Below are 121,896 nucleotides of genomic sequence, written 5' to 3'. Positions count from 1 at the left end.
TGGAGAAGCTAGCAATCAACACATCGAACTAACAACAATTGCTTTACAACATATTTACAGTCGAATTCATGAACACTTTTATGCATTAAACGTTATCATGAGATGTAGCGGTCACTAGTAGGCCTAGGCTTCTATCGATGCACTCAGTGATATAATCCATCAGATAGAGTAACACCTCAGATAATTAATAACACTAAGCCACAAGTAAATATCAAAGAGCTAATATAAATCTTAGCAAGTACTTGTTCTGATAGTAACCAGGAAATTCTTAGCAGTTCCGTGTTGAAATATCGGCTACTAAACTTAGTCCAAAACTTCTACAGCGTAAAGCTTAGCAGTTACGTGTTGAAATAGCATCTACTATATGCTCTTAGCAGTTACTATATGCTATATGATCTTAGCAGTTGCGTTTTGAAGTTCCAATTACTAAGACTAGTATAGCAGTTACGTGTTGAAATAACATCTACTATATGCTCTTAGCAGTTACTATATGCTATATGCTCTTAGCAGTAACGTTATGATTAAAACTTACCACTACCAAATAGCGTCGTAATTATTTTCTCAGATACTAACCTTCGTTTCCTCATCTAGCGCTTGCCGTGTGTTGGGTTTACACAGTATCTAACGACCGCAGTGAAAAAAAGGCAGTGGGTGGGGTTGATTCAGAAACATCTTGCTCTTCTTCTTTCTCTGCTTGTGAATCACTGCAAGCAGACTCTGGCTCGGTGTTCGATTCAATGACTATGACGGGTTCCCAGTTATTCAGGAACATCTTGCTCTTCTTCTTTCTCTGCTTCTATGTCGCCTTTACACCCCAGTTGTTGCTTCTCTTTAGTAGAGAAAACTAAGATGAATAAATTGAATATCGGGAGTTTGATCAAAAAAATTGAGTTTCGGAGTTTACGGAGAAGAATGCATGAAAGGTTGTGACTTTGAACTGCCAATAAATGTAAATATAATGTCTGCTTATTCGTTTACCACTGTGTCATTATGAGTCCAGCACATGGCGTGTAGATAGGGTCTTAGGTTGTAGGCTCTGACAGAAAATTGACAAGTACAAGATATGGGAGTTGAGATCGTATAGGGGTGTTTCTGTATTTAAAAAATTCTAACAGTGTCGGGGGTATTCTGCAAATTTCTCCAATTCTCATGTATATGGCGCCTAAATTCTCTTTTTTTATCATCCGAAAATTATCATTAACAACCAAAAAATTATACACATGAGTTCAAAAACCAACTCATACTCATACACACTAAAGCCAGAGCCCGGAAACTCTGGGGAAAGAAAACCTTTACTAAAAGAAATAAGGCATAAAACTAAAATTAAATTTCACCTAAGACCAAATCCGCCATTGAAGTAAGATCATGAGATTTGCTCTTAGAGAATCGAGATGAAAGTTAGATGTAATTAGGAGACTTTATATGATGCCCACTGAAATATGAGAGTTTAAATTGTGTTAAAAAAACTTGACATGTGTTAAAGTCTATAGTCTACTCTCTAGTAATTATGATATTTGTTTTTTTTTTAAAGAAATATTTTTTTTGAGAAAGGGTTAAAATAATAGGTTTGACAATAATATATATTCCAAGAGAAATACAATGATGAGATATAAATATATATATTTCTCACATCAACAATGATGAGATAATTATAATGTTCCAACTTGATTACAATAGCTACAACAACAAGAAGGCTTGGGCTTCACTTAAATAGTATGTATATTAGAGGTAGGTAGATGCATTGAAGGCCAATAAAAGTCTGAACAAGACTTAGGTTCACCCCCTATGGTGAACCTTTAAATTCACCACTCCCCTTAAATCCAATCAAAATACCATGTAGATAATTACATAAAAATATTAAATTATAAAAAAATAGTTTAAAAAGGAAATAACGTTAATTTTAATAATGTTAACTAAATACTAAACTCTAAATTTAAATTCTAAAGCAAAACCTATACCCTAAACCCAAATCTTATACCCTAAACCCAAACCATATATCCAAAACTCAAATTCTAAACCCTAAATCCAAACGCTATACCCTAAACCCATTCTATATCCTATACTCTAAACCCAAATCCTATACCCTAAACCCAAACTATATACCCTAAACCCAAACCATATACCCTAAACCCAAATCTTATTCCCTAAACCCAAATCGTAAATCTTAAAGCCAAATTCTTAAGTTTAGGGTTTGGATTTAAAGTGTAGAATTTAGGTTTAAAATATATGTTTTGAGTTTAGGGTATAGAATTTGGGTTTAGGGTATAGGATATATGATCGATTTAGAGTATAGGGTTTGTATTTAAGGTTTATGGTTTGGGTTTAAAGTTTAGAATTTGAGTTTAGGGTATATGATTTGGGTTTAGGGTATAAATTTTGGGTTTAGGGTATATATTTGGGTTTAGAATTTGTGATTTAGGGTTTAGAGTTTAGTTTGCATCATTAAAATTGACTTTATTTTTTTTTTAACTATTTTTTTTAATAATTTAATATTTTTTATTTAATTATCTACATGGCATTTTGATTGGATTTAAGGGGAGTGGTGAATTTAAAGGTTCACCGTAGGGGGTGAACCTAAGTCTTGTCCTAAAAGTCTGTATTGTATGTGTGGACTATCTTCACGTCCTCTTATTCTTGCTTCCAAACAACAACGAGAAGAAAAACAATATCCTAAAGAAGAGACCCCAAGCTAACGTAATCCACAAGCAATCCCATTTGCTCAGCTGAGAAATACCTTGCTGCAAAAGTAAATCAGGCCCTGTTCTCAAGCATGTGGACTCCGTTATATTTGTTCCCAAAGAGTCACTCATTGTATCTAGGAGCTTAACCTTCATCGCTTCAGGCACTTTCGCCAAAAGCGTACCATCGAATACTTGAACTCCTCTAACAAAACAACGAGATGAGTCATCAAACTCGTTGATCAAGACAGCTTCATAAGGATACTTCAACAATGAAATGTAATGAAACCATATCCAGTAGATAGGTAACCGATCCCGGTTGATGTAGAATCCACCCATCAGTAGACAATATGAAAGATAGGCTATAGTGATCATGAAACTTATCATGACATTCGGAACCAAACCAGATACGAATGTGACAAAAGATGAACCAGCCCAAAAGCCTGCGTAGATTATGAGGCAGTAAAAGAAGAAGCTCTCTAACCCGCCGCTTAAACCAACTGTCCAGAATGTGGTTGCAGCGAATGCGATGGAGAGAGCGAGTAGCTGAGGCAGTGACACAAGAGAGTGAGAGATGACGTAAGAAGATGTTCTATATGCGTTGCGAGTTGTCTCTCTCAAGAAAATGAACCGTTCTTGGATGAAAGCAGGGACACTGTCTGCACAGACGTAGAACATTGTGGACATGCCGTATGCAACGAAAGAAACTCTCTCTTGTGCACCTCTTGGAGTGTTGTCAAGCCTCCAATACACAGTAGCTAAGAGAAGACCAGTCACCATGACGGTAGCGATCCGTGTTCCTATGAGCTCAGGTGTCCGCATCCAGTTTTTCATGTACCGTTTGGCTAAGATGAACGTCTCGACCAGTGGAGAGTTTGCGTATGAAGATACTGACTCCATGGAGATGAGGTTGGAACTGGTCGAGCCGGAGACTAGTTTGCCTCTTGAAACACTTGCGGTAATGGATTCTTTTAAAGACAAGGCTTGGTACGGTGTGGTCATTGGCGTGGCTCGAGCTGATTGGTTATGTTGCCACTTCTCGTTGAACTCTACTAACTCTCTAGCTCCTTCGGTAGATCCTTCGAGTTTTCGTACTAGGTCAAGTGTGAACTCGGTTATGTTCTCTTTCTCCGGAACTGGATGCCCGAAATCCGACAAGAATGTGGGAAGAGTTGTCGGAGATCCATTGAACACACTCTTGCCACGAGACAATATGATAAGACGATCAAGCAAGTCGATGACTCGAGCGCTAGGTTGATGTATCGACATAATTACAATACTGCCACTCCGAGCGATAGAACCTGCACCCAGGACAGGGAGGGAACATAAAGTATTTTTAGGTTAAATTTTAATTAAAAAAATTCGATAAATTTGGAGGATAAGGCCAATGTTTTACCTGGACCACCATAAACGCATTGGTGGAGTCCAACCCTGAAGTAGGTTCGTCGAGGAACAAGACGATAGGATCATGGATAATATCGATCCCGATAGAAACACGCCGCCGCTCTCCACCGGAGACTCCACGGTGTCCTTCATCTCCTATTATCGTATCCGCAGCGTTTCTGAGCCCTAACTGGTCGATTAGGGTTTCAACTCGCTCTGTTTTCTTGGACTTGGACAAGCTTCTTGGGAGACGAAACTCGGAAGCGAACATTAGGGTTTCTTTGACGGTGAGCATTGGGAACAAGAGGTCGTCTTGCATCACGTACGCTGATATCACTTTTAGCAAACGAGTTTGTAGAATCTTCTCTCCGTTTAGAGTTACCGTGCCTCTCAAGTTACTCACTCTTCCGGCCAAAGCATCAATCAAGGTGGACTTCCCAGCTCCGCTTGCTCCGAGAACGGCGAGGATATCGCCGTTGCAAGCTTCGCCGGTAACACCGTCAAGAAGGGTTTTCATCGGAGCCGACGAGGAGAAACTAAACCGCCGGCGAGCTTTGACGTCGTAGCTGAGATTGTTGAAGGACAAGAGAAATGGCACGGGTCGTGTTTCAGGGGGAGGGAGGTCAAGTATGTGATGAAACGAAGCGTCTTCGCCGGAATATTTTTTCCGGTCACCGTCATCGAAATGTTTCATCAGTTCGCCGAGCGTTGGTGACTCGTTGCCGCCGTGGGGGGAGATTTCTTGGGATGTCGCTGAAACACGAGGCATCTTAACGGCAAATTTAACGGAGTGTGCTTCTTTTTTTTCTTTTTGTTTTGACGTCAGCTAACGGTGTATTCTTGGAGATGAAGCTAACAGTGATTCAGTGAAGTATCACTGTACATGTGGAAACCCTGAGAAAACATAAATGTATATTCTTATAAAGAAATGCTTATGGAATCTGGATTCAGTATTCTGTAGAAAAATACAAAACTTGTTGATTAAATTTATGTATTGCAAATAAGATATGCAAGATGCACAAGAAAATCATATATACACGATTTGTTTTTATATCGGTGAATCAATATTGATATATTAGTTTATTAAAGTATTCTAAAGATCATGAATCATTATAAAGAAGTAGAAATGTAGAACGCTCAACTCATGAAATTGTGAACTTACTTGTTAAAATCTCAGTAACCTTATCTCCGGGAGCCAAAACAAAACCTGTAGTTCAGATTTTTTGGGGTGTGAACATAGCACACTATCTCTTCCCATTTAAAGGAAAAGAGAGAACTCATGTATTAATTTTATATAAAATTTTAAAATACAAAATAAATAAAATAAAGAAGAAATAAGAAACACGTCTCTCTAGATAGTACTAAGAAACTATACGAGACGATAACTAGATTTTTCAAAACATTTTACTTTGTTATTAATTTTTATTATTTATTAATATACTTTTCGAGTTAGGTATAATAAAATAATAATATGAAATAATTAAATAGAGAACCTCCTTTAAAATATGTTTTTAATACGTCTAATACATTTTTAAAATTTTTTTATTAAAAATATACTTTAACATATATCATTTTAGTATTTTACGAGATTTATAAGTAAAATACAGTTTTGTTTAAATAATATAACCCTATTGTTTTAGTAAATTTTATATATATAGTAGTATCTATCATATTCTTTTAGTACATTTTATTGAAATAAGATATTTTGGATGTTATGATATTAATTTTTATTTTTTAAATTAAGACTTCGAAATATTAGATTGCTTTAATTTTTACAACACATATTTTTAGTTTTTCATGAAAATTCTAAAATAAAATTTGAGTATACAAAATACTCTGAATAATAATTTAAGACCAAATGGCAACACCATAATTTTTTTTTATAAATTTCTGTATATATAAAATATGCAGAAACAAGTTTCTATGTGAACCACATCATGGTTTTTACTAAACGAGAAGTTGCACTGTTGATCTAGGTTAGGGATGTATTCCTTTTTAGTGCGAAATTATTAACTTCATATGTGGCTACGCAGATATAGACCCATTGTCTACGGTCTATTTGAATAATCGAAGAAGAGTCCATCTGTGAGTTGCACCAATTTTTGATGTATTCCCTCGTTTTATATTAACAATTTTATTTATAAACTAGTTTTAAACCTTTGTATAATTTTGTTTTATATCTAAAACTTAATATTTATACTTTAAAATTATTATTACTTTTATAATATAATTATAAGTTTTTATAAACCATTGTGTCTTTTTAGAAACTAAACTTATGTACATAATGAAGATTTAACTAAATAAAATCATCTTTGCGGTAAAATTCGTAAGTTTAAAAAAATAAATAATAATTATTTTAGAATTAATAATAAGTAGTAATTTATTTAAAATTATTCTTTTTGTGCGAAAAAATGAGGGGAACAATTGAAACAAAATGTAAACTCATTTTAAATTTATTCCATTTAGAGGAAAAACTTGAGAGTAACCATTGGAGATGCCTTTATGTCATCATTTTGATGTAAAATGTAAAAGTATATATATATATACACATATATATACATATGATATTTTCTATGGTTTATATATATATATATATATGATATTTTCTATGTTTTGTCGGTTAAACACTATTTTAATAAGTTTTTCTAATTTGAGCCTACGTTATTACTACATTTTCCAGACCATTTCTGAAGTCATGACTTAAATTTATAAACTAATTAATTGCAATTATATTTTATTTTATTTTATTTTAATAACTTAAATTTCCTTCCAAAAGCCTTTTATATATGTTATTTTTATTTTTAGTAAACTAAGCCTTGTAATAGAAAAAATTTGATCTTAAATCACTATTAACATTTTTAGGATTAATTTCTCTTCATGTATTATTTTCATCCGGGGCAAAATTATAAAACACTACTAAACATTTTTATAACTATTGGATTTTTTTAAGGGGATTAATAAAAATCTTGACAAAATTACACTAATTTAAAAATTTATGGTGGGCAACTGCCCCATTCAAAGTCTATGTACGTTCGCCACTGGGTGTATACGTGTATTTTGAAAATGTTCTACAGCGAACGTACTAAATCAAGAAAGGTTAGTTATCAGCAGTGTTTTTAAAACCGGACCGGCAAGCGAACCGGAAATATTTTGGGTCACGGGTCATTGTGGTTCGACCTGGTTCGACCGGGTTCGATCAGGTTCAATTAGATTAATTTGAATTTATTATTTTGTAAAATACTATATATATTTTTTCAAAGATAGATCTTATTAAATAAAATGTTTCAATAACAATAATGTCTATAAAAATTTCAAAAATAACAAACTGAAATGTGATAAAAGTAATAAAACAATTTCATATTCAAATTAAAATCAACAGGAAAAAAAATTAAAGTTTATTCTTCATGTCTTTTCACTCTAAATCTTCACCACCTTCAAAAAAAATTTATGTTCACATTAGTTTAAAAAAACTATATTTTGAAATAAAATTAAAAGTCATACCATGAATGAGTTCTTCACCATCTTTAGGATATTCTTCAAGAAGTTTTTCTTCTAATTCAGAAAAATCAAGTTCTCCTTCTCCTTCTTCTTCCACAATCCAAAACTCAGTCTTATCAATTGACTCATAATCAACGGGATCATATGATCTTTTTGTCCCATACCTACGTAAAGAAACAATAGAATATTACCAAATGAATAATAACACACAGATATTTGTTATAAACTTGACAAGTAACTAACCTGTTTTGTAAACGCAAGTTGTAGTGAACATATACAAGATCATTGAGTCTTTGATGCTCTAGCTTGTTTCTTTTCTTGGTATGAATGCGTTCAAAGACACTCCAATTTCGCTCACATCCAGATGAAGAAGCTGTTTGACTAAGGATTCGGATTGCAAGCTTTTGCAAATCAGGAATATCACAACCAAAGAGTTTCCACCATTCATCTGTAAGTACAATAAAATAATATATTAGTAACTGACCAGATTAAAATGGAAATCATGTTATATTGGCATAAATAATAACGACATTACGTACCAGGTCGAGTAGTTTTGCTACAAGTAAGTGCCATTTCTCTAGAGAAACTAAGTTCTCGATCTCTATAGCAACGAAGGGTTGATACCAGCTTTGTTTCACTTAGACTACCCTTCTGCTTGTCAATCAGATTTAGCATTCCTCTTGTAATCTCAGCTTTATCGCAAAAATTCTGTTTGTCATACAAGAAGGCTGGATTCAAAAAATAAGCTGCAGCATAGATATCACTACGCAACATCCTATCCCACCTATTATCAATGATCCTCGTATAAGACCTATAAAGATTTTTTTCTTTCTTGAATATGTTTTTGATGCCTAGCCGTGCCCTATACATCCCTTCATATACATAAGGCAAAGATGGCTTCTCATCAGCATCACAAATACGCAACAAACGGATCAACGGAGTCATAATCTGAACAATCATAAAGCACTCCTTCCAAAAGTCTTCATCAAAGATAAGCTGTTTCACACGTTTTGCTTTCTCAGATCTTGAGATCTTTCTGAACTCCTCATCAACAACCATACTCTGCAAATCATCCTTATGGGCATGTAAACTTTGTAAAGCTATGAAACTTGTAGCAAACCGAGTTTCCCCAGGGCGGATTATCTCTCTCCAACCAGGCCTGTTTCTCAACCAGTTCAAAATATGCTTATGGTTATACACAAACACAGTGATCTTTGATGCATTGCTGGTTAATTTATCCACATGAGACAGCTTTCCCACGTCTTCTAATATCAAGTTAATGCAGTGAGCAGCACACGGTGACCAGTATATGGTAGGATATCTTTCTACAAGTCTACCACCAGCAGCTTTGTAGTTAGGTGCACTATCTGTCACCATGTGGACCACATTTTGGGGGCCAATCATCTCCACAACCTCAGCAAATAGGTTGCACAAATTCTCTGCATTTGTATATATTCCTGAAGCATCAACTGACTTGATAAAAGTTATCCCCTTAGGACAGTAGACCAAAAAATTAATCAGTGGCCTTTGCCTAGTATCTTTCCACCCATCACCCATCAAAGTACAACCAGTATCAGCCCATGTACTCCTAAAAGAGTCGACAATCAAAGAAACTTGCAACTTAGCATCACGTAGTAAACCAACCCTTAAAGCATGATAAGAAGGCCCTACATAACCATGTCCCATGCTTCCAATTTTGCTGATCATAGGCTGATAGAACCTAGAATTAGCTGCGTTCATAGGCATACATACATCATAGAAAAATAATGCAATAGCCATATCAGCATCATGAACCTTTTCCTTGCTTTGCAAGCATGATTTTATAGTTGGCTGTGTCTGATCTTCTAGGCCCCTTTTAAAGTATGAGTTTACATCCATACTGACCTTTCTTTTCTGACTTGGAGGCACAAAAACCTGAGTAGAACCTTCACCATCATCAACGTCGTGAATTTGTATATTCACTCCTCGCTTCTGTTTTGCTCTATCCTCATTTTCTTTCAGTGATTTTCTCATTGCATGCTGAACTTCTGGAGGAACCTTGGGACATCCGTTTGTGCTTCCTTTAACTCCCGCCAAATGTTGTTTCATTCTATTGATTCCACCTCCTTGATTAACCTTACTACAAAAGTCACAAGTAAGAATGCTCTTCCCCTTTGGATCTATCGTATGAGTGACATATGACCATGCTAAATCTTGTTTTTGACGGGTAGAACGTTGTGATGGTTGTTGATTGCCAGTGTTTGGATTTGAAATTTCTTGATCATTCTCCTCCATTGCTACTGTAAAATTTTTGTAGAGACATCAAAGACAAACCTAAGTTTTAAATTATTAATCTCATACACAAAAACAATAACTTAAGAAGTTGAAAATACCTTGTGATGAGATCGTGAGTTGAGTATTGCGGAAACGTAACTACTCAAAACTCAAAAGAAAAAAAGACCTAAGACGGCAAAATACTTTGTGAAGAACGTCTAAGACTAACCCTATTTAAGTATATACTTATATATGTTAAAAAAAAGGAAAAAATATTTTTTTTATTAACAAAATTTTGGTTTGTATATGAACCGGGGTTTTACCGGTTCGATGGGTCACTCGGTTCCCGGGTTTTTAACGGTTCAATATGGTTTTTTAAGCGGTTCGACATTAGTTGGGTTTTGGTATTAACCCAACCCGGACTAGTGGCCGGTTCGCGGTTGAACCCGGTCCGACCGCCGGTCCGGTCCGGGTTTAACAACACTGGTTATCAGATTACGTATTTAGTTTTTTTTTTTCCACTTCTATATCTTTAAAAGGAAACAATTTTTTTTATGGGTAATGGGGCCATGAAGTTATGTCTGTGTACTGGTTAGGCTAGTAATCGATTTGTGTGTATAGCTACTTTTTGATTTTAACGTGTGTTTTAGGGCTCTCTTAACTTTTAAAAGGAAACATAGTAAATGCAGAGCTATAATTGGTGTGGAGCATAATTGGGCCACGAAGTTAGTAGCTAAAATGCATGTGACTCGTAGGACTACGATAAAAAAATCTGATAAAATACACACCGTAGATCATTTCCAACAATTTACTTTATTTAAAATAAAATAATTTTAAAATAGAGTTAAATTATATTCTAGTTATATTTTATTTTAGAATAAAAATAGAATAGTGACAAAGATAAATGTATTATTCTATTTATAGAGCAAATTCAATTTTACACTATTATAGAATATAAAAAAATAGAATAAAAAATAAAATTCCATTGATGATTTTTATTTAAAACTCTACTTAAAATGAAAATAAAATATCACTGGAAATGCTATATGAATGGCACTTTAGAATAAATAAAAAAAGGAAAACAACAAAAGCCCCGATAAATGAATCAAATTAGCTTATTAGAGCATATCTAACTCACTCCATAATTTACTGCAAAATGGAATAGATAATTGTGTAATGAAGAAACAGAAAAAATGTTTACTCCATAAATGGAGTAACTATTTTTTATTTTTTTCATGGCTCTACTTTCCCATTTATTTTGCAGTAAATTATAGAGTTGAGATGAAAATATTCTTAGACTTTTAAGAGCGTGAAAAGAAGTTAAAGACTGTCTCTCTATCAATTAAAAATTGTTTTTCATTTATTTTATTCCTGACTTCTTTTTTTCAAATCAATAGAAAAAACACATTTTAGATTAGTTTTTTCAAATTTAGCAAGTCTCTCAATAAAGATCTGTATCCCATTTCTCTCTTCTAAATCTATTTTTTCTTTCATACTTTATCTAAATTCATCAAGAGACTCCCACTAATTATGCATCTGAAGTAATAAAAAATTCTTAGGTTCTTTCAATATTTTGTGTTTCTGAATTTGTTTAGAGGATCGATCATCAATAGGTACGATGTTGTGAGTCTCTCAAAAAGTATAAAAGTATTCATGTTTTATCTACTTAACTATTTCTATTTCCTTAAAATCATTTAATGACTAATCCATTGATAAGTTTTCTGAGAAGTCTTTATGTATTTTTAAGAATTTTTTATATTTCAAGTATTTTTGAGGGTTTTATAAGAGAGACTCTTAGAGCATCATCATTAGATATTCTATTGAGTTTTTTTATGAATACATTTAAATATTATAAATATAGAAATAGAAAAGAGAGAAAAGTGTACAAAGAGTCTCTTAAACTATATTTCAATAAAAAAAGTCTCTTAAACTACTTTAATGTCTCTCAAAGAATATGATATCTACTCTCTTTTTTATTTTTCCTAATTAATTTTATAACATGAAAGATCATTAAAAAATGTAATGTTGTATGAAGATCTTTTTAGCACAGTCTCATTGAAATATCTCAATGAAGTATTCACTATTAGAAAAAAAAAATTGAAGAAACAAAGAGAGAGAAAGAGACGGTCTCTCAAACTAGAGACTTAACAAAAAAAATTGAGAGAACATTGTACCAGAGGTCTATATATATTTATGATTATTATTTTTATTGAATAACAAAAATATAAATATTATTATTTTGATTAACATGAGAATATTCCAGATAACCATGGCTAGTGGCCTGGTGGTGATTAACTTGAGGGTAAAAAGCCCAATACGGTGAAGCCACCAGAGTTCGAGTCTTAACCACTGGGGAATTACCATTTCGGCATAGCCAGAGACAGAGGACCGACATGTGGCAACACGTGACTAGTCTGAACCACTTATGTGGGACCAAAATACATCTGTATAATTAAAAAAAAAAAAGAATATCCCAGATCTATAGAATGACCTACTAATAATATTACCTTGATGTTAATGAGATATTGACTTGAGTTTCTCACCGCTAACAATGCTTTTACCCACTTTCTTTTGTGTTTATTATTGTTAAGATTATAAACTCTATAAAAACTTCACTATTTTTTTTTGAACTTTGAAAAAAAGACTTCACTATTGTTAGTCCTCTAGTTTCATATCCGTTTACGATGGAGGAGATTAATATGTTCGACTGAAAGATATATGAGTTTTGGTCTAAGTTTTTTGATTAATTTTAAGAAGCAACAAATAAATAAAATTATGACGATGAAATTTATGGGTAGAAAGATAGAATAATTAAAGGGGAATTAGCCAAATATGACTTAAAACTTGATTTTAAATGAAGTATATTCAAATTTCAATCAAATACAAAACTAGCCTAAAATACTTGTGACTCAAAACTTTAATTTAATGGGCATGCAGACCGTTTGGCAAAAGTTGCCCTTTGTAATATGATTTCTTCCAGGGCTTAGGTCCAAAGTTTCTCTATTAATGAAATCTTGGTTGTTAAAAAAAAGGTTACAACAGGTCTTTTATGACCAAAAAAACATAATTCATTTTTACAAATATAATTTTCGAAAGTTTTCTGAGTTTATGTAAGTCTTTTCAGGTTCAATAAGTCGTCTGGAAGACTTCCAGGAAATCTTCTCGTATAGTAGATCTTAAAAATAATTTTTAAATTTTATTAAAAATATTTTTCTAGGGAAAAATTGAAATTATGTAATTATAAACATTTGTAAATGATATAAATAAAGATATAGTAAAATTGAATTATTTTAAAAATGGATGAGTGAATGTAATGAGTCATAGTATTCTTTGGTTTAGGGTTTGGTAATATATGTTGTAGTATTGTATGTTTTCTTAGGGTTAGATTTTGGAAGTTTTGACATTTTTTTGAAAAATTAAATTTGACCTGTATTTGTTTAGTACTATGTGTATTAAACATTTTTAAGTTGAATTTAAGTTTAATAAAGTGTTTAATTACTTAATTAAGTTTAGAGTTTATATTTAGGGTATAGACGACTTCCAGGAAGTCTTTTGATGAATAGTATTTACGGGCTAGACGACTTCCATGAAGTCTTCTGATGAATAGTATTTACGGGCTAAACGACTTCAAGGAAGTCTTCTGATGAATAGTATTTTACGGGCTAGACGACTTCCAGGAAGTCTTCTAAAATATAATGTGTTTCAAGACTTCCAAGAAGTCTTCCTGGAAGTCTTCTGACGGAGTCTTCTTTCATGTCTCCTCTTTCATAACAGATTTAAGCGTTTTGATAAGTTTTCATGTATGATTTTTTTTCATTTAGTAACCTCTTGTGGAGGATTGATCTATAATAGTTTTGTTTGTGGTCTCTTTTGTGATTTGTATGTGTACTCTTTTAGTTGTGAGTTTTTTTTGTAAATTTGAAGAGATATTAATGAAAAAATTGGTAAATATGTTCATTGTCCACAGTATTATCTTGCCAAAATTAGTTGACAGTATTGAAGTTATTGATACAAGTTCATTAGCAAAACACAATAACACGAAAATAGTCAAATTTATTACATGGGAGAAGACTTCTCAAGAAAACATACTCAAATTCACAAAAGATCAAACATTACATAATTTCAAAGATAAAACACTTTCATTAGAAGTCTTTTCGGAAGACTTAAATTTAAAGCGGAAAATTGAAATATAAGCGGGAAATTAGAATTTTAGCGGAAAACTAAAATTTTAAGTGAAAATTGAAATTTAAAAGTTCATGAAAGTTAAAAAGTATATCCTATGATCTAAGAAGACACATTAAACCATATAACTTAATAATCATGAAGTTACTTAACACTTTTGAAAGTAAAAAAAAAGCATATCTTAAAGTTACTCAACAAGTTTACAAAAACTAACGTAGAAGACTTCCACGGAATTCTTCTCGGATTAGCTAGAAACTTTAATAAACATGAATGTTGGTAACCTCATAAATATCACCAATTAAGTTGTAAGTTTCATCTAGTAGCTTCAATATTGACTAATATACATGAATTAACAATAAAAAATGTTAAAAACTCTTTATATTTTTGGAGAAAATGAAAGTTTATTAAACATTGACGCATAAGACTTCAACGGAAGTCATTCATTTAGGTCATTTTCGCAATTGAAAATTTACAAAGGAAGACTTCCAGAGAAGTCTACTCTACAGCAAACTTCTTTGGAAGTCTTCCTTTGTAAATATTAGATTACTTTTGTTAACAGAAAAATCTCGAAAAAACCAGAGAAGACTTTCCGGTAAGTAGTCTAGGATAAACAGGTTAGTTTTGCATTTGACCGGATTGTGTCAGAAATTTGACTTTTCCTGGACGACTTACAGGGAAGTCGTCCAGCAAAAAAATAAAAATTCAATATTTAATTATAGTTAGACGACTTCAATGTAAGTTGTTTCAGGTAATTTTTGCAATTGAAAAATAAAACATAAATATGTAATTTTAGACGACTTACATGGAAGTCTTCCGGTAGACGATTTACGAGGAAGACTTCAATGTAAGTCGTCCAGGAAAAGTCAAATTTCTGACACAATCCGGTCAAATGCAAAACTAACATATTTATGCTAGATGACTTACCAGGAGGTCTTCTCTGGTATTTTTCGAGATATTTTTTGTTAACAAAGTAAAGTGGAAAACTTCCATAGAAGTCGCCTCTAAAAATACATATAAAAGTCAATTGCAAAACTAACCTCTGCATTAACCGGATGACTTTCATGTAAGTCTTATGATGGACAGATCTGAAAAAGAAAATTGATTTCATAACTTCAACTAGTGAGATAACTTATTTATCACATATAAGTTTTCTCCAAACACACATAAGCTCAAACGAAAGAGACCCACCAAAAATTGTAAGCTTGAATGGCTCTATGAACATAAAAGATTTAGAATAAAAATCTTGATTTTTTTTGGATGAATATGAAGATAAAGTGAATTATATGTTGGTTCATAAGAAATGAGATATAGAGAGTGTAAATCGATTTTAGGTACATTAAGAGTTTTAAATTGGTAGGTGGTTGGTGTATTGATGGTAATGACAATGTTGTAAATATTTGAAGAAGACGAGGATGAGAGAGTAAAAAACTAAATTTTCAAAAAAAAATTAATGGCATTTTCGTGAATAATCCAAACTTTTGGAGTGAATAGAGCAAATGAAAGTTACAAAAAATCATGGGTTAGTATTGTGTTTGACTTTGAATTTTGAGTCATATTTGCAAATAGCCCATAATTAAATCTTGCATCTAAAATCTCTAAAAAACAAACAAAACATTTGTTTTTGGTCCAAGAGCTTGCGAGAGGAAAACAACCGTAAAGAAAAACATCTTACATTATAGATTATAGGGAAATTGGGTGGTATAACACCAAAAAAGAAAAATTCATTCACTAACCAAAATAACATTTTCTCGCCTCTTTTATTTTTCTTATCTCTCTACCTTCTCTCTACAAAACCAATTTCTCTTTTCTTTTTGGCTATTTCACAAATAAGCCCATAGATTATACAACCAAAAGTATGCACATTATAGCTTGCTAGTGTCTGGTTAATTTTGAACGTACCCAGGAGAAGGATTATCTTTGCTCTTGCTACCAATCGACAGCAAACTCGTGAAGCACGTCCATACTGTATATTAGTGATACCTCTTTAGTTGGAAGAAAGTGCATTTTAGCGTTAGCATTTAAATCTGACCCACCATTCCAGTCATCTTTATCAACTAAATATTTTTTTTGAACTGCATTTTATCAACCAAATATTTGCTTAAATTAAAAACTTGTCTCTTTTAAAATAGTCTTTTGGAAATAACTCATTTCCAAAACTGATGATACAACTGACAGACTATATAGCTCATATATACCAATTGATATTTGAAAAAAATACATTCATAGACACATTTTGATTTGGGAAATTCTCTCAAATAACACTTTTTAAGTTTTCGTCACAAAATATCACTTAAAAAATAAAATGACTAAAATAGCACCTTTTTGTTTTGAAAATTTTAATATTTATTTTTTATTTTTGAAAATTTGAACACATCCGTAAAACCCCATCCTTAACTCTAAACTCTAAGTCTTAGATTAATTAACTCAAGAGTTATAAATGCATCTTTACCATTCAATAAAACTTCTTTTGATCATTTTCCTTCTAGTGATGCTATTTTGTGACAAAAACTTGGTTTGGTGTTATACTGGTTTTTTTCTCTTTTGGACTTTCTAATATCACTCAAATACACATTCCACTTGCCACACCTTTTTGAGTTGCTCATTGTCTAATATGCCCTTGAAACACTACTCTCTTCTCTCTCGTTTTTTTGTTGTGATTCTCTTTAGTTACTTTTTTTTTGTCAAAGTCTCTCATAACTTCTTATTCTAACTAATCAGATTTTATAATTAAGGTTTTAATTTAAAAAAAAAAATTGAGAAAGCCCCCTTTCCCAATTGTGCTCCCAAATCACTAACCCTAGTCCCATTCTCTCTCATTTCTATTCTATCTGATGAAGAACCAGAACCCTTATCACTAACCTTAATCCTACGCTAAACATATCTTCTGTCTCCTCTCTCAATCGATTTCTATGTCCACTCCACACCTTTAAATCTCCGCCAACAAGAGCTTCTTTGACGGTGGCGGATTAAGCAACGAGTTCTTGATCTTTCATGAAATCGCTAAGCATGCGATTTCATCGGGAAGTAGAGTGAAGGACCGGCTTGATTCTAGTTAAATAAAAAACCAACTAATTTTGAGAGATCATTAGTGCAATTTGGTCACAAAGTTTCAGATAACCTCCGATTGGATATACATAATATTCTTGGTATTACCAATTTGGGAGGGATTGGTAACTATTTAGGCATTCTTGAGAGTCTAGAGGGGTCAAAAATTCAGATTTTTGGTTTCCTAAATGAACGAGTAAATCATAAAGTGAATGGTTGGACTGTTCGGTTCCTTACAAGAGAGGGAAAGGAAGTGTTGATTAAATCTATGGCCTCAGCGATGCCAACGCATGTAACGTCATGTTTCAGACTTCCCAAAGGGGTAACGAAGAAAATAACAAGTATTATTTCTCTTTTTTGATGGGGTGAGAGTGGAAATAAAAAAGAAATTCATTGGCTTTCATGGGACAAAATATATACACACAAAGAGGATGGGAACTGAGTTTTAGAGACCTTCAAGATTTTAATACAGCCCTATTGGCTAAACATTTATATCTCTTAATAGACAAACCAAAATGCTTGTTCTCAAAGGTTTTTAAAGGAAGATATTTTCGGAATAATGATCTTCTAGACAAACACATATCTTATTCATTTTCTTATGGGTGGAAAATCATCGGCTCAGCTAGATTTCTGGTTAAAAAAAAGACTAATCAAAAGAATGAGAATCAGTCAGTCCATCTCTGATAAGGACAGATCCGTGGATCCCGCTCCTTACCCGAGGTCAGCATTACCAAAAATCATACTCAATTTTTAAATTCTTCTTTAAGGGCGGAACATCTTATCAATCCGATTGATCGTTCATTAGGGGTTTTGCAGTCAGTAGATACTCTAAGTCCGACACAGTCGGGTGAAGCTTTACGGAGTATGGTAAAGTTTCCAGGTTAAATTTTTATTCCCAGATGAAGAAATTTGAGTAACTATAAATTAAAAATTTAAGCATGGATTTCACTCGTAGACGATGGTGAGTACTGAGTAGTATTATCTGTACTAAGATGATGGTGGGCCACATTGGTGGCTCGATTGTGCATGCCTTCTTGGTCTTCATGTATAGGAGCAACATTTAATATGTTATACTTTGATCTCCTGTATAATAAACATTTAGTGGTTAGCTAATCTGATATTTACTAAAATATAATGAGTTTAATAACTAAGTGGATTTGATCTCAACTATCCATCATCAGATAATCGGTTTTGTTCATAATTTATAGAATCAACATCACTGATAATACAGTTTTGGTCGATGTGTTCCAATTTTATGAGATTATTTAATTATTCTTACGAGTAGAAGCAAATAAACACATGTGAGATGTGAAATAAACAACATGATTAGATATAGAAACATAAAGCCCTCAAAGACGACCAAGAAAAACCTCCCACACGATTAGTTCTCTTTGGCCAACTTATCTCCAAGGGAGAGATCGTTAGCTTCATCTTGATTATCAGTCTTTGTTGCATCTTCTTCGACCTTGTTCTCCTTCATCAGCTGAGATAATCTCTCGGCAAGACTCAATCTAGTCCCAGGAGACACACCCTTCTTTCCTATGATCGATTCAAGAACTGCCTCTGCCAGCAATTTATTCTCGATCACGGCTTTTCCGGTTTTAGGAATATGATCGTCTTTGGAAAAGGCAATCTGCAAACATTTCAATTCACAACAAAGAGATGTCATAAAGCTTTTTCGAAGTCTATCACGTATGTACTACAATAGTTTCAAACGTCAGTTTCGTTCACACCTAAACAACTTAATGAAAACACAATTTTTACACAAGTATACATGTTTCAAACGTCATCTCTACATTAGCTTTTACATGCAGACAAACTTTTTTAAAAAAGTCACAATTAAGAAAACATGATCCTCTTAAGAGGTAAACACACATATTCCGTTTTTTTCTAATATGAAGAAGTTACCCGACACCTGAAACCGCTAACACTTAACATTAATTTTGTCTCAAGCGTCAACTCGTTTATGTGACCTCCTCTAGACTTTGCGTATAGTATTTATCCAGTTGAGATAATAACAGTTGGTCACATTTGCATTTACGATGACAAAAACTATGGTTTTATATGTAAGAAAAAATTCATACTTTATAACATGTAAACGCAAACAAACGCAAGTCAGCGTTATAAAAAAGTTTTGTGAGTATATACCGTGAGAGACCCGTTAGGGGAGAGAGCAAAGAGGATCGAAGCACCAGGAGGGAACGTTTGGTCCTTGAAGACTTCCAAGAACCTCTCCACAGCTTTAGCTTCAGCGTCTGTGTAGATACCTAGCGATTTCCAAATCGCCACACAGTTCTCCGTTACTTTCTCCGAATATTGATGTCCCGTTAACGGCAGTTTCATCGTCACCTTAATAAACTTTTCAAACGAACCTATTTAAGAGTTAACAAAAAGGTAATTAATTAAATGACGGTCAAAACAAATTAGAATGGCCCTTTTGGCTTGAAACACTTTGATATGACGTAGCTTTCAAAAGAAAAACACTTTGATATGACGTGTGTCTTAAGTAAGTGGTGTAGGGAAGTACCTGTGACAATTTCACGGAAGAAGGGGACGGATTCCGTTAACTCCTCTGTCGTTTTGCCTTTCCACTTAACGGAAAGTGACGGGACGGCGACAGGAGCTAGATAAACTCCGATGACGGTGAAGATCACGAATTTTCCGTGTATGTCCAAACCTCGCACGCCTGCATAAGTTAGCAATAACAATAACAACAACAACAAAAAAAAATCAAAGATTAAACAAAAAAAGGAAGAAGACAAACGTTTTCGAACCTGCGCCACCGAGGAAGAGGGGAGTGGAGGAAGCCGGTGAGATGACCGAGGGTGGAAAAGTAACGCAGTCTACTTGAAGTTTGGTGACGGAGGGTAACGGTGACGGACAATGGGAAGAAGACATGGTTTGAGTTTGGGGTTAGGTTTGAATGTTTGATGGCCTAGTAATATAAGAGGGAGGAGGTAGGTAGCAATAGTTGCGATACGAGTGTTGGGTGTGTAAACACGTGGAGGAGTTAAACGCTTTTGTCCCTACTCTGAATGGAAGATTCAATACGGTAGTTGCGTAAACTCTGAATCTTTTATTTCACAAGGACTCTCTTTATAATTTCGTTTCAGCTTAGGTTTAAGAGTTTTTAGGTTTAATTGGTTTTATAAAATAGTATAATTTACTCAAAAAGTATAGTTTTATTTTTAATTTATTCCTGATTTTTTTTATTCATTGTAGCTTTTGGTTTAGATTACGTTCATTTTCGAGAAAAAAACTTAATTTGTTTATAAAGTAATTACTTAATTTCTATTACATTTATATAGTTCCATTACATACATTTTGATATAGCTAAAAGTATCGTATTATGATTTCCCTATGATTTAATGGAGCTTAAGTTTATTAGTTTTGGTTTGGCCTGTTTACAGTAAAACCGAGTACAGTCTAATCATATATTTTATTGCGGTGATAGCTTAATAGTATACTAGATCATGATCCGCGCGTCTGCGCGGATTAATCTTTTGATTCACATATTTTATATACATGTTGTATATTATTTAAGATTTATAATATAAAAAAGTTAGAATGATCCGGAACTAAAAAAAATCGATCCGGACAAAAAAGTCAAGTACCTACTTAGATCCAAATGTTGAGAACTCGAAGAACTCATACCTGAAATGAACAGATTTATACCCGATCCAGTGAGCTAAATTTCAAACATAATATCTTTTTTTATATTTTTAATTCATTTTTGGGTTGGTGAGATTTACTATTTATTCGAAAGATTTTTGGCTAATTTAATGGTATATATTCGTATTCAAACATAATATATTTTTTATATTTTTAATTCATTTTTTGGGTTGGTGAGATTTACTATTTATTCAGAAGATTTTTGGCTAATTTAATGGTATATATTCGTAGGTTTCTTTTTTTCTGAACAGGAAAAAAAAAGATTTGGGTCTTGATTAAATTTATCTTATATAACAAATTGTTGTTATAAATAATTTTTATAAAAACTAATTTTTAACAGTAATATCATTTTGTTATAAATTAGTATATCATGGTTTATAGGTTCAAAGTATAGAGTTAGTCGTCTTCATAGTATTGCTAATATTGATAGATGCAAGTTAATGAATACATATAATATAATAAATATATGTAATATAAGGAAACATGCATAGTGGATATAATAATAAGGTAAAAAGTGAAAAACTATAGTAATGGTTGATATTAATTATTTATAAAAAGGTATGTCTAATAATAAGTAGATTAATATAGCATTAATTACATAAGGTCCAACTTTAAAATCTACCTACAAGAAGTTGTAATGTTTCTGTTTTAATAAGATAGATTTTAACTCAATGATAAACCAATGGTTAAAACTTAAAACCAAACTAGATCTTGACCCGCCCGACCGGGCGGATATTTATTTTATATTTTTATTTTTAATATTAAATAATATATTTGTAATATTTAAATATAAATTTAGATTAGAAATTAATTTTTGCAATTATAAAAATGAATATTAAAAATTTAGTAAAATATTCTGATATAAATTTAAAATTCTTAATTAAAATAATATTGAAGTGAGTCATTATTCTTTCCAATTCAAAAATCTTAGCATCCCTCAAAACCAAAGAAAATAGATTTATAAATACATAAAATATATAACCATATTTGGAACTATAATTTCTATTAAAAGAAATTTGTTAAAGAAAAATAATGTTGCGATGTTTTTGTTTATTTCTAGAGTTTGATCCGTGACTGTATAAATATTTTCTTTCACTTTAAATTTGTTATTTGTACTAATAGTATACTATACATATTTGTAAATTAAAATGTATTACATAATTGTTAATATAACATTTTAAAAAATAAATATTTTATTTATTACTTTAAAATAATTATATTTTGTGATTTAATTGTCTATTATATCACAGTGTATCATATAAACAAATCTTATATTTATAACTAATTAGACTTATATATGGCAGCATTATGCTAATAATATTTGAAGAAAAATATTATATTTTATTTATATGTTATATAAATTGATTATGATGTGTGATTTTTTATTTTATTATTTATTACTAATAAATATTAAAAATATATAATATGTTAATACGAAATATATTAGGAAATATATTTTGGTTAAGATTTTGTTAAAGAAATCTATTATTTAAATTAGGAAAAACATTAAATGCGTATATCTATTATTTAAATTAGGAAAACAATCATAATTAAATATAACTTCATTTAATACCTTAGTGGTATGACAATGTAAATATAGTAAAAAACTAAGGGTTAATCTAATTTTGTACTTCTGTTTTAATAAAATAGAAGCTACAATGGATCAAAAAATCCGGAATAAATTAAAAGCAAAAATTGTACTATTTACAATACCAGTTAAGAAGTGTCACAAAAAGAAGAAGATAAACTAATGGTTACAAAAATATTTTAATTCAAAGTATTTCATGCTAATTAGATTCAGTTTGGATTAATATTATTTGGATATCCTTTAGATTATTGTTATGTTTTTTGTTTTGAACTTTGATTATTGTTATGTTTAGATAATGTTATCTTGGATAAGGTTTAACATAAGATTTATATATCTATCTTATTAAAGTAGAAGTACTTTAAACTTTTGTTTGGTAATAGGGATATGAGTCCTTAAAAAAAATAAAATTTTGTTTGGTAACAAAGATAGTAGAGAATTTTGTCTTTTCCTTATTTAAATGAGAAATTTAAGTATTTAATGTTTTTTCCTAATTTAAATAATAGATTTCTTTAATAGAATGAATCTTAACCAAAATAAATTTCCTTATAGATTTTTTGTTAATATTAAATATTTTTCAATATTTATTAATAAAAATAATAAAATAAAAATCACACATCAAAATCAATTTATATATCATATAAATAAAATATAAAATATTTTATTTATAAATTGTTAGTATAACACTTTTATAATATAAGTTCAATTAGTTATAAATATTAAATTTTTATATGATACACTTTGATATAATAGACGATTAAAATCACATAATATAATTATTTAAAGTAATAAATAAAAAAATTGTTTTAAATGTTATATTAACAATTATGTAATACATATTAATTTACACACACACACACACACACACACACACATATATATATATATAAATATAGATATTATCATTAGAACAAAGAAAGAAAATTGAAGTGAAAACAAATATTTATACGACCACGGGTCAAACTACAGAAATAAACAACAATGGCGTAAGATTTTTTTTTTAACAAATTTATTTTAATTTCAAATATGTTTATATATTTTATTTACTTATAAATTATTTTATTTTTTATTAATAATGCTAAGATTTTGGAATTGGAAAAAATTATGACCCATCTCTATATTATTTTAATTAGGAATTTAAAATTTATATCAAAATATTGTTTTAAACTTTTAATTTTTATTATAACTACAAATGTTAATTTTCAATCTAAATTTATGTTTAAATATTACAAATATATCATTTATAAATAAAAAAACTAAAAACATAAAATAAACACCCGCCCGGTTGGGCGGGTCAAGATCTAGTACCTCTTAAATTTCATAGTCGACTCTTGTCTATGTATCATTATCAAACATAAGAATAATCTAATGGTTAAAACTTAAAACCAAAAGCTACAATGGATCAAAAAATCCGGAATAAATTAAAAGCAAAAGATTTATGTATACCTCTTAGATTTCATAGCCGACTCTTGTCTATGTATCATTATCCAACATAAGAAATAATTTAGATCATATCTCAATAAATATCCATCCAATTTACAGTTACTATAAACTTATTTTAGTCTTAACGGTATTTTTTTTATAAACGTCTAATGAAATCTTATGTGAACTTGGACCACAATTAAGATTTTTTATGTAGAAGTTCATTAGTTTTTTTTTTAACACTGATTTTTTTTATTCTAATAAAATATCATGACCAAACTGGTCTTACAAAATCTCAAGTAAACATGCTACAGAAATACTGAAGTATGAAAGAGCAGAAATATATTAGTTGAGGTGAAACATAACAGCTGAGGTACCATTCAACAAGGAGATTTTAACAGACCTCAATATTCCAGCTGATTCAGAATATATTAGTTGAGGTGAAACATAACAGCTCGACCTTTATATTGTCCCAAAGAATAAGGAACCATCAAGGTCAAAAGCTTGGAGATCAATCCAAGAAGACAAGGATAGAAACGATTTAACCTTGTAACTTCTCACGATTGAAGTAGATATTAACTGGAGCTCCCAATCGTTGAAACTGGAACTGGAGAAATCGTAGAAGAACCTGGAGATTAGCCATGATCAATACCACAACTGTACCGTTGCACCAAGACCAAGGGAAAACACTCTCCTTAAACACAATTTCTTCACCACTTGAAATAACAGAAAAACAAAGCACAGACCGAGCTGGATTGAACCGAGGCAAGGGCTAAAACATAACGTCAAACACCAGATACCAGACCTGGAGAGAGGTCTCGGAAACACCGCTGCTCTGAACACCACAAATCGCAGCTACAACAGCGACATAGACTCTCACACACTGGAAGTTTCAGCTCCGCTGAAGAGCACCAACAACCTGCTACAGCAATACAGAGGAAGCCAAACTTCCACAGAGTAAACAACAACCGAAGCTTCCATCGAAAAGAAAGCAACGGTCAAAGAAAACACCAATAGAATAAGAAGGAGGAGAGAAACACGACGCCACACACAGGATAAGGAAGAAGGAAGACAAAGATCCTCCCCGGCGGCGGCACAGCCAAACCACCGGGGAAGACGAAAGATCGAAAAAAAAAAAAAAAAAAAAAAACGAGGCGGCTAGGGCTTCTCTCGTCCCTCTCTTAGTTCTCTAGTTTGTCTCTTTCCATAGAAGTTCATTAGTTAGATAGCCAATTGTAGAGCCAAGGTTAGCAAAACAGTGTGGTGGCCATTTTTTTTTTTGATAAGTATGTGAATTTCATTACCAAAGATAACGAGACAAGAGATACATTCAGAGCTTGAAGATCAAACCTTACGTATCTAGGATTCGCTAATTAAAGCAAGACTCTTAGAAAGCCCCAAAAAAGATAAAAAAGATTTTCACAGAGAAACAAGTTTTAATCATCTCTTAAGAAGTGATTAATGCTTAGCTAAAATATGAAACCAAAACTCAAATGTCAATCCAGTAGTTCAAGGCTGAATCTCGATGCCGGAACCTGCACAAAGAGCCACGAACATTAGAATGAGCCTAGGAACCGAGGCTCATCCCGAAGGCGACTTCGAAGGGGTGCGACGGCGAAGCAGGGTTGACTAGGTCCTGGTCCGGCTAGCACCGAGGAGGTCCACTCCAGACGCTGAAACATCTCCAGAAGCCAAACCCAGCGGTTCCAGGAGACCCTAATCCAAAGAAGAGAAGCTAGCAGATAAGTGCAGAGCGACACAGGCGGAAACAAGCTGAGGTTCATGGCTCTCTACTCCGGTCCCTTCACACGAGCATCAACTGAAAAGCTTCTAGCTTCAGAGCAAGGACGAGGCTGGAAGATCAACGGACGGCTTCCTTCTGGAAATACGAAGAACATAGGAACCTAAGCTCCAACAACACAAACGAATAGTAGAGCCGTCGAGATTTTGAGTTAAGAAATCAAAACGAAAGAAGTCCCCGGCGAGAGCCTCATCTCGTCTTTTCATCTAAGATCCGAAGGTCAAGATGGGGAAGTTCTGGCTGAGCAATCGACAGAGGGAGAGGATGAGACAAGAGGAGGCGGCGACAAACCAGAGAGGCAGAGGCAGCGACGCTCTTCTGTCTGGCGGAGCCTCCCAGTCGGATCTGACCCATATCCAACGAAACCCTAAATCTAGATCTACCTCTAATCGACGCTTCCTGCAGACAAGGGACCCAACTACATCTTCGCCAATCCTCCAGAGAAGACAAGAACAACTCGACTTCTGTTTAGAACCGTCAAATCCGGCCGCTATTTGACGGAATCCAGAGAGATTGAAGCAAGGAAGAGGCAGATTGGACGATTGGTTACAGGATAGAAGGCATGTAACGGAACGCTAGCTGGGGTGGCGACCAACGGTTGAGAAGGCACCGCCGGCCACCGTGACGGAGATCACGAGAGATGACGAGAGAAGAGGTCGATGGGGAGAGAACCGAGAGAGAAAAGTCTGTCACCTCTCTCTAGTTTGTTTATTTATAATATTATCTTAAGAGTTAAGACAACCTGTGGTGGCCATTTCGAAAACATGTTTGTGATTGAAATTAGTGAAAAATTAGTATTATAAAAAAATTTCGTAAACATGTTCGTAAATAACATTAAAATTAGTGAAAGACGCACTTGCTTTCACATTAGAATCGTTCTACAGCACGTTAAATGCTGACTAATTGTTTCATAGTCCTATCTTCTGCTAATGATTAAAAAACTAAAATATATTTCCTCTGTTTTATAATAAGTATCATTATGAATGTCATTTTACAATTCCAATGCAAATTGTACTTACTTTAGTCTGAAAATTAATTGTAAATTGCATTGATTTTATAAATAATTTTATTTATCACAAATACTATTGATCAAAGAGGTGTAATTAATACTCCTTCCGTTTCATATTACTTGTCGTTCTAAATATATACACACAGATTAAGAAAACATTTAATTTTACATATTTCCAAAATAAAAACACTATTACTAATACACCTAACCATATATCGACCAATAGAAAAATAGAGTAGAAAATATTGTCAATAAATTTTGCATTGAAAACCGAAAACGACATTTATTTTGAAACAAAAATTTTCCTCTAGAATGACAAATAATTCGAAAAGGAGGGAGTAACAACTTACATATATTTTCATCACTTTTTTAATATGCGTGAAAAATATCAAAATGACACTTATATAGAAATATAATGAATAGCAAATAGTGAAATTATATGCTGAAATAGTGGTTTATACATGACCAATTTGGAAATTGCACACATTTTAAGTAGAAGAACAAACATTCATCCGTTTTCACTTAGACAAAGCACTACAACATACGAAATAAATAATCTTGTACTAGCATCTTCAAGCTTCTTGAGAATCTCAGCAGGTGTTCTATCCAGCTCCTCTGCAATTGAAAGTGTTGGAAACTGCTAGCATAAATCTCCATCTATCACATCCTGTTTCAGGAAAAAAGCAGATGCATCAAAGAAAAACATGACATGCAAACAAATATCATCAGAACTAAGATATGGTAATAGAGGAGAACAATGGGTTTTATACCCACCTTAAAAGAAAATATACAGATCTGTAAAGGCATCTCCAACAATGACACAAGATTTGGTGTAATTTTCAACACCATATTTGATGTTTTGGTGTTAAATTGTTTTTGCCATTTTCAACAACAACACCAAATTCTATAGCAAAAGTAGAGGTGTAAAAATAGGCTAAAACTAATAGATTTACCCAAACCAAACCAATCAATGGATAGTAATGAATCAAAATTTTAGATATTAATGGATTAATGGTTTTGATGGGTTAGTGGATTCTGTGAGTTGGGTTAATATGAGTTGTTGAATTATCCAATCCAACCCATTTTTACTTTTCTCTCTCTCTCTCTCTCTCTCTCTCTCTCTCTCTCTCTCTCTCTCTCTCTCTCTCTCTCTCTCTCTCTCTCTCTCTCTCTCTCTCTCCACGTATTTCCATGTTTGCCACTGCCTTCCTCGCCGCGTTCGACTCTCTGTCATCCGCGCCGTCTACATCAGGCCTGTTCGTTTTATTATCGCCGGATTCATCTGCAGCGGCAGAAAAATGTACTGTGACAGAAAAAAATATCTTTGTTAACAGCCAAAGTAGTCGCAACAGATTGCTGGAGACACATTAAATTAAACGCCAATGCCGCTGAATTTTTCAGCATCCGTTTTGTTCCCTGTTTGTTGCCGCAGCAACTGAAACTTCAGTTAATGGTGCTTCACTGATGTTGGGTGTTTCCATTTCTAAAGCTTTAATTTTTTGACGCTACCACTGCGTTAGCGTTGACGAAACGAACATGCCTATCTTCCTTCTCCTCGGGCGGGTTTAGCTCCTCACTCTTCTCTACCTCATTTTTATCGCAAAAACAACAACATCTCGCTGTTCCAGCATGCAGCATCTTCTGGTTTTGGTTTTCCGTCTCCATTCAACACCAGACTCCGATCACACAGCAACTGGACAATGTCGTTATATTTCTCGTCAAAATCACTTTTCTTCAATTTGACATTCTTGGTCTTTGATTTTAGCTGATATGTGACTTGTGAATCTGTGATTGATTGAAATCGTATGTTTTAGGTTTTACGATCAAATTTAAGATGATTTCAAACTCGTAAGCTCTTATGGTGTTCGATTTGTTAGCTGATAGTTCAGCCGATTATGGTGTTCGATTTTCATTGTTTATTGATTTAAGTTTCATTGTTTTAAATGATTCTCTGTTATATAAGTAACAAATATGTGATTTGAAGGTGTCGATATAAATTATCTATATATTCCCTTTTTTCTTTATCCAAATACTAAAATGGAGTTTTTAAAATATCTTTTGCATGTTTCGTGAAAACAGATTTTGAAATTTGAAATAATTATTAATTATTTAAATAATAAAAATATTTTTAATGGGTCTCAAGAATTCATCTGTAGCAGAACGACGGTTCATCGGAAAAGAATCCACTGCTTGTTTGCCTTCCTCCTATTCTGTTCCCAAGCCTAAGATTAAACACCATCATCCTCAATCTCAGACCCATCTGACCGTTGAAATCCCATATTCATCGTCTCCGCATCCGTCTGATCTCCGCCGCGGAGGAGGAAGCAGCCGCCCAAGCTTGGGCTCGATTTTGTCGTTCCTCTTGTCATCTCTTCCGTCAATCCCCTCCGCGAGGACCAATCAGAAGCTTCTCCGTCAAGTCCTCCGAGTGCATTTGATATGTTTCCACTTCTGATTCCTTCTCCGAGAAAGTAGCTAAATTTTTTTTACAATATGACTTAAATGATAATGTTTATTTACTAATTTAATAATTAAAAGTAATTATGTAAAAGTAATTTAAAAATAAAAATGCAGTATGAAATAAGTATTAGTGATAATAGTTAAGCTATATTCTTAAATGAAATATAATAAATATATTTTAAAGATTAGGTGGGGTTTGGTGTAACACTATTCATATTACACCAAATTTGGTGGAATGTATCAAATTTGATGTTTTGTTGGAGATGAAATTACATCAAATTTGATGTTTTGGTGTTATTGTTGGTGATAGACATTCAAAAGATATTTGCTCAAAAAAAAAAGACATTCAAAAGATAATTTTGTGAAAAATGGTGAAACAATACAACCCTAAAATTTTTAGACCGACTCTCTCTTTCTACATCATCAGAATTTATCACCAAATCTTCTCTCTCTCGGCGGTGTGAGATGGCAAAGAACCAAGCAAGCCTTCTCCTACAGAAGCAGCTCAAAGGTCTCTCATTTTTGTTCGATTTTTTTGGATTGATTTGAGGGGTTTGATTTCGGCTATGGGTTTGGCTGAATTGTTGTTGCAGATCTGTGCAAGCACCCCGTTGATGGTTTCTCAGTTGGGCTCGTTGATGAGAATAACATTTTCCAGTGGAGCGTCTCCATCATCGGTCCTCCTGATACTCTAAAGTGAGTTTTTTTATCTCTTCTATTGTTCTCACTTATGTTTGTGTTTAATTGAGATTATGTAACCCCCGCTTAGATTTAGTTGTTATTGTTGGGCCCGAATATGGTCCGGTAGCTGATCTCCAAATAATAAAAGATGATAACAGGCCGGGACAGGCCCATCGCAAGTTCGATGCCTAAAAGGAGCTAAGCTGGAGCCGGAGGCTGAAAGCTAAGGATTCTAACCAAGGAGCTCACGGTGAAGAGGAAGCTCACGTTGTAACAAGAAGAAGCGCAGGACCCGGTCAAAGGGAAGCTGTTGCGGATTCCTCAATAAGTGGAGAAGATCTCGGGAACCAGTTGGTGACGATCAAGCGGGACCTGAGGCTATTTAAAGAGAAAGCAAGTCAAGAAAGGGGGCTATTCGATCCAGATCCGATTCAACTCATATTCCATTCGACATAATACTTTCATTATCTTTGTAACATTTTCGTTATCTTTGTAATCATCAGAGAACACTCTTTGTAACCATTCTTTACAAAAATCATCAATAAAATCATCATTCATTCTTTAAGTTCTTACGGGATTCAGCTTACGTCATCTTTCCCTAACCTTTTCCTAAACTTTAACCTGACCTAAAATCAGGAGGTGAGTTTAATCCCTCACAATTGGCGCCGTCTGTGGGGATAGAAACAATCGAATCCCTTACTCTAACTTGAGGATGAATCCTACCGATCAGACCACAAATCCGTCTGACCTTAACCTCCCGACTCAGAGCGATGGCTCACCGAACGACGGAGGCTCCAGTCTCATAACCACAGAGCCTCGACGTGGCGACCACCGATCTGGGCAACAGCTTCCGGCTGGCGCTCGAACGAGCCAAACTACAACCGGGGTTACTAACCCGAGATCATCAAGTGGAACCACCTCCGGGCTCCCGATCACCGAGAATCCTCAGCAGCAAGCCATTCCGAATCAAACGGAGGCTCAGCTCTCTGAGATTCGCCAGATGATGATGCAGTTAGTAGATAAAGCTCAGGAAAGTGAGCGTACGATGCATCAGCTGACTGTTCGTCAGCAACGATTCGAAGAGATAACTAGATCTCTAAACGCAACAACCCAACCACCGCAACGTCAAGCTCCGGGGATCGTTTTCCATGATCGATTAACCGATCCGTCATTTCCCCGAGGACGTTTAAACTTTTCCCTAGATAGCACTGTTCCGGAAGGACGTGGATCTGCCTTCCAGACACCTCATACTGGGACATCTCCCGTGTTTAATCCACCTAACACCAGTGCTATGGGAAGTAACATAGCGACAACCAGTTCCACACCCAATCAGGTTACTGACAGGAGCACTCGCTTACCTCCTCCGCCGCCTGATCTTAGGTCCGGAGCAGGAATACCCTTCCCATCTGGGCGCAAAGCGTCAGCTTCGGTTTATCAAACCAGAAGCTCAATCCCGAATGGGGACGGTTATCAAAGGATAGATTCCGATAACCCAAGAGCTGGTGAGCGACTTAGCCCACCAACCGCATGGGAGGACGAGCCAACTCGATTCTGTCAGGAACCTGCCCGTCGGGTACCTGCTAACGACCCAAACGTCCTTCCCTTAGAGGGACCTGAAGCTATCCGTAGATATATGGAAAGAACTCACGCCGCTCTCCAAAAATTGGGAGCTCAAGTCCATAAAGCTACGAGCTCAGCTCCCGAAATCGATAGCTTGATCGAGGAAACCCGTGGAACCCCATTCACGGACAGAATTGCCGGCTCTTACATAAGGGATACCCGAAAAATCAGAATTCCCGAATATGATGGGACATCTGATCCAAAAGCCTATTTGAGAGCCTTCCGATTAGCTATCGTGAAAGCCCATTTCACACAGGAAGAATGTGAAGCAGGTTACTGCAGGACATTCGCAGAAAACTTGGTCGGAACAGCCCTTGAGTGGTTCTCCGGTCTCGAGCCAGCCTCGATAGACAGTTTCGATCAATTAACTAGTGCCTTTATGAAGCAGTACTCGACCCATATCCTGAAGCAAGCCTCTGAGGCCGACCTTTGGAAGGTCAGACAAGGAATGGGGGACTCATTACGAGTCTACATCGAAAATTCAGGGCAGTAAGAACTAAGCTCTCGAATCCTAACGACCTAGTTGCCATCGAGGCTCTTAGGAGAGGTCTGTTCTATAAATCGAAGTTCTGGTCGGAGCTAACACTCAATACTCCCCCAACTATCGACGATGCTCTCCATAAAGCCACCAGATACATTACTCTGGAGGAGGAGACAGCTGCACTGGATAAACTCCACAAGAAACCTCAGAATCACCCGAAAGGTGAATCCTCTGAGACTAAGGGACCTCATAAAAAAGGTAACCCCCGAAATAATCAGACTCAGGGAGAACATTCCTACGCAATCGAGGAAGACAAGGAAGAAAAACATGTCGCAGCAGCAAACAAAACTCCCTGGTCAAAAGGCTTTGATAAAAGCAAACGTTGCTCTTATCACGATCGCGAAGGGCACTCAACCGAGGAATGTTGGGACCTCCAACGACAGCTGGCAGCTAAATTCGCAGCCAGAGAAATAAAGGGCGTGGACCTTAAAAAGCCACCACCTTATCAGAAAAGAGGTCCCAGAGACACCTCCCCGAAACGCGAGAGGTCACCTGAGAAGGAGACCGATTAGCCACCTCCAGCTCCCAAGAAAAGAGTCGACATGATTCTTGGGAAATTCCCCCAAGGAAAAAGTTTACAAGTCGAAGCTCTCTTGAGCAAATCATCCCCTCAATCGAGCCCCGACTCGAGGGTGGCCTGTATCCTTGGAGGATCAGATATATGTCAAGACTCCGTCAATTCCATTAAGAATCACGTACGGAAGGCTGTGTGATAGAACCAAAATCGGGATCACTCTTTCGGTAAGGTTGATATGGACTCTGATCCGGAAGGATAGAGAACTGGTGGGATGAACGGTGACACAACGGGTTGCGGAAGGCCCGATGATACTACCAGACTTCAATTGTTGCCGGATGTGACGCACCGGTCCAACAAAGGAAGGATCGAGACTTGGAGATAACCTCACCAAGAAACTAGAAATGTTCTAAGCAAAGAACAAAGAGTAAAAACTCAAAAAGAAGAAGAAATTTCGTTGATCATGTTGCAATGAAATGGGACTACAATTTATAGAGTTTTGAGTCAAAGAAAAATAAAGAAAAGTGCAGAAAACAATGCATAGAAAATATAAATTTGACTAGATCTAGTCAAAGTGTGGAAATTGAGGGAGACTTGGCGAGATTCATTGACTGTCCAGGTTCATGGAGTGTCCAGGTTCTTGCAGTGATGATCAGGTCGTGCACACCATGCTGGGAAGGATATGGACACACGCGGGACGATCCACACATGTCTGAATTCGCGAGAACTGAACATCACCTTATTTGTACATGGCATAACTCCCTCATCTGAACTCCGTTTGATATGATTCTTCTTCGAGGAGTTCCATAATTGAGTTGAGCACATTCTCCAAGTGGTTTCACGCGAAGAAACATCATGGTCTAGAAGATATGCTTCGAACAATGAACGTATGTCTGTGTTGCTTCTCGGGTGGTTTGATTGTCGAACCAGCTCGGAAGATCGAACCAACTTGCTCAGCTCATCCATGATAGTGTCAGTCCAGCTCACTTGAGTATTAAGCTCATCCAAGATTGCATAGATGATAAGGGAATTGGCATAATCTGACGAGAAAACCTCGGCTATGTCTAGCTGGTCGACAAGGTCGCCACCTTGGGCCGTGTCCATGAACCAAACAGGTCGGTGCTCAATCCAGGGCGTATCATACTCTCCCTCTTCAAAAGGATTTGTCCTCAAATCTATTTTACCTAAATCAAAAGAAAATGAATCACACAAAAAGAATTTTAAAAACAAGCAAAATTCAATGAAGGATAAATTTGGAGAGAAACTTCCTTGGAGTTTCGAACTTGTTCTCCTTAAGTACTTCCAGTTCCATGTTCCAAGAACACTAGTGTTGTGCCGACCTCCTCTGCTTGCTTCCATCTTTGGTTCTTTGAGAATCAACAGCTCCAACGGTTTCTCAAGTGATGAACACTTTGCTGCCTTTGGTCTGGCCGGTTTTGGTGGAAGGGTCATATCTTCATAATCCCAAGGCCATTCCTTCTGATTTTGATCTTTCTGAGAAGCTGAGAGAACCATCTTGAATAATATGATCGGTTTTGGATCAGGCCGCCTCTTTGCTGGGCCTAAATCTCCTTGGGAAATCTGGTACTCGCGGATAGATGGACTGGAGAACCTCCGGCTTGAAAAATTCATAACTCCTTCCTCCGTGAATATTTTTAAGTGATTCCAAGCCTCAGTGAATCTTTGGGGAATTGGCTTTCCAGGAAAATTGGATTCAAGACAAAAGACCTTCTTAAAGTCGAGATACCCTTTGTGTACTGAACCTCTGTCGCTGGCATCTCCAAGGTAGCCGGTTTGGACAACAATGCTTCTCCAAAACTCAGGCTGTTGGGCACGATCAATGCTTTCATTCAGAGGCTAAACCTGTCTTTCCTGGATACTCAAAAAAAACACTAAAAGACCAGGATCAAATGTGCAAGAGAGATACTTGTTCAAATCAAACAGCAAAATATCTTTTCCAAGAACAAGTAGCACACATTTCAGCCTTTCAAGATGATCATCAAAATAGATGTTACAGACCAGAATTTTCTCAAGACATGCAAAAATATTAGACATTTTCAGAAAGTGCATATCATGCTCAACATCTGAACACAAAAGCTTAAGTTCAGATTGAGAAACATTTATCAAAGACTTAAGAGATTTATCAAAGAATGTGTTGTAAACCAAAATATCATCAAGGCTCAAAACAACACATTGATCACGAGATGATCTCAAAAGATGCCAAGTTTTATCAGTTTTAATACACACAAGATCAGGCTGCAAAACATAATCACGAGAATCAAGATCACTAAAGTCATTTTCAGTTCTAAGTGATTCATGTTCCAGCAACTTCTTAACCAAAATTCCGCCCAAGGCACAAAATGATGCAAATAAATTATCAGTGATCAGTGCATGAATATAAGAACTCAGATCAAAGCCAATGCCTTTGAAAACAAAAGAGTCAAACGGTTTTCTAGCATAGAAATCAGGCGGCTGCAAATCAAGCTCAAGAGTTTCTTCAAAATGATCAAAACATTTGCTATGTGTCAAGAACTGATCAAAGGTCAATATAATTTCAGAGTTGATGCCTTTATCATTTTGAAAACAGTTATGATCAAGAAGTTCATCAGGTTTAAAGATTTTAAAAGAATTAATCATGTTTTCAAAAACAGACTGTGAAACACAAAATTCTTTCATCTTGTCAAGACCAAAACGAGTCACATCATGAGAACTGATCTTGACAAATATTTCAGGCAGAGAATTAAGCAAATCAGAGTTCTCACTGTGCTTTTGAAGATCAGGAGACAAAGGGAGAGGAGATGTGCCGGGATCAAAGCATAGATGACTCTCCATAGCTATGGATGTGATGCTTGTTGCTTCCTCATCAAAGACTGGACCAGGGTCGTCCTCCTCATCAAAGATAGGACCTAGATCATCATCCAAAAGTGTCCTAGTGCCAGGAAGTCGTCAATGATGTGGATGGTTGAATGGCTCTTCCTCAAAAACCTGTGGAGACAAAACAAGACTACTCGGAAGCTCCGGTTGCAAAACAGTTAGTTCTACATTAGCTTGCTCATTTTCAAACACAAACTCAGGTTCAAGAGAAGGAAGATCACATTTATCCTCACAAGTGATCAAGCTTTCAATTAGCTCTTCATCAGATTCATCATAAATGGGTAAAGAATCTGAAAAATCTTTAAGCTTTTCAAAATGGTTTTCAGATTCACCTTGAGTTTTCTCACTGATGAACAAGGATGGCTCAGCTACAGGTGCACGTGTGGATGTGCTCTTCTTGTGGCTCTTGCTGACGTCCTTGAGGGCTTGCATCATTCCCTTCTCAAAGTTATCACAGATCTCTTGGACATCAAACTGAAAGGATCGCCTCTTTGGATCAGCCACATCTCTGTTTGTTTCTTTGCACCTTTGGTTTGGCTTTTCCTGCACACTAACAAACTCATCAAAATTGTTCAAAGAATATTTAAATGGAGTTTGAGAGACAGATGGTCGTGGGAGTTCTCCTTGCTACTTCTCCGGTGAAGACCAAACATTGTAACCTGAAAATCTCAACACAAAAGTTAGTAGATAAAATTCCTCACTCTCTCAAGTGTTTAATCTCACCCACTCAAGTGTTTTCTCTCAGATTTATGGTGATCACACAGTTTCTTCTCAAGGTTTTAAGAGAACAGATCAAAGAATCCCAATGGGCAAATCCATGCAAGATCAAAGGTTTAAGATAGAAAGATAAGAGATTTCAAAGGGGAACCCGCCTTAACCACCTCAAAGGCCGGATTTCTCTTCGGCCAGCAGGCTTTCTCTTCCACCACCACACCACAAACAATCAAACTTTTTTTTTTTTTTTTTTTTATATAATCTTTTTTTTTTTTTTTTAAAGCATAAACTTAGATCTTATTTTTTTTTTTTTATATATGGGGGTAATGAGGGGCCCGGATTCAAGATAGATAGATAAGAAGTGTTTAGAAGAAATGGAGAGATGAGAAAATGGATAGAAATAGAGTTACCAAAAGAGTGGCTCTGATACCACGTGATAGAACCAAAATACGGATCACTCTACCGGTACGGATGATATAAACTCAGATCCGGAAGGATAGAGAACTGGTGGGATGAACGGTGACACAACGGGTTGCGGAAGGCCCGATGATACTACCAGACTTCAATTGTTGCCGGATGTGACGCACCGGTCCAACAAAGGAAGGATCGAGACTTGGAGATAACCTCACCAAGAAACTAGAAATGTTCTAAGCAAAGAACAAAGAGTAAAAACTCAAAAAGAAGAAGAAATTTCGTTGATCATGTTGCAATGAAATAAGACTACAATTTATAGAGTTTTGAGTCAAAGAAAAATAAAGAAAAGTGCAGAAAACAATGCATAGAAAATATAAATTTGACTAGATCTAGTCAAAGTGTGGAAATTGAGGGAGACTTGGCGAGATTCATTGACTGTCCAGGTTCATGGAGTGTCCAGGTTCTTGCAGTGATGATCAGGTCGTGCACACCATGCTGGGAAGGATATGGACACACGCGGGACGATCCACACATGTCTGAATTCGCGAGAACTGAACATCACCTTATTTGTACATGGCATAACTCCCTCATCTGAACTCCGTTTGATATGATTCTTCTTCGAGGAGTTCCATAATTGAGTTGAGCACATTCTCCAAGTGGTTTCACGCGAAGAAACATCATGGTCTAGAAGATATGATTCGAACAATGAACGTATGTCTGTGTTGCTTCTCGGGTGGTTTGATTGTCGAACCAGCTCGGAAGATCGAACCAACTTGCTCAGCTCGTCCATGATAGTGTCAGTCCAGCTCACTTGAGTATTCAGCTCATCCAAGATTGCATAGATGATAAGGGAATTGGCATAATCTGACGAGAAAACCTCGGCTATGTCTAGCTGGTCGACAAGGTCGCCACCTTGGGCCGTGTCCATGAACCAAACAGGTCGGTGCTCAATCCAGGGCGTATCACTGTGTCTAACACTGGACCTAAGCCTCTTAACCCTGAATCGAATACTAAGATTTCTTTCTAGAAAAGCGAGACCTCAAACCTTGACAGACCTCACGATGATGCGTTGATTGTCACCCTGAACATCGCAGGATACGAGGTCCCTAAACTCATGATAGACAAAGGAAGCTCTGTCGACCTTATTTTCTACAACACCCTAAAAGGGATGGAAATAGACGACTACGAAATTATCGGCCAGAAAGCTAATCTCGTAGGCTTCTCCGGAGAAACAGCTACCTCATTGGGGACTATCAAGCTCCCAGTCATAGCTGGCGCAATAATGAAAATGACCAACTTAGTAGTCATCGACAGACCTTCCCCGTTCCATGCGATCCTGGGAAGACCCTGGATTCACAAAATGAAGGCAGTAGCCTCGACGTATCACCAATGTGTGAAATTCCCAACACCTGAAGGGATAGCTACCGTACACGGTAGCCAGAAGATATCCAAGATCTGCTATTTGGGAGGATTTGAAATCCTCAAAAAATCCTCCCAATAGCAATTACAGATCCAGGAGGGTCGCGAAATGCAACAAAATATTCGAGGTCCCCCCAAGAACCTCACTGAAAAAGTTTGCATCGACGACTCAGATCCTGAAAGACAGGTGAGCATCGGATCCGAGCTACCTCCTGAGACAAAAAAGGAGCTCATTGATTTTCTGAAAAGCAATGTCAAGACCTTTGCATGGTCCACCAGCGACATGAAAGGCATAGATCCGAACGTCACTACCCATAAGCTAAAAGTAGACCCTACTTTCAAACCGATCAAACAAAAGCGTCGCAAGCTAGGCCTCGAAAAGGCTTAAGCTGTTAACGACGAAGTTGACCGACTTACGAAAGCTCGGTCCATTCGAGAGGTACACTACCCCGACTGGTTAGCTAACCCAGTAGTGGTAAAGAAGAAAAACAGGAAATGGAGAATCTGTGTAGACTTCACAGACCTGAACAAAGCTTGTCCTAAAGACAGCTTCCCGTTACCTCACATCGACCGCCTGGTTGAAGCAACATCTGGCCATCTACTCATATCCTTTATGGATGCCTTCTCAGGGTACAACCAAATCATGATGGATCCCGACGACCAGGAGAAAACTGCGTTCATAACCGAACGAGGAACCTATTGTTACAAGGTTATGCCATTCGGATTAAAGAATGCAGGAGCTACCTATCAGAGGCTAGTAAATAAGATGTTTGCTGGGCAACTTGGAAAAACCATGGAGGTCTATATTGACGATATGCTAGTCAAATCCTCAGCTGGAGAAGACCATATCTCCCACTCAAGGGAATGCTTCGATATCCTTAATAAATACGATATGAAGCTCAATCCCACTAAATGTACCTTCGGGGTACCTTCAGGCGAATTCCTAGGCTACCTCGTAACCGAAAGAGGCATTGAAGCCAACCCGCAACAGATAGCAACCTTCCTAGAAATGCCGTCACCTAAGACAACCAGAGAGGTACAGAGATTGACCGGACGAATCGCAGCATTAAATCGATTCATATCCAAGTCCACCGATAAGTGCCTCCCATTCTACAAGCTTCTAAGGAACAATAAGAAGTTCCTATGGGACAAGAAATGCGAGGAAGCCTTCAAACAATTGAAAGCTTACCTCTCCGAACCTCCGATCCTATCCAAACCTGTAGTAGGAGAGCCACTATACCTGTACCTCGCTGTATCGACTGCTGCAGTTAGCGGCGTGCTGGTACGAGAGGAACAAAACGAACAAAGACATGTCTATTACACCAGCAAGAGTTTGATAGACGCCGAAACAAGGTACCCTGCAATGGAAAAATTAGCCTTAGCAGTCGTCACAGCTGCTAGAAAATTGCGACCTTACTTCCAATCGCACTCAATCGTTGTAATGACCTCACAACCATTACGAATGATATTGCACAGCCCCAGCCAGTCAGGGCGATTGGCTAAATGGGCCATAGAACTCAGCGAATATGATATTGAGTATAGACCTCGAGCAGCAGCGAAAGCTCAGGTCCTTGCCGACTTTATCATAGAGCTAGCATCCGAGCAATTAGACTCCGAAATGAAATCTCCAAAGTGGAGCCTATATGTCGACGGAGCCTCATCAAAACAGGGCTCCGGTGTCGGTCTAAGGTTAACTTCTTCAGCAGGAGAAACCATCGAACAGTCATATAGGCTCGGATTCAACGCCTCAAACAACGAAGCTGAATATGAAGCATTAATCGCAGGGTTGAAACTCGCCCTAAGTCTCGGAATTCGAGAGTTAAACGCTTATAGTGATTCACAGCTATTAGCTAGCCAGTTTCACGGAGAATGTGAAACGAGGGACGAAAGAATGGGGGCATATCTCGAAGTTGTCCAGAACCTCACTAGGCAGTTCGACAAATTCGAGCTAACAAGGATCCCACGAGGAGAGAACTCCTCAGCAGATGCGTTGGCTGCTTTAGCCTCCACGCCAGACCCCCTCGTAAAACGGATCATACCCGTAGAAAGAATCGAAAAACCAAGCATCAACATAGCTATTAAGGCTGAGATAGACAGCAAGCTAACAGAGCAACCCGAAGATACCTGCCCTGAAACGGTAGCTACCCAAGTTCTCACAACTTTTTGGTTCCCGAAAAACAGAAGACGCAGCTCTAGAAAGCATACCTCCGGGAACACAATCCAAAACACTGAAGGAATTCCTCGAAACTCAGACTCCTTGGAGCCCGATCTCACGAATACCCCCGGGGGCACCAACTCAGACCCACTCGTATGCAGAGTTAAAACCAGAAGCCGATCAGCCCTCCAAAATTCATCTGGGGGCACTATTCAGACCCCGGGGAATAACGAAGAAGTTGGAGGTATTCCTCGAAATTTAGACTCCATGGAGCCTAATCCTACAAATACCTCCGGGGGCACCACGACACCAGGTCCCGAACAGGAACCTCCCTCGTCTCTTCATAACAAAGTTATAGGTAGAGAGGATTGGAGAATCCCAATCACGCAATACATCCTGGAAGGAAAGACTCCACCCAATAAATGGGAGGCTCGAAAGCTCAAAGCATTAAGCGCGAGATACTGCATAATCGAGTCTGTCCTCCACAAACGAAGCGTTTCCGGACCTTACCTAAAATTCGTCCATGGCCTCATTGCTATGAGACTCATGAAGGAAATGCACGACGGATCCTGCGGGAACCACTCTGGAGGCAGAGCTCTAGCCATCAGAATCAAAAGACAGGGCTATTTCTGGCCCACCATTATTGCTGACTGCGAGGTTTATTCCTCTTCATGCGACAAATGCCAGAGGTATGCACCGATTATACACCAACCTGCGGAAAAGCTGTCCAATATATCCGCCCCTTACCCATTCATGAGGTGGTCCATGGACATCGTAGGACCACTAGTAGCATCAGGAAGTGGAAAGAAGAAGCTACGCTTCCTCTTAGTCCTAACAGACTACTTCACGAAATGGATAGAGGCTGAAGCTTTCCAGCAGATAACCAGAGTCGAAGTCGAACGATTTGTGTGGAAAGAAATCGTGTGTAGACATGGCATCCCATACGAAATCGTAACCGACAATGGAGGACAATTCATATCCCACAATTTCTAAATATTTTGTGACAAGTGGAATATTCGCCTGACCTTCTCATCACCTCGCCGACCTCAAGGAAACGGACAAGCGGAGGCTGCTAATAAATCAGTATTAGCAAACCTCAAGAAACGCCTCGGAACCCAGAAGGAACTCTGGTCAGAAAAATTACTTGAAGTACTTTGGGCATGTCGAACCACCCCACGAAAAGCTACAGAGAAACCCCTTTCTCCTTAGCTTACGGGATGGAAGCTGTCGTCCCAGCCGAAACCATTGCTGGTAGCCTTCATCGGGATCTCTGTACATCCGACCCCGCAGCTAACGAGCAGCTCCTAACGGACAGCCTCGACCTAATCGAGGAAAGACGGGACCGAGCCCTGATTCGCATTCAAAACTATCAGCAAGCAATGGCACGACAATACAACTCCAAAGTCAGGCTCCGACAGTTCGCTGTAGGTGACCTAGTACTTAGGAAAGTTTTCGAAGGAACCAAGGAACCAGATGCTGGGAAGTTGGGAACCAACTGGGAAGGTCCCTATCAGATTATCCACGTAATACGACCTGGCGTCTACAAGCTCCGAAAGGTGCGAACCGGGGTATCTGAAATCAGATCGTGGAACGCCACGAATCTTAAGAGATACTATCATTAGGTACCTAAAATTCCTGAACTACGTTAGGCTTGATCCCTTGACTGGGTACGTAGGCAACTCCGTCATGAGTACAGCCCCAACCTCATTTCAACACTTCTTTCACCGCAACCAAAGGGGGCATATGTCTGATTAAAATCACATATCCCACGCAGGAAATGTACGATCATTATAGTACAACAATTGTGTCGTTACTATGATACCATGTATTCAATTATCAATAAAGCAATTGTTCTCGATATCTCAATTCTTTAAACAACACAGGTCCCTGCAAACACGGACCTAGGGTCCTAAAAACCCTTCGGATTAGCTCAGGTTTCTACGAACCTGGACCTAAGGTCTTAAAATCCTTAACAATCTTGAAGGTCATGAAATCCTTCAAACGAAATCAAAATCTATAAACCACTAAAGGTCTTAAAATCCTTCAAGCAATATCAGGTCTCGACGAACCTGGACCTAAGGTCTTAAAATCCTTACCAAATCCCCAAGGTCTTAAAATCCTTGTCAAATCTCAAAGGTCTTGAAATCCTTAAAATACAAAGGTCTTTAAATCCTTATCAAACCTCGAAAGGTCTTAAAATCCTAAGCAAGCCATAATGGGTCTTAAAACCCCACAAACGAATTCAGGTTCCCAAGAACCCACACCTAAGATGTCCAAATTAAACTCAGGTTCCTAAAAACCTTAAGCTAATCCCGATATTCCAAGAATTCCTCTTAAGGAACTAAAAACGACCAAAGTCTTCCAGACTTATCACAAAACCCGATTGTGATCAAGTGTCATATTCTACGACTAAAGCCAAAAAGTCAAAACGAAACTGAAAACCAAGTTTGAAATTAAACAAGGGTTTAAAAGCCTCCCCAGGCTAACAAAGATTCGAAATACAAGCAGCTAAAGGTTTAAAGACCTCCTCAGGCCATAAGTCTTAAAACAAAAGAAATCAAAGCCCATTGGGCGGAAATCCTAAGAAAACACGAAAGAGCCTCGGCTCTCAAACTTCCTTGTCATCCGAGCTCTTCTCAGCTCCCTTACCAACCGGATCTTCCTCTTCAGGAACCTCCTCCTCCATCTCCTTATCGCTACATCCAAGGGCGGCTTCGACTGGGGCTGAGTAAGAACCCATCAATCCCAAATTAGAACCGAACTCTCCAGAAAAGGAGAGATTAAACATATTAATCTCGAAAGTACCTGAGCTCTCGGAGAGTTGGGGAAGAGGGAGCTTTCCGATCGAGAAATCCGAGACCTGAGCCTTCTCGTACGCCGCGACAGCCTCCGGCATCATCGCCACCAAGCGATCATACTCGTCTTGAGTACTCTTAATCTCGCCATCCAGCATGTCTTTCAGGAGCTCGGTGTTGGCTTGAATCTCTTGAGCATGAACCAGGAGATCGACTTCGTCCTTCTTCTTGGAGAACTTCTCCTTGACAACAACCATAACTTTGTTGTAGGCTTCAGCTACCTCCTTCTTTCCTCTCCGGACGGCTAGCCTGACCTCATCTTCCTTGTTCTTCTGGCTGCTCTGGGATGAAGCAATCAGCTCCTTAACCTGATACTCGGCTATCTTCCGAGCAGCGTCCAAATCCCCATTCTTCATATTCTTTACCTGGAGATCCATCAACTGGCTCTCGATTGTCCCTTGCTGAGCGTCGCATTTTGAGCCAAGTCTCTTTACCTCAGCCTGGAGATCCGAGATCAGAGCCCGAGTCTGATTGAGCTCAGTCTTGTTGGCCTTGACCAGTTCAGTGACCTGAGCTAATTCCTCAGCACTGGGGGCATTGTTAATGGCGTCCTCAAATTTGAACTGAGCCCTGTTAATAGCGCCAGCCAGCTACAGAAAACAAAAAACGGTTCAGCGAAAAATCTTCCAAAGATAAAGCTAAAAGTCAAAATAGACTTCATACCTGACCCATATGATGGGCAATATCAACATACTCGTCCTTGTGCATGAGATTGGAGATCGAGGGGAGGGAACACCCGGTACTCTTCATATGCCTCATCAGGGTAGCCAAACCCCACGGATCATCCAAAACCGATCCAGGCTTCGAATGAGCAAAGTTCCAGCCAACGGTTCCCCCTCTAGAGGAGGAGGAGGAAGACCTCGAAGGTCTGTCAATCTGGTCAGTTCGGGACCTCTTGTTCCTCGGGGGCTCAAATTCTGGAGGATCCCTCGCCATTTGAGGATTAGCTTCAGTCATCGGGACCTCGGAGGAAAGGCCAACTTCCTGAATTTTAAGCTCCGAAGAGCTAACACCTTTAGCAGGAGCAGAGCCTCCTTCGTCAAGAGCCTCCTTCACAGAGTCAAGGAAGGATCCTCCTTGGTTCTTGTCACTTCCTCTAGAGGAGCTGGCAGCCTTGGTCGATCTACCCTTGGAACGGAAGGAAGGCTGAATAGGCATCTTCTGTGATTGAGTCTTCTCGGAAGTACTTGCTCCGGATGAAACTTCGAAAACCGAGTCACCCTCAGAAACTAAATCATGAAAAAGTTTCATCAGTCACATGAGACAAATTCAAACAGTAAAAATCATGAATTAAGAGTAGAAGTTTACCCTCTAAACCAGCAACCGTCACTGAATCAGGGAAGGACGCCTGGTATCGCTCAGGAAACCTAGCTGATCCAACTCTCGAAGTGGTGTAAGCTCCCCAAGTGTTAGGGCTATGCTGCAGCTTCCTGAAGAGAGCTCTAGTAAGCTTACTAGACAACTTGACAGGATCCTTAATTTCTGCAAAAAAGAGTCAAAAGACAATTAGCACATCACGATAAGCAAAGACAAACATGCAAACATATCCCTAAAATCCTAGCCAGAAATGTCAGACCATGAGTTCCTGAGGTCACGGCCTACAGGAACCGTCAAGGGATCAATCTTGACATAAAAGTACTTCTTCCGCCAGTCATTGTCACTGGCCGTGAATTTAAAGATACCTAACCCTGGACGACAGGGGAGGTAGTAGGTACCGCTTCCACCATCCTTGGAAGTACTCTCCTTTATAGAAAAGAGACTCATTAGCTCAGTCAACCCCACGATAACCCCTTCCTCCTTGGCCCTGGTGATGAACCCTTTTATCACTCTGATAACCGATGGGCAAAGTTGAGGAAGGGCTAGCTGGTAATGATCTAAGAGGTCCAGCAAAAGGGTGGGGAGAGGAAATCTAAGATGGCTCATGGAGATATATTTCTCATGAACGCAGAACCAACCCTCCGGAACGGTCTCGGGGGTCTCATCTTCAGCACAGGCTCTAACTAGATCGCTCTTGCCGTGAGCTTGAACAGCAAGATTGATGACGTCCTGACCCTTTAAGAGCGAAGGGAAGTGAGGACCGGAGGAGGCGATCTTGCCACCTTTCTTCTTCATCCTCTTGACTCTTGCTCCGATCGAGTCTTTAACCTTCTTCTTCTTGGCTTCTGTCATCTTTTCACCGGCTTTCCGCTTGACCTTCATAATGCGGGCACCGGAGGCTGAGAGTTGAACCTCGCCGGAACCTTCTTTTTGACTCATGATAGTAAAAGGAAAGGGAAATAGGAAGCAAAAGAGAGGAATTGGACTAAGGCGAAATCTCAGAGAGAGGTTAAAGATGAAGAACTAGTTCGATCAAGAAGCGGATAAAAAAACAAAATAAAAAAACACAGTAAAATAAAGGAAAAGAGGTGAATTACCTTGGAAACCGTCGAGAGGCGTGGAGGAAGTGGAGAGACAAGCAGTTAATTCTCTCAGCTTTATATCCCATCACGTCTCGAAAATCGGAAATCAAATTTTAAACTCGCTTTAATCTAAGCCATCGATTTAATCGGAGGAAATTTACAGCCGTTCGATCAGTTAAAAGTAAATATGGTTGAGATAGCTGGTAATCATGATCTCAACAAGAGAATCTAGCTTGGGCGGCTAAGTTTAGCTCCCGAGAATAACGATACCTAATCTCGAGAGCTGGGGGCAACTGTTGGGCCCGAATATGGCCCGGTAGCTGATCTCCAAATAATAAAAGATGATAACAGGCCGGGACAGGCCCATCGCAAGTTCGATGCCTAAAAGGAGCTAAGCTGGAGCCGGAGGCTGAAAGCTAAGGATTCTAACCAAGGAGCTCACGGTGAAGAGGAAGCTCACGTTGTAACAAGAAGAAGCGCAGGACCCGGTCAAAGGGAAGCTGTTGCGGATTCCTCAATAAGTGGAGAAGATCTCGGGAACCAGTTGGTGACGATCAAGCGGGACCTGAGGCTATTTAAAGAGAAAGCAAGTCAAGAAAGGGGGCTATTCGATCCAGATCCGATTCAACTCATATTCCATTCGACATAATACTTTCATTATCTTTGTAACATTTTCGTTATCTTTGTAATCATCAGAGAACACTCTTTGTAACCATTCTTTACAAAAATCATCAATAAAATCATCATTCATTCTTTAAGTTCTTACGGGATTCAGCCCACGTCATCTTTCCCTAACCTTTTCCTAAACTTTAACCTGACCTAAAATCAGGAGATGAGTTTAATCCCTCACAGTTATGGTACAAAAATTCGAAAAAGGTTAAAACTTTTTGTTGTTCTCTGATTGAAGTGAAGGGGGATTTTTCAAGCAATCATGATGTTCCAAGAGGATTATCCTAATAGTCCACCAACGGTCAAGTTCATCTCGGAGATGTGGCATCCTAATGGTGATTACTTCTTCATTCTCGAGCGTTTAAGGTTGATGAGTCTTCTGATGGTTTGTTTATTTACAATTTTGGCTGCAGTTTACTCCGATGGGAAAGTTTGCATATCTATTCTTCATCCTCCTGGTGACGACCCTAATGGATACGAGCTTGCCTCTGAATGTTGGACCCCTGTCCATACGGTAATACACCCTTTTTTTTTTTGAAATACTGGTAACACACCCATTCAGTAATTTTGCAAGTTAGGAATTGGGTTCTGAATTTTTCATTCTAGACTTCCTCATCCATAGAGGTAGATCACATATGATTGAGAGAGCTAATGGGTGGTTGTTGTTGTGTATGATACTAGGTAGAAAGCATTGTGTTGAGTATCATATCGATGCTTTCGGGTCCCAACGATGAGTCACCGGCCAATGTGGAAGCAGCAAAAGAGTGGAGAGACAACAAAATAGCATTTAGGAAGAAAGTGAGTCGCTGCGTAAGAAAATCGCAAGAGATGATATGAACATCTCTTCTTCTTGAAATTAAGAGGAGAGCCTTGAGACGGGTCTGTAGCTTTCCTTTTAATCTAGGATTTATAATATCTATCTTTACACTTGGTTAATGGATTCGCTTTCATGTTCCATTTTATTCACCAAATTTAGATTCAGTACACCGTTAGTTTGTGAGAGCATGTGTGACATGGAACTGAAGCGACCAGAGGAAAACATTAGAAACAGAGCAAGGTTCATCAAGTTTTTAACTTCAATCAGATGACAGGAGACTGTTTGTTTTTTTTTAACCGAAATTAAAATTATATAAAAAGCCCAAAGGCAATAAAAATTTATAAGCCCTACAAACATCTTTACACAAAAAACCCAAATAAACAGTTGGGCAATAACAAAAGATTTGGGCCAAGCCCAATACTTCAACCTAGGGCAACCGACTCACGATCTCCTCAGACGCCGCCACATCTCGTCTTCTCCGGAGTACACGGCCTGAACCACCAACCGTCGCACAGCCTCGGAGCCAGACACGCCACTATCTTACTTCGAACCTCGCCAGCCACTGAGAATGGAAACAAACCATTTCTCAAGGTTCAAGCCACCTGAGAGCATCATTGGGTCTCACCCGAGATCTCATCGCATTAAATATCCACTTTCGCCACCGCTTCATTCGCCGGAGAGTATCCATCGCCGACGCGAGAGCTCATCCCAAAACGAAGTCAAACCCCACCAAACTTATAACCAATCGGACTATTACAGGAGCATAAGAAAGCCTCCTCCAAACATACATACTATAACCGATTGTTCCCCTTTAGCGGATAGGAGCAACAACGGATCGCCAGAGCCGACCGTCCACCGAGAAGGCGGTGCGACGACGGAAGTTACATATCTACATAAAACCCGAGAAGAAAAACTTAAAACAAAGGAAGCCAATGGTGAACTGACGGACGCGAGAACCGGACCGATGGTGGCTGTAGAAGCCCACGCCGTCGGCCGGAGCGATTTGAAACGGATGGAGGTTTCTCTCTCTTCTCTGTTATGTAATTGATTATGAGGAGACGGTTTGTTACTTCTACAACAACAAAAAACATAACAAAAAGTAAATGAGTCATTCAACAGAAACAAGACGAGCTTGAATTCTAGAATTAAAAATTGATACTTTACAAGAAAGTCAGAGAGTTGTCAGAGACTGATTGAGAAACACATCTGGAAACTGACCTAATTACATTAGAGGTGTAAGCACTGCCCATGTGAGGAAGGGCGTTTACGTAATAAAGTGGTCTTGTGAGGACAAATGGTTAGGCTCAGTGCCGGTCCGAACTTACGTGGCGCCTAAAACGCTTTAAAAGTTGATGCCTTACTTGCAATTAAATTTTTGTACTGCATTTTAAATACGTAAACAAAACAATGCAATATATTATTAAATATTAACTTGCTATCGAGTAAAATAAAATACAAACATAAAATCATATTATTCTTGAAAATACTGATTGATTACTAATCTTTGTTTTTGTGGCATTTTCTATTAAAAAAAAACATAAACCGTAATATGACAATACATAAAATTGCGTTAGCATCAGCATCATTTTTTCTTTATGAAATGTCACATGGGATATTAGAGCATCATTATTGGTTGTATGTTAATCAAGTGTCCTTAAGTTAGTTTATTGTTTTTTTTATGCTAAGGGACTTTGCTAAGGACATGGCTTAAAAAAAAGAGATTATTGGTAGACCCTATTTGTATCTTAAGTTAAATTTTTTTTTTTTGAAGAAGTAATGATATAAATCTATTTATATAAAAGAGACTTTCTATCTCTCCCGTGATGTCCACCTTAGATGACACGTCAGTAATTAGGTCGTTGAGAGACTGACACGTGTTGATTAAATGAAACGCGGCGTGTTGATTGTTTGTGTGGCTTATGAGCTTGGTTTTGGGCTTCGTCTCACGGTTGTGTATGTGCGGCCCAGCGAGCACAGTGGTAGAGCGAAACCCTAATCACGCTTTGATATCGTCTCTCACTTTCTTGTGACGGCGACCATGACGTCTGATTTTCCCCTCTCTTTATGAAACGGGGTGGGAGTAGATAACTTCGTCTTTATGCCAGTTGATTCAATCGCCCATTACAAGCTTTTCAATGCGCCGTTATTCTCTCAGAGATGGTGTTGAATCCGTATAAATATGTGAGTACTTCTCCTATCGAACTCATCATCTATTTTTATCTCTAGCAACATACTGATTCGTGTTGTTATGGCTAATTCCAGAGTTTTCTTCTCTGACTTGAAGTCCGGCAGTTGCTCCTCCGTCGTCGAGGCAGGCTGTTGCGGTTCTGGGAGGCGAGAAATATCGACGTAAATGTAAGTTCGTCTCTTCAGTTTTTTTTAGATTTGTGTTCGATCATTTTCTAATTGTTTGCTCACAGAGACATGTGGCTGCAACACTGAAAGCGAAAGTCAAAGAAAATGGCGAAGCATCCCCAAGCCGTCTCATTCCGGACCTAAAATATTTGGATCAGATACTGTTCCGAAAAGAGACCTGTTTGTGGAGGTTGATAATGACGAAGAATGGTTTTATGGTCCGCTGGGTGTCAAGTTAAGAAGGCAAGAACGTGGTATATGAGTTTTGAGTTTCTTTGTGATCTTGCATTTGATTGTTATTGTATATGAAAAGATCAATGGAAATTTTAAAAACTTTCTTCTCTTTCTGCAGGAATCTGTTTAAATGCATTTTTGTTTGACGTACTTTGTGTTCAGAGATTCCAAGAGACACGTGTTTTGGTGTGTTTGTCGATCTCTTAGTCTTTGAAACGTGGCTGAATATATTCTCCACGCAAGGTCAAAACGGAAGTCACTTTGGACCAAGGCCTGTGCCACCACTGATTCCAAAGAAATGTGACTGGGATGAGCTGGATTACTCTAATGGTGCCATGATCGAAAAGGTTTGTATATTCTTCTGAAGGCAAGTTTTGATCTTAATTATTGATAGTTATTAGTATAGTATCATCCTGTTAAGTTCAATGCAACGTAGTTTCTGTATTGGGTTTCATTTTGCTAATTTGGAAGTTGGTCACTTTTTCTGTCAGCATTCCTTCAGTGAGATTGTGAAAGCTTATTGGAGAAGAACACCAATAGCAGTGCAACGTATTCTTCCATCTCTCTCAGATAATTGATTGATGATGTAACCTCTCTCTTTTGATATTCTCTCCTAGAATTCCTGTGTTTCATAAGTTCCATACTTGCAATGATGAAGTCAGCGTCTATCAATCCCAGATTTCATTGTGGAAATAAGCTACTCGCTACTTAAGATGCAGCCTTCTTTGCCATCCATGGATATGACAATGTGTTTGTTTGTAATTACAGGATGGCAATGGTGGCTCCGGTAATGAAATGCCAGGAATAAACACACTCCCAACTACGATCAGTCGGTGTTGATGAAAATGAGAAGGAACCATTTACTGAAACAACCACTGGTGGTCCCTCCGACAAAAACTCTCTGTCTTTAACGTCTTCCACAGCAGCTAAGGAAAAGCAACGCATAGCATAGTTGTAAGAATATGCGGCTTAAAGCCAGAGAAGTGTCTACTAGAATAATGCTTAAGCATATAATAGTTGTCACTTTTATACCCACATCTGCTGTGTATTATTTTCCCTAAACTATCATACAATCATATTAAGCTTTTCTTATCACGTTTGCAAACAGGAAGCTTGCAAACATGAATGTTTGCGTGTTTAACCTAAAAAAAAAGGTAAAAACAATTACAAAATCTAAAATATTAAGTCGTACAATAATTTTGTATAAACCAACAAATGTAAAGGCTGTTAGAAATTATTGCTCAAAAAGAAGTTTTTTTTCACAAAATTGTTAATATATAATAAATCAATGGGGTAGCAGTTAAAAAAATAATAAATCAATGAGGTCAATGTTAAAAATTATTTTCTACATTTATTGTTTAAATATATTAAATTCGTTCTAAGGCTAAGATACGTATATGTTCAAATTACCGAACACAAAATCTAAAGTTATTTTATTGTACTTAAATAGATGTTTTAAAATAAAATAAAATAAAATAAAATCTCAACTATAGTTTTAATACTGATACGTAACTAATATATATAATTATTTTCTAAATTTATTGTTTAATTACATTAAATTGGTTCTAAGGCTAAGATACGTATATGTTCAAAGTACGGCGAACATAAAATCTAGAGTTATTTTATTGTATTTAATAGATGTTTTAAAATAAAATAAAAGCTCAACTATAGTTTTAATACTGATATGTAACTAATATATATATGTACATATTCAACAAAAGACATTATATAAAAAAACAGAATGAAATTAGATAATTTATACGAAAACAAAAAGAATTAAAATATATATACCAACATAATAAAAATAGAATACAACTTTACCAATAATCACAATAATCATATTAAAAAATTTAGTCCATTCGAACAAAAGTGATTTTGAGTTTCTTATAACAAAAGAGTTCAATGGAAAAGAATGATGATTTAAAAAAAAAATATTACAAAAATAACATTCAACACATAATTAAAATAAAATCATTTAATCTAAAAAATGTTAAAAATAATATATAAACAAATTCCCGCGCGAAGCGCGGACTTACCCTAGTAAACATATAAAAGAGAAAAAATTGAAAATATCTAAAAATTACAAACTTAAAAAAAAACATTACAAACTTTAAAAAAAATTACGAACATCATAATTTAAAATAAACATTACAAACATTAAAAAAGAAAACATATGAAAATTACAATCATTTTATTCAATTCATAGATACTTATAAATTATATGTTATTTGGAAGATGTCCAAATTTATTCCATATATTTTCAATCAAATCATGTTTTAATCGTTGATGGGTTTGTTCATCCCGAATTATTTTCTTAGGATCAATTGTATTGCCGGGATTTGAACGCAAACCGACGGAATATGAACGCTCCACACCTTCTCCTTCTCCTTCTCCTTCATTAAATTTGGAAATGTTACGGAGAGTGTATGATCTTCGTTCATCTTAGACAATCATATTATGAAGTATGATACATGCTTTCATAATATTTTTTATCAATTTTTTATCCCATAAATTAGATGGGTTTTTAACAACGGCGAATCTAGCTTGTAGGACTCCAAAGGCGCGTTCAACATCTTTTCGCACAGATTCTTGGGTTTTAGCAAATAAAGCTTTTTCGGACCCTGTGGTAGTCGGATAGATTGAATAAAAGTCGCCCATTTCGGATAAATACCATCCGTCAGATAGTAAGCCAAATGATATTCTCTTCCGTTGACGTGGAAGTTGATTTCCGGAGCTATTCTGTCAATAATATCATCAAAAACAGGTGATCGATCAAGAATATTAAGGTCGTTCATAGTACCTGGAGCTCCAAAAAAACGTGTGCCATATCCAGAGATCATAAGAAGCTACCGCCTCCAACACAAGTGTTGGTTTTTCGGTTCCTCGTGAATACATTCCTTTCCAAGAGCTGGGACAATTCTTCCACTCCCAATGCATACAGTTGATGCTTCCAACCATCCCTGGAAATCCCCGTTCTTCTCTGAAATAGAGCAGTCTTTGAAGATCCTCCAGTGTGGGACGTCTTAGATATTGATCGCCAAACAAGTGGATTATTCCGGCCGTAAACTGGTGCAAACATTTCCGAGCAGTTGTTTCAGCAAGTCGTACATATTCGTCAACTGTATCAGCCCCACCACCATATGCCAGTCACAAAAAAACTGAAAGAAGTGAACGCAAGGAGAAGAGGGATGATTTGAATCGCAAGGAAAAGAGAAATAGAAGTGCAAAGAAGTGCATCATCACCGTCTTATATTTATATTGCCAATGCGATGCAAAGAAGTGCATCTTCCCGTGATACTATAGTACATCTTGTGATGCAAGTTTGTTTCTTTGTTTCTTTTGACATCTTGTGACTTGTGACTATGATTTGTTTCTTGTGACTATGACTTGTGACCATATTTTGTTTCTATGACTTGTGACCATATTTTGTTTCTATGACTTGTGACTATTGTTTGTTTCTTTTGTGCACACTACAAACGTCACTAATAAATTCCGAAACATTAGAAAAGGTTGATTACAAAAGGTTCATTACAAAGTGGTTCATTACAAAGCATAAGGAGCATACATATCAGACACTAACCATAACGTGCATAGCATACAAAGTGGTTCATTTCCATAACGTGCATACAATAACCATAAGGAGCATACATATCAGACACTAGCTTCTCCTCATGTCTTCATTTACTTAAACATGAGGAGCATACATATAGAAACTAAAACAATAACCGCCACACCTACAAAGCCTTCAAACCCATTGCCAAACCTTGATTTCTCCTTACCTAAATCAGACACAAGCTTCTCTAGCCTGATCACTTTCTGCTCAGTCTCATAGTCAGTCAAAAGGCTAAGATTATCCACCTTTTCAGCCAGTTGAAGGACGTGTACATCCCGAGCTCTCATCTCCTCCATAAGCGCCACATCCCACCATTTCCAAACATGGCACTCTCCATCATCCACACTCTCACATGTGTAGTATCTTCTACCTGTTGCAAAAGAGTGAAATGTAACCATTTATTACAGTTTATAATGCTTAATACACTTGACTTCACACGCAAATTATACCTAGATCATTCATACTCTTCGATGTTGCAAGATGAGGCTTCCGACCACAGTAGCATGTCTGTGGAAAGCCAAACTCAACCTCGGGTTGAGGAGGGTATTGAGCAGCCGCACGAGCATTGTTTGCGCTTATCTCAGCTTGGTCCCGGCGGATAAGATCTTCCGTTTCGCTAAAGACACTGTCGACTGAGTTCCCTAAACCATAATACACTGACTCCGAGGGTTGTGTGTAGCTATAGTCTTGTCCCATGGTTAGTTTAACCTGAAAAAATGATCACAGTATTAATGCAGGAAGAGAGGGCAAACAGATAATATAAACAGAAAAGAGTAATACCATAATGTCAAATGCAAACAGATAACATAAACAGAAAAGAGTGGCGCTTAAATAACATACAGCAAACATATTTAACATAAATAACATAAGGAAACACGAACTACAAAGATCATAAATAACTTAAGGAAACAGAAAACATAAACATAAAAACAGAAGCAAACAAGAACAAGTTAAAGAAATAAGATAGGCAATTAAACTAGAGAAATTTTAAAGACATTCTTTAAGTCTCAGATCAAGTCAAGGAGCTTATTCTTCACAACTTCTTCAGCCTCAGATAATGGTTGTTTCTTCGCCAGGAGAGTGTCTAGTATGGCCAGCTTTGAGAGGAGCTCCTTCTTCTCCAAATCCTCCTTCATTTCCCAAATGGACGCATACTCTGCAACAGACTTCCCTTTAGCTCCATTCCTTCTGGCTTTAGCAGCCTTTACACCTTCTGGCTGCACCTCATGATCACCAACACTGGCACTTGAAGCTTGGGAAGATGGCTCACCTGTTTTCCTCTTTAAACTGCCACTCTCTTTAGGAGGGTTAAGGCTAGCCCATTTCTGCTCAAACCTCAAAACACACCAGGCATGCTCAATGGTAAATTTGATATTTTGATCAGAGAAAAAAGGTCATGAGCCTTCTTGAGAAGATCAGTGTCACTCTGACCACTGGTAAGTTGTCTCTCTGCTGCCGCAAATGCAGCGCAGAACTTGTTGACGTGATCGTTGATTCTGTGCCACCTTTGCTTAATATGATTTTCCTCTCTCTTACCACCCTGCTTTGTAGCATGCTGACTCCCATTATAATAGTCTAGTACTCGTTTCCAAAACGTCCCACCCTTTTGGTCATTTCCAACAATAGGATCTTTCGATGTGTTTAGCCAAGCACTGATGAGGACCTCGTCATCAGCTGGCGTCCATTTACGCCTCTGACTTCGCTCAGCTGCTGTAACTTGGGGTTAAGATGGAGCATCAGATAGTTGTGAACTGAAAGGAGGGATCTCTGATGCTCCTATGTTTACAGTAGAAGGAAAACTCTCGTAAGAGAAGTTTTCATGGAAAAGACCTTCGTGTAGACTGTTAAGATGGACTAGATAACTAGAATTATGACTAGATGGATTCCTTGAATCCATCACTATAAGAACAGAGAAGGGACTAAAGAAGAGAAAGCGGATTGCTAACTGGTTTTAATATAGAAGAGGGAAAGAAGATGATGGAGATTTATATGATAGAATGAAGATGATGTTTGTGGTTTAATAGGTAGCAACAAACAAGTAGTTACTACTACCTAACCATTGTACTATAGTTATTAAAGCAAACACAATTTCATTAATTAAGAAGCAATCAAGTATCCTTTACAAGTTCATTAAATTAAAATGCTTCTGGTTTCAAATAAACTTCTCTTTACTCAGGCTTAGCAATTCATTTTACTAACTATCCAATATATTTTTAAAAGTATTTGGTTGCAAACAAACTACACTACAACTAATTGCTTCAATCCGTGAAAACATATCTAACAAAGCATTAAAAACTAATGTCATATCACAACCAATTAACCATCACCTACAATTGGAGCTATAATTGAAGCAACCATTAATCGGAGCTTAACAATGTCATATCACAAGAACATTAAAGCTGATTACAGCATAGAAGAGCAAACAATCAAGAAAGACATTCATTATTTTCAACAACTTCTTACTGTCAATTTCAATTTCAAACGACTACATTAGCTCTTTATTCTCTCAGTGAAGACAAAGACAATATTCAAGATATTTAAAACCCTCAATCTAGACCAAAGTTCAGTTTATAATTCTTTAAAAACAATACAAGTTTTATCGCGGAAGACAAACACAGAACAAGAACAATTACAACAATTGTTTTCAGTTTATAATTCCTCAAAAACCATACAATTACAACAAACAATCAAACGAAAATGCATGTCATAGGCAGATGAGAACAATCACAAGAGTGACTCAGACACAGACGGACAATCCTAAATCAAAGACACTCGTTTCGGTTCCAGATGCAATTGTTGAGGACACTCCTAAAACAAAGGATGAGGAAGACTAACCGGTTCTCGGCGAGGTGTGAAGGAAAGAAAAGAGGCTGTCTCGGTTTGAGCTGCAATTGGCGGAGATCCGTCACGAATGACCTGAGTAATGGAGACTCGTTTCGATTCATTCTCGCTTGGGGTAGCAATCGCCGGTGAACCGTGAGGACTGATCGATTTAGCTTCACAAATCCGCCCAGAACCACCGCCGAATTGTATCGACCTGAAGAGAGAAGAAGAGACGAAGAGAAGAAGAGAAGAAAGTGATTGGAATCGAAGAAAAATGCCGTAACCTACACCGCTCACACTAACTTCTCCCCTCCTGACGCGTGTCGTTAACAAACGACACAAAAATCTCTTAATTAACAAACGTTTGCTTCGTATTTTAGCCTTTTTCATTTATTTTAAATGCTTTAATTACTAACATATCACACTATCATACCCCAATAATGATGCTCTTAGAATCTAATTTATGATAATTTGTTTGTTCAGATTTCATAAATTTATAAAAATAATAAGAACTTCAAAAAGAGAATAAATAGAGAAAAATAGACATGGAATATTGAGAGTCTTATTAATTATGATTTATGAAGATTGAATAAAAATAAAATGTAATATATGAGATACTGATAATTTAATTTCATTTTTATAGTATTGTTTGTTTTCACATCTATTTTATCCAAAGAAAAAAGAAATAAATAACTCAAATCTGGCGTCTAAAGCCGTTGTCTTATGGGCTTTTTAGCCCAGGCCGGCCCTGGACTTAGGCTCATTTTCATTGACTTCCGAATGGCGTGCGTTTCACACTGGTAGGCCGCCACCACCCACCACTCCATGCTTGCGCCCATTCTGCATCTCCTAGCCACCATGCTCCCAAGACCATCCATTTATTATCAAATAATAATAATATTACCTTTTTATAATATTATTATTAATTTTGGGGGTAAAAATAATATACTCATAATAACTTCGGAACCAAAAATCATGAATAGATTTCATATAACGATTTAGGTTATGATTATTACTGGAATTCGATCAGAAAAACTTAGGATTCCAAAAGAACTGAACCCAAATATTTCATTAGCATCCGCAAATAGTATTCAAATCGTAATCAAAAGAACAAGATTTATAATATACTCAAAGCTGAATGATTATGAATGTGTATACCCAGATAATAACTCTAGTAAAATCTATTTCAGGAAAAATAATATTCAGTAAATCACTACGGGGGGCTTATTGGAGTTGGAGTTTAAGAAGATTTTGAGGATTTTAAAATTTAGTGGAATTAGAGAGTTTTGTTAAATTCAAGGGTTTTGATAGAGATTTAAAAGGGGGTTTTGGTAGAATTTGGTAGGATTTGGTAAGATTTTTTTTAAATATTTTAATAATAATTTTAATGGCTAAACTACAAATAAAACGTCTGTTTGTTAGATTTATATTACATACATATATAATAGAGACTTACCAATAATACTACTATATGATATAAAGAAACAAATGCATGTAATGAGACATTAGTAAATATGATGAAAAATTTGAAACGTTCTTTTAATAAAATGAAGAATTCAAACAAAAGTTCATTTCTTATTTTTCTAAAAATCCAAAATAAAATTTTACAAACTATTTCGCTTCGAACTTAGCTTCATTGTGAGTGTCTTCCTAATAAATCCTGCCAATAATGCAATAAATCATCTCACACATATCAACCAAGTAACCATTGTAATTTATCAATGTCATTGTCAACCATAAATATTTATATAAAGAAAGATTTATACCTTACTTTATGCGCATATCACCGTTGAGATCCACTAATAATAGCAGCATTCCACATATTTGAAGCAATTGTTTCTCTCCATTCATTAGCAAGTTCTCTTTGTTGTTCTTGTGTGCCAGGAAATTGAGAACCACTAGTATTTGGTTGGGTAGCACTTTGTTCATCAGAAATCTCTTCCGGAGGAAATTCATCTGAACGGCAATTCTGGCGGAGATAGTTATGCAATGCAGCACATGCAAGTACTAATTCTGCTTGTGTCTTATATGGAAAAGAAGGTGCAGATTTAAATATCAGAAATCTTGATTTGAAAATACCAAAGATCCTTTCGATGACGTTTCTTAAACAAGCATGGCGGTGGTTGAACATTTCTTCTTTATTTCTGGGATCACTATCTCCTCCCGTAAATTCCTTGAGATGATATCGTGTACTTCGAAATGGAGTTAGGAAATTTTTCCGGTTGGCATATCCACAGTCAGCCAGATAAAATTTTCCTGAAATATTATAAAGTACAGTATAATTAGAAAGATACAAGACTGTAAATAAAATAATGTATCTTAAGCATACATAACATCTTTTCGTATGGAATAAGGTATGTACCTTCGGGGACTTCAAATTTATTGTTACTTCTCGTTAAAGCATCACTTAAAACTTTTGCATCATGAGCTGAACCTTCCCAACCAGTAAGGACATATATGAATTGCAAATCGAAATTGCATGCAGCTAAAACATTCTGAGATAAGATTCCTTTTCTGTTTCGATAACTAGCAGCTTCATTTCCTACTACCATAGCAGGAATATGTGTTCCATCAATAGCTCCAATACAATCCTAAAAATATAAATACAATTACTAACCGATAAAAATAAACAAAAAGTTACAAGTTTTACATACCTTAAAGTATGGATAAAATCTTGTGCTTTCTCTTATATTTGAAGGCACACCATTCCCTGGTTTAGACATCAAACTTGGACCAATGCTGTTTATCGCCCTTAAGATTTTATTAAAGCTCTGACTTATTGCGAAACTTGATCTCTTGAACACATCTCGAGGAAGAATATATCTCGTGCTCTGGCCAACAATGAGCAAAAATGTGGCAAGCATTTCTTCAACGGAAATCCATCTTGTATCTCTTAAAGATGTTTTTTCTCGGATAAGAATGCACAAATCCAAAAAAACATCTGGATACATACGATATAAACCTCGAAAATGTTCTGGATCTTCAGTTAAAACATTTTGTATATATTCATTTCCAAGTCTTGTGGTTGGCTTCTTAATGGGACGTTGAATTTGTGAAACTAGACAATGTGCTAGAAAGCAAACTCTCACATTGATAGTTGACATCAACTGAAGTATATCCACGTCTGATTGAGATCTCTTTTTCCTTTTTCTACATTTTCTTAACTGTAGTTCTTCATTCTCGTTAACTGCTTGATCCATGACAGAAGAATCTGAAAATTGAAACAGAATAGCATTTCTTTTAGATAATATCACCATGACTGATTGTTTTAAAACTTGTATAAGAACTCTGAGATGTGAAGTGCTGAAAATAAAATTTGAACGAGCTAATATATACACACCTACTTTGTATAAAAACTACAGAAGTCTCAAGTTTTGATTTCTATCAGTGGCTCACTATGGTTGCATAGTAAATCGGGCTGTGTTTGATTAGTAATTGTGTTATGTAGAAAAAGAACGTTACCAATTGTGGTGTGGAACGTCTCTGGACGTAGAAAGTGATCAAAGAAATTATAACCTACAAGAAAATAAAAAGTCCATAAGAAACTGTATTTTATTATTCGAAAGCAACTACAAGAGGAAGTACCAAACAAGAAATAAACTAAAAACCCTCATGGAAAAGCATAAAAACTATTAAGAAAACTAAACTGATAAAACTACCGAAAGCACTTTTAATTCTTCCACCACAAATTTCATGGCTTAGGAACAGAACGTTTAATCCATCTAAAACGTTCCTCCCTAGTCATACTCATGAATCCAGCTTTCATACCAAGCTTGTGAACTAAATTCATTGCATCAAAACGTTCATTTTCTTCTAAATCAGGAATTTCTTTAATTTCATCCCATACGTTATTAACGTTTTCCTCAGCTTCTTTCTCTTCGGCTTCCTTTTGCCATCTTTGTTGAATCATACTGACAATCTGATTGGTAGTTCCAGTGACAGCACTTATTTCATCTGAAATCTTCTCCACGTTATATACGTCAGTTCTAGCTCTCTTTCTTATCGGGATTTTTTCGACCGCAATCGAACGTCTCAAAGATGGAGCCCGTTCTACACCATCATCGTCATCACCACCAGCAGCATCATCATTCTCATCATCATCCATCCTTTGAGGAATATATGCCTCTTGATATTCCCATTGATTATCTTCTGCCATAGAAGTACGAGCATCTGTGGTATCACCTAACCCCACTGTATTATTTCCCTTTGCAATATTTTTTCCATAGATCTTCTCCAGGTCTTCAAAATCTTCAAACGTGTCTGTGCGTAAATATTTATCTTTCTTGTGCCCCTGTTACGAATAAAAAATGTTATTATCATACAAAACAAAAATATTTACATAAGCAAATCATGCAACATAACTTTTAACAAATTATCTACCTGCAAGTAATCATTCCATACTTCATCTGGAGCAGTAAATCTCTTCGTGTCCTTGTCCCAACCAAATCCTGAACTAAAACGAAGAAGATCTACAAAACTCTTGTGTCTTTTCTTCAGAATCTTTGTTTTGTTTTTGTATTGGGAAAAAGTTTTTGTAGATCCACAGATTCTGTTCAACTCTGGTAGTATTCTTTGTTCCACGGTAAGTTTATTGAATTTACCGCTGGCATCAGTCCAATTCTTATTAACTCCATCAACCAACAAGCGCAACAATGTTTTGGTTTCTTCGGGCGGCCAAGAAATATATTGATTTATAATTTTTCCTTCTTGATCTCCCATTTTAGTGCAGGAGATAGCTACCCAAATTGTTAAAAGAAACATAAAACATTATAGAAAACCTAGAAGAACAACGCAACTGTATAATTCAACAAGTAAAACTTTTCACAAAACCACTCATGTTAATGTAGAAAAAGAAACATAAACAATAATAAAGATAAAAACTCTAACCTTTCTTTTTCCAAAGAAGCTGCTGCACGTCTCCACTTCTATTGTTCAGGTATGATTCTTGGCTTTGATACACATCTATATATATGTGAAAATATTTGTGAAAATATTTGTAACTAACTAATGAAAAGATAAACTCAAACAATCCTTATCAAAGAAAAAATATCATATCTATATATTTCAATGATTATCAATATCAAAGCTAACATATAATCAAGAAAATAAAATGGACAAGTGGAAATATATTTTTCTAGAAAGATATTTTTCTAAATAAGTGAACAGATCTTTAAGAAAATGTCGACGGTAACATTAGTTGTTGTTGTGGCTTTGACTTTGGGAACTTTTGGTTTGTTTCAGTAACCAAATAGAGAGGATCTTCGAGGTCTGTTGAATTCTCAGAGTCTCAGCACATTTCATTCAGGGACACAATAGTTTACTAATGAAATCATTTTTAGACTTATACACATATTTCCCAGAGCTGATGAAAGCATCCACAAGGATGATTCATGCTCGACGCCAACGCCAACCACAATCAAAAACACAATGTTGTGTATGGGAGTACAATGTGGCCTAACTATTCTCAGATGGTATAACACCACTTAGTCCATTGCTAGACAGGTCTAAACCATACATATAATCGATTATTCCTCTACTACACTCAGATTCTTCTGATTGGCTGCAAACTGGATTTCTGAAAGGAGGGTTGAGAAGGTGACAGCCTGACAGGTCAGATCGTTGTGATCTGGAAGAGTTATTGTCCCACTCGAGAACTGGCTCTAGAACATCAACGGAGTCAATGCTGCTTGTTGTCCTGCTGCTCCAGCTGCAGGCATCCGCAGAGTCAGATGTTGTTTCTCTAGCATTATCAGAAGGATGATGATGTATAGGATGAACCGGCTTGGACAGGAAAAACCGCTTGCGGCTAGGTTCAGAGTCACCAATATCACCTGGTAGATGATTAGGAACTTGATCTGCAGTGATTAATGAGAAGGTCAAGCAAGAAAGGTCGGGACTATGAAGAAGAACGTTAGCGTTAGAGGAAGTGGAAGATCCATAGAAGCTAACACCATCGGTGGTTAAGCCACGGAGAATTGACTCTCTTCCCATCTCATTTATTTTTTCTGTCGTAAAAATGAAACAATTGTTTTAAAAAGAAATTCCATCTCTGTAGATGGTATTTGATTCTACTGATTTTGAAGAGTAAATGATAGTTTTTAATATCCAAAATACCTTTTGATGAATCTCATTTATGAAATCCATTTTTTTCCAATAAGGGGTGATTTACTAGGATTTCTATAAATGATATATCCAATAAGGGGTGATTTAATAGGATTTTTATAAATACTTTGTCCAATAAGGGAGGATTTGACAAAATCCTAAAATTTTATAAAATCCCAAGTTCAATAAGCCCCCCTACAAGTTTCTTTTTCCCAGTTTATGATATTCGCTTGACAGAAAAATCAACACATCATCATATATCGTTATAAACCAATCATTTCCTTAAAACACATTAACCTAAATAAATATTTTCATAACTTTTTCATTACAATAAAAAAAGTCTAGTCCTCCTGTACACATTAGCCTTCTCCTTACTTTTGTCTACGTTACGGTCTTCTCCTCCTCCTCCTCCGCCTCCAGGTATACCAGTCTTACCCACATTTCTTAATCGGAACAACAGATCTATCATCCTTCCCTTATTTCGAATCCGATTCTTCCTCATCAGATTCGCTTTTTTTTCGATCCTAGATCGTTTCGAATCTGATTCCTACCCAAAAAGGCTTCTCCTTTCAATGATTTAACCTTGTGTTTGTTTGCTTCATCAGGCGTTAAAAAAGTTGAAACCTTTGGAGTCAAGATGGTGTGGTTTCGAGCTGGTTCAAGCGTGACGAAGCTCGCCGTACGAAGGATCTTGAATCAAGGCACGAGAACACCACGCTACCTCCCTTCTCAAAACCGTTCCTTTCACTCATCCCTCTACAGACCAAACCCTCAGACCTCCGCTGCTGCTCCCGTTCCTCGCGCCGTCCCTCTCTCTAAGCTAACCGACAGCTTCCTAGATGGGACCAGCAGCGTCTACCTCGAGGAGCTTCAACGAGCCTGGGAAGCTGATCCCACCAGCGTTGACGAGTCCTGGGATAATTTCTTTAGGAACTTTGTGGGCCAGGCTGCCACTTCCCCTGGCATCTCCGGTCAGACGATTCAGGAGAGTATGCGTCTCCTTTTGCTTGTGAGGGCTTATCAGGTGAACGGTCACATGAAAGCTAAGCTGGATCCCTTGGGTTTGGAGCAGAGGGAGATCCCTGAGGATCTTGACTTGGCTCTTTATGGATTCACTGAGGCTGATCTTGACAGAGAGTTCTTCTTGGGAGTCTGGCAGATGTCTGGTTTCATGTCTGAGAACCGGCCCGTTCAGACGTTGCGTTCTATATTGACGAGGCTCCAGCAGGCTTACTGTGGGAGTATTGGGTTTGAGTATATGCACATTGCGGATCGGGATAAGTGTAACTGGTTGAGGGAGAAGATTGAGACTCCGACTCCTTGGAGGTATAATAGGGAGCGCCGCGAGGTGATTCTCGACAGGCTTGCTTGGAGTACTCAGTTTGAGAATTTCTTGGCTACCAAGTGGACTACGGCTAAGAGGTTTGGGCTTGAAGGTGGAGAGTCTTTGATTCCTGGCATGAAGGAGATGTTTGACAGGGCGGCTGATCTTGGAGTTGTGAGCATTGTTATTGGAATGTCTCACAGAGGGAGACTGAATGTGTTGGGTAATGTTGTTAGGAAGCCGCTACGTCAGATTTTCAGCGAGTTCAGCGGTGGTATTAAGCCTGTGGATGAAGTTGGCTACACTGGGACTGGTGATGTTAAGTACCACTTGGGTACCTCTTATGATCGACCTACAAGAGGTGGTAAGAAAATCCATCTCTCGTTGGTTGCAAACCCAAGTCACTTGGAAGCTGCAGACTCGGTTGTTGTTGGTAAAACCAGAGCGAAACAGTACTACTCCAAGGATTTGGACAGGACCAAGAACTTGGGTATTTTGATTCATGGAGATGGTAGTTTTGCTGGACAGGGAGTGGTTTACGAGACGCTTCATCTTAGTGCTCTTCCGAACTACACCACCGGTGGTACCATACATATTGTGGTGAACAACCAAGTGGCTTTCACCACGGATCCAAGAGCTGGGAGGTCTTCTCAGTACTGTACTGACGTTGCTAAGGCTTTGAGTGCTCCCATCTTCCATGTTAATGGAGATGATGTTGAAGCTGTTGTTCATGCCTGCGAGCTTGCTGCTGAGTGGCGTCAGACTTTTCATTCCGATGTTGTTGTTGATTTGGTTTGCTACAGGAGGTTCGGACATAATGAGATAGATGAACCATCTTTCACTCAGCCAAAAATGTACAAGGTTCGTTGACATATTTTTTTTTTCCTTATATGTATAACCTAAAAATGAATCTGCCATGGATTTATAAGTTCCTTGTTGCTTTTCAATTTGACAGGTTATTAAGAATCATCCCTCAACGCTTCAAATCTACCACAAGAAGCTCGTGGAATGCGGTGAAATATCACAACAGGATATCGACAGGATTCAGGAGAAGGTTAACACCATTCTCAACGAAGAGTTTGTTGCTAGTAAAGATTATCTACCTAAGAAGCGAGATTGGCTTTCAACCAATTGGGCTGGATTCAAGTCTCCTGAGCAGATCTCACGTGTTAGAAACACTGGGTGAGTAGATTTTGTCCTTCTTTTCTCTCTTTTCTCTATTGGCCCTTAAAACTTTACACTCTTTTGCAGAGTCAAACCTGAGATACTTAAGACTGTTGGCAAGGCAATTTCATCGCTACCGGAAAACTTCAAGCCCCACAGAGCGGTGAAGAAAGTTTATGAACAGCGTGCTCAAATGATTGAAACAGGAGAAGGCATTGATTGGGCACTTGCGGAAGCTCTTGCTTTTGCTACCTTAGTTGTGGAAGGCAACCATGTCCGCTTGAGTGGTCAGGATGTCGAAAGAGGAACCTTTAGTCATCGTCATTCTGTCCTTCATGACCAGGAAACTGGAGAAGAGTATTGTCCTCTAGATCATCTCGTCATGAATCAGGATCCTGAGATGTTCACTGTCAGCAACAGGTACTTTTAGCTCCCTACCATTCTTCTCCTCTGTGTTTGTTCCTTGCATATCAGAACTCTTGTTGTAAAAGATTTGCTGAGAAGTTTTGGTTCGTTGTATGCAGTTCTCTTTCAGAATTTGGAGTTCTTGGGTTTGAGTTGGGTTACTCAATGGAAAGTCCAAACTCGTTGGTGCTATGGGAAGCTCAGTTTGGAGACTTTGCCAATGGTGCTCAGGTGATATTTGATCAGTTCGTCAGCAGTGGAGAAGCAAAGTGGCTGCGTCAAACCGGGCTTGTTGTGCTACTTCCCCATGGATATGATGGTCAGGGCCCTGAACATTCAAGTGCTAGGCTGGAACGTTACCTTCAGGTAAACTCTGTCCTACCTTCCTTTCCCTCCGTTTTATGATTACCATTTGCATTTAGCTCTAATTAATGCACATGGTCTTCTGTTGCAGATGAGTGATGACAACCCTTATGTCATACCAGACATGGAACCTACATTGAGAAAGCAAATCCAAGAATGCAATTGGCAGATTGTTAATGCCACCACTCCTGCCAACTATTTCCATGTTCTGCGTCGTCAGGTAAGAGCTATTCTCAGGTTATCGTTTAAAAGCTATTTCGAAAGTGTTGTTTCCATTTTACAATGTCTCAATGTTACACACACACGATGCAGCTACACAGAGACTTCCGTAAGCCTCTGATCGTAATGGCACCAAAGAACTTGCTCCGTCACAAGGACTGCAAATCAAACCTCTCTGAGTTTGATGATGTCCAAGGACACCCTGGTTTTGACAAGCAAGGGACTAGGTTCAAGCGATTGATCAAGGATCAGAATGATCACTCTGATCTTGAAGAAGGCATCAGAAGATTGGTACTTTGCTCCGGAAAGGTATGCAAAGCTTTGTGATGAGTCTTGCTGGTCCCAGATTAGCAAAAGACAGTAGAATCAATCTTGTTTTTTTTTTTTGGCATTTTTGCAGGTTTATTACGAGCTTGATGATGAGAGGAAGAAGGTTGGAGCAAGCGATGTGGCTATTTGTAGAGTGGAACAGCTTTGTCCTTTCCCATATGATCTCATTCAGCGTGAGCTCAAGAGATATCCAAGTAAGTATTTGTGGTCTGCATCAATTATTTCTCTGACATCTCGTGGTACTAATTGTTTTTTTTTTTTGCTTTGATTATGATAAAAGATGCGGAGATAGTTTGGTGCCAAGAAGAGGCGATGAACATGGGAGCATTCAGCTACATAACTCCAAGGCTATGGACAGCAATGAGAAGCTTAGGCAGAGGAGATATGGAAGACATTAAGTACGTTGGTCGTGGACCTTCTGCTGCTACTGCCACTGGTTTCTACACTTTCCATGTCAAAGAGCAAGCCGAGCTCGTCCAGAAAGCCATTGGAAAGGAACCCATCAGTTAAAAGTTTTAACTTAAAACCAAACTTCATTTTTTTGAATGAATTCTTTAAATAAGAAACTTTGGGTGAATCAAAGTGATAAACAACACTGACAAAATCATGTATTTGCTTTATTTGGCCCCTTTGATTTTTTTTGAGCCTGTCTTGTGTTGCAGGTTAATACGGATCATACTCATTTTCATAAAAGCTTTTGTTTTTTTTCCTTTACATTTTTGTTCTTCGATACATCTTTTGCTTTTGTCGTACCACCTTTTTTTAATACTTTGGATGTTCACCGGTGACACTGCATTGGCCCTTTTTTTTTTCTTATTATTTAGTTCCGTAAGAACATCTCCAACGGTGTTACCCACCATTGGAGTTCTTAGTATTAGTAAACTATTCTTTTTTTTGTGTTTGAATAGTTAAGGACTCATCTCCAAATTTGAAGTCCAATGGTGTTCTCCAATTTGGAGTTTTTAATACTTGTGAAAAAAAAGCTTTGGCAAAGAACAAGAACAAATAAAAGAACAAGAACAATAACAATCCAGATAGTCATCCTACAAGTACACACACAAATAGATAACGAATTACTTTCTGACATCAAATAGCACTCATGAAATGCATAGCAACTAAACTCTTCTACCTGCACTTGGAAGTAAATTCCCATGTCAACGAGAACATTCTTGACATCAACATGGTTTTCCAAATTCTCGCCAGCCATTAGCAAAGCACAAGCAACCTAAGTACCAAAAATCACAGCTCGTTACACTAGATCTATATAAAAACATGATTGCTAATTTACTGTGGAACCCAAGTATAAGAGAATCAATACTCACAGGGAGGTAAAATGAGCAATTAGAGGTTTTGTACAGGACAATACGCTGGTAGCTGCATGTTGAAAACCATTACATCACTCACAAATGGACTTGTACCCTGCAGCCTCCATCTCATTCTTTAGCTTGGTCAGCATTATCTGAATCTCTTTATTCATTCTGTGTGATCTGTCCTTACTTTACAAACTGTTTCAAGAAGATTCTGAAAACTGGAAAGCAAAAAAACATTTTAAAAAACTATAACATTTCATCAGTTATATTGTAAAACCTTCGTTTACATATATGTCTTGCAAGAAAAAAGCAAAAACAGAGCATATGCTTGATCTTCTTCTCATTCATTGCTTTTTCAACACCAAAGAAAGAAGCTTTTTTTTTACCAAAAAAGAAAGTAGCTTTATCAATTCTAATCAGAGACCATGATAGCTGAAGGCAACACTAAACAATCAGAGACTACATAAACCCTAAAGAGATAAACAATTCCAATCACAATCATATTTTTAGAGGTGAGTTTGGTCAACAGAAAATAGAAGAACTCAAAAGTGGGATGAACAGAGACGTTTTATTAGAGTAGGAATAACGAGGGTACAAGAGTAAGAAAGCCGGTTAGTCGATGCTCGGTGAGCTCCTAGCCGGAGGTACAAGAGAAAGCGGCGAGATACAAAGAGAATAAAGGAAACCCTAATCTGGCCGCAAGTCTGTCTGTCTAAGTCGTGATACCTTTTCTTCTTGTCCTCAACTCCTTATATAGTCTCTTAGGTCGGTTAGCTTTGACCTAATCCCTTCTCTTCGTTATGGGCCTTTGGCTTGCGGGCCCAGTTGAGACAACTGTTCGGCCCGAGCCGCTTGGTCGTTACCTTCGGCTGCTCGTCGTCTATCCAAAGTGGTCACGCGCCGAGTCGCGGCTCATCGGGAGCCGGCTTCAAGCTGATCATCCTTTGAGTGATAGTAACGGGCCTTCTGTTCGCTGGACCTTGTGGGTGGTGACGATCCATCCCCAACAGTAAGTCCCCCCTAGTTCGTTGTCGAGTCGAGAAATTGACCGCAGCGAATTAGTTAGTTAGGGCTCGAAGAATAGGAGGTTCGGTTTTTGATTCTTTTAACCTCGTCGAGAAGTCGCGGGTAGAGAGGTTTCCCCGGTCCTTTCGAATGAGTAACCGATCTATCGCATGCTCGGTATCTCAAGCGAGTTCTGCTAAACCGACAAATTGATTATGTTTGGTTTGTGATGTGACATCGAACCGTCATCGGTTTTCAATCGGGAAGCCGAAACGTCGCTAGGTTTTTCGTCGAGAAGCCGAACCGTCGCGTTTGGGGGCGACGCGCGAGCCCACCGACATGCCCAATTAGGCCCGTATAGGGTTAATGATGGCGCCTCGTAGGAAGCGCGTTCCCCCTCGTCTATAAATAGGGGACTTCTCTCAAGATCTCTCATTCTTCTCTCAGCCAGCAGGTACTTTCTCTCTCTATCCTTTCTCTCTCTAGCTTCTGCTCTCTAGTTTAGGTCTTCTACTCGGTATGTCGACGAGCAAGAAATTTTCTCGAGAACAAAAAGGGAAGATGACCGTGGATACGGTTGGATCCGATAGCGATCTGGAGACGGTGCGCGGATCCGATTGCAGCGCAGAGGCGGCTCATCGCGAGGCGATGATGGATACGAAGAACATGAGTCGGCAGGAGCGGGTGCTCGTCTCAGAATCGATGGTTGCATCTCGAGGGGATGACGACGGCCACAACCCGTCTACTGAGTCGATGGTTCCCAGCTGCTTTTACCCGGATGGAATCTTTGAGGATCAGCGTAGACTCGACCCGGAACGAATTCGTCCCTCGGTGGTGGAAGGGCAGGATTGGCCAAACGTCGAGCCAACCTGGTCTACTTTTAAGTCGGTTTCGAGACTTCTGTGGAAGCGTAAGGCGTTCGGTGTTACGTTCATAATCCCGAGGAAGGACCAGAGGCCTTGGTCTCCCCCGAAAGGATATCAGTGTGTGTATGAGTCGTATTTCGAGGGCGATACGAAGCTATGGTTCCCGATTCCGCGACTCGTTACCGCCTACACGATGCGTCGAGGAGCCGCACTTAGTCAATTTCTTAACGGAGCTTGGCGACTGGCAGTTGCACTGGCGGTCATTGGGGCGGAGGCCGGCGTTGCGCTCAACGTTCGAGCCTTCGAGGAGTTGGTCTCGGTGAAGATAAAGGAAGGCCTGATCTCGTTGAAGATACGCCCTAACTACAACGTGGTGACGGGGTACCCTTCCAAGACGAACAACTGGCAGCGATCGTATTTTTACGTTAAGTCAGATCGGGCAGCGTTTGAGGAGCCGCTGAAAACTGGCTATCGCGTTCTATGGAACGACGTGATTGGTATATAACGTTGATTGGCCCTTTATTGTTTCGAGTACCTGAACCGTGTTTCTTGGTGTCTTTGCAGTTCCTCCCTCGAATACCGATCAGTACGAGGAAGAGTTTTTGGAGAGTGCTCGGGTGGTTGCGTCTCGGAAACAAGATCATTGGGATAACTTCTCCTTCAGTAGGGTTCGCGAGTCGGCTGAGCGGATCAGACAACGTAAGCGTTCTACCTTCTTTTCTTTTACCCGGCGTTTTAGTTGATCCTGACTCGTTTCCACTCGTTTTCGCAGAGGTTTGGCGTTCGGACACAATCCCCATCATCACTAAGAAGTCGAAGAGGGTTAACCTGTTTACCAAAGTCGAGCAGAGGGAAATAAACCGAGCGAGGACCATGAGGGAGTTGCCAGACTTGAGCTTAGTGGTAGGAAAACAACTTGGGTTCGTGGAGTCGAATCCGGATGAGCCCACGAACCCGCGTGATCGTGGAGATGCAAACGCCGTTGAATCGGGCGCGGAGACTCGGCTCGTGAAGAAGAGCAACAAAAGGAAAGAGAGAGAGGAGGCTTCAGCTGACGGGGAGAAGCAACCCGAGGGGGGTTCCGCGGATGGAAGCGCCGGAGAAGGGAAGAAGCGGGTGCGTAAAGATCATGCCGCTGTTCGTCCTTCCTCCGTTGCAGAAGGAGAACTCCAAGCTCTGGAGCCGAGTGGTGGCTCCATAGACGTTGCCGTTCCAAATCCGTCTTCCGAAGGTGACCGAGCGGACGGCCAGCAAGAGGCCTCTTCGAAATCGAAGAAGAAGAAAAAGTCGAAGAAGAGCAAGAAGAAGAGTGCAGACGAATCCACCGAGCAAGAGATAGTGCCAGACGAGCAAGGGAACGCAGAAGTTCCGCCTGTCGCATCTCCTTCCAAAAAGGCGTCAGCTCGGGGCGATGCAGGGGAATCGAACAAAACTCCCTCTGAAACTCCGCAGGAGAAGGGGGACGCCCCGAAGAAACTTCAGGGCTTTTGCCCGGACAAGGTGGACTTCATCTTCAAGCGCGATACTCCCCTCGTCTGTAACAACAAAGACTGTGCTCGCTTCGTCCGCCAAGTTCGGGGGAGCTCCGAGCACCTCCCATTCGTCAAGGATCTCGTCTTCCAAGACGACTACACCGTCGCCGCCGGTTCCTCGGTTAGGGTAAGGATAGGTTTCGCGTTGCGTCCGTTCCTCGTCTTTCTTCTAACTTGGTTGTCTCACTCCATCTCTTTCTTTGATGTACTGCAGAGCCAAGGGGACTGGAATGAAGTCGTCCGTAAGTACGACAAGGAGCTGAAGAGGACCTATGGTGTGATCGATAGGCAGCGGCGCAACACCAAGGAAGCGACGGAAGCTTTAGAGGTCATGCTGCGCAAGAAAGACGAAGCGGTCATCCGGGAAGAGGCCATGAGGGACGAGCTCTTCCAGAAAGAGGCGGCTATGAACAAGGAGCTGAAGCGAGCCCGGGAGTTGGTCAAGACACTCGAGGGAGAGAAAGCCAAGTTGGCAAACGAGAAGAAGATCCTCGAGGAAGAGAAGGCTGCTGCTGCCTCAGAGCATTCCAAGGAGATGGATCGTCTCCGAGAGTCGCGCCGCTATGAGGTTACTCACGAGCGGATCCGAGTAATGGCGGCGATGCACGGAAAGGCTGCTGCTCGCTTCCAGAGGATTCGAGAGCGGGAGACTCGTCGTGACAGCTTCGAGGATGCGAGGTGTATGCTCGGTCAGGCTCGAGGGATGAGACGTTGTCTTGAAGGGATGAAGGCAACAGGTAAAAACATTTCTCAGGGAGATATCGATACCTATGCCGGGCAAGAGAAGCACTATGACGCGGAGGTGAAGCGTTTGAACGTGGATGATCTTCCCGAGAAGGATCTCTCTTTGTCTCCTCTCGTGCTCGAGTCGAGGTTCGTCATTCAGGAAATACTGGGAAAAGTCGACAAGTATGGGTCGAACATGGACTTGCTCGACTCTAAGGCTGCCAGGGCTCTTCGCACTCCTCTTAGGGAACCAGGAGATCAATCCGAAGAACCGTCGAAGAGCCTTCTCGAAACCGTCCAATCGCCAGCTCGTCCTGATGCCGTCCTCCCGGATCCAGGAGCCGTCTCGAAGGATTCTTCTGCAGTCGCTGAAGAGACGACCAGGCCAACTCCCGATGAGCCGACCTCCAACACACCGATCAAAACGGTCGATATCTCCGACTCGCCATCACTTGAGACGGCAGACTCTGGCGCGAGTGAAGAATATCCTGAGGAGGACCCTCTCGTGTCGGGATAACTTTTTATGTTTGTTGTAACCTTTCTTCGGCGCTTGTGCCTTTTTAAAAATTATCTCCTTTTTTCGGCTAAGGCCTTTTGTTGTATGAACTATTGCCTCGGGTTTTTATTTTAGACTTTGAATGTTTCATTATATATTTCAGTAAGTCGTTTCCACTTAAAAATATATAAATCGTTTTTCATTCGTCTTTAACCGAGAAAAGGATTCGTTCGGGCGGTCGCTCGCGTTTGCCAGCGAGTTCCCACCTTTTCAGATAGAACAGGGGATCAGAGGCGTTTACTCGTTCGAATCTTCTTTTTTCAACGAAACTTTTACAAGTAGTTGTTTAAGCGATTACAAAGAGAATCTCTAATCGTTCTATTGAATTACCGAGGAAAAGGTTTCGAGACGCACTGCAGTAACCGAGAGAACTATTGGTCGGCCGAACCGTCCCTCTTCGGTTAGACTTGGTCTAAAATTTCCATCAGGTAGCCGGTCAATGCGCGATGCATAGGTGACGCGAGGCTGTTATTCCCTTCGACTGACGTCTGATCAAGACCCAGTCGATTTGACTTGGGCGAGTGCTCGTGCTCCGCTTGAAAAAGGGGCTGGCATCGTTTACTAGAAAGTGACTGTTCGTCATTCTTTTGAAAAAAATTTGGACTTTGTTTTGGTTGGGGCTGGACCCTGTGAAGGGATGCCTACGTACCTCGGATGAGGATCAAGCCTTTTGTAGTTCGTTTGACCGAGTGAAAGTGGTTATAGTAGCGCATTCACTCGGACGAGTAGAAGTGACGGTTAGGTGCATCTACTCGGTTTTTTTTTTTTTTTTTTTTTTTTTTGGCGAACAGTGACCTGTTGGTCATTCGCTCGGAGAAAAAGACGAGGCGTTTCTATTGGTAGAAGAGGCGAAGATGCATCGAGTTCCAGGCTCGTGGGACTGCCTCTCCGCGGGAAGTCTCGAGTCGGTAGACGCCTGGTCGAACGACTCGAGTGATCTTGTAAGGTCCTTCCCAATTGGTCCCTAGCTTGCCAGCGTTGAGCTCCTTTGTGTTGTCGAAAACTTTTCGGAGGACGAGGTCACCGAGCTCGAGTGGGCGTGCTTTTACCTTCTTATTATAGTAGCTCTCGATCTAGTTCTGGTAATTTTGGATCCGAAGAAGCGGCTGGTCACGTTTTTCCTCGAATTCATCAAGGGCATCGAGGAGCATATCTTGATTAAGCTCGACGAACTGCGGCATCTTGGCGCGCCGAAGACTTGTCACGTTAACTTTGGCGGGGGCCATTGCTTCCATCCCGTAAGCAAGAGAGAAAGGGGTGGATTTGGTCGCACCACGAGGAGTTGTTCGGTGCGACCAGAGGACGCCGTCCAGTTCGTCGGCCCAATGGCCTTTCTTGAGGTCGAGTCGTTTCTTGATCCCATCGATGATGATTTTGTTGGAGGATTCCGCCTGTCCGTTTCCTTGCGGGTAACGGGGAGTCGAAGGGCTTAGGCGGATATTCCACTTGCTGCAGAACTCTTTGAAGTTTCCGGACATAAACTGAGAGCCGTTGTCCGTTACGATCTCGTATGGTAAACCATGGCGGCAGATGATGTTCTTCCAGACGAAAGTGCGGACTTCCTTGTCCGTCACCTGGGAAAATGCCTCAGCTTCGATCCACTTAGTGAAATAATCAGTGAGGACCAGGATGAAACGGCGTTGGCGCGAGTTCGGCATTGGTCCGATGATGTCCATCCCCCACCGCATGAACGGATAAGGGGCGGCAGATGTCCGCAACAGCTCGGTGGGACTGTGGATACTCGGAGCGTGACGCTGGCATTTGTCGCACCGACGGGCGTATGCTTCGCAGTCGGTATTCATAGATGGCCAAAAGAATCCCAGGCTTCGAACTTTAAGGGCAAGAGCTTGGCCTCCCGAGTGGTTTCCTCCTGCTCCGTCGTGAGTTTCAGCCATTACTCGTCGCACTTCATCGCCCTGGATGCACTTTAAGAGGACCTTGTTCGCGGTTACTCGGTGAAGTTCGTCGTTCATGATGACGTAGTGGGCGCTGCGTCTCTTCAGGCGTCTCGCTGCCCACTTATCTTTTGGCAGTTCTTCACGTATGAGATAATCTAGGAACTCGGCTCGCCAATCGACTGGGGTGTCGTCATGATCGGGCATCTCAGTGTCAGCCTCATCGGTGGTGGATCGTCTCGTTGTCGCGAAGATTGGAGCGATGGGAAGGCTTTCGTCGGAAGCAGGATCGATGCTCGGTCGATCAATTCGGTGTATGGGTATCGTCCTTCTGACCTGGTCGTGGAGTTTGCTCCCGAGTGCGGCTAAGGCATCGGCGCAAACGTTCCCTCCTCGGGGAACCTTGGTGAGTTCGAAGAAATCGAATTCCCTAGCAAGCCCCTGAACCACCCGGAGATACGCATCCATTCTGTCATTGCGAGCATCATAGTCGCCGCTGAACTGGCTAGCGACGAGCTGTGAGTCGCAATAAGCACTCAAGCGTTTGGCTTTGACGGCTCGGGCGAGACGGAGACCGGTGATCAACGACTCGTACTCTGCTTCGTTGTTAGAGGCCGGAAAGTCGAAACTGAAAGACTGGCGAATGAGTTCTCCCGTCGGCGATTGAAGCTGGACTCCCGCACCGGATCCTTTGCTTGTTGATGATCCATCGACATGAAGAATCCAATTGGGGCTTGGAACGTCGAGGTCTTGTGCAAGATCTGGTGTGAGCTCGACAAGGAAGTCGGCGAGGACCTGAGATTTGGCGGCTGTTCGGCATTTGTACGTAATATCAAGCTCGCTTAGTTCGATTGCCCATTTAGTCAACCGGCCGACTCTGTTGGGATTTTGCAGGACGGTGCGGAGCGGTTGGTCGGTTAACACTTCAATAGAGTGTGATTGGAAGTAGGGTCGTAATTTCCTTGCAGAATCAACGACGGCCAGAGCCAGTTTCTCGAGGGTTGGGTATCTGGTCTCCGGACCGGTCATCCGTCTGCTCGTGTAAAATATCGGACGTTGCTCGCCACGGTCCTCTTTGATTAGGACGCTACTGACAACCGCTGAGGAGACAGCGATATAGAGAGAGAGGACATCTCCTACGTCCGGTTTGGCCAAGACGGGAGGAGTCGTCAAGTACTGCTTGAGTTGAACGAATGCATCCTCGCATTTGTCGTCCCAGATGAACTTCTTGTTCCCTCGGAGGAGATCATAGAAGTGGAGACACTTGTCGGTAGATCGGGAGATAAAGCGATTAAGTGCGGCGATGCGTCCTGTTAGTCTCTGCACCTCACGGCAGTTTCTCGGACTGGGGAGATTTAGGACTGCTGAGATCTGTTTCGGGTTAGCTTCTATTCCTCGTTGCGTGACAATGTAACCAATGAATTCGCCCGAGGAGACGCCAAAGGTGCACTTTGCGGGATTCAACTTCATCCCGTACTTGTTTAGGATTGCGAAGCATTCTTTTAAGTGTGCTAAGTGGTCGTCGGCTCGGAGGGATTTGACGAGCATGTCGTCGATATAGACTTCCATTGTCTTCCTAAGCTGGTCGGCGAACATCCGGTTGACAAGCCGCTGGTAGGTTGCTCCAGCGTTTTTCAACCCGAATGGCATCACCTTATAACAGTAGGTTCCCCGATCAGTGATGAAAGCAGTTTTCTCCCGGTCGTCCGGGTGCATTAGGATCTGGTTGTAGCCCGAGAAAGCATCCATAAACGTCAACATCTCGTTACCGGCCGTCGATTCGACTAGGCGATCGATGCTAGGCAACGGGTAGCTGTCCTTAGGACATGCTTTGTTGAGGTCGGTAAAATCGACGCAGACGCGCCATTTACCGTTTTTCTTTTTAACGACTACCGGGTTGGCTAGCCATTCCGGGTAACGAACTTCGGTGATCGAGCCAGCGCCGAGTAGACGCTCAACTTCTTCTGCGACTGCTTTAGATCGCTCCGGTCCCAACTTTCTTCTCTTCTGTCGGATGGGCTTGAAGTTGGGATCGACATTGAGTTCGTGAGTCGTGATAGCTGGGTCGATTCCTTTCATATCGGACATCGTCCAGGCGAACGAGGACAGGTTCTGCTTAAGGAACTCGAGGATCTTCTGTTGCATCTCGTCTGGTAGAAACGCGCCTACTCGGACAGATTTGCTCGGGTCCGAGTCGTCAACTGGTACTTCCAGAACTTCCTCCTTTTGTGGACAAACTTTGCTCGCGGGAGGAGAGACTGAGTTGACGAGTGACTGGGAGCGCTGAATTTTAACCGTGGCGATTAGGAGATCTCGCGCAGCCTGCTGGTCACCTTTCAGAGTCTTGATCGATCTGTCTGATCCTGGGAACTTAACACACTGATGGTACGTTGATGCGATTGCTCGCATCGAATGTAGCCATGGGGTGCCAAGTATAACGTGGTAAGGAGCTTTGGAGCCGACCACAGAAAACTTGACCGTTCGCGTGACTCCGCATGCATGAACCGAGAGGCAGATCGTGCCTGCGATTACCTCTGACGAGCCGTTGAATCCTGTCAGGGTCCGAGTAGAAGGCTTGACGTCGTTGAGATCGATTCCCATTTTCACGAGAGTTTCGCGAAAGATGATATCGACAGAGCTCCCGGTATCGATAAGAACTTTAGTGACGTCGTACTTGTCGACACCGAGCACGACGAGTAAAGGATCGTTATGAGGAAGGTGCACGCCGAATGTATCGTCAGACGAAAAGGTAATCGGCTGATCGTCTACTTGCTTCTGGGGCCATCGTTGGGAAGTGGTGGCTTGCCTTCGATGGTCCTTGACTGCTCTAACCGAATCACCGCAAGGGGGTGATCCACCCATGATAACATTTATTCGGGGACGAGTCTGTGCGCGCCTTGCACGGAGCGTGTCGCGAAGGTCGTTACTCGTTTCGGCAGTATCCCTCTTCTTGCGGTTGAGGGTTGTCCGCAGATCACCGATCTTCGCGTTGAGTTTGTATCGCAAATCGCAGTTCGGCTTTTCAGCGGGCTGCTGGTGAGAGGACTCTTGCGCTGAAGCTCTCGCGGCTCGATTTGAGTCGATCTGTAGGCGGAGATCGGTGGAGGCCGGTGTTTCTACGGTAGTGGGTCGGAACTTTCGCTCAAGGAGGGATCGAAGATCCGCAGTGTTGTCTAGGGTTTTCGTGTCGTCGTCCTCGTCGGACGAGGATGCGGATTCGTTCTTTCCTTGCGGTTGGGCGCGGATCACTTCGATGCGCTGGCGATTGGTCGGCTGATCGTCATCTGCCGAGTCGTCGTCATCGTCGGTTTCTCGGGCAGCTTTCTCCGTATCCTTCGACTGCTTGTCGTTTTTACGGTTTTTGCCCTGCGATTTTCGCTGAGCCTTCTTGTCTTTGTTCCTGCTCCAGCTGTTTTCTCCTTTTGGCTTGGGTTTTGGCGGCTGGATCTTGTAATCTCCGCTTTCGATCGAGGAGAGGAACTGGGCGTAGAGAGATTTGCACTCGGTCGTGTCGTGTCCCTTGACGTCGTGATACTTGCAATGCTTCGTAAGATCGATGGGCGTTCTAGTCGGTCCCGTCGCCGAGTCGACTTTAGCCACGGTACCAGCACTCGGGGTACTAGGAGACGCATCGGGAGAGTCGGTCTCTCGCTGATAGACATTCCATTTTTTATCGTGCATGACCATGGTTGAAACAGGGGCGTTGTTCTCGTCCACGACGTAGAGGAGACCCCCTTTTTTGCTGCCATTATCACCTGGTGCGTGCTGGCGTGGCTCGGTCCGAGCACCCGCACTCTTGGCTGCAGCAGGTTTGGCGGCGTTCTGCTTTCGAATTATCGCCTTGGTATCTTCTTCCATTCGGATGAAGTTGTGAGATCGGGCGATAGCATCAGGGAGTGAAGTCGTAGGGTTGGAATACAGGTCCTTACGAAACTTCGAGTTGACGAGGAGAGTGTTCATCAAAGCGTCGATAGCGATGTGATCGGGGACGTCGACTCGGGAAACGATCGTCTTGGACTTTTCCATGTAGTCCTTGAGGCTTTGGTCTTTCGTTTGCGCCATATTCCACAGGCTGGAAGCAGTCGCTGCTCGCTTGGTAAACATAATGTAAGTCTTGAGGAATACAGCTGAGAGGTCTCGGAAACTGCGAATCGAGTTCTCGCTGAGTTGTGAGAACCAGATTAGCGCTTGCTCGTTGAGTGTTTCGACGAAGAGCTGACAGTACCCTGCGTCCTTCTCTTCGTCGGAAAGGCGAGCTCTGGCCATAGCTATGTTGAAGGCTGTCAGATGCTCGACAGGGTCGCCACCGGGCTTGTACTCGGGGAGGCGGAGCTTTTCTATTTTGCGGAGATGGACCCTGGTTAGCTCGCTAGCTGAAGGGCGAGCGCGAAGTGGAGGCGATGACGCTGTCGATCTGAGGGGCTGCGCTCGTCGCTTTGGGGATCTGCGAGCTCATTTGTTGAAGGCTGAGTTTGAGCTCGGCGATCTCGCGAATCGTCGTCGGATCTGCTGTCGTCGGAGTAGGGTATACGGCAGGAGGACCGTTAGGGTCAGATTCGTCCACAGCGCGGTCTTCTGCCGGCGTTGGAGGGAAAAGATGCCGGCATACGGGTTGGGAACGGTTTGTCGGTCCAGCAGGAGCGGTGAGGGCAGCTACAAGAGCAGCGAGCTGCTCGTTCGTCGTTTTCTGGACTTCTTCTTGATGCGCGAGACGAGCCATCACGGAGCTCATGAAGTTCGACGAGAGAAAAGGAGGAGGAGGCGGAGGCGTAAGCTCAGTTGCTTCGCCGGAAGTGCCGGGGTTCGAGTCACCAATCGTCATATCGGTCTAAGAAACGTTACTCTGATCGGCCCCACGGTGGGCGCCAATTGTTTGAGGTGAGTTTGGTCAACAGAAAATAGAAGAACTCAAGAGTGGGATGAACAGAGACGTTTTATTAGAGTAGGAATAACGAGGGTACAAGAGTAAGAAAGCCGGCTAGTCGATGCTCGGTGAGCTCTTAGCCGGAGGTACAAGAGAAAGGGCGAGATACAAAGAGAATAAAGGAAACCCTAATCTGGCCGCAAGTCTGTCTGTCTAAGTCGTGATACCTTTTCTTCTTGTCCTCAACTCCTTATATAGTCTCTTAGGTCGGTTAGCTTTGACCTAATCCCTTCTCTTCGTTATGGGCCTTTGGCTTGCGGGCCCAGTTGAGACAACTGTTCGGCCCGAGCCGCTTGGTCGTTACCTTCGGCTGCTCGTCGTCTATCCAAAGTGGTCACGCGCCGAGTCGCGGCTCATCGGGAGCCGGCTTCAAGCTGATCATCCTTTGAGTGATAGTAACGGGCCTTCTGTTCGCTGGGCCTTGTGGGTGGTGACGATCCATCCCCAACAATATTCACCTGAAACCCTAATTCCACGAACCCATCAAAACAATTACGACAGAGAGAGAGAGATTAAAGAGAGGCGTTTTACTTGGGAAGAGCAGGAGCCATCTTGTTAGTAAGCATCCCTCGACAATCATACAATCCGATTGGCGAGGGCTAGGCCTGAAGATGATACCGAATCGATCAACACCGGATCGCATCTCGGCCGTCGCGCCGCCGAGCACCACTTCAAGCAATACGCATACGGAACACGCAACGGGATGACCATCATCGTCTCCAACAAAACCATGATCTGGAATGATTTTTTTTTTAAACCGAAATACATAGAAAAGAGCTTGCCACGTCACTAAGGATTTGCTCCTTCAAACCCTTAATTACGGACTGATCCTTACCAAACTGAGCTTTATTAATATTATTTTATTCCAATTAGTCTAGGATTATGTGCTAAGAGCATCATTAACGCAGATGTTTAAAGGGATGCTTAATGATTTTCTGATTATAAAAAAAAAAGAAAATTGATTAATTAGAAAAATGCGCTGCTTAATTAAGCACCACAGGCAGCGCGTCTTATTGGACACGTGTTGTCCATTCCGTGTCTCTCTCTCATTTTGTCTTTCTCTATGTTCTGTATCTCTCTCTCGACGAAATCGATGATTTCGTTTCTCTCTCGACGAAATCGACTTCCTCGACGCCTCCTCGATGCCGCCGTGATAAATCAAGGATGATATGTCGTCGTCTCTCTCGCTCTCTTCTCGGCCTCCTTGAAGCAATCGGACACCGGCATGATGATTCTCTGTCTCAAATCTCCCGTGTCTTGTACGGTCCGGTGATCAAAAGGGCAACTTCCGTCTACTCGCGGTCCGACCAAGCAAGGTTTTTTTGATCCCGAATCTTAGTGCTCTGTTTCATCATCAGTCATTTTTCTATCAATTCGATAAAAACCTCTGTTTCTACAACTATTTCCAGATACGTATGCAGAGGAAGAAGATAACTCTACTCATCCACAGAGCAAACTGCAGAGCCTGAGTGAGATTCTCGATGGTGTTCAGTGAAACACACAGTTTTCTTTTCTAAATGTCAATAGTATTGAGTTTTATATATAACTGATGGAGTGAAATGAAACAGAGGATCTTGTGATGTGGAGAGATGCATCAAGGTCGACGCTTGTGTTCGGCTTCGGAACATTTCTCATTATCTCTTCTTCATACGCCAATGATCTCAACTTCAGGTTTTGTTTCTCATTAGATTAAGGAAATAAGACATGATGGCTTATGGTTAAGTAGCAGAGTATAATGCGAATAGTATATGTGCAGTTTCATATCAGTGGTAGCTTATATGGGACTTATCTATCTGGGCGTCATGTTCGTATTCAGTGCGGTGATCCGCAGGTAAGTAATACATAGATACCTCTCTCTTTCCTTGTCTCTCTCTGCATGTTTGGGTTTTGAAACTCAAGTCTGAGAGAACATCTATATGTATGGGAGCAGGGGAATAATGGAGGTGGAAGAGGAGAGGCATATAGGTGTTGTTTGTATGTGGAGCTTCATGGATCAAGTTAGACGAGGAAGCATCATCAAAGCAAAGGAGTGCATTCGATAAGTCAATGTTTAAAAAGTCAATGTTTAATTTTTTTTTTTAAACTCCTAAATAAAGATACTTGCATTGAAGGACATTAATTAGAAAGTGCTTAAAAAAATTGCTAAACACCTATTTATTGTTAAAAAATTAGTTAAGCACCCTCAAAATGGTGCTATGGTTAATGATGCTCTAAGGATCTTTAAAATACACCGTTGGAGATGGCCTAAGAATTGTGATGAGGTAAAAAAATAAAAATTGTGATGAGGTATTTTTAATAGAATTCAAAACAAGTTTCACTATTTTTTGGTAACTTCTACATCAAATATGATACGAATAATTAATATCAACAGATTGTTTATATTTTCGACCAACAGATTGCATGTATAGTTGACCAACAAAAGGTTAACAATTATATATTAGCAATGTCAATATCATTGTAGAATGTGATTTTAGCCACTTTTAAAAAGAAAAATGCAATTTGCTAATGTCTAACAATAGTGGACAAACCAACGGTTACTTTATTGGTTAAGAGCCATATGTCTAGTAATTAGCTTAGAGTTTGAAGGTTAGCGCTTAGTTATACCATCATATAAGAGAATGAGAAACGAGAGATCTTTTTGAACCCTAGCTAGTACATAACCATTAACCACGAAAATCTCTTGAGAACCATAGATCAAATAACCCATTTATCTACGAGGGTAATAAGCTCGAGAAAAGGAAGAAAGACGATTTTAGATAATGGTGTCACTCTGTCGCAACAACTGATCATGTTGTAACGTTAATATATATTGCTTTATAGGTTGATGCCTTTATGGGACCATCAAAAACAAACGTATAGATCATAAAGCAGCGAAATCAAAGCCTTTTAACATATATGTCTAAAGCGAATATCATGAGAAGTTCCCTTATTCATTCAAATAAAAGGAAAAAGGAATGAATAAAGAAACCTTAACATTAGAACATCCGAAACTAAACACAAAGCTGATGATGATCTCTCCAATCCATGAAAGTCCCTTAGAACCATTATGTTAGGTCTTTCCAAACAAATGCTACACAGAACAAATCTGTGAAGAAGCGTCGCTTAGAACTTACACGCACCATTACTTGGGTTGCTCGTTACAACGACACCGGTCCCACTGAAATGACACGAACCGTCACTGCGACCGTTTTTCTGGAAATAAGCGTTCATCACAAAAGAAGCATGCATCCTTAAACTGCTAGGGTTAAAACACGAGCCACCGGCTTGGATCGGTTTACAGTCAACGCCTCCCTGACTACAAACCCAATCAATATTCGCTTGCAACTGCGCATTAGTGGCGCCTGACTTTGCCACACACCATTTACCACCAGCAGTACTAGGCCCTGGCAATGCTGGTGCTGGACGTCCACGGCCCCCACCTCGGAGGAGACCAACGTCGTAAACCGGAGAGAAATCAGACCGGAAAAGCCCCCAGTTCCGCTCAGCGGTTGGACCGGGTTTGCCTTCTTCGTTAAACAAACCGAAAATGTAAGTCTCGAACCGTCGTTTAGGCATGAGAGGTGTTCCTTGGCCTTGTGCACGTTTTATAACGTTGAGGTTAAACCAAGCCGCGTTTGCTGGAGAGCACCAAGGTGCATCGCAGGCAGACGGCCAGCCAGTCTCTCCGACGACGATGTTAACATCTCCGTAGCCAAGAGCTTTCATGGCTGAGTAAGTCGAGTCCATGAGAGCATCGTACATATTTGTGTAGATTTTGCGTGTGAACGGGTCACGAACCGCCTTGTACGGTGAACGGAAAATGGCGAAGTTGACGTTTTTAGGGTCGAAACCGAAGTAAGGGTAAGGGTTAACCATGAAAGGAGACTTCGTCTGCCGATGGTAAGCTAAGATTGGAGCCAAAATGCCTTTGTCCCAGACAGGTCTGAATCGACCCCTGCTTGGAGCACCGTGCAGGTCATAGGCTATGATGTTGAGTGAATGTGCGGTTGTAACCTGAAACCAAATAGTATATTAGAAATAATGATTACCTATCGGCTATCAGTATCTAAAAATTTGCAAATAGTAATCATTTTAGTATATTACTTCTCTGTTTTAAGTTACGTATCATTATAAAGTAAAACTTTTCTAATTTGTGATCAGTTTATTTTATAATTTCAATGCAATTTTTTCATCAGTTTATTCGTTTTACCTATAAGAACATCTCCAATGGTATTTTTTATAATTTCCACTCTAAAATGGTGTAATTCTATTATAGAGTTACTCTATTTTAGAGTGAAATATAGAGATTTTTTTTGTGTACCATTGGAGATGCTCTAACTAAACGAAGAAAAACAATAAATACTTTAAAATTTAACAGTCAAATAAATGTAGTTAACTATTTTTTTCCAATTTGCCTAAGAACTAAAAAGTTTAAATGACCCAAATGTAAAATAGAGGAAGTATATGAATTTCCCACTTAGAGCATATATTTACATTTATGATGTAAAGAACGGAGAGTTTTAAGACATGGCAGACATATTACGACATTTTTTTGCTTTTGTCATCATTTTAACATCCATTTGTCCGAATCTATACAGTATACACAACCCTGGACGGTGAGACAGCACGTGGTGGGACAGTCTACCTTGAATTATTATCATTCGCTACGCTAACTCCCAATGAATTTTGATTTCAAAATAACAAACAAATTAGACCTAATATGAAAAATAATAATGATATCGACCTATGATTTAATTTATCAATTAATTACTAACCAAAAACATAGAAAATTTAGAGATTATGAAAAATGGAGAGAAGGCTGACCTTAATATCCCTGACACCAGCACGAACCAAAGCACTATTGAGACTCCTCATAGCCGGTAAAAGCTTAGAGATCATGTTATTATCTCCGGTGAGAAGAATCTCATTTCCGACGGAGATATATTTGATTTTCGTCTGAGGATGAAACGGTAAAATATTAGCCGAAACCCACCGACGAGCTTGCATCCCGTTAGCTAACGCCGGAATATCACCGTTAGGGACGGTAACGACGACGGATATTCCGGTACCGGCGAAGGCACGGAGGATATTGGGATCCACGTTGAAGATCTTGACGCTATCTATCGAAGTCTGAGTCTTGAGGAAGTTTGCAACCTGAGTCGGCGGTGGAAGGTTTCCTAGAGTTCCGTAGTTGACGCCGATGGAGGATATCGCGGCGGGAAAGGTGAGAAATACGGCGACGGAGAAGAGGACAAGAGAGATTAACGGTGGCGCTTTCGCCATGTTTGCTAGTATCGAAATAATGGGAAAACCAATCGTTTGAGAGGGTTAATGCTTATTGAGAAGAAACTATATACTATACAGAAATCAATAGATAAATAGATATGACCGTTTTGTATAGGCGTGTACATCTGGTATGCGTATAAGTGTATATGTATTTTTTGGTGACGAACAGCTGGATATTTTTGGAAAGAAAAATTAATATTGTAGTCTCTCATTTCATGTGCGTCGGCTTGAATTTAGGCCGTTGTAAATAATTGTAAAGTGGATATTCTTTTTTTCGTAAAATAAAAAGGTGGAATTTTATGAAGGGAAAATTCCTTAAAAATACACAGACTGAATTTCTTTTGCTGAAAAAATACACGAACTTTTTTGGCTTCCCAAAAAATACACAAACTAATTTTGATTGTCCAAAAAATACACGAACTTTCGAATTTTGAAGGTTTCACACCTCGATTTTAACGGTGTAAACAGTGACTAACAGAATAGTAAGACGCCGTTAGACGCCGTTAACTCTGACTAAAAAGTTCATGTATTTTTGGATAACCAAAATTAGTTCGTGTATTTTTCGGGAAGTCTAAAAAGTTTGTGTATTTTTTCAGCAAAGAAAATTTAGTATGTGTATTTTTAAGGAATTTTCATATGGAGTTTGGATATTTTAGCCGGATTCAAAAACTTGGATCGAAACTGATCCGAAAATATTCGGTCCAAAACCAAACCGAAAGTTTACAAATATTTGTTGGGTCCAAAATTCATCTACTTGAAAGAATTGAAACCAAAAAGAACTGATCGAATAGACATAGGCCTAATAAAATCGATACGAATAGATTCAATCCGACAAGATCTTTCTGCTAACAATTTTGTTATTATTTTTGCAACATTTTTTAGTTTTGTTTTTGTAACAGAAACATTTTTAATTAATATGAAACTTTCAATGTAAAATTTAGAGTTGTTTGTGAATTTTTATATATATATGATAGATTTCGACTAAATTGGACTCAACAAATATTTGTAAACTTTTGGTTTGGTTTTGGAGAGAATATTTTTGGGTTAGTTATGATTCAAGTTTTTGAATCCGGTTAAAATGTCTAGCCGGATTCAAAAACTTGAATCAGAACTGACCCGGAAATATTCGGTCCAAAACCAAACCGAAAGTTTACAAATATAAAATTTCGGATCTGTATCATGTGATAGAGAATGTGTTTTTTTTCCAGGTCTTTGGATCGGATTTGGGCCGTTTTTTTCCGGATCTGGATCTTTCAGATCGAAAAATTATTAGGTCCAAAACCAAACCGAAAGTTTACAAATATAAAATTTTGGATATGTTTTGGGTCCAGATATTTAGCCTCTGAATAGTATATGAAATACCCAAACTCCATTTGAAAATTCCTTAAAATACACATACTAAATTTCCTTTGCTGAAAAAATACACGAATTTTTTAGGCTTCCCGAAAAATACACGCACTAATTTTGGTTGTCCAAAAAATACATGAACTTTTTAATCAGAGTTAACGGCGTCTAACGGCGTTTTACTATTCTGTTAGTCACTGTTTACACCATTAAAATCGAGGTGTGAAACCTTCAAAATTCAAAAGTTCGTGTATTTTATGGACAATCAAAATTAGTTTGTGTATTTTTTGGGAAGCCAAAAAAGTTCGTGTATTTTTTCAGCAAAAGAAATTCAGTCTGTGTATTTTTAAGGAATTTTCCCTTTTATGAATTATGACCTTAGAATTTTAGAAGTTGACAAAAAAAAAGACCTTAGAATTTTAGTTAATTTTGATAAGTAGAGAGCTTTTTACTGATGATTTATCTTGTTTTTGATGTAATTTTACAAAATATAGATATTGATTATGGTGATTAATATTCTTCTTAATGTAATTAGTAAACGTATGATTAAGTTTAAAATTATTAAATGGAAAAGTAAAAGAAGAAAGATACATCGACGCGGTTTCTGATAGTCACATGGGCACGTGTTTGTGGAATCGTATGAGTTTGAAACACTACCGACCAACGTCTAATAGATTCGACTTCCGATGTATGAAGATTTTGGGGAAGCTAATATTTAAAATCTTTGGCCACTCGTTTTTTTCTTTTTTTTCAACTTATATTTCGTTATAGCCTTTTGGACTAGAGAGGCTTTTCAAAAAAAAAAAAAAAAAAAGCCTTTTGGACTAGAGCAAAGAGTAAAAAAAATGTTTATCTCTCTAGAAATTTTGCTCTTCTTTCTCTCTAAGAACAACCGACAAGATAAACGATTCCGGCCGGCGAAATAGGCTTACACAGCCACTGCCGGTCCGGCTTCTCCGGTTTCTACTTTTTTTCTTTTCTTGTTTAGTTTTTCGGGGGTTTTACCTGCTTCCGGCGGCACACCTTTTTTGGTGGCTGGTCGACTTCAACTCCGGCATTGTACCTACTAGAAGGGGTAAACGGTCGGCTTAAGATTCCGATGACATACGGTGGTATAATCGGCAAAGTTTCTGTTGTTTGGATAATCGGAGTATCCGATTAGAGATTCGGTGGATGGAATGGCTTATCTTCAGGATGAGATCCGGTTCTATCTCGGTGAAGCTCTCCGACGAAGGAAGCCTAGGGAGGAAGAAGATGGATCTGGAGGCTCTGGATGAGATCTTGGACTGTTCCGATGATGCTCTCCACCTATAAAGAGTTCCAGTATCGAAGTTGGACGCGGTGGTTCTGCCTCCGGAGAGATTCGACAAAACAACAGTTGTTTCGTTTTCTCCGACGTTGCCTCGGTCGGTGGGTCACGACTTTGTGAAGTGCGATGCGTGTCTCGATGATGGCGGTGGTTTCAACACGTGGGCATCTAGGCGTCTTCTTGACGCGTGGAAATAGGGCGCCTCTTGGATTTGGAGATTGGGCTTAAAGCCATTGTTTTTTCTCTTTTCAATGCCCTGGGTTGTGGGCTTTAGTTGTATGTGTAGTTTTTGGACTTTTAAATCCCTTAATAAAAAAAAAGACTAGAGCAAAGAGTACAAAATCAGGATTCAAGGCCCAACACGTGATTACATAACATCAAGTCAAATATCTTAATACAACACGTGTAATTACATAACATCAAGTCAAATATCTTAATACAACACGTGTAAGCATTTATAGAGGGTATATTGCTATGTAGGAGTGGGCATTTTAACCTATACACGAAAATCTGAAACGAAACCGACCCGGAAATACCGCAACAAGAACTGACCCGAAAGATTATAAGTATCTATTGAGTCTAAAAATTTTCTACCCGAAAATACCGGATCTGAAAAGAACCGACTCGAATAGACACAGATCTGAAAAGAACCAACCCGAATTGATCTAATATGATAAGAATCGATTTATACCCGAATTAAAAACATGATATCCAAAAATATATATTTTTTGTTCTATTTTCTATATTTATTTTATGATTTAGTTGAAATATTTTTTGTTAACAATCTTTGTTATTATTTTTGTAATATTTTCAAGTAATAAAAAGTTTTAAATGTAAAATTTAGAATTTAAAAATGCTTTATTTTAATTTAATAGTTTATTTTAAGTTATTTTGGAAAAAATTAGATATAAATGACATATTTTATTAAATATGCTGGAATTTACGTATTTCATGTCTTTTTAGATTCTAAATATCCGAACTCTACTCGGATCCGAAAAATTATAGGTATTTTACAAGTATTTTAATTATAGACCCGAATCGATCCGGACCCGAGAAAAACCAACTCGAACCCGGACCAAAAATTTAGAAGTACCAGTTGGATTCAAATATCTAGGATCCGAAAGACATGGACCTAAAAAGACCGAAAACTATATAATACATGTCTAAAAATTAATATATCTTAGACTTTTGTATATACAATATTATATTATCTAAAATGAATAAGTATATAATATATTGGTAAAAGAAAATCCAATTTTGAAGGACGAGTCAGAATTTAGCATAAGTGATATATAGTGTTTTCACATCATTGTATATATGTTTTCATTTGTTTCAAGTCACTAATTCGTGTCAGTCTAGTCATTTTTGACCTTTTACAGGTCTCGAGTTGGTAGAAGAGAGAAGAGAAGATGCATGAAGAAAAGATGTCCTTTTGGAGTAATCCTACGGAGAACACTCAAGTAGAACAGTCCCGAGACTGTTCTCTCTCAAGCGGAACAAGCAGACGGAGTGATCCGGAGATTGTTCCCGACGAATATGGAAACTCCTATTTCGGGAATTAAAACCTTGTTGCCCTAATCTTTTTTCTTTTGATTGGCGTCTCCATATAATATGCCATCTATCATTTTATTATTTTCTTACGTTAGTTTTTACAAGAGAACACTGAATTTGCGATCTGCAACTTGTAAGGGAGAAGAATTCATCCTCTCATAGAGAAGATCATCTGAACCCTATTGTTTCAGTGAAGTGTTCTGAAAGGGAAGTTGAATCGCGCAGAGCAGTCCTATGATCGATCTATCGGAGAGCAGTCCGATCAGCAGAGATGAGTAAGGACTGTGGACCTCAATGGAGCCGTCCTCTCACGACCATTTTGTGCGATATCCTGCATCCGCTCTTGGTAAACCCTAAACACTCTTGAACTCCACCATAAAAGTTAGCCTGTTCTATATCTAGTCCGTTCTCTATGAGTAGAGCCTGTGACAAAAAGCTCACGCTGATCTTAATTGAACATAAGGAGTTTTGTCTCGAAAGTGTTGCCTTTTCAGGTTGAGATGTAGAGTAAGGAGCCGATCTTCGAACATCGATCATGGGGTTCTCAGTAAGTGTGTGTGGTCCTAATCTACAGCTTGTATGGTTCAGAGATTTGTGGTAAGAGTATAGTTGCTGAGAATAAACGAGTTTCCACGCTTTCAAACCTTTCTCCCTATTCTTGGTATTTGACTTGTTCGAAGACAAACAAGGATCTAAGTCTGGGAGAATTAATATATGGTACTTTTCACATCATTGTATATATGTTTTCATTTGTTTCAAGTCACTAATTCGTGTCAGTCTAGTCCTTTTTGACCTTTTACAGGTCTGGAGTTGGTAGAAGAGAGAAGAGAAGATGCATGAAGAAAAGATGTCCTTTTGGAGCAATCCTGCGGAGAACACTCAAGTAGAACAGTCCCAAGACTGTTCTCTCTCAAGTGGAACAAGCAGACGGAGTGATCCGGAGATTGTTCCCAACGAATATGGAAACTCCTATTTCGGAAATTAAAGCCATGTTGTCCTAATCTCTTTTCTTCTGATTGGCGCCTCCATATAAAACATCATCTATCATTTTATTATTTCTTACGCTAGTTTTTACAAGAGAACACTGAATTTGCAATCTGCAACTTATAAGGGAGAAGAATCCATCCTCTCATAGAGAAGATCATCTGAACCGTATTGTTTTTTACTCTGTTCTTATGCAATTTTATTCATGATTTATGTCTTTGATTCTCTGCATCATGATCGAGTAGTAGCCTTGCTCGCCTAGGGTTTTTAGGGTGTTGAGACATGAGCTAAACATAGATACATAACTGTTCTTCATTCATACTGTTCTTACTGCTTTCCTTAAACTGATCACTTGATGTTAGATCTAAAGTTCATCACCTAATTAACCGCTTAGGAGATATAGCTTGACATGTATTGAATGAGCTTAATATCCCTAATCAGCGAAAGTAGATATTAGGATAGTAAGTGAACTGATCGGACCTGTTCTCTAAGACTTGCAATCATCCTCATCCCAACGACAGTTAGGAGGTGAGATCGATTTGCAAAGCGATCACTGCCACGACAGTGGAGTGTTCCAGCTGAGTGATCCGAATTCTAGAAAGCACTTCATCGCGCTTGAATAATTGTTTGGCTCTAATTCAACACCCAATGAAATATCTTAGGCTAGCTCCTTGTTAAATTGAATCAACCTCGTGTTTTTACTTGTTAACTATTGTCTCTTTCAAAACCAAATTATTATCTTCTTCTTAGCTTGATTTCGGAATTCATAGAACTAGAGTGTAGACTGGTCTTTTGGATTTGAATCTCAAATACTACAATTGCAATTGTTAACTTGGTAGTAGCAAGGATTCATTTTTAGTGTATCAATAAGTTAAATATAAAATCATTTTAAACATGTTTTTTTCATGAATATATTAATTTTTTTAATAACTAAATACAAATACAATAAGATAAGTATATAATAAGAAGTGATAAATACATGTGATGGTTTTAAACTGTTGATTAATTATAACTTACAAATTATAAAATTATTGTATTTGAAATATTTATATAAATATTAAAGCATATTATTAACATTGAAGTATATACTATTAATGATCTAAAACAAATATCGTATATAAAACTGAAAACAAACATCTGCGCGGTTGTGTGGATAAAGATTTAGTTATTTTGTTACAGTAAATATTATATTTGTTATTTAATTTTTTACATTAAATACATTTTATAATAAACAAAAGTCAAATGACTAACTTTATTAAATAAAATATTGAAAAGTTCAACAATGCATTAAAAGAGAAAAACCAATAGAGAAGAGACATTTTCCTCATCTTCCTCACGTGATCTATCCGAGGTAATGAAACATGAAATTTGGCAGAGAAGAGGCAATAATTATACTAAGACTGTATTTATATTAGTAAGTTACTGTATTAGTAAAACAATCTTTTTGCTCTGGCTTTTTCTCACTTAACGTTAACCTAGATCTAACCCACAGCTTCTCATTTGTATAGGTGTTTCCCTCAATTATTTTTTCTAAGAACATCTTCAAAATAAACTCTATAATTTCAAATATAGAGTTTTTGCTCTCTTAAAACAAAATTTTGAACTTCAAATCTAGAGTTTTGAAGAGTAAAACTTCAAATTTATAGTTTCACAACTCAAAATTTGAAAACAAATATAATCAAATTAATCAAATTGAAAGTAAATCAAAATTCATAAATAATAAAACGGTTCACATATTTTTTGAACCAGAAAATCAAATACTATAACCGAATTGAAATCAAAAACCAAAAAAGAAACAATTATAATCGAACCAAAAAGTGAAAACTCATGCTAAACATATTAGTAAACAAAAAATTGGAATAATAAATTGTTAACAAAAAATAATGCCGCGTTTTGAAAAATAGATCAAAAATTGTGTGAAAAATCTTAAAATTAAATAACACTTAACTGTTAATGGGCCTGATTTTGTTATTGACACATTTTAGTGGGCTAGAACTTTATCATAGAAGCACTAACCACGCCGTCTTTACCCCACCAACCAAACCGTGGGCTACACGTCCATAACAATGTCCTCATCCCTTGTAATTTACGTTATTACCCTCATATTTCCATCGTTTTCTCAGCGAATATTCTTCTATACCAAGAAAAGATCGTCATTTTCTAAATTAAATATTACGAACATTTTATTATTTATTTATCTGTTTATATATTAGTGCCCCCTGCGAGATACAACGGCCACTGAACACAGACACACACTCTCTCGATCTATCTAACTATCTTCAATCATCGTCGTCTCTGTGACTACTAAAGCGTTTGTTTCTCGTGATCACCGTTGAGAAAGATGGGTAGAAAGTTCTTCGTCGGAGGCAACTGAAAATGCGTAAGCCATCTTCTTCTTCTCCCTAATCTTCGTCGTAGTTATGGTTAGATCGGAGAATCTCACTTTTGTGTTCAAGGTTTTGGTTCACTTTTTGCCACGATTGAGTTTGAAATTTCAGATCCATGTGTGTGATCTGATTCCGATGGTTGAGATTTGTGGATTCGATGCTGGATCATAGTTTGGAATAGAATGCTTCAGAAGATGATCTTTGATTGAATCTTGTTGGATGAAGTAGTTTATACATGCTGTGATTGATGCTCTGGATTTTGAATGAATGTAGAACGGAACTGGTGAGGAGGTGAAGAAGATTGTGAACACTCTTAACGAAGCTCAAGTACCTTCACAGGATGTCGTTGGTATGTGCTGCATCTCAGTTACTTTGATGGAAAGTATTGGTTTATCTTGTTATTTTGCATGTTTAGGGCTATATAATAACTGCTACAAGTGTTTCTGAATTGCTTTTGTTCTGAAAAGAACGTATTTTTTGTTGGTAGATTATGTACTTGTTTCTTTCTGCAATGATGATCAAGTCTATTAAGGAGTTATTTTTAGTCGAGTTTTATTTTTCATCTACATTCGTATACTCATATGATTTGGTGTTATGCAATGTTATATAGCATTAACCATCCACGTTGTTGGTAGTAACTTGCTTCAAATTCTTCAAATGTAGAGGTTGTGGTTAGCCTTCCATACGTGTTTCTTCCTCTTGTTAAGAGCACATTGAGGTCTGACTTCCATGTTGCGGCACAAAATTGCTGGGTGAAGAAAGGAGGTGCCTTCACTGGTGAAGTGAGGTAAGATCCTCTAGCCACTGATGTCTATCTACTTCAAACTGTTTTTTAATTACTTATGGTTTTATCTAGTAAATATGATTTGGTTTTTGAAGTTTGGTTAGATTGTTTTAAAAACAAATTAATTTTACTCTTCTTTTTCTTGTTTCATATTATACCATGCCTCTTATGCCTTTTGAAACTTGTGTTTGCAGTGCGGAGATGCTTGTGAACTTGGACATCCCATGGGTTATCCTTGGTCACTCTGAAAGGAGGGCACTCCTCAATGAATCAAACGAGGTTGGTGACCTTTCGTTCATGTCTCTACCATTTAGATTTGAGAGCTATGATTTTGGTATTTGACCTCAATCCTACATCTGTAGTTTGTCGGAGACAAGGTGGCCTATGCACTTGCTCAAGGTTTGAAAGTGATTGCATGTGTTGGTGAGACTCTTGAGCAGCGAGAGGCTGGGTCGACCATGGATGTTGTGGCTGCCCAGACTAAAGCTATTGCTGGTACGTATATTGTCACACTTTTATCGCTTTTTTGATTTTTTAGTTTGTTCTACTTGACACTGTGTTCTTGTTATGATGATACTAGTTCTCGCTCTAAATGCATATAGCTGCTTTAGTAAGGCAGTATACATGGTGACTTTATTTTTTTCCATACACTGCATTTACTATACTTTATCTCTTTTTGTTGGCAATGGCAGATCGCGTGTCCAACTGGTCAAATGTTGTCATAGCCTATGAGCCAGTGTGGGCCATTGGAACCGGAAAGGTCGCTAGCCCAGCTCAAGCTCAGGAAGTAAGTTATATTATCTATGTGTGTGATCAGTGAAGTGTTATTGCTTGTTGTCATGACTTGATATGAATACCAATACTCTCTCAGGTACATGATGAGCTGAGGAAATGGCTTGAAAAGAACGTGAGTGATGATGTTGCTGCTACAACCCGCATCATTTATGGAGGTAAATAGTACTTTGATTTGATGCAAGTGGCCTCACACAGTTTCTTTGATACTTAGCTTGGTTATGCAAATAAATTATCAGGATCCGTGAATGGTGGTAACTGCAAGGAGCTAGGTGGTCAGGCCGATGTGGATGGTTTCTTGGTTGGTGGTGCTTCCCTTAAGGTAAATATATTTTGTTTGTCTTGTTTTGTTTCAATCAAGACCATTACCTAATGTGTTATCGTCTTCTTTCATTTTTGCTTTTGCAGCCTGAGTTTATCGACATCATTAAGGCTGCGGAGGTGAAGAAAAGTGCTTAATGAGTTCACTAAGCAATCTCGAAACCTTTTGTTTATCCAGTCTAAACTCTGATAGAAAAATGAATAAGTTGGTGCAAGTATTATGTGTTACTCTTTGCTTGCTTCGTTGTATGTTGTCAACTGACAATCTCTCCCTTTTAATCTTCCCGAGTGGAGTTGTTTTCGGTCTACTTAACGGGCTTTGTGTTTTCATGATTTTTTGTAAAGGCTTGTTATCTTATTAAAAGAAAAGAAAAGAAAAAACAACCCAGCCTAGACAGTGTCTTTGGGCTTCAAGCCCAAGCCCAGAACTAATGTATTAAAGCTCAAATCACAAATGTGACCAACTTTTTCTATTCTGTATAACATTTGTTTCATCGATACAAGATCAACGCATATTTGTAATTAGGGCTAGATATAATGATGTCATTTGTTCCACTTACATATAGCTTGGCAAAAAATCCTAATTCTAAGAATCGAACCTGGTCCAAAAAATAGTACCGAATCTAAATCAAAAATAACTAAAATATCCGAACGGATTTAAAATTTTGATATTTAAAGAATCCGAACCCGAACCAAAATGAGTATTTTGGGTATCTGGATGTATTCAAATAGCTTTATATGCCTAAATATATTAATTATTTTTAGATTAATGTATATTAAAAACATCCAAAATATATAGGATATATACAAATAATAAAAATATTTAAAATATCTATTGATTCTCAATCCAAATACTCAAATTAAATAAATTTATGTTTAGGTTAGATATTTTGACATTTGTTATTCATATATTATTTTGTTTATAGATTTTGAGAAATTTAAAGTATATAATAAGTTTAAAATAATTTAAATTAATTTAAATAGGTTATCTCTACCGGAACCGAATCTGTAAAGATCGAACCGAATCCAAACCAAAAATTTAGAAATACCTGAATGAAGCTAAAATCTTTGACCCCAAGCAGTGCAGATCAAGCAGATTAAGCGGATCAAGCAGGAGAAGTGCAGATCAAGCAGACCAAGCAGGAGAAGTGCAGATCAAGAGGATCAAACAGAAGAGTTACAGAACATGCAGGAGAAATGCGAAACAATTAGAACAAACACTTATTATAATTTTAAATGAAAAAAATCCAAAAAAGTAGATTAAATGTTTAAAAGATTATAATAAAATATATCAAAGTATATAATATATAAATATATTACATAAATAACAAAAAATATTACACTAAATCCATAATGTCACAATTTTAAAATAAAAATTTAATGATATATCTCTTCCATTATTGTTTATATTTCAATTATATTACTATATATTTTCATAATACATATCATAATTAAATATATAAATGAAATATACATCACTCTTCATAAGTATACATATTTAAATTATATTATTATATATTTGCGTGATACAAAATACGCATCTCTTACATTAATATACATATTTAAACTATATTACTATAGATATACACAATATATTGAAATATGTATTATATTAAAATGATTATTTTAAAAAGTAAAAATTATATGACAAAAAATAATAAATAGAGAATGGTAATTTTGTATTGTTAAAGTTGTAAATAAAATAAAGTAAAATTATTATATTCATAAAACTAAATAAATATATTTTAAAGTTATGTATTTTAACAAAGTTATTATTGACCAAAAAAAAAAAGCAGATCAACACCACCAAATGTTAGCGGATGAGATCTGCTGCTTTTTTCACAAAAGGACAAAAATATTGAACTGCATGCAGATCTCCCACTTGAACTGTTTTTATAAACAGAAAATGATGAATGGTGAATGCAGTGCGGGACAACTGCATGTGGCGGGAGAACCGCACTTGTCCCGCTGCTCCATTCGGACACTGTGACTTAGCTATAAACGGGTTTGTAACAATCAGGATCTGAAAGGACTGCGATCCTTGCAGTTGTAGGCTTTGTGTCGGGATCAAAACTTTAAATAGATTCATAGTAAAAGAAAAAGTTACAAACGGGACTGCGTTTTGTTTCCCAACTCAACCCCACGTTTCTGGAGATTCTCATTAATAGTTTAATAGTATATTCAATTTTCCGTCGTGTCACTTTTGGAAAATGTACCTTTCAAGAATGATATGGGTTGAAATTCTTTCTTTTTTTTTGGCTAAAATGTAAGTTGAAATTTGTGTTCTGAGTGTTATATTTGTTTTGGACTTATTTGCGTAATGAGCAAACAAAGGGAGGTTTGAAAATGTCGTCCCTCTTTTCCTGATGGCATATTTTGGGTTCATATCTGAGGTAAGGGTTTGTGGTTTTATGTTCATAAAAGGTTTGTGGTTTTTAAAATTTGTTAATTTGACGATGAAGTCATTCAATATATATAAATACTAGAATGGAGCAAACACATAATATGTGTTTCACTAGGCAGGGGACGTCGTTTAGACATTTTATTTTCCAATTGATGAGAGATTGTACCTATAAACTTCCTTTTTCATACTATTTCTTTAGAGCATGAGTTCCTATTCTAATTCAAATAGAATGTATTGAACCTATAATCTTTTTTATTTTTTTTCTTTTGATTCAATACTTAGTCTTTTTTTTTAAATGTAGAAAGAATACATAAAGAGACTCAGATTACACTTTCAAATTGAATCAAGAAAAAACTGACTTTTGCGACTTTTGAAATAAAACATGTTGTCGTTATGTTCATGATCATCTTTTGTTTAGGCTATGGAAGCGAATAACGAGTTCGCAGCGACCATAGAGAAGCGTTTGAAGGACGTTCTTCGATCAGATGAATTGTACGAGATCAAGAAAGTTGTTCGAAAACTGAAGGTCAGTTTGAAGATGGCACATGATCGAGTTATTTAGGCTATGGAAGCGAACAACGAGTTTACAGCGACTTTGGAGAAGCGTTTGAAGGATGTTCTTCGATCAGATGAACTGTACGAGATCAAGAAAGTCGTTCGAGAACTGAAGGTCAGTTTGAAGATGGCACATGATCAAGTTATTTATCGGCAAAGACATTTTGTTTCATTAAAAATGCATAATAATGTGTTTTACTAGTCCATTTTCACCACCAAAATTGAGTCTATAATCTTTGCTGTCAAATTCTTATATTAAAGTACTACCAATTTTGTAAACAAGCAAGTTGAGTCCAAAAACATAGTTGTAAGAGAAAACAAATTTAATGACCATGTGACCTTTTAAATAAAGAGAAATTCAATCATTGTATTTTGGGGGAGTCTTGCAATCCAAATTGTAGGTGTTGTGAATACCTTGACCAACCAGTTTGAATATGTTCTATATGCTCAAACTTATACAATGCCAGTAAAACCGTTTAACAAATAGTAATAACAAAAAACAATAACTATGCTAATAGCATATTTCATATGTTCCAATAATCATATGAAAACAAACGTTTTTTCTGAGTATAAGCTAGAATTGGAGTTCTATGAAAGGTAAGATTCTGGTATACGACGAGGGAATATATTTTTTCATTAATTTACTAGACTTAATTAATTAACAGAAGCAATGTTTCAGATGAAACGTGTCGGTTATGAGTCAAACATATGCTTCGATTAAAAGTCACGATTGAGTTAACGTATGTGTTAATTAAAGGCGCCACTTGGGTCAATATATAAATCGATCAAATGTTATACGAGAAAGAAAGATAACTAAGAATCAATTAGATCCAATCTTCTTCTATGCCATAACAAATTTCTGAAGGAAAACTCGGAGTATATATAGTTTGCTAGGGTCTTTGTACGGGTGTATTGTATGAAGACCATCGAAAGTTGTATCCTCTAGATAGACGTCCACGAACTACATACATCATTGTAGGAGCAAAATTATGTTTTAGGAGATTGCTCAAGCAAGTCTCTATCAAACTACAATTATTAAACTGTGAAAGGAAGAAAGGTAATCATCAAGTTAATTATGTATAAAGATTAATAAATCTTGTAATTATTTATAAGAGTTTATAAATATATAAATTATTTATAAGAATATATAAATTATCTATAATTATAACTTGTGTGAAGTAAGTAAACATATTTGATTTTCATCTGTACTTTGGTATAATAATCTAATACAAAATCTTTTTGTTCTTTTCACAGAAGAAAAACAGATGGATCAATCTACTTCAATTGTAAAAAGTCACATAAGCTTTTTATATTTCGAGGAATAGATTTCAATAGATGGCAGAAATAGTGGAAAAGTAAGCTTCCTTCATATAAAAATATGAAAGTGTGGGGTTGTCTCCTAAAGATTCAAGTACATAACCAAGTGCTTGTAGCTTGGTGGTAAAGGAGGTACAGCTGTACTGTCCGCCATCCGGGTTCGAGCCTTGGCCACAACGGATTTAACATCCCTTCTGTTGGGGTGCTGGACCCCTTTCGGAAGATAGTTGGGAATGTAGCTGTCCAGATACCAGAGTTATTAAAAAAAAAGATTCAAGTACATTCTCCAAAAAGAACTGGTACGGACCGAAAACAGTTGACTGCGTTAACATTGGTTATGCAGAAAACAGTGGTGCACACAAATATTTGTTCATAAATCTGAGAATGTTGAGGTACATGCAAATACAAGTATTGAATAAAATGAGACCAGATTTGGTACTCATTGAGTCGATTAAGTCAAGATTTCGAGTAATCCAAATAGAGAACATTTGAATGCTTTAGTTAGAGGATTAAGATACCTAAAGCATACAACTAATTATGATTTGTATTTCACGAAATTTCTTCCTGTTTTAGAAGGATATAGTGATGCAAATTAGATTTCAGAAAGCACAGACAGTAAATCTACAAGTGGTTATGTGTTTACACTTGATACTGATGTTGTGTCTTGCAAATCATCTAAACAAACATGTACTGCATGTTCTACAATGGAACCAGAGTTTATCGCGCGGAAGAAACTGAATGGCTTAGAAATTTTATTGAAAATATTCCTCTATATTCATTATGCATTCATTGTAATAGTAATACTACATGTTCTACAATGGAATCAGAGTCTATGGTGCGGAAGAAACTGAATGGCTTAGAAATTTTATTGAAGATATTCCTCTGTCTCCACTATATATGGATTCATCGTAATAGTATGACTGTTTTAAATAGAGGTAAAAATAAAATCTATAATGGCAAGTCAAGACATATAGTATAAAACGTAGACATGCATCAATACAACAATTGCTTTCCAATGGGGTGATAACATTGGATTACATTAGATCAAAGGAAAACTTGGCTGATCATTTGACTAAAGGCCTGCCTAAAAAACAAGTTGTAAGCCAACATAGTGAATCACCACTTGATGGAAACCTAACCTAGCAACATTGGAGATCCCATGTTCTAGGTTCAATATGCATACTAGTTGAGGAAGACTCAAGAAGTTTTACACATTTATCATTCTATGTAATAATAAATTGTATCCATTAATGATCAGGGGTTGAATAATTTATTCTTTATAATGTTAGTATATTTTGTAGAAAAGAGATAGAATGGGCTATTTTTAACTAGTATATCTATATGAGGTGGTGTCTGGTCGCATCTATGAGAATTAATATGGCTAAATTCTTTAGAGCTCTCACGAAGTCAAGATATGTTAAGGACCAAAATGAACACAACCGTATAAACTAGAAATGAACTGATGAGATACATGTCTCACTTTGCTATAAAATATTGTGGTTAATTCAAGATTATAAGATTATAGTTCATTACTCACAAAGTAAATCTGTTAAGTTGTTGTTAGGAAATGTTCAAGTCGAGAAGACACTTTTTGTGATGCATATTGATTCTACTTTCGCAAAATTATTTGAACTTACTTTCTATTCAAATGTGGGTATTGTTGAGTTTAAATAGAAAATATGGGGGTATTGTTGGACTTAGTTAATTAAAGATAGCAACCCTTTGGACAAAACATGTGTCAACATATGCGTTGATTAAAATGCACCACTTGACTATATAGTTAGTATAATTTTTAATAAATTATTTTTCTGGTCTTTATTTTGTCATATTATTTGTATCATTTACAATGATTTTACTAGCTATTTACACAGAAAAAAAAAACAATTTGTTATAAGTAAAACCAAAAATATTTAAGTTTCACCAATTTGTTAAAACTAAAACCAAAAATATTTAAATTTCCATGGATTAGTACCCCCAAAAGTGATATGTGCCTTGGGAGTCAAAGAACATTTTTGTCTCAATTCGTTTGTGGACTTTTTCTTACACAGAAAAGGACTTCTTCTTCTTTGGTTGCCTTTCTTGTATTGTTCAGCTTTAATGGCTCTTCTTCACTCATTACCCCTTCCCACGTTTCTTAGTATCTGACAGACCAATCTGTTTAACACAGAACAAGCTTATTATCGGAAAGGGCAAAACAAAGTTTGTTCTTCTTCGTTTGCTTCCGTTCTCTATTAATGGGCTCTTGCCTCAGCTCTCATATGAACAGTATGTTCTCTCCAACTTCAAAACGTTTTCTTCATTACTTTCTTAATCTCCCATTTTCTGTAAATTTACCGGGAAAATCCTGAGTTCTTGCATGTGCTTCTTTTCCATTTCAGTTTGCAACGTTTTTTAAAATGAACTTTGAGAGAATCTCTTTTATCTTTCTCCCCAACTTTGACTTTTGGTCAACGCTTTGTGTGTGTTTTCCAGATAAGAGCAGTGGTCTCTACGACCTTCACCTCTCAAGCTACCAATCATCAGCAGCAGCAGCTCAAAAGAGAGAAGGAGAGATACTTAGCAAGGCGAACGTAAAGAGATTTACGTTCAACGACCTCAAACTTGCAACCAAAAACTTCAGATCAGACACTGTTGTCGGAGAAGGCGGTTTTGGTTCTGTCTATAGAGGTTGGATCGATGAGACAACTCTCGGTCCAACTAAGTCTAGCACTGGCCTTGTAATAGCTGTCAAGCGGCTTAACCCTGGTGGTTTTCAAGGTCACCGAGAATGGCTGGTTAGACACAACATTGTTTTTGTTATATCTAATACAATCTCAAACTTCCAGTTTTTGAATTTTGATATGTTGTTTCTGTTTTGTTGTAAATCCAGACAGAGATCAATTACTTAGGGCAGTTGAGTCATCCAAATTTAGTTAAACTGATTGGTTATTGTCTGGAAGATGAACAAAGGCTTCTTGTGTATGAGTTTATGCATAAGGGTAGTCTTGAGGATCATCTGTTCACAAGTGAGTCATTAATCAATATCTGGAGACTGTAGTGTTGGTTGTTCTTTATCTTTGAATTGTTTTGATGCAGATGGTGTGCAGTGTAAGCCTCTCTCTTGGACTCTACGGATTAAGGTTGCACTTGATGCAGCTAAAGGGCTTGAATTTCTTCACAGCAACCCAGTTAAAGTCATATACCGAGACATCAAGGCTTCAAACATTTTGCTGGACTCGGTTAGAACATCTTTCAATTATCGTTATTGTCTTAATCATGGAGTTAAAGTGATACTGACTTGGTTCTGTTTTATGACTACAGGACTTCAATGGAAAGCTTTCAGACTTTGGGTTAGCAAGGGACGGTCCAATGGGAGAAACAAGCTTTGTTAGTACAAGTGTCATGGGTACATTTGGCTATGCTGCTCCTGAGTATGTATCTACAGGTACATTCTGTCAACTCGCATGTGCAAACACTAAGATACAATGTTCAAGACATCTCTAGGCGGCCCTTTTATCTGAAATTAGTGCTTAGGCAGGTGACAACACCAATTCTTTTTAAAAATGTTTTAGAAAGATCTGAATTGTCGCATAGACATGTGGTTAGATACTACTAAGATATAATGTTAATGTGAATTTCGAGAGTAAGAGTTACACTTGTTTCATCCTCTTATATATTCTCTTCTTTCAGGTCACTTGAATGCTAGAAGTGACGTATACAGTTTTGGAGTAGTGCTTCTGGAATTACTATCTGGAAGGCGAGCTTTGGACCATAATCGCCCGGCCAAGGAGCAAAACCTTGTGGAATGGGCTCGACCTTATCTCACAAGCAGGCGAAGGGTTATACTAATTGTGGACAGACGTCTTAACTCACAGTACAAACCTGAAGAGGCAGTGAGAATGGCAAGCATTGCTGTGCAATGCATCTCGTCTGAACCAAAGTCACGACCGACCATGGACCAAGTGGTCCGAGCCTTGATACAACTTCAGGAAAGCATGGTTAAACCGGCAAAAGTTGACCCGGGTAAAGATACCAAGAGTTGTGAGATTGAAAACCCAAGACAAGTACCAGAACATGGGTTTAAACCAAAAATAGTTGGTTTGTAGTTAGGTAGATAAATATGTTGTTAGCCGGGCCTGAAAAATTTTGGCCCAGAAGCAAAAAAGTTATTTTGGCTCTTTACCTTTTGAAAAAAAAAATAGACTGTGAGTGCAGCTTCAAGCTGTGAACCCACGACCATAACTGCATAAGTCCTTGCCAATAGAACTATATAAAACTTACGTAATAATTGGCCCTATAAATTTATGCATCATGTTTGGCCCTGAAGCACATGCTTTACTTGCTTGTGCTGAGGCACGGCCCTAGTTAGTATGGTTTAGGTCTCATGTCTCAGTGTGTTTTAATATCGTGTTAAGTGATTTTTTTATGCTCATTCTAGTTTAGCTCCTGAAATACTTATTAGTTTGGATGCCTTTTTGTCTGTTAGTAATTTTTAAAAGAGTTTAATTATATTTAGAGACTTTTTGACTTTTATTTGCATCTAGACCCACTTCTTACATGCAACACACTTTGTCGTAGACCAGTAATAGATTACAGACAATTTTTCTCTTAACGCATACGTAGATGGATGATGTGTGAACAGATGACTGTGTGGACGGGGATGAATATAAAGATTCTAAAAATTCCATGCTGTAAATTTTAAGACTGAGATTAAAACTTTTGGTGAGATAGACAAATACGTATAGTTTAATGCTTTTATGTTTGGGTGGGTGAAACAACACATATAAACAAGAAAATTTATGTCAATAGAAGCTAATTTGAGAGTAAAATGTCTGTCAAAATTGATTAGATTGAAGCTTTAACATCAAGTATCAAATAACTAGTTTGGAGTAGTCGTATTTGTCCAACAGACATTCGTGAACGGGTGATTTGTGGATGAGTGATGTGCAGAAGAGTAATACGTAGATGGGTAATGTATAGACGGTGATGTGTGGACAAGCAATGTGTGAATGAGTGACATAATCTCTGTCACAAAGATCGTCACTTTCCTAATTTAGCAATTTTCTCAAAATCTTGTTAACATGAATTTATGTTCAAATTCTTTTTGTGAAGGTTTTGGTTATACGAACTCATATCCAAGTTTTGTGGTGTCAAAATGGAAAAGTTTGTCCATATTTTGACATCTATATCCACATTTTTTATGTTCTAAGTATTTTTATATAATTGTTAAATATATAAAATACATATATGAAAGTGGATGTTAAAATGTGGAGAAACAAAATTACAATTTATTGTATCTATTGTGTTTATTATATATATATGTGAAAAATGAGAAAAATCCAATAGAAACAATTATGTATAGTTAGCTTAATCTAAGAGTATAAGAGATAAATCACATGGAATATGTGTGTCACATCTCACATGTGTCTTTAGGTGTAAATATAAACTCAAAACCAGGTAGACCGACGGTTCGACTGTATTCGACTATAACCAGTCATGTAACCATGCTGAATCTTAGAAGTATTGAACCGAAAAACTATTAAGACTATTAAAAAAATTATCGGATACAAAAAAGGAGCTAATGCTTCAACAATTTATATTTGACATATATTCATATTCTAATGTATCATATTTACTATTATTATTGTAACTTTATATATTAATATTAGTATTAATATTAATATATATATAATTTGTGAAACAGATTCAACCCAGTTGAACTATATTACAAACCTCTACTTTGCTGACTCAACCATGAAATTAGCAAATCCTATTTATAGGTTTAAACCAAAACTCTTCGTAGTTGATCTTTACTGTCAAGTTCAGAAACTAACCCTTTTAGCGTTATAGACAGTAGACTTCGCAGATGCTAAGAAACTTGTCTTCCCTAGTCTCTCCAATATTAAGCAGAGAAAGGAGCTAACCTTCTACTATACTCGAACATTCCAGGTAACAGAGACTCTGTGGCTAAGAACTCATCGATGCTTATTGAAAACGGTTTGACAAGGTATCTGAGATCAGGTCTTGATTTGACAGGAACTTTCTTCCCATTGAAGTGTAAGGTTAGCCTCATGGGAAGCAGGTGGTGATGAAACCAAACCTGGATAAAGCCTCATTGCGACCTGACGTGGTTCAAGGCAGCTGATTTCCCCCATTGGAGTTGGTGTTGGCACATTGTTGTAAGATGCACTGCAAGTTTTTCGAAAAGGCAAATGAGATCATCTTAAAAACTTAAAACAATGATTTTCTACCAAGACTAGTCTCCATGTTAGCTCACCGATAGATAATATTAGGTATATAAAACTCTACTTTGTTTTTCCACCAAAGTCCGTTCGTCAGAGTCTAGTACTTTCATTGATTCTTCATCCTCACAAATTAGTCTCAAGGATAGGTTCTGTAGAACTGTTCTCGACCAGAACTTGTACACAAACATGTAACGGAGATACAGTAGAAACTTCAGATAAAAAGGTATAGTCTACCTTCAAGCCATTGCCATTGCCAGGGTCTAAGAAGGTATAGCTTTTAGGCTTGACTTGGCTCACCAATTGATATCTTTGCATAAGAGCTCTGGCGCCTACCTAATACAGATGAAGTTTGATTTGATGTGCTAAGCTGCTCGTCTAACCACAAATCCATGGCTTTTTTTTTTTTACTTTAGTTCTTTCCTGGTCAGCGGATACACCAGTCTTTGAGAATTGAATTAGAGGATCGTTTGGCATCATTGGACATTGGGTCTTTCATCACCATAACTACTGAAATCTGAACCGTTATATGATTCAAAGTCATATTCAGAAGAGCCATTCTCATCCACTGTTTCAGAAGATTCCTGAAAACTGTTTAAATCAGCTGTAGCCTCTCTTTGTCTATCAGAATCTGACAGCTTTTCATGTTCTTCAAACACAGAAACTACAAGGCTTTGGAAGAGGTTCATATCCAGGAGTCGCATGAAGAAATATATGTGACAAAGGTCCAGGAACATAAAAATGATTGTGCATGGGCTAAAGGTGATAAAGGTTTCACTCAAATCAATGCTTTCTTGCGATGCCACAACTGCCTTCCGCTGGCTCATCATGACAAGTTAATTTGCTTGACAGCAATTGTTGATGTAAAATGTCAACCCTGAAGTAGTCGCTGACGTAGTTGCTGAAGGAGACGTCTTGTTGAGTGATGAAGAACATGTGGAGTCGAGATGCTGAGCTGGAGTCAACAGACTTGGAGAGAAAGAGAGTATCTTGAAGATATGGAAAGAGGAATAAACTTGAGAAGCAAGTTTATGACTTAAAGGAAAAGGAATAAGTGCATTCCAAGAAAAGGAAAGTTGCACTTATTGTTATGGAAGATGTCCATATTCATGTTGCCTTGGAAACTAGGTTTCAGGAACGTGGAGAATAATATAAAATAGCTATGGAGTCGTCTGTATGAAGATAGAGACACAGAGGCTGAGTTTATAGAGAGAGAGAAGCTCTTGGAAGTGTTCTGAGTTGTGCTGAAGCAGTGGCTGAAGTACTTGACGAAGGAGATATATAAGCGGTGTAGCTTAGGAATCTTTCAGTAGCGTGTGTTAGGGTGTTAACACTAGACGTGTAAAAGCTGAATTAAGCATATCTTGTAATAGATTGTTTAAAGAAGATTCTAATAAAGCATAGTGGTTGCTTGTTTTGTTGTGTCTCTCGGTTTACTTTCTGCAGTATTATTGGGGTGCCCCTTTTGTTCCAACAGCAATTTCTCTATGATAGTCTGAACTCCATCCACTGACTCGAGATCGCCAGCAAAAGATTCAAAGCTAATTTAACTTAACTGCCAAACAGTTGAACTCATTAGTGAACTTGAAATGAAGTATAACATACCTTGTCTAACAATCCATCAAGTATAACAAACAGTCACGTTCTTCACCACAAGGTTAATTCGAATTCAACATAATCAAAAAGGGATCAAACACACACCTGAGGCTAAGGGGAGGGAATAAATTGGAGACGTCAAAGCCCTGAGCGATAAGAGCAAGGAGACGCTTAAGAGCTTCGCATTTAAAGTGTTACTAGATCTGGGGTCTTTGTTTTTATGATATATATAAAATTTCAAAACTTTAAATTAATTGAACAAAATTGTATTATTCAGTTTACTGTTTAAACTTTGCATTTCGTCACGGTATAATGTAATCACGGACTTATTTGAAATGTTGAGAGCAAACAATTGGTAATTACTGGATTTTAGAAATTGTGGTCCATGTTATAAATTACAGCTTGATAATTATTATATTGAATGTATTTGTAACACACATAAATGAGTACTAACAGTTGTGTATTTTTTTGTGTTTTTATTTCATTGTTAATACAAAATTGTTTTCAAATCCTATTACTGTAAATGTAAAAATTACTAATTATATAGCTACCTTATTAATGGATAACTTATTTATACAGAACTCATAATGGTTTTAAATCTTACCAAGCATATTAAATGTGTTTTTAGTTCGTTTAGAATGTGTTAGAAATACTTAAATATAAGAATACGAAAAAATTTGATTCTTTTAGTTGAAATCTATGTTATTAGTAAAAAACAATATTACTATTTAGTTATTTAATAATAAGAAATTGTACCAATTTTTTGTACATGGACCATTGACCTCTTTATAATAAAAATTTAAGATATGATTTATATTAATTTAGATAAATCAAATACAAATTGGGTATTGTCTTGATATAAAACCTAAAAAATAAATAAGATTAACTACAATGGCTCAATTACAGATCTAATAATCAAAATGTTACCATAATACAAAATAAAAATCGTGGCCCAACTCTAGATAAATGTAAATATTAATTCAGTAATTTAATGAGATGGTATCCTAGATTCCAAACATAATTATTTTAAAAATACTAATCTTATTTCTAAACAACTCTAAAATGTCCTTCATCTTTAACAAGATAGATAAAACCCTAAGCCCATCTTAGATTTCTAAGAGTAAAACTCAGGTGCTTATAGTTAACTTGGTTTAGTATCCATCAAAGTAGTGTATGTTAATAATACACTCGAAAGTACCCTACTTCATAGGATAACAATTATATCATAAAATTAACAATATCAAAAATAAAATTGAAAAAAAGGAAAACCGAGAAGTTTAACTAACGATAAGTTGGTTAGCATATGACTGTCCACAAATTTTTTTTTTTTTTTTTTTTTTTTTTTTTTTTTTTGTAACTTGACTGTCCACAAATTTCCGTAAAATGAATCATGAATATAATCTTTTTAAGGCTTCCTAATAAAAATTTTGGTTTTCTTTCTCCAACAAAAAGAAAGGAAGAGAAAAACAGAAAAGAAATAGTGGGGGTGATTGATTCAGGAGTAACTATAGAAAATTTACTGTAGGATTTAGGCTGTACAATTTTTTGATTTAAATTTAAGTGATGTAATTTTAAAATTTATTGATATAGCAATATGTTTTCTACAGCAAAAAAAATGATGGAGGTTTAGAAAATAAGGTTGTTACAACCATTTTTTTTTATCGTAGCTTTAAAACCAACTAGATCTTGACCCGTACAACCGTGCGAATGATTATTTTTATTTTTAAAATGCATAATTATTTGTTTATATGATTAATTTTAATATTTACCATATTAATAATTGTTTAATGTTTTTAAATATATTAGACATGAAGGGATATTATCTAAAATGAATTTATATGTAACGTAATAATTCAACCATTAAAACAGATTAGTTATACAACTTTTTTAATCGTAATTTTATTAGTTTCTTTTATACATCTAACTAGGGATATAGCTCCGCACAAACGCGGAGTCGTGAACGTCTAAAAGAATTTTTGATTTGTGTTCATGAATTCGACATCTAGCAACATTTTTTTTCAAGAATATGTCAGACATAGACCATATATCCACTCAGATTCAACATCTGATACGCTGACTAATTGACATCATCATTAGCTATCCAGTAAATCCGCAACTTGTGTAAATATAAGAAAATAATAGTCTATCCCAATTTAGAAACCCCACACAATAGTAAAAACCTTTATTAAACATAGCGCAATAATATATACATACCCAGAAAATAGTCAAGGCGAGATTTTTTAATAGAAATAAAGAAATGAATCTCCATGAGCTCCTCTCAGATCTATGCGAACTCTCTCAGTCCGTCCAAAAAGTTGTGTTTCTTTTTCATTAGTTTTTTCCTGTAGTTATCACCTGTGTAAACAATTTTGTTCGCCTCCTCCTTGAAACTACGAGTGTGTTCTAATTCAAATTTGAAGTATGAAAAATTAGTGAATCCCTCCATGGCTTACTGGTCTCAGCGGACAACTTCAGAAAGTAGAACAAAGAACATAGAAAAGTTATACTAATCAAGTTTTCAGTAGGACTATGAAACTATATCAATTTAAGGAGTTTCAATGATATGTGACACTGAATAGAGCGGTTTAGAGTGTAATGGTTTATCATTGGATGTGAGAGTTAAGCGACAAAGTGGGAGAACCCTATGCCATATTCAAAGACAGTGCAAAAGAATAGACGATTGTGAAGCTTTTTGGGTATGTCTGACGCATCAGCCTCACATTTTAAAGGTTATGTAGAAACTGAGTGCCATATGCCGCAAGTTAATTTAAAATGACCCAACAATCATTAATTCATTACATAATCACGTTCGAAAACTCACTGCCGAGGACCGTAAAATCACCAGAAAAACGTAATTCAAACACCAACGATGACGATTTAAACTGACTCAGTCCAAGAACCGAAATTCTTAAAAACTTAATTTTTCACTCATTCCATCCTATAATCGAGTAGTATATTTAAAAATTCATGAAGTTTTCATGAAATTGGCAAAAACGAAGAAACTGATGTATAACTCTTGAAAAATTATGAGCTGTCGGAGTCAATATTTCAGAAAGTCTAAAAAAGAAGATGACTTGTAAAAATCATAATTGCCTTTCATTAAATTTAATCATAAAAAAATGCAAAACACCCATGTTCTCTATTCGAACCCGGGTTATGAGTTTCTTTATTGATACATAAACCACTGTACTAAGTGATATTTAGTGATATTCATATGAATACATACTATTTTAAAACAAAAATATAAAGATGAGTCCCACAAACATTTATTAAAATCTGATGTGGACACCTTAAGAAGAGAAAAAAGTGTCTCACTATACATATGATTTTTTATAAATATTCTTAATTTTAATTTTTGGTAGTTATACAACTTTATATCATTTTATTAGTTTTATAAAGGTTGATTTAATATATTTAACTAAAAGAAATAGATAAAAAAATTTATCAAAGATTTTAGTTTTAATATATAACTATATATATTCTTAAATAAAATTTAAAATAAACAATTTTTAATATTAATATTATGTTTAATTAAATAAAATTCCTATTAAAATATTAGCAAAATAAGAAAATCTACAATATTAATAAAATTTAAATATATTTAAATTTTTAAAATATAAGAAAACACCTAGTTAAAGCATTAGACAATATAGACAAATATTGAGAATCATTTTGAAGAAATGACTAATCAGAGTTGTTCAATGCACCCCACCCCAAGTCAAAATAGAGAGGCTAGTTACTCAATCAGTAAAACTTAATTCAAGAAGCTTAATATTGTATTGTAGGTGCTGGGTTGGATGGGATATTATTTGGTGGTCGGATGAGAGGGTATATATGTTGGTCTGAGCTATGAAATGACCAAGTACACATCAAAACCAAACTTATAACTATAAACAAATCAAGGATTTATTCCACTTATCATAGGTTAGACCGTTAAGAGTTCGAACTACAATGACCGTACAACGACCGTATCAAGAGCACGATGAAATTTCTTCACCTCCTTATTCTTGAAAAGAAGTAAAAACATATAGAAAAGAATAAAAAATTTCACCATGTCTTCTTGATTTTCCAGTCAAACGAAATAGAAGCAAAGCGACTCACTCGTATTTTTGTGTGGAAGAGCGATCAATACTCTTTTGTCCTAGCAAAGATTATACTACAGAGAAATTAAAAAAGCAATGCTACCTGCTCATTTCAAGAAGTTAAATCTACAAATTTTAGTAAAAAAAAGGTGTTAAATCTACAAAAGTATGAAGCAGAAAAGTTTTAAAAGGGAAAGTACCAGCCTTCTGTGCAGTTATCAATCATGTGTCAAATGAATATTATCAATCATAACATCCGATATAATCCATCATGTGTCAAATGAATATTATCACCAAAGCTTTCGAATTTGTAAACATTTTTCTTACAGTGTACCTTGGGGAACGTTTTGGGTGAACGTGCACACGCAAGTAAGTTCCAGCTTCAACATGCTGATTAGCATGAGAGTACAAAACGTTTACTGAGCTTGACTAACAGTTTTTATTTTGATAGAAGATCTCTTGCGCAGTACTGAAGGAGAAATTACTTCTTTTAAGAGTTTAACTTGCTAAGGAGTGGCAGTGGGTGGAGGTTTAGGGCATAGAAGAGCTTAATGCATAGCTCCAAATCGATATAAATTAGGTGATTCATCAGTTAAAATGTTTTCATAAACGGAGCCGGATTTATAGGAGAAAGTTGTTATAATAGTCGATTATTATTATGTGATTAATTAATTGATTATAACAAAATGTTATTAAGAAATAAATGAAACATAATATTTTTCTAGGGAAGGCCATTTTAACAAAAATAACACATTGTGATTTCTCTTTTAATATAATAGATATAAAGCATGATCGGTAATTTTAAGGGTTGTAGGTAAAAATTAAAGCTAAAGTGATCTCCTACAATCCACCCAATCATACTCATTACTAGTGATATTCCGGCGCTACGCGCCGAGTTCATATGTTATACTTTTACATAAATATATAAATTATTATATGGTCTTAACAAATAAAATATGTTAAATATAAAAATAAAAATATATTAAAAATGATATTTTCTGATCTTTTTGATAATGGTTAGTGACCATAGTGCATTACTTTGTTTGAAGTTATTTAGTTCAAAGTGGAATAGCATAAGTGGTTGTTACTAATCGATTTAATAAAAATAGAATAAAAAACCGATAGTCATAACAAAATTAATTTAGTTGGAATTTAAACATAAAACAAAGTTGATGTTTTAAACATACTTATATTATTAATTATTAAAATAACTACCTATGAACTATAAAACTTTTACTAATATATTTAGTTCAAATAATAGAAAGATGGAATATGTTTCAATTTTTATAAATTTTATTAAAAATAAGGGTGAAGTGTCAATTTTGGTAAAATAATTGGTGAGTATCTAATATATATTTTTAAAATTACCATGTTGACTTTTAAAATATAGAGGTGCGAGTTGTATGTGTTACTTTATATAAAGCATGATCGGTAACAATACAAAACTTCAAATAGTAGGGATCAAAAAAGGCGATTGAGACTCTCCCAGGCACTAAGGTCGAGACCGGTTAATAACCAAAAGTCCACGTACCCACGGTTTTCGTTTACCACCCGGTATTTTCCTGTTTTGGCTAAAAACCACTGCATCGATTTGCCTCTTTTTGAATTTTAGACCCGGTTTTGGTTTAACCTCTGGTCACTTACTCGATCTGTGCTCTTATCCGCCGGGTTCTTCCCCCGACCCGGGTCGGAGGGACCGCTTCTGCTCGCCTGTCGTCGGAATCCTGCTCGGAAATGACTTCTGCTACCGTCAATCTCTGTCGCCAGCACTCTCTCTCCACGCTAGACGTCGTACCATCTCCTTCCACCGATAGCATTAACTAAGGAGCTGCTCTTCTCTCTCTCAGTGTCATTTACTGCTTGTTCACCGAACTACCTCAAGATTAGGTGTGAAGAATTTACTGCTGTGTGCAGGGTTGAAGTTTTCCTTGACAGGAAGGTATATAAGGGACTCCCTCTTCTACTTTGGGTCTGCTACTAACCACATCAGTGGAACAATGTCACGCCACTACTCGCGAAGAGAGAAAGAGAAATGGGTCGCAGAATCTAGGACCCCGACGAAACGCTCCCCTGTTCGTATCCCAGAAAGTAACAATGAAGACCTCATCGCAGCTAACTTTCTTACGGTGATTGGCCGTGTAACTAACTCTCAGGTACAACGCCCACGAGCTGTTGTGGATTTTCTCCCTCAAGTTTGGAACCTCGAAGGACGGATTACGGGGAGAGCCCTTGGAACAGATAAATTTCAGTTCAAATTTGTCTCTGAAGATGACTTGTTAACGGTTCTCCGCAAAGGACCCTATCATTACAAGAAGTGGATGCTGCTAATACAGAGATGGGAACCTGTAGTCTCTGCTCATTTTCCTTCTACCATCAGCTTTTGGGTCAATATTCACGGAATTCCTCTTCACTTTTGGAATGAGAAGACTATCGACAGTATTGGGGATGCCTTGGGTAACTGCCCTGTACGTATTCCTGATGAAGCACGTTTAAGGGTTGATGCTAATGGACTACAACCTTTAGAGATGACCAGAGACATCTTGCTGCCAACTGGAGAGGTCACAGAGGTCAAATTCGAGTATGTCAAACTCGAGAAGCACTGCTTCCAATGTCACTCTCTCCTCCATGAAAAAGAGAACTGCCCCTCTGTGGCAAAAGGAGACAGACCTGCAAAGTTGGGTATTAATCAAACTAACGCTCTGATGCGTATAGAGGCAGATAAGAGACGCCATGATGAGCGCAGAGGATACATGAGACATCAGGAACCCAGAAGATCGACTGATGTCTCCTTTAACAGGCAGAGCTCAGACCGTAGTGAGAGGAGTAGGTCAGACCACTCTCGCTCCAATCATCGTAGCTCCCACCACTCAGATACCGTTAGAAGTCATCATTATGAAAGGCGTACTCAACGATACCCTGACCACTCCAGGAGCCACTCAGATCACACCTACCGAACCAGGGAAGAGATTGCTGCTAAGCGCACTATTACCGGGCCATCCGGAGAGTTAGGAAGAAACTTGAACGTGCGACTAGGAACTATTGATCAACAATCAGGAGCTAACTGGTCCCAAGCTTCTCACACCCCTCCACCTCGTCAGCAAGAGCAACAACAAAACTCCTTACTTAGTGGTAGCTCTAAGGAGCGACGATCAGCTTTGGAGCGCATCTCTGAACCTCGTGTACCAGTGCAAGCTCGCTTAGGAAGAACGTCGAGCCTAGAATCTGCTAGACTACAAGATGTGGAGATTCAGTTTCTCGGCAATGAGGATCAAGAGCTACTCACACGTCGTCTCTCACATACTTCTCCGATTATCCCAGCCACTCAAAATCAGGCTCATGGCATCGATGCTGAGGACGATGAACTGTCTGAAGATTTAGCTCCTAGAAGAATCCATCCCTCACTAAGGATTGGTGCTCGTGTTACCCCTCCTACAAGTGGAAAACGTAAAGCGCCACCAACAGACCTCCAAAAGTGCTACCAAAAGTGCTACCAAGGGGGCTGCAAATAGTGCTACAAAGAAAGGTACAAGAGCGGTTGGGAGACCGAGGAACACCAAAATTACTAAACGAGTTCCACATAGCCCGCTGGGAGTCAGTCTTAGGAAGGTCAATGTGGCTAAATCTATGAACCCACCACGAAAGAAGCTCTGCTTGGACAAGGATCAAGGAGGTCCTAGCAATGGTGCGGTGCGAACTAGAAGCTCTAATACGGTGACTATACCGGCTAATGGGAGAAAAGAGGGGGATTTTCGGCCTCCTCTACCTCCTCTTCCTTAGCTATTTGCAGTTGGAATTGTCAAGGGTTGGGGAACCCCTCGACAATTCGACGGGTGAAGGATATCAACAAGTCTTTTAAGCCGGATATCCTGTTCCTCATGGAAACAAAGCAACAAGACCCCTTCATAAAGGACAAGCTCCAGTCTCTGAACTACGATGGCTACTTCTCAGTTCCACCCGAGGGCTTAAGTGGTGGCCTCTCTTTATTTTGGAAAGATTCTGTCTCTTTGGTTGTATTAAAGGATTCACCTAATATAATTGATGCTGAGATTACTTTCAAAGGCACCTCTTCCTTTGTTTCTTTTATCTATGGTGCTCCTGTCGTAGGCAACAGATCGGAGTTTTGGAATGGCGTTTCCCAAATTGGGCGCGATGAAGATGTTCCGTGGCTACTAACAGGGGATTTCAATGAAATCCTCAATAATGAAGAAAAGGTGGGCGGACCAGAGCGTTGGGAAGGTTCTTTCACCGCCTTTAGAAGCTTTGTTTCGGAAAATGGCCTCTGGGATCTTAAGCATTCAGGCAATCACTTATCATGGCGAGGCACAAGACACACCCACTTCATCAGATCCCGACTAGATCGCTCTATGTCAAACTGTGGATGGGCGGAGGCTTTTCCGCTTGGACGTAGCAAGTACCTCCGCTTTGAGGGCAGTGATCACAGACCCTTGCTCACTTACTTTAACAACAAGAGATCAAAGGGTCAAGGTCTGTTCAGATTTAACAGAACACTGACGGAAAATGAAGAGGTTACATCGCTAGTGGACTCTGCTTGGAACCACAACCCGCTAGAGACTGTGATAGCAAAAATCAATGCTTGTCGGAAAAGCATTATCAAGTGGACTAAGGAGAGAAATAGCAAGAGTAACCAGTGCATTACTGAAGCGCAAAAGCACCTGGAGGGCCTTCTATCGGCGGCGTTACCAGACTTACCTCGTATTGAGGCTGTGAACAAAGTGCTTAGTGATGCATACAAGGAGGAAGAAGCTTATTGGAGACAAAGGAGCCGCATACAATGGTTAAAGAATGGCGACAGAAATACAGGATTCTTCCATGCTGCTACCAGGCAAAGAAGAAGGCAAAACTCTTTCTCGGTGCTAGAGGATGACCAGGGTGTAGCAGTTTACGAGGAGGAAAAGATCGCAGGCGTGGTTGCACGGTACTATACTGATATGTTCAAAACAAACGGCAACCACGACTTCTCCATTGTGGACACAGTGATAGAACAGAAGATATCCCCGGAGATGAATAGCTTCTTTACCGCCATACCGACTTCTGCGGAGATTAGAGAGGCTGTTTTCTCCATTAATGGAGGTAAAGCACCGGGACCGGATGGTTTCTCTGCAAAGTTCTACCAAGCTTACTGGCATATCATTGGTGAAGATGTTTCCCGAGATATTCGGTCCTTCTTTGAGACCGGAGTCCTCCACCCACAACAAAATGAGACACACATAAGGATGATCCCGAAGGTTACAGCTCCTCGAAAGGTGGCGGACTATAGGCCCATAGCACTTTGTAATTCTCATTACAAAATCATAGCCAAGATACTCACTAGGAGACTGAAGCCGTTGCTGCCCAATCTGATTTCACCAACTCAATCTGCCTTCGTGGCGGGTAGTGCGATCACCGACAACGTACTCATCACCCATGAGACCCTACACTTCCTTCGTACCTCCGATGCAAAGAAGTATTGCTCCATGGCCATTAAAACGGACATGAGTAAAGCTTACGACAGGATTGAGTGGGGTTTCCTAAAGGCGGTTCTCTCCAAGTTCGGCTTTGATGATACGTTTATCTCTTGGGTTATGGCTTGTGTGGAAACGGTCTCTTATTCTTTTCTCATTAATGGCTCACCGCGGGAACAAGTCTCCCTGTCGCGAGGTCTACGCCAAGGAGATCCATTATCACCTTACCTCTTTATCTTGTGTACTGAACTGCTTGCAAGATTGTGTGCGAAAGCACAGATGAGAGGGAAGCTTAGAGGTATACGGGTAGCAAGGGGCTGCCCACTGATAACTCATTTGCTATTCGCGGACGACACGATGTTCTTCTGCAAATCGAGCCCGGACTGTGTTGCTGCCCTACAAGATATCATCCGATCGTATGAAAGTGTATCTGGCCAACAGATTAATTATGCTAAGTCGGCGATCACGTTTTCAGCAAAAACACCCACCGAGGTCAAGACCAGAGTTAAGCGAGAGCTGGGGATTGATGCGGAAGGAGGGATCGGCAAGTACCTAGGACTGCCGGAGTTGTTCGGGCGCAAAAAGAGAGACATCTTTGCAGCTATCTTGGACAGGATAAGACAGCGGATAAGGCACTGGTCCACTAAATTTCTATCGGGAGCTGGGAAACAAGTCCTCCTCAAAGCGGTTCTCGCTGCAATGCCATGTTACGCTATGTCCTGTTTTAAGCTGCCCTCGTCGCTATGCAAGCAAATCCAATCGCTATTAACACGTTTCTGGTGGGACGCTTCTCCGGAGAAGAGAAAGATGTGCTGGGTGGCGTGGTCAACTCTCACCCTTCCCAAAAGAGAAGGCGGACTCGGATTCCGTGATCTAGAGACCTTCAACGACGCCCTCCTTGCTCGTATTGGATGGAGGCTTATCCGCAACCCCACCTCTCTCGTTGCACAGGTTCTATTGGGGAAATATTGTAAGACGTCCACCTTTTGGGAATGCTCTGCTCCATCAGAAGCCTCCCACGGGTGGCGGAGTGTCTTGGCAGGACGAGAGGTTTTAAGACAAGGAGTTGGATGGGAAGTCGGGAACGGGGCTTCCATACCTGTTTGGGGTGAACCGTGGCTCTCGCTAGTCTCTCCCATAGCTCCGATAGGCCCCCCAACAGATGCTTCTAAGAGTTTGATGGTTAGCGACCTCCTCTGTTCTCTTACTAACGGTTGGCGGGACGACATGATTCAAAGCCATCTCCCTCAGTATGAGGTCAGTATAAAGGGCATTGTTACCAGTTCAACCTCACACCAGGACAGGAGGATATGGCTCTATGACAAGACAGGAGAGTATACGACTAAATCGGGGTATAATCTAGCAATTACGGCTAAAACGGCGCACCAGGATCACCCATTGGATTGGCAGAAATGCATTTGGTCACTCAAGACTTCTCCCAAAATAAAAGATTTTCTCTGGCGTGTAGCAAGGAAAGCCATTCCAGTTAGTGCTAATCTAGCTACTCGGGGCTTTCCTACATTCCCATGTAAACTCTGCGGTGGTATAGAAGACGACCTCCACACCTTCCTCCTATGTCCTTTGGCCCAGGAGGTGTGGACGTTGGCTCCTCTCACTCCGCAACCTCAGGTGTTAATACCTTCCATTTATCACATCATCAAGGCGGGAGCTCAGTTTATTCCTCTACCTCCTATTGGTCTTACTTACCCTTTATGGCCTTGGATACTTTGGCGACTTTGGAAGGCTAGAAACGGATTGGTTTTTGAAAACAGAACCACGACCGCGCAGGAGATCCTATCTATGGCGATCAAGGACGCAAAAGAATGGCAAGATGCTCAAGGGATTAGTGCACAAAAGACAACCACGACTAGCAATAGGCTTCCTGTCTTACCCTCTTTTGAAAATGAGAGCCTGGTTTGTTTTGTTGATGCTGCTTGGGATCCTGCTACTGGATGTTGTGGAATTGCAGGTGTATTCAAAGGACAGACGCAAGAGAAACACCCTGACTTCAAGGAGGCACGAAGGCACGTCGACTCGGCTCTTACGGCGGAGGCCTTAGCGGTGCGGAAGGCAGTGATGGAAGCCTACATTTCTAACGCTGCGTCGCTCCTGGTGTTATCGGACTCTCAAGTCCTGGTTAAGATCATTCAGACTAGGAGCTCAAGAAAGGAGCTAAACAACATTCTCTCGGATATTTGGCATTTTAGCAGTCGTCTTACTGCTTGCTCGTTTTTACACATTCCTCGCTTATGTAATGTAGAGGCTGATTCAGTGGCAAAGTCAGTTCTCGTCTCTGTAAACTCAACCTCCCCACGAGGAGGTTAAACCTTTTATTTTGCAATGCAATCGTAGTTTGACCAAAAAAAAAAAGCATGATCGGTAATTTTAAGGGTTGTAGGTAAAAATTAAAGCTAAAGTGATCTCCTACAATCCACCCAATCATACTCATTACTAGTGATATTCCGGCGCTACGTGCCGAGTTCATATGTTATACTTTTACATAAATATATAAATTATTATATGGTCTTAACAAATAAAATATGTTAAATATAAAAATAAAAATATATTAAAAATGATATTTTCTGATCTTTTTGATAATGGTTAGTGACCATAGTGCATTACTTTGTTTGAAGTTATTTAGTTCAAAGTGGAATAGCATAAGTGGTTGTTACTAATCGATTTAATAAAAATAGAATAAAAAACCGATAGTCATAACAAAATTAATTTAGTTGGAATTTAAACATAAAACAAAGTTGATGTTTTAAACATACTTATATTATTAATTATTAAAATAACTACCTATGAACTATAAAACTTTTACTAATATATTTAGTTCAAATAATAGAAAGATGGAATATGTTTCAATTTTTATAAATTTTATTAAAAATAAGGGTGAAGTGTCAATTTTGGTAAAATAATTGGTGAGTATCTAATATATATTTTTAAAATTACCATGTTGACTTTTAAAATATAGAGGTGCGAGTTGTATGTGTTACTTTAGTTTCAAGGCCTCTCAAAAAGATATATCTTAAAATAAGAAACATAAAATTATTTTCGATATTAGTTAGATTTTGTGTGTGTTCATAACGAAATTCTTGTTTGTCCACCCTTATTTAGAAATATCAACGAATCTTAATATAAATCTAAATATGTTTTTTAGCTAAAAACTATAAATGGTTCATAAACTCCTCTTTTAATGGACAATTTATATTTTAACCGGAATGGAACAATTTCACCAAATCTTCCTAGGAAAAAATCAAATTGTTAATTAGTAAATGAAATGTTAGCATCTATAACGATCATGGGAAAGACAATTTCTAACTATCTGTGACATTCGGATTTGCTGACTTATTGCATTTAGTAATGGTTTTGACAATAAATGGTTAGTGTGGTGCAAAGGATTAATGGTGAGGGTGGTGTGTGGTTTACATCAATTTTAAATAACTATAGCAACCAGACAACATTTTTAAATTTCTCTCAGATTGGAAGTAATGATTCTTTTTTTGTTTAGTTAAGTTTTAAGAGTATATTAATCATGTTCACGGCTTTTAAAATGTAAACACGGATAGCATGTATCAGGGAAGTTATTGGTTTCCTTGCCTAGTGTAACATTGGAAGATACAATAGAGTTTATGTGCCAATACCAATAGACCAAATGTTTAGTCTTTTGGACTTGAGTCGCCATCAATTACTAAACATTATTAGAGTGGGATGAGTGGAATTTCTAGATTGATTATATGACGGTTACGTCGATTGCGTTAAAGAAGGAGAATCGTAGAGGCTCTATTCTCCATCGTCAACATCAAATACAAAGAAACCCTATAAACCAGTGTTTTGACACCCGATCCGGGCACTTAACTGGACGATTTACCGGATCTCTGGATCATTAGGTCAACCGTGGATGAACCGCGGTTTAGTAAATGAATTAGTTTTATTATATAATAATATATTAGGTATGAAAATAAATAAATAAAAACTAAAGTTAATATTTTAAATGTTTTCAAACATAAAGTAATTGTTTGGATATGTATCTATTTTATGTTTAATTTTTTTTGAAAATACTTAACTTTAGTTTTCGTTTTTGTATTTTTATTTGACATACAAAATATTAAGAAATAATTTAAAGTATTTAAAAAAAATATGTAACATAAGAGTTATGAAATCTAAAAAAAAATCAAGACATAAAATTCATAATAAATTAAATTTCCAATCCAAAATTAAAACATCATTGTAATAAATTGTCAATAACAAAAATAAATTAACACCTAATTACAATTAATACTAAAACACATTAAATAAAATTGAGAAAAGATTTTAATTATTAAAAGGAGAAAGCCACATGGCATTTTCCCCCCTAAGGAGAAAAAAAAACTCAACTTTATTATATAAGATATCTTTATAAAAATAGATCAACAGACTGCCAAAAATAGAGAATATCCTCAAAAATTTAAAAAGCATTAAATCAACTTTTTGTTCAAAAATAGCACACAATACAGAAAATATCAGAATAAGATTCATTGAAAGATAGAAATAAATATATTTATATATTTGGCTTAGGATTTAGTGACTAAAATTTAAAATTTAGTATTTAGGGAGTGATAGGGTTATGGTTTAGAATGTGAGGTAATTTAGTTTTTTTTACTGATTAACAAATAGTATTATTTTAAAAAAAATAGAGTGTTATTTGACGTAAAAACTAAAAATGATATTTGTCCAAAAAAATATGTGATCAACAGTTTATAGTATTTTGTAGCAGACTAAACGGGCGTATAGTTCTCTGTTCAAGCTTAGCACTAAACTAGAACTCGTATTCGATAATGCTTAAACAATGTAATATGGCTTTAACCGACTGAGCTATATATTATTAGATGAATTACTTAATTTGTTCAAAAACGCGGCCGCGTTACCGATTTTGCGACCGCTTAAACGCTACACGGATGGCTAACGTAGCGATTTTGCTTGATTCGGTTGGACTGAACAGTAACACGCATAATTCCGAGTTACAACGTTGAATAAGAAAACGCGCCGTTGAATTACCAAAACTCTGTTTTGCCCGAATCATGGAAACACTAAAAGAAACTCAGATTTTGTTAATTTTGGATCAGAAACACGTTAATAGTATGTGTTTTACTATGTAAATGCTAAAACTATTGATTATGTGAATCGTCAGAAGCTTGACTGAAACAATGGCGGCCGGGACAGAAGAAAAAAAAATAGGTCTGGGACAAAGACGACTAAATAATTACGATTTTGCCACTATTAAATGAAATGAGTAAAAAAAATTGAAAACAGCATTCTGTGTTGGTCGATCTCGGGTCAGTGCCCATTTTGCGATGTTGCAGAAACCGTTTTAGTAGTGATGACTCATTGTTATATACTGAAAATTCTTATTGATCCAACTACTAAAAGTGAACGAGCCCTTCCTTGCTTATTTTTTTTCTTTTTGGCATCCCTTCCTTACTTAATTTACAATGTAGCAATAACAACTTTGGCTACTTAAATGTTTTGTACAAGTATGTAATCATAATTATATAGTGATTATAATTTATGTGTATTAAATATGGTATTATACGTATAAAGTATAAAAAATTCATCCCCGCATACTCTCCGATTTTTTCCCGCTTTTTCAACAAATCGCTAGGCGCTGGTGTGCCGCACGCGTAACGCCTAGCGAGTTTCCGAACAAGGCTTAATACTCAAAGCGGAAATTTAGTGATGCTGCTTCCCTGTCATCTTTTTAAATAGTGGTAGCTTTTTACAATATAATTCTCCTATATCAGCAAGTTCCAAGAAATTAACTAGGGAGGATTATTTTACAAGTGAGACGCCGAAATAATAGGTCGTTGCAACGATTTAGTCAGAAAATATTAAAAAAAGAAAAGATTTAGTCAGAAAATATTTTAAAAGCAGTTACTTACTTCTATATTTTTGGTAAATATTAGAAAAAATGAATAATAGTATTTGAGATCTTTTTCAAACAAAAAAAGAAGTATTTGTTGTATTTCAAAGATATTAGTAAGTAGCTAAAAACTTACTTCATATTTTCCTAATTTATAAAAGGTTTCACTTGAAATTTTTTCACGCAAATTAATAAATAATTAAAATATATTTATATCTTTAATTAATTACATTTACTTAACTAGAAATATTTAAAATAAATAAAATTTTTATAAAATCAGTGTAATTAACAATTAATATTATTGAAAGTAAATATAAGTTTTTTTGCCAAAGAAAGTAAATAACACTAAAAAAGTAAATTACATTTACTTTTTTTGCCAAAGAATGCAAATATAAGTTGCATTAAAATTCTAAAATAACACTATATGTAGCAAAAATATGTACATAAGAAGTATTAGATTGAGGTTTACAAGAGGCATATTAGATGAAGAAACTGTAATAGGGGAGTTAAACTCTGTCATTATAAAAAAATTAACCAGAAACATCAAAAAGAAGTTTACTGACATAACTCTAAGAAATATACGTAGAAAGTGTGGCATGTGCCTATATATATATTAGGGGGACTTACAGCAAGACTTGGTGTGGTATACGATCCACCCTAATTTTTCATTTTCTAGTTTTCATTAATAATTACTGATATAATTATTGAAATGTTTATATGCATGATATTAATATAAGAACTAGATTTTGACCTGCGCAACTGCGCGGATGTTAGTTTTCATTTATATTTACATAATTTTTTTGTGTCTACATCACTAGTGATATATAATATAAATATTAAGCATATTTTCAAAATGTATATATGACTTATTTAAATGTAATAGTGTTATGTTTTAGTTGCTTGTCATCCAATTGATTATTTCAAACCGTCAATTGTATTTGTAATGCTTATAATATTTTATTTTGTATGATTTTTTGTTTGATTATTAGACGTTATAATATATGTAAAATTTCATAAACATAAAAATTATTTTCATTTCCAATTAATTTTGTTGTAAACCGAATGATAATGTATTATGTGTATAAATTTTGCATTTACATAGTTAATGTTCGTAATTTGATAAAGTGTGAAATGAAATGGACCATAAATTATGGTAGACGTAGTTCTTACATAAGACGGCTAATTTTGTTTGTACTATATAAATTAATATATTGTTT

At 37.9% G+C, this 121,896-nt stretch overlaps 9 protein-coding genes and 1 pseudogene across 11 annotated transcripts; 5 read left to right on the top strand and 5 right to left on the bottom strand.

The window, feature by feature from the left end:
- Positions 1-2,593: 2,593 nt before the first annotated feature.
- On the bottom strand, positions 2,594-5,306 carry LOC108815603 (ABC transporter G family member 18-like). Its single transcript, XM_056990615.1, has 3 exons — positions 5,224-5,306; positions 4,068-4,955; positions 2,594-3,979 (listed from the first exon to the last, which is right to left on the bottom strand). The coding sequence occupies exons 2-3, from the start codon at positions 4,828-4,830 to the stop codon at positions 2,619-2,621; spliced, it is 2,124 nt and encodes a 707-aa protein (XP_056846595.1). The 5' UTR covers positions 4,831-4,955; positions 5,224-5,306; the 3' UTR covers positions 2,594-2,618.
- A 2,167-nt stretch (positions 5,307-7,473) lies between these two features.
- LOC130498061 (uncharacterized) lies at positions 7,474-9,338 on the bottom strand. Its single transcript, XM_056991403.1, has 4 exons — positions 8,099-9,338; positions 7,803-8,007; positions 7,563-7,723; positions 7,474-7,493 (listed from the first exon to the last, which is right to left on the bottom strand). The coding sequence occupies exons 1-4, from the start codon at positions 9,336-9,338 to the stop codon at positions 7,474-7,476; spliced, it is 1,626 nt and encodes a 541-aa protein (XP_056847383.1).
- Positions 9,339-10,828: 1,490 nt separating this feature from the next.
- On the top strand, positions 10,829-93,451 carry LOC108814888 (triosephosphate isomerase, cytosolic-like). Its single transcript, XM_056991402.1, has 9 exons — positions 10,829-10,855; positions 91,520-91,595; positions 91,910-92,033; positions 92,225-92,309; positions 92,393-92,525; positions 92,723-92,817; positions 92,902-92,980; positions 93,062-93,144; positions 93,231-93,451. Exons 1-9 carry the CDS (start codon positions 10,829-10,831, stop codon positions 93,279-93,281), a joined length of 753 nt encoding a protein of 250 aa, XP_056847382.1. The 3' UTR covers positions 93,282-93,451.
- Positions 18,217-20,027, bottom strand: LOC108830048 (chalcone--flavanone isomerase-like). The gene is made up of 4 exons (XM_018603659.2): positions 19,814-20,027; positions 19,567-19,725; positions 19,188-19,411; positions 18,217-18,672 (listed from the first exon to the last, which is right to left on the bottom strand). The coding sequence occupies exons 1-4, from the start codon at positions 19,935-19,937 to the stop codon at positions 18,421-18,423; spliced, it is 759 nt and encodes a 252-aa protein (XP_018459161.1). The 5' UTR covers positions 19,938-20,027; the 3' UTR covers positions 18,217-18,420.
- LOC108834653 (ubiquitin-conjugating enzyme E2 14-like) lies at positions 29,348-46,798 on the top strand. Of its 2 annotated transcripts, XM_056990199.1 has the most exons (5): positions 29,348-29,499; positions 29,582-29,684; positions 46,082-46,178; positions 46,257-46,357; positions 46,525-46,798. In XM_056990199.1, exons 3-5 carry the CDS (start codon positions 46,106-46,108, stop codon positions 46,678-46,680), a joined length of 330 nt encoding a protein of 109 aa, XP_056846179.1. In that variant the 5' UTR covers positions 29,348-29,499; positions 29,582-29,684; positions 46,082-46,105; the 3' UTR covers positions 46,681-46,798. The 2 variants fall into 2 exon arrangements, with proteins under 2 accessions (XP_056846179.1, XP_056846180.1); XM_056990200.1 differs by having other exon boundaries at positions 29,353-29,684.
- Positions 52,793-53,558, bottom strand: LOC108860935 (uncharacterized protein At4g04775-like). Its single transcript, XM_018634774.2, has 2 exons — positions 53,312-53,558; positions 52,793-53,232 (listed from the first exon to the last, which is right to left on the bottom strand). The coding sequence occupies exons 1-2, from the start codon at positions 53,556-53,558 to the stop codon at positions 52,931-52,933; spliced, it is 549 nt and encodes a 182-aa protein (XP_018490276.1). The 3' UTR covers positions 52,793-52,930.
- On the top strand, positions 62,074-66,304 carry LOC108817762 (uncharacterized). 2 transcript variants are annotated; one of them, XM_056990198.1, is made up of 9 exons: positions 62,074-62,207; positions 62,393-63,972; positions 64,067-64,293; positions 64,363-64,695; positions 64,800-65,046; positions 65,135-65,263; positions 65,356-65,571; positions 65,663-65,786; positions 65,873-66,304. In XM_056990198.1, exons 2-9 carry the CDS (start codon positions 62,425-62,427, stop codon positions 66,100-66,102), a joined length of 3,054 nt encoding a protein of 1,017 aa, XP_056846178.1. In that variant the 5' UTR covers positions 62,074-62,207; positions 62,393-62,424; the 3' UTR covers positions 66,103-66,304. The 2 variants fall into 2 exon arrangements, with proteins under 2 accessions (XP_056846178.1, XP_018446051.2); XM_018590549.2 differs by lacking the exon at positions 62,074-62,207 and having other exon boundaries at positions 62,215-63,972.
- Positions 79,950-80,559, top strand: LOC108841108 (reticulon-like protein B21). Its single transcript, XM_018613891.2, has 3 exons — positions 79,950-80,077; positions 80,163-80,237; positions 80,337-80,559. Exons 1-3 carry the CDS (start codon positions 79,986-79,988, stop codon positions 80,446-80,448), a joined length of 279 nt encoding a protein of 92 aa, XP_018469393.1. The 5' UTR covers positions 79,950-79,985; the 3' UTR covers positions 80,449-80,559.
- Positions 81,307-83,848, bottom strand: LOC108818474 (glucan endo-1,3-beta-glucosidase). Its single transcript, XM_018591454.2, has 2 exons — positions 83,210-83,848; positions 81,307-82,399 (listed from the first exon to the last, which is right to left on the bottom strand). The coding sequence occupies exons 1-2, from the start codon at positions 83,666-83,668 to the stop codon at positions 81,509-81,511; spliced, it is 1,350 nt and encodes a 449-aa protein (XP_018446956.1). The 5' UTR covers positions 83,669-83,848; the 3' UTR covers positions 81,307-81,508.
- A 5,996-nt stretch (positions 93,452-99,447) lies between the features above and the next one.
- On the top strand, positions 99,448-101,639 carry LOC108816093 (probable serine/threonine-protein kinase PBL1; annotated as a pseudogene).
- Positions 101,640-121,896: the final 20,257 nt, after the last annotated feature.

Source organism: Raphanus sativus, chromosome 7 (assembly GCF_000801105.2).
Source record: "Raphanus sativus cultivar WK10039 chromosome 7, ASM80110v3, whole genome shotgun sequence".
NCBI classification, from domain to species: domain Eukaryota; kingdom Viridiplantae; phylum Streptophyta; class Magnoliopsida; order Brassicales; family Brassicaceae; genus Raphanus; species Raphanus sativus.
This window is presented reverse-complemented; position numbering and strand designations above follow the sequence as displayed.

Bases quoted from the DNA above. Each gene is read 5' to 3' on its own strand.
- LOC108815603 (XM_056990615.1), bottom strand. From the start codon at position 4,830: ATGCCTCGTGTTTCAGCGACATCCCAAGAAATCTCCCCCCACGGCGGC. The intron at 3,980-4,067 runs ATTGGCCTTATC...TCCTGGGTGCAG, and splicing joins TATGGTGGTCCAGGTAAAAC to GTTCTATCGCTCGGAGTGGC.
- LOC130498061 (XM_056991403.1), bottom strand. From the start codon at position 9,338: ATGGCTATTGCATTATTTTTCTATGATGTATGTATGCCTATGAACGCA. The intron at 8,008-8,098 runs GTACGTAATGTC...TTGTACTTACAG, and splicing joins TAGCAAAACTACTCGACCTG to ATGAATGGTGGAAACTCTTT. The intron at 7,494-7,562 runs GTATGACTTTTA...TTTTTTTTGAAG, and splicing joins TGGTGAAGAACTCATTCATG to GTGGTGAAGATTTAGAGTGA.
- LOC108814888 (XM_056991402.1), top strand. From the start codon at position 10,829: ATGAAAATAAAATATCACTGGAAATGC. The intron at 91,596-91,909 runs GTATGTGCTGCA...CTTCAAATGTAG, and splicing joins ACCTTCACAGGATGTCGTTG to AGGTTGTGGTTAGCCTTCCA. The intron at 92,981-93,061 runs GTAAATAGTACT...ATAAATTATCAG, and splicing joins AACCCGCATCATTTATGGAG to GATCCGTGAATGGTGGTAAC.
- LOC108830048 (XM_018603659.2), bottom strand. From the start codon at position 19,937: ATGTCTTCTTCCCATTGTCCGTCACCGTTACCCTCCGTCACCAAACTT. The intron at 19,412-19,566 runs GTACTTCCCTAC...ACTCTTAAATAG, and splicing joins CTTCCGTGAAATTGTCACAG to GTTCGTTTGAAAAGTTTATT. The intron at 18,673-19,187 runs GTATATACTCAC...AAATGTTTGCAG, and splicing joins CCCCTAACGGGTCTCTCACG to ATTGCCTTTTCCAAAGACGA.
- LOC108834653 (XM_056990199.1), top strand. From the start codon at position 46,106: ATGATGTTCCAAGAGGATTATCCTAATAGTCCACCAACGGTCAAGTTC. The intron at 46,179-46,256 runs GTGATTACTTCT...TTTTGGCTGCAG, and splicing joins GGAGATGTGGCATCCTAATG to TTTACTCCGATGGGAAAGTT. The intron at 46,358-46,524 runs GTAATACACCCT...GTATGATACTAG, and splicing joins GTTGGACCCCTGTCCATACG to GTAGAAAGCATTGTGTTGAG.
- LOC108860935 (XM_018634774.2), bottom strand. From the start codon at position 53,558: ATGGGACAAGACTATAGCTACACACAACCCTCGGAGTCAGTGTATTAT. The intron at 53,233-53,311 runs GTATAATTTGCG...CTTTTGCAACAG, and splicing joins GAAGAGTATGAATGATCTAG to GTAGAAGATACTACACATGT.
- LOC108817762 (XM_056990198.1), top strand. From the start codon at position 62,425: ATGGTGTGGTTTCGAGCTGGTTCAAGCGTGACGAAGCTCGCCGTACGA. The intron at 63,973-64,066 runs GTTCGTTGACAT...TCAATTTGACAG, and splicing joins CTCAGCCAAAAATGTACAAG to GTTATTAAGAATCATCCCTC. The intron at 65,264-65,355 runs GTAAGAGCTATT...CACACGATGCAG, and splicing joins TCCATGTTCTGCGTCGTCAG to CTACACAGAGACTTCCGTAA.
- LOC108841108 (XM_018613891.2), top strand. From the start codon at position 79,986: ATGTGGAGAGATGCATCAAGGTCGACGCTTGTGTTCGGCTTCGGAACA. The intron at 80,078-80,162 runs GTTTTGTTTCTC...GTATATGTGCAG, and splicing joins GCCAATGATCTCAACTTCAG to TTTCATATCAGTGGTAGCTT. The intron at 80,238-80,336 runs GTAAGTAATACA...GTATGGGAGCAG, and splicing joins TTCAGTGCGGTGATCCGCAG to GGGAATAATGGAGGTGGAAG.
- LOC108818474 (XM_018591454.2), bottom strand. From the start codon at position 83,668: ATGGCGAAAGCGCCACCGTTAATCTCTCTTGTCCTCTTCTCCGTCGCC. The intron at 82,400-83,209 runs GTCAGCCTTCTC...ATTTGGTTTCAG, and splicing joins CTGGTGTCAGGGATATTAAG to GTTACAACCGCACATTCACT.